Source organism: Lagenorhynchus albirostris, chromosome 4 (assembly GCF_949774975.1).
Source record: "Lagenorhynchus albirostris chromosome 4, mLagAlb1.1, whole genome shotgun sequence".
In the NCBI taxonomy this organism is placed as follows: Eukaryota; Metazoa; Chordata; class Mammalia; order Artiodactyla; family Delphinidae; genus Lagenorhynchus; species Lagenorhynchus albirostris.
The window spans coordinates 143,886,583-144,008,719 of NC_083098.1; the positions used below are offsets into that span (position 1 = coordinate 143,886,583).

Genomic DNA, 122,137 nt, shown 5'->3' on the forward strand with positions numbered 1-122,137 from the left:
TGCCGCGGAGCGACTAAGCCCGTGCGCCACAACTACTGAGCCTGCGCTCTAGAGCCTGCGAGCCACAACTACTGAAGCCCGCGAGCCTAGAGCCGGTGCTCCGCAACAAGAGAAGCCACCACAATGAGAAGCCCGCGCACCGCAATGAAGAGTAGCCCCCGCTTGCCGCAACTAGAGAAAGCCCGTGCGCAGCAACGAAGACCCGACGCAGCCAAAAATAAATAAATTAATTAATTTTTTTAAAAAAAACAGTATTTAAAAAAATTTTTTTAATTTTATTTTATTTTTATACAGCAGGTTCTTATTAGCTATCCATTAGCTATACATATTAGCTATACATCTTAGTCTATATATATATTAGTGTATATTAAAAAATCATTAAAAGGGCTTCCCTGGTGGTGCAGGGGTTAAGAATCCGCCTGCCAATGCAGGGGACACGGGTTCGAGCCCTGGTCTGGGAAGATCCCACGTGCCGCGGAGCAACTAAGCCCGTGCGCCACAACTACTGAGCCTGTGCTCTAGAGCCTGCGAGCCACAACTACTGAAGCCTGTGTGCCTAGAGCCCGTGCTCCGCAACAAGAGAAGCCACCACAATGAGAAGCCCGTGCACCGCAACGAAGAGCAGCCCCCGCTCGATGCATCTAGAGAAAGCCCATGCGCAGCAACGAAGACCCAACACCGCCAAAAATAAACAAATAAAATAAATACATTTATAAAAAAAAAAAAGAAGTCAGTAACAGTGGCTAGTCAGTAACAGTGGCTCCCTAGGGTCTCTCTTGAGTGGCCATCGTAGCAACCCTGCCAGGAACACTGAAGAGCTGGCCTCAGGTCCAGCCCAACTATTATACCGACCACTGGTCTGCACGAAGACCTAGAGAAGACTTCAAGAGGGAGGGCTCAGGAGGCCAAGATAAGACACTTGTCGTCTCCAACACACCAATCCTGGGAGCACAGCATCCCCTGAAGCTCACTGCAGCCTCCCTGCACAGAGATGCCACCCTCTCTTTGATCTCCCTGTCCCAGGAGACTTGATGTTGGTCCTGGGGATTCAAATAAGATTACCCCAGAGGTTTTCTGTTCTTCAACGGAATAGGGTTGGGAAAGAGACAAACCCTCTGAAACATGTTAAGATCAACTCTGCAACTTTCTACCTGAAAAGATCATTCCCTCCTCCACAGCATGTCATATGCAGGCTCCTTTCAAAAAGCTCAGGTTGGGTAATAAACGGCTCAGGAGAAAAAAACACACCAACATTTGAGAGGAGGTGGGAGTGTGGTCCGCTGTTGAAGAGCTATCCTTCAAGTCGTCATCTCAAAACTTTTCTGCTCATCTAAGCCTTAAAAAATTTGGGAGAGGGACCCCCGTTGTACTCCCTTGTATATTTTGACTCTCTCAACTTTGTGTAAGTTGGTTCTCAGTTTTTTACCCTAAATTTACACAGTTGCAAATAACGTAACTTCCAAAGTATTGAAAATATTCACATTTTAAAATAAAATTGTTACTTCACTCTTTTAAATATAATCAGTGGGGACTTCCCTGGTGGCGCAGTGGTTAAGAATCTGCCTGCCAATGCAGGGGACACAGGTTCAAGCCCTGGTCCAGGAAGATCCCACATGCTGTGGAGCAACTAAGCCCTTGCGCCACAGCTACTGAGCCCACGTGCCACAAGTACTGAAGCCCGAGCACCTAGAGCCCATGCTCTGCAACAAGAGAAACCACCGCAATGAGAAGCCCGCGCACCACAACGAAGAGTAGCCCCTGCTCGCCACAACTAGAGAAAACCTGCACGCATTAACGAAGACACAACACAGCCAAAAATAAACAAATAAATTTGTATAAATAAATAAATAAATATAATCAATGTAATCTAAATTCTCTAGAAATTTGACCCCCACTTACCCTCCACTTAAAAACTTGTGAACAAGCTCTTTGACAATCGAACGTACTGTTTTGTTTCTTTTCCTCTGTGGCTTTGTATTTTCATTCTAGTCCCTCCAGAATTTTATCCTAATTTAATAGCATATATTTGTATGACCAAAGTATTTTACTGTTATCCAATCATTAGTTTTTCTCTAACAAAAATCCTTATATAAATTGAAATTAATCTCCTTTCACTCCAAGGCTCTATGGGCTTAAAACATTTACTTTTGGATTGAGTTACCATTACCCAAAATCTCTTATGTTACACATTCTGATACTTATTGAACATAAAAGTAAAAATTTAGTTGAAATTTTTTGAGGTCCCATCCAGGCCTTGCTGTCTGAATTAGCTCATGATATCCATGGATGAATATTACTTATAGCTAAAATGAGACATGGCTCAAGGTAGGTTTTATTCCCCTTTTTTGTATTTATAGATATAAGCATGGAAATAATTCATTAATATAAATACATCTATGGGAAGGGAAGCACTTTTGTTATAGAAATGTCACTTAATTCTCTGAACTCCTTCAAAGATATGTGGCCCCCCCCAAAAAAAATCACATAATAATGATTCATTGTCTAAATTATTTTTACTGATCAGTCAGTGGGTGACTTGGTTAGATTCTTCTCAATTTGATGGAAACCGCCTGGTTTGCACAGGGGTTCATCACCTAGTTTTTAGAGTCCTTCACTTTCTCAGTTCCTAGGAAAGTGTGCCAAAAAGGGTTGACCAAAAGTTAGCCAGGAATATCATACCTGTTATTCTTTCATTTAAAGACATCTTGTTTAACCTCACATACACAGAATGAATTGGGAAATTTTATTTATTTATTTTTAATTTTTGGCTGCATTGGGCCTTCGTTGCTGCGTGCAGGTTTTTCTCTAGTTGCAGCGAGCGGGGGCTACTCTTCATCGCGGTGCGCAGGCTTCTCATTGTGGTGGGTTCTCTTGTTGCGGAGCACAGGCTCTAGGCACGGGGGCTTCAGTAGCTGTGGCACGTGGGTTCAGTAGTTGTGGCTCGTGGGCTCTAGAGCACAGGCTCAGTAGCTGTGGCGCACGGGCTTAGTTGCTCCGCGGCATGTGGGATCTTCCCGGACCAGGGCTCGAACCCGTGTCCCCTGCACTGGCAGGTAGATTCTTAACCCCTGCGCCACCAGGGAAGCCCCAAAAGTAATCTTTTTATGTTCCACTCTCTGGTGTTTGTTGCAAAAACTCCTCTGTATCCTGGCTCCTCCCTTGCCTCTTCAGAGCAGTCTTGAGGCAGGAGATAGATGGGCTCCAGGCCGGACATTTCCTTGTCTATAAAAGGAAGTGATGGAGGTAACTTCCTTAGGGATGCTGGTAAGGATTTAAAGGGAGTAAGCATGGGTCCGTGCCAGGCTGAATCAGCACCCCTTGAGGTACTGCCCTGCAGCCTCCCCAGGCAGGGTTGCCCCTGTGCCCCTCTGTGTTCCTCAGCCCACACTCGCCCATACTCCCTTTTCCTCTCTCCTGTAGCACAGCCTTTACACACACACACACACACACACGCACGCACACACACTCCTACAATCAATCGTTCAACAAGTCTTTACTGAAGATGTGTAAGCACTGGAGCAAGCTACACCTGGGCATGTGATGTGACCATGACACACCTGACCTCGTGTGTGTGGGGGACACAGGTGTTGAATAAAAATAACACCACCGGTGATTTCATCATGATTGCGCTGAGGGTGTTGAAGGAAAGTTCCGGGCAAGGGGAGCACACAGCAGCCGGTGGGCCAGGGAACGCTTCCCAGAGAGATAGCGGGTCAGTGCTTGGGGGAGGCTGGGAGCACGGCTGGCCGGGAAGGACAGGAGTGAAGTGGACATGCAGCCCTGCCGCTGGCGCTGGGCTGAAGGACGCGCCGTACAGACGGCGCTGTGCCTTTTGTTCCCTTAGCCAACAACCCCTGACCACAGCCCTTCCCCACATGGCCCTGGATTCCCCACGCCATTTGTAAGGAAACAAAACAAGCAGCCTATACATGAGCTGAATCCGTGTGTATGAAGTTCAGACACAGGCAAAACCAAACCCACAGAGGCAGGAATCAGAACAGGGGTTGCTTTCGGAGGGGGAGGGGAGTCGACTAGAAAGGGATGGGAGGGCAATGGATTTGGGAGGTGGAAATGCTCTTCATCTTGATGGGAGCAGTGGTTACAGAGTGTATACGTTTGGAGAAACTCATCAAATACTTAAGTTCTGTGCATTTTACTACGTGAAATTATTGCTAAAAAAAGAGAGAGGGGAGGGGGGAGGGAGAGAAGAAGGAAGCTTAAGAGAGGGAGGGAGGGAAGAAAAAGTGAGCGATAGGATAATACGAGGTGAAGAATCAGAAAAATAAAATAAAACGGAGTCAGCCTAGTGACCTCAACCAGGTTGCTTAACTTTGTGAACCTCAGTTTCTCCATCTCCAGAAATGAACCATCGCCTGGAAATCTGTGCACAGTGCCTGGTGCCCGGGGGCACATACTGGGCCGTCTGGTCCCCTCCCTCTCCCCCTCTCTGGACCACACCGTCCTCACCATGAACAGGAATAAGGGGCTGATGGCTGCTTAGAGAGGCCCCCCGTAAGCTCTGCAAGCATCTCTGCCCAAAACTGGCCTTTCCATGCTGCCGCCTGCCTCGGCAACGTCAACCTTGAAAACATTCCTTTGTTTGCTTCCTAAGTGCGCGGTATGGTTCAGAGGTATCCGCAGCTGAGCTGTGTTCACCTCCTGGGACCATGCAGCCGGCAGCTCCTCTGTCGAGGGGTCGTGGCTCGGCCGTCCACCCCGATCTCTCAGGCTGCTTCCATCTGCAGGGGCAGGACCTCGCAGTGACGGTGGTGACACCGAACAGAACTGCTTCTCATATGTCGCTAATAACCCTGGGGTTGTGCACAGCCCTAGAGAACACCTCAACACCTATTCCTTCAGTACGTCTTGGCCTTGGCCTGGTGCCAGGCCCTGGTCAGGGCGCTGAGGACACACGGAGTGACCACAACGTGACTTTCACCTTGGGATGAGAATCAGGTCTGGGGACAGGAGAAGGAGAGGCCTGGGGAGAGGTGGAACAGGGCAGTAGCAGCTAGATGGTGAAGGGTTTGCAGGTCAGAGAAAGAAGTCTGAATTTTACGTGTCCACACGAGGGGCGTGGGGAATCGTTCAGCCAGGGAGTGGGAGAGCCGTGGGAGAAAGACAGTGTTGCTGACATGGCTGCCTCACTTCTTCCCTTCCAAGGAAACCCTGTTTTAGATGTGTCCCCACCAAAGACTACATTTCCCAGCCTCCCTTGCAGCCAGGTGTGGCGTGTGACCTAGTTCTGACCAGTGAGACACAGGAGAAGTTGGAAAGGAGAGCTCATTAAAAAGGAGACCGAGAGCTGCCCATTCCTTCTTCCTCCTGCTTTACGCCTGGGATGAAGACATGAAGCTTGGCGTTCCAAGTTATTTTGGACCCTGAAGTGACCTCTAGGTTAGAGGCCAGGACTCAGGAGGGCAGAGCAAAAAGATATGTTAGTTGTTCCTGATCCCAAGCCAGTGGCCAGTAGTCCAAGGCTGTCTGGCAGACTGCTGACTTAACCCTTTAACTGCCCCGAGCAGAAATGCATTCAGCTTTTCACAGCCAATTCAGAACCTGGGATACCCACCCCCTAACACCTACGCCCCTACACACTCCCATCTCTGTCAATGTACCACTGTCCCCCAGTTTCTTAGGCCAGAAACATGGGTGGCATTCTCCACCCCCTCTTTCTCATCCATAAGCCCCACGAGACAGGGTGGGGCGAGAAGAGCCCTAATTTGCAGCATCTGACAATGTCCGGGGTGTAAATACACCACAGCCAATTTCAAGTCACCAGCGTGACATCATTGAATGCGGAGTCAGGAAGGGATGTGTCAACTCCACGAGCCACGGCGCACCACAAAGGCAAGAATCGCCACTTACACGGTGCGTGTCTCTTTTCCCTGCTGGCCTGGAAGGTGTCGGCTGTGCTCACCATCATGTACCTGGGGTCTAGTATGGTGTCTATTGTATCGTGGGCTCCGAGGAATGAATGGAAAGAGGGAAGGGGAGGTGACCCTGGAATTGGACATCTGTTTCCTCCGTGTCAGCCGGGGTTCAGCAGAGAAATGGAGATTCATTTTAAGGAAGGGGCTTACGTAGTTGTGGGGTCTGGCTGGGCGTGTCTGAAATCTGCGGGGCAGGCCTGTGAGCTGGAGACAGGCAGGAACGGCCGTCCACAGGCGGAATTTCTTCTTTTTCAAGGAAACCTCAGGTTTGCTCTTCACGTCTTCAGCTGATTGGATGACACCCACCCACGTGATGGAGACAACCTCTTTCACTTGAGTCAACTGATTGTAGAAGGAACCACATCGACAGATGCATTCACAGCAACACCCACCCTCGAGTTTGACCTAATAACTGGGGAGAGGAACGTGGCCGAGCTGACACATAAAGTGACCAGCACACTCGTCTCAGGTGAGGATTGTTTTCCTCTCTCTTGGAGGTCCCTGCTGTACTAATTTCTCCCCAGAGCATGCCCAGTGCATTCAGAGTAAGTATCTGGGGTGGCCGGTCACCCACGTCCAGTGAGCTTCCTGATGCCTGGTGGGCCTGCATCCTGAGAGCACGGCCATCCTCTCCTCTCTCCCGGGTCTGGCAGGAGTGGCCCATCTGGCTGGCATGGCACCAGGACTTTGGTATCTGTGTGCAGAGCCCCAGTTGGAGCCCACAAGGAGCAGATGTGGGCAGAGTCCAAGGTTCAGGGCTTTCAGGGTCATTGTCTCCACCGTCGGCCCCTCTCTGAGAGGATCCTGGACCCATCAGAGATTGCCGGCTTTTCCTTTCATAGCCCTGAGCCTGTGAGGTCTCCCTCCCTCCCGATCCGTGCCCTTCCTCCTATGAGACCCTCCCCTGGGGCAGGTGGAGCTCATTGGCACAGGTTATGCTCCTCCAAGTCCGCTTTTCTCGTTTCCACATTTGAGGCCTCCACGTCAGGCAGCTCCCATCTCTGTGAACGCTCGGTCTGCCATCCAGGTCGCCTCCTAAGGTCTTGGGCTTCTGTCCAGGATGATGCTTTAGCCCTGGTACCCAGAGCCAGGTGAGAAAGGGCCCACCTCCTTGGAGATGGGCGGAAAATATTCTTCCTGTGTTAAGCTCGACACTGACACTGACTAACCTCTTCCAGGGTGATGAGTTATGCCATTTTCCAAGAGGAATTGGGCTCGGCGAGATTAAGTAGCTTGCCCTAAGTCACACAGTGGAGTCGGGACTGAATTTAGCCCTGATGTTTCAGGCCACTTACTGACCCCCCCGCAGGTCTGCTCCACAATGGAAAGAGGTGCATCAGGCTGTCCCACCTTAGACGTGAGCTGGGCATAAACCCTGGGCCCTGGGGCAGCAGGGAAGGCCGTACGGAGCTCCGTGCCACTAGGCACTGAATCAAAGCCAGATGAATATGAGAGCCCTACTGGTCATGCAAAGTTCTGAGGATGACCTGGCTTCCCAGTAAATCGCTCTAATCAAGTTGAGTGATGGTAGCAGGCAGGACCATTGGGCACCCGGCAAGGAAGTGGTGTTCCCACCTGGGGATGCCTGAAGAATTGCTGATCTGCTGTCCTTGCTGGAAAGAGGATTTTCTGGAAGGACGGGCTTTACAGGCTCTTTCTTACTTAACACAGCCATGAGGAACAACTGTCATTATGCCCATTTTACAGATGAGGAGACTGAGGCCGAGGGAGGTTTTTATTTGTCCAAGGTCACACAAAGGGAAGCAGCAGAGGCAGGTCCATACGGCAACAAAACCCTTACTGTTTGAACAATATCACACAAACTCCTTGCAGAAGCTAGCCCCAAGCCCCCCAGAGGTGATCTTAATTCCAGAGGAGGCCTGGAAACCCACATCCAAGCTCATAACCAGCATTTGATTCTGGACCCTGAGTCAGCCTTCCAGGGCGGAGTGAGGGGACGATCTAGAACTGCAGCCTCTGACAGGACGGGGTCCATGCCTGGGTGCAGCAGAGGCAGAGGCAGGCTTCCAGCAGTGCCCCTCCCTTTAGGCTCGCTCCCCACTCCTGTCTCCCATCCTGGGCTCCCGGCCAGGCCTAGAGCCACCGCTGCTCCCTGCGCAGCCTGGGCCACAGCAGCTGCAGCCTATACAGACCAATACAGGCCAACCTGGGTGTGCCCATTTCCAGGAGCTGAATGCGGTGCTGAGAGCAGAGTCCCCAGGCCAGGCCTTGCCCAGGATGGAGCACCCCTACACCCCAACTGTCTTGGGAGCCCATCGCTTGGCCTGGCTAACTCCCCAGCCGTGGCTGGTCTCCAGGCGCAGCTAGTGGGGCGCGTGTGGGTGGTGGACAGAGCCTGGAGTTTAGCAGGGTGACTGTGGGTGAGTCATCTCCCTGGACCTGTTTCTTCCTAGTATTACGGATGGTGTTGCTGACAGCTGACATTCCTCTCTGCCGTGCACTGTGCTAATCACTTTACAGAGATAACCTCATTGATTTTTTATAAATTTATTTATTTATTGGCCGCATTGGGTCTTCGTTGCTGCGTGCGGACTTTCCCTAGTTGTGGCAAGCAGGGGCTACTCTTCATTGTGGTGCATGGGCTTCTCATTGTGGTGGCTTCTCTTGTGGAGCACGGGCTCTAGGCGTATGGGCTTCAGTAGTTGTGGCGCACGGGCTCAGTAGTTGTGGTTCGCGGGCTCTAGAGCTCAGGTTCAGTAGTTGTGGCACACGGGCCCAGTTGCTCCGCAGCATGTGGGATCTTCCCGGACCAGGGCTTGAATCCGAGTCCCCTGCGTTGGCAGGCAGATTCTTAACCAATGCGCCACCAGAGAAGTCCAGAGATAGCTTCATTTAACTCTCATAACAACCCACAAGGCAGCTACTATTACCACCTCCATTTTACAGACAGGAAACTGAGGACCAGAGAGCTCGAGTGACTTGCCTGAGGTTACACAGCTAGTAGGCAGCCGAGCCAGGCTTTGAAACCAAGCAGTCTGGCTCCGGGGCCCACACTCTGAGCCCCTCCACTCCCCGTATCTCCAGAGGCAAACTGTGGTGGGAGGACCGTGGATGCGGTGTAGAGAGGAAGCCACAGCTACCTATCTATGCCTCAGTTTCCTCATCTGTAAAATGGGAAAGCATATGTCTCCCTTACCCAGCTCCTGAAGTGAGCATTCATTCAACAAATCCTTAACAAGCAGGTGCCATGTGCTGGCCAGGCAGGCTCCAGGAGCCTGGGGTGGAATGGTGAACAGCACAGATAAGCCCCTGCCCTCCCAGCCCTGGCATTCCAGTGCGGGGACAACAGACAGTGAACAAGCTAGCAAGAATATTCTACGTCAGGTGATTGAGTGACGTAAGAGGTCTGAAGGCTCGCAAACCACAAAGGTTCTATGAATGTCCCTGTCCTCCACCGAAAGGGGGCCCAGTGTGTGTTAGGGTTGTTGTGGTTAATAAGATTTTATCCTTATCTGCCAGGTGCTTTCACCTGTACTACCTGATTTTGCCCTCCCCACGATCTGTACGGTAGGTTTTATTACTTCCATCTTACACATGAGGAAACTGAGGCTCAGAGAGGTTAAGCAACTTGCCCAATGTCACACAGCTGGTAAATGGAACAACTTGAATTCAAAGAAGCCCCCCGATTCTAAGTCCAGGGCCTCCTATGCCTGAGGGAACACAGTATGTTATGGGATTTAAACACACTGGGAGTTCTTATTTTAAGAGTTTAAGATTCAAATCAGTAATATCCAAAGTCAGGGGAGTAGAAGAATTCTTTTGTGCATGAGTTCAACCTTGTTCCAGGCCCCATCCCAAGAGCCCTGGGTGGGGGCCATGGTGGAAAGGGGCCCCTGGAGATGAATGAGCTGTAGGTGGTCCTGCCATCCAGAAGTTCAGGGTTTAGCGAGGGCAGCTTAGATGGGAACCAGAATCCCAGTGACGCTTTGAGGTGTCCCAACAAGTTACGGGTGAGCACTCTTTCCACACTGGCATTTATTAAACACTTCCCATATGACAGGGCAGGACGGGACTGGCCCTGCATTCTGGTTCTGGGCCTGTCACTTCCTTGCTGTGTCACTTGGGGCAAGGCCCTGCCGTCTGTGGACATTAGGGCACCACGAGTGTGTGGGCTGCCTGGCACGGGGTCCTCCAGCCTGATACTGCTGACACCAGGAAGAAGGTGGGGCTCCATCGGTTGTGTGGGAGGCGGGGCAGACACATTCATCCCTAATGCTTGTCCAGAGATGTGGGGCCCTCACGGGGACAGCCTGGGTGTGCCTGTCACTCCTGGAACCTGGGACGCTTGCCCGGGACCAGGTCATCAGAAGCCAAGTGACTCTGATCACAGGCTTTGGGGTCCAAAACCAGGGTTCGATTCCTGGCTCTGCCACTAGCCAGGTGTGTGAACTTGGCCAAGTCACCCAGCCTCCCTGAGCCTCAGTTTCCTCATCTATAAAATGGGAATAATATTTGCAGGGAACCTAGCACAGAGCCTGGTAGCTGAGCAGTCAATGAACAATAGTTGACACTGACAATTATGAAGCTGGTGATGACAGAGGGTGAGACATCAAAGCTAACATTTATAAGCACAGCTATGTGCCAAAGCATATAGCTCAGGATAGCTACTCCGTAATGGGGTGTGCATGAGTGTGTATAAATATAAATGCGAACATATACATTCTCATAACCTCTGGCTCGCTCTCTCTGTCCCTATCTATCTACCTATCTAATTTATCTATCTATGTAACTATACCTGTATATCCATAAAGAGACAGAGAGAGAGAAGAGGCGAGAGGGACGGAGGTAGGGAAGGAAGAAGGGGAGAGAGAGAACAGCCACGTTTGTGACTTCAGGGAGGGTAGCTGTCTGTCTGGGGATAAGGTCTGGACTGGCACTGAGTAAATACCCCTTTCTATATTTTAAATTTCTTTTTTTAAAAAATTATTTATTTGGGGCTTCCCTGGTGGCGCAGTGGTTGAGAGTCCGCCTGCCGATGCAGGGGACCGGGGTTCGTGCCCCGGTCCGGGAAGATCCCACATGCCGCGGAGCGGCTGGGCCCGTGAGCCATGGCCGCTGAGCCTGCGCGTCCGGAGTCTGTGCTCCACAACGGGAGAGGCCACAGCAGTGAGAGGCCCGCGTACCACAAAAAAAAAAAAAAAAATTATTTATTTGGTTGCCTTGGGTCATAGTTGCGGCAGGTGGGCTCCTTAGTTGTGGCATGGGAACTCTTAGTGTGCCATGCGTGTGGGATCTAGTTCCCTGACCAGGGATCGAACCTGGGCCCCCTGCATTGGGAACGCGGAGTCTTATCCACTGCGCCACCAGGGAAGTCCCTACATTTTGAATTTCGAATAATGTGATTGTTTTGCCTATTTAAAATCTCATTCAAATTAGGCATATCTATTTATCATATTGATCATTCTATCCTCAGGACGACCTGCAAGAGAGAGCTAGACTCCTGCCCACCTGGCAGATGAGGTGACATGAGTTGCTCAAAGTGACAGGGAAAACGTGAGAAAGATGGGCCCTGAACCCAGCTCCGCCTTATGGGACTCTCCCGGGGCATCAGGTTGGTGGCTCTGAGCCTACAGCTCCCCGGCTGCGGTCAAGGGGCTGTGCTCTGTCCAGAGGACAAGCTCACACGGCCATTCCTGCCGGCCTCTGGCTGGGGCAGCACCGCAAGTGTCTTCGCTCCATCTGGCAGGTCTCACTGGCTCAGTGTGAGAACCTGCCCCAAAGGCCTCAGCTCTGCAGGGGGGGGAAGAAGTAAAAATAGCCGAGGGCTTCCCTGGTGGCGCAGTGGTTGAGAGTCCGCCTGCCAATGCAGGGGACACCGGTTCGTGCCCCGGTCTGGGAAGATCCCACATGCCGCGGAGCGGCTGGGCCCGTGAGCCATGGCCGCTGAGCCTGCGCGTCCGGAGCCTGCGCTCCGCAACGGGGGAGGCCACAACAGTGAGAGGCCCGTGTACCGCAAAAAAAAATAATAATAAATATAAAAATAAAAATAGCCGGGCCGAGCGGCCAGCGGCTAGACTGTGGGCAGCAAGGCATGCCTTTCCCATGACCTGGGTCCTGCAGAGCAGAGGACTTCCCTGAGCCCTCCTGTGTGCCGGGTCCTGGGCCGGGTACCTGGGAGGCAGCGCTGAGTCAGGCACAGCTGCCTGGGGCGGGACACGTCCCGGGTAGCACCGTGGCGGGCGGGGCCGGGGAGGGGCTAGCACTGGCCAGGTGCAGTAGACTGTGCAAGAGAGACCTCTCACCCAGTCACAGGGGTGGGGCAGGGAAGGCTTCCGGAAATAGGTCACATGGGTGAATGCAGGAATTAAGAAGAGGTGCGTGCCAACGTAAAATAGCTAGCTAGTGGGAAGCAGCCACATGGCACAGGGAGATCAGCTCGGTGCTTTGTGACCACCTAGAGGGGTGGGGTAGGGAGGGTGGGAGGGAGGGAGACGCAAGAGGGAGGAGATATGGGGCCATATGTATATGTATAACTGATTCACTTTGTTATAAAGCAGAAACTAACACACCATTGTAAAGCAATTATACTCCAATAAAGATATTTTTAAAAAATTAAATTAAATTAAAAAAAGAAGAGGTGTGTGTACGGGGCCGCATGCCAGGCAGTGGGAACAGCATCGGCAAAGGCAGAGGTATGACAAGTGTGAGCCATCAGGAAGGGCGAGTAGCTGGGCATCTGGGGGGGCGGGGTGCCTGTGAGGGGAGGAGGGTCTGGCTGGGGTAGAAGGCAGGCCCCATGGTAAGGGCAAGATGGGACTGTGGACCAACGGGGAGCCAAGGGAGGGTGTGGAGCAGGGGTGAGACGTCGGATCAGCATCTTAGAAAGACCGGGTTCCTGAACTCAAAGAGACGGTCAGTCACCCCGAGGCTCAGACTCCACCATCTGTGCCTCGCATGTTCCTGCCCCAGGCGCTATGGAGGCCTCCTCCAGTTTCGGGCACCTGCAGCTCTTTTCCTGAGGGCTCTCTCTGGCTGCCGGAATGCATGCCCCCTCCCCACCTCCTTTCACTCCCACCAGGAGCCCTGGCGCCTCAGGTGGGGTGACTGAGTGCCAGGCGCTCCCTGGCCACTGGTTCGATGATGCACCTGAACTGGCTGCCTTCTCGTCCGTCTTGCTTGCCTTTTCTCCTGCCAGCCTTTCCTAGGGTCACGTACTGTGCTAGTTGCCTGTCATTGCTCTAACAAACGACCCCGAACATAGCAGCTGAAACAACGCACACTTATTTTATTTTTTTAGAAAGTTTATTTATTTATTTATTTAGGGCTGCGTTGGGTCTTCGTTGCTGTGCGCGGGCTTTCTCTAGTTGCGGTGAGCCGGGGCTACTCTTCGTTGCCGTGCGCGGGCCTCTCACTGAGGTGACTTCTCTTGTCGCCGCCGAGCACGGGCTCTAGGCGGATGGGCTTCAGTAGTTGCGGCGCATGGGCTCGGTAGTTGTAGCGCGCGGTCTCTAGAGTGCAGGTTCAGCAGTTGTGGCGCACGGGCTTAGTTGCTCTGCGGCATGTGGGACCTTCCAGGCCAGGGCTCGGACCCATGTCCCCTGCATTGGCGGGCGGATCCTTTACCACTGCGCCACCAGGGGAGTCCAGCACACACGTAGTATTTTATAGTTCTGGGGATCAGAAGTCTGGCACAGATGTCCCCAAACCAAGGTGTCTGCAGGATTGCGTTCCTTTCTGGAGCCGCTAGGGGAGAATCTTTGCCCTGCCTTTTCCAGCTTCTAGAGGCTTCCTGCATTCCTTGTCTCGTGGCCCTTTCCTCCGTCCTCAAAGCCAGCAGGTCAAGTTCTTCTCACATCGCGTCTCTCTGATCCATTCCTCTGTCCCTCTCCTCTTCCACTTTTAAGGACTCACGTGATTAGATTACTGGCCAGATAACCCAGGATAATCTCCCCATCTGTGGTCTGTAACCTTATTCACGTCTGCAAAGTTCCTCTTGCCGTGTAATGTAACAGATTCACAGGTTCCTGGGATTAGCAAGTGGACAGCTTTGGGAGCCGTTCTTCTGCAGACCTCACCTCCAGAATAATACATTTGCACTGAATCCTTGCCCCAAGGTCTGATAGGGGCCTCAAACTAAGAACCTCAAACCTTAATCCTGAGCCCCTCGCTCCCCTGCACGTGCCCCAGCTCTGGTCGACATTGCTCCCCCTTCTCTGAGAGTCTTGGCAGTTCAGCCTCCAACAGACATTGGGTTTTGCTGAACTTTCACCCTGAATTACCTCCTCCAAAGTCCACACCCCCTGACCAAGGCCTTGCCCACAGCTCTTGGAGTCTCTCTTAAACCAGGACAATTGAGGTAAAAAGCTAGGCAGAGAATTGGAGCAACACTTGGGATGGAGAAAAGGGCACAGCTCTGGTCACTGCCAGAGCTGGGTTCAAATCCTGCCTCTGCAACTTCCTTGCTCTGTGGCCTCTGGAGACTCACTGGTCCTTTCAGAGCCTTGGTGTCCTCACCTGACAAAGGTGTGAGGGGCCCCAAGGGGTGACTAAGCAGGTTAGAGAGTTGATGGTGGGAAGTACCTGGCGCACAGTAGGCTCTCGGGAAATGAGAGCTGTTTTCAGAGACCAGGTGGCTCTAGCCCTAGGTGGTTACCATCTTTTTGTATAGAAAATATTAATGATAAATAAATAAGTGCTTTGCTACCACCCTGAACTGCCAATCTGATTAGGGGCCGAAGAAGTTTGTCTGTTTCCTGGATGCAAAGAACCAGCTGATTTCTCCAAGCCTGGTGCAACTGACAATTATCCCAGGCAACACTGACGCCCTCTGGAAGGTAGCTGAAATGTTGGGGTAGCATGGGAGAAGGAGGGGGCTCTTCAGAGGACCCACAAGCACTTTTGCTTCAAAAGTGGGCCCTGTGTCAGCTACCAGGGTAATTAGGCCCGATGGTCTTGAGGTAGAAATTCGAAAGCTCTTTGAAATGCTATAAATCAAGCCACGCATGGGAAGGGTGTCTGACTTTACAGCAACTTTCCCCTTCAGGTAAGTCTTCCATGGAACCATATGTACTCTTCTTTCCATTTGACGGTGGAAATAAGTTAGATGATGGATTTTGATGTTTTTCGGCATTAAATTAATGTGCTGTTCTATGTGAATATTGTTAGATATTCCCCTTGATCATGTCAATTGGATGGAATGTGGTTTTCTTTTAGCCGTTTGTTCAAGAGAGATGGATGAAATAGGAATTTCCGCGATTCCTGAGTGGGTTTCGTTGTTGTTTTGGTTTTCAAAAGTTGGGTTGAAGGAACATCTACTTTGCTGGGACAGCTGGGTAACTTTCTGCCAACTAGATTGTCTGCAGAGACTTCTAGTGCTTTTCTCCATCTTCTTCTCCAGGGCAGCCAGGACCGACCCCCTCGGTGGCTTACTTCCCGCCACCAGGAATGCTTGGGACAAGCCAGGGACTCAGCAGCGGTGCGGGGGGTGGTCATAGGAACGGTCACCAGGGAATCTGTGAACACACTGCCCCCAGCACCATGGGTGGGAGAAGCCCAGTCACGTGGGAAAATACGTGACTGAGGGAGACCAGGCTTTGGAACCAGGAAGTCCCATCCCAGCTCAGCCACTTCCTGGCTGTTCGACCGTGGGCAAGGTTGCTACTTCTCTCTGCTTCCATAAAATGGGAGAGCAACGGCACCTGCCTCGCAGGATTGAGAGGATCTGATGCGTCAACACATGTAAAGTCCAGAAGGGCACCCAGCACTCAGAGAATACTCAGCAAGTACTAGGCCTGCTTACGAGGCCTCCGTGGCTAATTAAGCAAATGGCAGGGAAATTAATTCATCTAAAATATCAGGACAGGGACACCATTTTGCAAATGAGGAATGAGGCTTAAATAGAAATGCACTGCGGCAGCACCATTCGCGGTAGCCAAAAGGTGGAAGCAACCCAAGTGTCCATCGATAAACAGAGTGGATCTGCACAATGGAATGCTATTGAGCTTTAAAAAGGAGGGAAATTCTGACACTTTCTCCATGGATGGACCTTGAGGACATTATGCTAAGTGAAACAATCCAGTCCCCAAAAGACAAACCCTGTATGATTTCACTTAACAAGGTCCCTAGAGTAGTCAAACTCATAGAAACAGAAAGTGGAAAGGTTGCCAAGGGCTGGGGGTGGGCAGCGGGCGTGGGGAATGGAAGTTATTGTTTAATGTGCACAGTTTCAGTTTTGCAAGGTGACGATTATGGAGATGGATGGTGGTGAAGGTTGCACAACATTGTGAATGTATTTGATACCACTGAACTGTACCACTGAACTGTGTACTTAGAAATGGTTAAGCTAGTATATTTTATGTTACATGTATTTTATGGCCATTAAACATTTTTCAGAAGGAAAAAGAAATGACCCAAGTTGCCCAGGTCCTTCTGCTGGGAAGCGTGAGAGGCAGGATTCAGACTCAGGACAAAGTGAGTGGTTCCCAGCCAGTGGTTCCCCAACACAAACCTCCCTGCCATATGTCTGTTCAGTGGGTACAATTCAGGGGAAGAGCGTGGCGCTCAGAAAGAGAGCTGAATACTTGACTGAGGGAAAACACGAAAGGGGACCCAGGAGAGAGGAGCAATCAGTGGGCATGAAGTTAGGAGGAGGGGGTGTCAGGCAACTTTTGCTGTGTGAGCTTGGGCACACCACTCACCCTCTCTGGCCTGCTGTATGAGCGTTAGGTCAGGAGGGCATCCAGATCCTTCCAGCTCCAAGGTCTAGGGAGGGGCAAGATGAGATGCCCAGATACATGCTGACAGCTCCAATAGGCCTGAGTGCCCTCCGCCACCTGAAGATCCTTGCTGGGTGCTGGGAACTGCCTTTCACTTGGGTACCTACCGTGTACCAAGCTCTACTCTGGGCCAGGTCCCTGCCCTGGGGCTGATGTCCTGTTGGGGAGGACAGGCAAGGGACAAGTAAATAAACAGAAATAGAGCCTATGAAGAAAGAAACATGAATAATATGGTAGGGTTTTTTCATTGGCGGGGCCAATGTTCCCGGAAGTTCCCGGGGAGGGAAGGCAGCCCTCTGGTTGGGGCCCAGGAAGGCATCTGGAGAAGGTGGCATTTAGGTCCCCAACTTTTGTCCCAGCCAACCAGAGTTACGAGAGATAAAGAACTCGGGGGCCCAGTCACGGCAGCAAACACATCGCACATAACTACAGGGCAGGAGAGTGGGGCGGCAGACCACCTCACAGGAGATTTTCCTGGACAAAAGGACACATGAGCAGGACTTTGGAGGATGAATATGTTAATCAGAGCTGAGAAGTGCACCCCAGGCTTTGGGTCAGGACAGGCAGGGCAGGTGGACGTTCCTGCCACCGAGGTCTCCCAGTCTGAGCTGAACGGGCTTTAGGGATCCGCCACCCAGTCCCACTTTTCCATGTGGGAGACAGAGGCTCTGAGAAGTAAACCACCTGCCCCTGCCGGCTTGCTCTGTGGCACGCTCTGTGCCATGAACTTTACCTGACGTATCTTCTCACCTAAGGTCACCTCTTCCTGGAAGATGTCCGCTTCCTGTTAAGGATACTTAAGCATTGTCATCAGACTGTGACATAATTATGGTACATAAACACAAATATAAAATCCATTTTAACAGGCATCCATTATATCTATTCCCCCTGTAAACACCACAGTATCATGAGCTGTTAGGAAGAATTCTGTCTCTTAGGAATGATCCAAATCGGACTGTAAATCTTTGGCATTCTCTGATCTTTATTTATTCATTCAACCAGTATTTATTCTGAGCACCTGCTGTGTGTGAGGTCCTGTGCTAGGGGCTGGGAATGCAGCAGTGCTCAAAGTAGGCAGAGCCCTAGGGACTTCCCTGGAGGTCCAGTGGTTAGGGCTCCGCGTTTCCACTGCAGGGGGCACGGGTTTGATCCCTGGTCACGGAACTAAGATCCCCACAGGCCGTGCAGTGTGGCCAAAAAATTAAAAAAAGGTAGACAAAGGCCTGCCTGCCCTCCTGAGGCTTACAATTAGAGCAGAGAGGAGTGCCAGGGACAAATACATGTGCAAGAAAGCACGTGATGGTTAGTGCCGTGAAGGACAAAACCAGATACCACAGCTGGAAGGACAGGTGGATGCGCTATTTTGTGACCATAGAAGATTTTTAGGGCCATAATGTAGCGGGTTGAATGGTGCACTCCCCCCAAAATATGTCCACCCAGAACCTGTGAATGTGACAGTATTTGGAAAAAGGGTATTTGCCAGTGTCATTAAATTACAGGTCTCGAGATGGGTTCATCCTGGATTATCCAGGTGGGCCCTAAAGCTACTGACAAGTGTCCCTATAAGAAGAAGCAAAGACAGAGATACACAGAGAAGGTCACGTGAAGGCCCAGTGTGACCACAGAGGCAGAGACTGGAACGATGTGGCCACAAGTCATGGAATGCCTGGAAACATCAGAAGCTGGAAGAGACAAGGGATTCTCCCTGAGAGCCCTGAGAGGGAGCAGGGCCCTTGATGACACCTTGATTTTGAACTTCTGGCTTCGGGAACTGTGAGAAAATCGATTTCTGTTGTTTTAAGCCACCCGTTTGTGGCCATCTGTTACAGCAGACACAGGAAACGCATACACATAATTTCTGACTGAAGCTTGAACGCGGTGAGGAAGTAATCACGCAGGTGTGTGGGAGAAAAACATTACAGGTCAAGAGAATAGCGAGTGCAAAGGCCCTGAGGCTGACTGTGCAGAATTAGGGAATAGCAAAAAGCCAATATGGCTACAGCCGGGTTGGGGGGTGGGATGTGAGAGCAGGTCAGAAGCAGCCTGGTGGGGGAGGACCTTGTGGGAAAAGAACTTTGACATTTACTCTGAATGATGTGGGAAGCAACTGGAGGTGCTGGGAGAGGAGGGTAACATGACCTGATGTGATTTATAATCACACTGCTCTGGCAGCTGAGATGAGAGTAGACTGAGGGGTGGGAGTGGGGGTGGAAGCCCACTTGACGTGACCCCCGAGTCAAATCCAATTCCAAAAGCATCATCAAGGTCTCATGTTTTAGTGAAGGTTTGATGGGAAAATAGAAAGGGCAGTTGCATGGCACAGCACCCAACAAACGCTACCCTCTGTCCCCTTTAAACATCTCAGTTCCCTTCTGAACACATTTCCCATAGAAGCTAAGCTAAGAGAGGCAAAGTCTCTTACAGCCAAACAAAGCCTCCTGAAAACCCCGGGAAATGATTCCAGACTTTCCGAAGATCATTGGCAACGTGATCTGCTTATGGTTCAGATCTGGTCCCAGACAGCGAGCAGGCATGTTACATAGATTATCTGTCTCCCTCTAAACTCACAACAACCTAGGAGATGGACGCGATTATCCTCATACCCATTTTACAGATAAGAAAGCTAAGGCCCAGGAGGGGCAGGGACTGGGCCCAAGGCTATGCAACTGACAAGTGGAGGAGTCAGTCCCTTGAACTTGGGCGTTAAAGTCAATTTAACTTCAATTGGGCTGAGGTTGGGGAAGCGTCATTATGTATTTGCACGGGCATGAACTGGCAAAGGCATCCACCAGCCACCCTTTTCACTGGGTTTTCACAGTGGCCTTGGAAGTGACCAAGTGCAGGCAGGAGACTCAACAGTGGCCTATCTGGTATCAGGAGTTTCCTGGCCTCTGGATGTAGCCCATTTGATCGGGACTCAGGCCTCCAGACTCCAGCTGTAACCACCACCCTCCTTGCTTCCTCCTCAGGTTGTGGCTTAATAGATGCTCTCTTGGGACTTCCCTCGTGGCGCAGCGGTTAAGAATCCGCCTGCCAATGCAGGGGACACAGGTTCGAGCCTTGGTCCAGGAAGATCCCACATGCCGCGGAGCAACTAAGCCCGTGAGCCACAACTGCTGAGCCCACGTGCCACAACTACTGAGCCCACGTGCCACAACCACTGAAGCCCATGAGCCTGGAGTCCATGCTCTGCAACAGGGAAGCCACCACAATGAGAAGCCTGCGCACCGCAACAAAGAGTAGCCCCTGCTCGCCGCAACTAGAGAAAGCCCGCGCGCAGCAACGAAGACCCAACGCAGCCAAAAATAAACAAATAAATTTATATATATTAAAAAAAATGCATTTGTGAAAAGAAAATAATTAAAAATAGATGCTCTCTTTAGCCAGCCTTCAATGCTATCGTCCCAAAGTTGCAGGGTTGGAGAGGTCCCTGGAGCTCAGCCTGTCTAGACCACACTAAGTGCTTCAATACCTCTTGCAAGATCTCAGCTAAGTGATCAGGCCACACACACATACTCCCCTTACAAGTTTCTCACAACTCCTGAGAAGGTCAGTCCCATCTTGGGACACCCATGGCTGTTTAAAGTGGACAGAGCACTAGAAGGGAGAGTCGGTTTCCAATGCTGGGTCCAGTCACCTGGGACAAGTCACTTCAGCCCTCTGAGCCTCAGCGTCCTCACCTGTTAAATGGGGACTCGTGGGACAGTGGATGAGATTGAAAGGAAATAATATAGGTGAACGTTCTTTGCACAAAATATGTACATAGTAGGTGCTCAGTAAAAGCTTCCATTGCTCACAGTCCAAATATGTACAACCTTCCTGAAGGCAATTCCAGGTATAGCAAGAGTTCTGAATGCTCATTCCCTGCACCAGGTATGGTTTTTTTTTTTCTTAATATTTATTTATTTATTTGGCTGCGTCGGGTCTTAGATGTGGCACGCAGGATCTTCGTTGCAGCGTGCGGGCTTCTCTCTAGTTGTGGCGTTCGGGCTCCAGAGCGTGTGGGCTTAGTTACACTGTGGCATGTGGGATCTTAGTTCCCTGACCAGGGATCGAACCCACGTCCCCTGCATTGGAAGGCGGATTCTTAACCACTGGGCCACCAGGGAATTCCCCCAGGTAGGTATTATTAACCCTCTCTTACAGATAAGGAAACTGAGGCTCAGTCGTCACCCAAAGTCAGACAGCTTTGGCCACAGTCTGGCTCTTGGCACTATACAAACTTGCCACTTCCCATGAGTCTCAGATATGGTTAGAAGTCAAGGGCAGAGGGTCACCAAGAGGACCTTCCTTTTCTCTCTCTCCTTCGCAGGTGCACACATGGCACTGACAACTTTGCAAGGGAGGAAGCAGGAGCCCTAAGAAAGGACCTAACTTGCCCAGGATCACCAGCAAGTGAGAGCCGAAGCCTGGCTCCTTCTTCTGACACACGGCTCCTGAATGGTGGCCTTGCCTTGGGGACATTTTTGAACTGAGATTTGATCTGGCACCCGGGAGACCTGAGACCCCCCCATACCCCGCCATGCAAACACCTCCAGAACATGAAGCGTATCATAAGTGCTCAATCCAAATGTGTTGAATAGGTAAATGAATTCTTCCATAGCACACTCACCATAGATTCACGGCTCCCACCTATGCTACGAACAAATTCCAAACTCCTTTTCATAGCCTACAAGGCCAGGCTTGATCTGCACTCTGTTCACACACACACACACACACACACACACACACACACACACACACACACACACATCCCACCTCTCCAGTGTCACCTGGAATCCTCCAGCCATGCCAAACTGCTTTCATTTTCTCAGTGCATTATGACCTCCCCTGCCTTAGGATGTTTGTATGTGCTATTCCTCTGCCTGGAATACTCCCTTCAACCTACCTTCCGGTACTGATCACAAAGACCTGGGTCCTTTTCATTTTCCAAACCTCAAGCTGAATATCACTTCCTCAGAGAAGCCTTTTGCTGATAAAAGTCTAAGTAGATAGTCAAGTAGATTCCCCCTGTTTGTTTCTTCTTAGAGCATTTAACAGGTTAGTAATGATATATTTCTATTTTTATTATAGTTGGTTTCCATACTTAGGTTGTAAGTTCCATGGAGCCATGCTCGCTTTACTTACCAATGTGTACCAGGAGTCTAACACAGTATCTGCCAAGTTTGTTGAATCAATGGACAGAAAGATGGAAGGGAAGAAAACTAGATGTGGGATTGACAGGGACCTGGCTGTTTCCCAGTCCTGAATCTGTGAACCAGCTGAACTGTAAACTTGTGAAAATTACTTCAATTCCCTGAGCCTCAGTTTCCCCCTCTGTAAAACAAAGATAATAATAATCCCTCCCTTCTTGTGGGAATTAAATGAGATAGTGTGTGTAATACACAAGACCAAGAACATAGAAGGTGTTATGGGTTGAACTGTGTTCCCCGCAAAAGATATGTTGAAATCCTAATCCCCAGTACCTCAGCGACCTTATTCAGAAATAGTCTTTGCAGATGTAATTAGTAAAGATGAGGTCATATTGAGTAGGGTGGGCCCCTACTCCAATATGATTGACGTCCTCATAAGAAGAGAGAGAGACAGAGGAAAGATGGCCATGTGACAACCAAAGCAGAGATTGGAGTAATGCATCTACAAGCCATGGAATGCCAAGGATGGCTGGAAAACAACAGAAGCTAGGGACTTCCCTTGTGGCGCAGTGGTTAAAAACCCACCTGCCAATGAAGGGAACATGGGTTTGAGCCCTGGTCTGGGAAGATCCCACATGCTGCAGAGCAACTAAGCCTGTGTGCCACAACTACTGATCCTGCGCTCTAGAGCCCATGAGCCACAACTACTGAGCCTGTGTGCCACAACTACTGAAGCCCACGCGCCTAAGAGAAGCCACCGCAATGAGAAGCCGGCACACTGCAACAAAGAGTAGACCCCACTCGCTGCAACTAGAGAAAGCCTGCATGCAGCAGTGAAGATCCAACGCAGCCAAAACAAAACAAGACAAAACAAAAAACAGAACCTAGAAGAGAAGAAAGAATTCTTCCCTAGAGCCTTCAGACGGACACAGCCCTGTTGATGCCTTGATTTCAGACTTCCAGCTTCCATTGCTGTGAGACAACAAATTTCTGTTACACTTTTTCCAGCAGCACTAGGAAATGGATACAGTAGGCACTGAACAAATGTCAGGTCAGTGTGTCTTCCTTCATTTTTGCTCTATCACGTTCTGTTACGTACACGTAGTCCCTGGGAGACGGTGTGGTCCTCAAGGTGTCCGCGTCTGATCCACATAGCACAGCCCTGGCCTGAGAGCGCAGGAGGTGGGAGTCAAACACATCAGTGCCCTCGTAAGGGCCCTGTGCCCTTAGGGCTTGGAAGACAAGGGCCAATTTCCTGTCATCCTTTCCTGTCTGGGAACTGCCCCACACTGTGCAGTGACAAGAATGGTGCGAGAACTGGTCTGGCCCAAGACGTGGAGGTAAATGGAGAGGATCTTGGTCTGCCCAGGCTTCCCAGTGATGGGACCTGCTTTCCTGAAAGGCAACCCCTCTTATGCCTTCCCAGCCCCTCCTCCTGGTATGGCAGCAGGGGAGCCCCTTCTGATGGAGAAGAGGGAATGACTACCTTCCAGCTCACCTGCTCCAGGCTTTTAAATATCACCTGGATGGAGCACCCTCTCCTATGGAAGGCCTGGTGTCTGACAAGCTGCTGGTAGGCTATGCTCACAGTTTAATACCTTGATTAAAAATCACCTCCAAGCCCTTTACATGTCAGTCGCCCAGATGCAGGGTCCTCCTGGGCGTAGAAGGGCAAACCAGTGCAGAGGAAGCCTCTGTTACTGATAATAACAAACCATGAGTGCTGAGGCCAGGAGGTCGGGAGGTGTGGTCAATGTCTAGCCTTCAGGCTCCAGCAGAGGGACGTCAGCCTTGCTTCCCACCCAGACCCGCAAATGGGAGGCGGTTTCCCCAATCGCAGGAAGGGGCTTCATATCCTGGGCAAGTAAGAGACTGGTGTTTGCTCCTGGAGGGTGCTCTGGTGGTTTCTATCTTCGAGGTTGGGAAGCCAGCTCAGAGAGAGGAAGCAACTTGCTGAAGGTTGCACGGCTGCCGAGCGGCAGCAGTGGACTCCCACCCTGGTCGCCGGACCTCAGAGCCTGACTGCAAGGTCATTTCTGGAGCAAATTTAATAGGGCAGAGCATGAGGGCTCTAGCTCAGCGGCTGGGGAGAGGACACTGATTATTTGGGGAAGGCAATGAGTTAGCTGTGGACATGCTGCAGTGCGGGTCCCCACCAGCAAGGTGACAAGTGCAGGAGGCAAGTCTGGGCCTCAGAGAAAGGTCAGGAGAGAGATGCACGTGTCCCTCATCTCCATGTTCGTTCAAGCTGTGGAGTAGATGAAACTTCCCCAGGAGCCTGCTGAGGGATGGGGTGAAGCGGTGGAGTGAGATGGGACAGAGGAAGAAGGGACCGGAGCTGGGGCTGGCGTTTACGGAGTGTTTCCTGTTCACCGGGCACTATTCTGATCCTCTGCATGGATTCACGTGTCCCCCTCACAACAACCCTCTCAGGTGGATACTATTATTATTATTGTTTAAAATATATATATTTATTTATTTTGGCCGCACCGGGTCTTAGTTGTGGCATGCGTGCGGGATCTAGTTCCCTGACCAGGGATCTAACCCAGGCCACCTGCATTGGGAGCCTGGAGTCTTATCCACTGGAACACCAGGGAAGTCCCAGGTGGATACTATTATCATTACACCATTTTGCAGATGAGAAAACTGAGAGGCTAAATAGCTTACCCACGTCAGCAAGTTAATAAGTGGTGGAGCTCTGCTTCAACCCAGTGGGCTTCACCACCGTACTACCCGACCTCTAGATTGGCCCGTCGCCGGCGCCACTGTTGAGTTCTCCGTGGATTGGGGTGAAGGGGTAGGAATGAGGAAAAAGCCAGCAGCCATCAGAACAAATTTGGAAGAATAATGGCAAGACCGCGTCTCTGATTTTGTTTGGCCTTGAGCACAGCTAACAGCCAAGCAGGGCAGGCCTATTACCCCTCCATCTTCTCATGGAAATGGAAGACTTGTCAAGGTCAGTGGGTTCCTCAAGGTCATACTGTGAGGCTGTGTCAGAGGCTTGACCTCAACTCTCCAGATGCTGGAAGGGTATCTGGCACCCCCAAGAGGAATGCAGGGCCGCTGAGAGGAGGGGCGGTGGGTCAGGAGGGGCTGTAGGCCCAGCTGGCCGCCTTGAGTGACAAGCTGAGATGAACGTTAGAATCCTGAAGGGGGGGATGGGTCCCAAGGGGAGTCAGTGGGGAGCTTCTCTGGTCGGGGGATCATTCACTGAAAAGCTGGCTCGGGCTGGACTCTCAGACACAGCGGGGCACAGTGTAAAGAGCAGGGCTACAGTCAAATCCCGGTGCTTGCCACACGGTAGCAGCATGGCCTGGGGCAGGCCACCTAACCCCTCCAGAGCCTTCGGCGTCTCTAACTGCACATAGGGGTAACCTCTCCACTGCTGGCTGATGTGTGGGATCAGTGTGGCACACAGCTGGGGGCTCAGGAAATGGGCTGCTATTGTCAGTGTTGGACACAGCTGAGGTTTGGACACATTCTTTGATTTTTAAAATCAGGCTTTATTTTCTAGAGCAATTTAAGTTTCATAGCAAAATGGAGCAGAAAGGACAGAAATTTCCCATATGCCTTCTACCCCTCCCTCCCTAGCCTCCCACTTGTATTAAAGTGTAGCTTCATTGAAATTTTGTTTCCAAAATTCACAGGAAAAAGAAAAAAAACAAAAAGGAGACTTTTGAAACCTTCCTGCCTGAGTCCCTTGCTGTGTAGAAGGGGAAACTGAGGCCCAGAGAGGGAGATTACATACCCAAGGTCACAGAGCCGAGGAGGCCTGACCCCTGCTTTCTATCAGTCAGTGTGGGTTGCACAGCATCACCAAGCATCCTGGACTCAGCCCCATCCTGCTGTTCGCCACGCATACATGGGGTTGCAAAACTACTGCCCCAGCTGGCATCCACCGAAATCCTTGCTGGAATCCAGCACATCAAAGTCAGAGGGCACTGGAAGTTGTCACATTCCCCCTCTCATTGCCTTGTCCTCGTGCAGGGGTTAAAGAGCCTAGACAGGTGGCTCTCAGACTGGAGAAATGAATGATCACAGACATACACAGAGGCCAAGATGGTTTCTCTTTACAAAATCCTGAAGTGGGGCTCCAGAGGGCAGGCTCAGTAGTTGTGGCGCACGGGCTTAGTTGCTCTGCATCATGTGGGATCTTCCTGCACCAGGGCTTGAACCCGTGTCCCCTGCATTGGCAGGCAGATTCTTAACCACTGTGCCACCAGGGAAGTCTGAACCCACACTCTTTACTGTGCCACCCTGCCTTTGACATTCCTTAAAGCTTTGGAAGCTCGTGGCTCGCTATGGAGCCTGCGAGCCGCAACTACTGAGCCCGCGTGCCACAACTACTGAAGCCCGCGTGCCTAGAGCCCATGCTCCGCAACAAGAGAAGCCACCGCAATGAGCAGCCCGCGCACCGCAGCGAAGAGTAGCCCCCGCTCGCCACAACTAGAGAGAGCCCGCGTGCGGCAATGAAGACCCAATGCAGCCAAAAATAAAGTATAAATTAATTAATTAATTTTAAAAAAGAGTGTGGGTTCATGCTTGAGAACCCAGTTCCCGACGGCTCCCATGAACACGGGGTTGTTTTCTCATGTGTGTCTACTTGGACTACATTACAGATGACCTTTCAGTCATTCATCTACAAACTGGCAGGCCCTGTGGTGGGTCGGTGAACACCGTGGACAAGATGACTGCTCTCCTGGGATCCAGGTCTTCGGTGGAAGGGAGGCTGAGCTTAAAGAGTAAATAAACATACAACCAAGATAATTTCAGATACTGATAAGAGCTATGGATAAAAACCAAAACGAAACAGGATGGTGGCATCATGACTGGGAAGGCTGGCTACTTTAAAGTGGGGATCAGGGAAGGTGTCTCTTAGCAGGTGACATTATAGCTGAGCCTTGAACAAGGAGGAGCCAGCTATGCAAACATCTGGGGACAGAAGGTTCTGTGAAGAGAAATCAGAAAGTGCAAAAGCCCTGAGGCTGGAGTCAGCCTAGCCTTCTAGGACTTTCATCGAAACAAATAATCTGGGACTTTGCTGGTGTCGCAGTGGTTAAGAATCCACCTGCCAATGCAGGGGACACGGGTTCAAGCCCTGGTCCAGGAAGATTCCACATGCCGCAGAGCAACTAAGCCCGCGTGCCACAACTGCTGAGCCTGTGCTCTAGAGCCGGCGAGCCACAACTACTGAAGCCCGCGTGCCTAGAGCCCGTGCTCCGCGAGAGAAGCCATCACAGTAAGAAACCCGCCCACCGCAGCCAGCGAAGAGTAGCCCCCACTCAACGCAATTAGAGAAAGCCCACACGCAGCAACAAAGACCCAACGCAGCCACAAATAAATAAATACATGGCAAAAAACAAATAATCTGAAGGCAAGGGGGCTGGATTTTTTGTTTGTTTGCTTTTGTTTTTGTTTTGGCCGCACCACAGAGATTGAACTTGGGCCCTCAGCAGTGAGAACACAGAGTCCAAACCATTGGACGGCCAGGGAATTCCCAGGGGGGCTGTTTTGTTAAGGAAACAAAGTAAACAAGATATTTTCATTCTCTAACCTGTAATCTTCCCCCACCACCTCAAAATCATACTAATACTAGTTAATTCCTACTCAGTTTAAATACTTCTTCCTCCAAGAAGCCTTCTGGTCCCACTAGTTCGTGGTTTATAAAAACTGGTCTGTGGCAAAATGAGAAAAATGTCAGAAAACCTGTGTGTGTGTGTGTCTGCGCGTGCGTGCGTGCGTGCGTGCGTGTGTGTGTGTGACTAAAAGGTTGCCAACCGTGTTACCTTTCTCTGAGAATATCTGAGATATATTGTTACTACAATCATCCCTCCGTTCAGCAGGGATTGGTTTCAGGACCCTTTCAATACCAAAATTGGAGGATACTCAAGTCCCTTACATAAAATGGCACAGTATTTGCATATAACCTATGCACATTCCCCTCCTTCATACTTTAAATCATCTCTAGATTATTTATAACACCTAATGCAATGTAAATAGTTATAAATACAATGTAAATGTTATGTAAATAGTTGTGGCGAAGTCAAAATTTGCTTTTTGGAACTTCCCGGAATTTTTTTCTTAAGTATTTTTTTGTTTTGTTTTGTTTTGTTTTTTTTGCGGTACACGGGCCTCTCACTGCTGCGGCCTCTCCTGTTGCGGAGCACAGGCTCCAGACGCGCAGGCTCAGCGGCCATGGCTCACGGGCGCAGCCGCTCCGCGGCATGTGGGATCTTCCCGGACCGGCGCACGAACCCGTGTCCCCTGCATCGGCAGGTGGACTCTCAACCACTGCACCACCAGGGAAGCCCTTCTCAAGTATTTTTGATCCATGGTTGTTTGAGTCCACGGATGTAGACCCATGGGTACAGAGGGCTGACTGTATTTTTATTTTTTACTGTTAATAAGTCCTTTTCACTAAATGATGAGTGTAGATGACGACAAAGTTAACGCGGCAAAAATTAAAAGTTGACCACTCTTTGCAAATCCCCTATATTGGGGGGTAAATTTCGCTGGTTGGTCTGTGAATCCCAGGTCCGAGGGCACCTGGGAACTAGACTCCGAAGCTCCATTACTTGCCCCTTCTTTGCACCCAGGTCACTCTGGATTTCCCACACCCTTTCATCCTCTCCCTCTTTTCAGAGTTTGATCTCCAAGAGGGCAGGGCCGCCCCTGCCTGGCGTCCAGCAAGGCCCAGAACAGGTGCTCAGAAGACACGGATTGAATGCACTGTGATTCATGATGAGACACATTCAGTTAAGATGAACCTCACAGAATAAAATTGGGAGCAAACTGATGAAGGGAGAGAGCTGTGTAAAGGAGAAGATCCCAGACCTCACAGCCAGGAGCCTGGGTTCAAATCCTGCAAGAGGCAGTGTGGTTTGGGGAAGCCAGAAGACCTCACTTCTTCTGGAGCAGGAAAGCTTAGGTGAAATCATTTACTTTCTCTGAGCCTCGGGTTTCTCTCCTGTGAGATGGGAACGATAATTCCTTGACCCAGGATTCTTCTTAAGAACAAAACACAGGTGTACAGAAAAGCACTTTGTAGAAAGTGTGCAAATAGTTCGTGGTCCATCCCTCCAGCACCCACCCAGCCCGTAATATCCAGTTTGCCTCTTCCCAGCCGGTACGTCAGCTTCTCCTACGCCAGGGAGCTGGTGCGGGAACCTTGCTTCGCAAGTTCTGAAAGGAAAGCTCAGTGCCTGGCACTTAGTAGGTGCTCAACAAATAAATCAATGGAGAATGACCCCCAGGCAGGTCATGCTCCCTCTTAAGAAAATTGGCAATCTCCAAGGCTCCTTTCTCTCTGGCGCCTGTGATACTTATTTGCCTTTTTAAGGACAGACCTACGAATCACATTTAGGAAAAGTGGGTGGGTGTGAAGAGACTTTGATTAAAAGGTTAGTGCACATTTTTGGTTCCCACTTCCGAATCTTCCAGAATTTATTTTTGCCTACTTAATAAAAAGAGCCATGTCACATTTCTTTAGTTTGTCTTCTGGGTTAAAAAAAAAATTTTTTTTTTTAAGCCTGTATTTTAAACCGCCCACTCCAGCCATCCCAGGACGCGGCGAGGAGGGGGCCGCAGACAGGTGGAGCGTGTGCCGGGAAGGCGGGGACCGAGGCAGCCCGGAGGCGGGGAGGGGCGGCGGCGGAGTTCAGGAGCCCCACTCGCCCCTCCGCAGGGGGCGTCTCCGCTCCTACGCCCCGCACACCGGGTGGGCTCCTGCCTCCTGTCCTCCAACCTCCCGGCGACTCCCAGCGCCCACCGGCAGCAGCAAGGCTCCGCCAGGCTCCAGGGCCCTCCGCTCGCCCGCCCGTGTCGGGAAGCCCTGCGCCGGCCGGAGGGGCGGGGCCGGGGCGGGGCGGTGGCGCTGATGTAATCCCGGCTCCTGGGCGGAAGGATATGGAGCGCGCCCGGTTGGCTGGGCGCTGAGGCCAGTTGCCGGGTAACGGAGCGGAGCGGCCGCGGTGCGCCGCCTCCCGCCCTCCGCCGAGTGGCGCCGGAGCCGCCGCCGCTTTACGTAAGGCGCAGGCCAGGGCTGCCCGGCGCTCGGCAGCCGCTCGGAGCCCTCGGAGCGAGGAGGCGCCCCCGCCAGCCGCCGCGACGCCCGGCCGCTCGGCAGGTACCGCGGGTGGGCTGGGCGGGCTGAGCGGGCCGCGGCCCCTCGGGCGGCTGGGGCGGGCCGCCACCGCGGTCGAGGGTCTCCGGGACCGGCCTGAGGGAGGCCGGGCCGCCCCGCCGGGCCGCGGGCTCCGCGAGGACCCCGGCCGGACCCCGGGCGTGCGGTGGGCTGCCGGCCCGGGGACCCCGGCCCTGGGGAGCCGGGCGCCGGCGCACGGGGCGGACGATGAGTCCGCACAATGGGCGGGTGTCGCCGCGCTGGGAGCGGTTCTCTGGGGGGAGGCGCGGCGAGGTGGGGAGCGGACGTGCGGCCGGGGTGCGGCGCCCAGAGTGCGGCGGCCGCGGGACACCTGGAGCGGCCGGCCAGCCGGCCGGTGGGCGCTCGCGGCGCTGCCCTCGCCCAGCTGCGTCCCTCCGCCCCCTCCCCTCCTGCATTGTCCTTTAGGGGCCCGGGAAGGGAAGCCGCCGGCGGGGGAGGGGAGGGGCGGGGCGGCGCGGACGGACGGGCGCGCGGGCCTGTGGCGCTGCGCGCGCGGGGCGGGCCCTGCCGGTGGGGCGGGCCCTGAGGCGCAAGGTTCGGCGAAGGTTACGGCCGCCCGCGGGAGGGACTGGCACGCAAAGTCATCCGCGGCCGCGGCGCAGGAGGGCCTGAGCCGGCTCGGGCCGGCTCCAAGCACACGCGTCCCCGGCAGCCCCTCGGAGCTCTCCGCTCCTCCGCGCCCGAGGAACGGCTGGTCGCGAGGGAAATGCCTGCAGCCCCAGGACTTAGCGGGCGGTGCGCAGTTGAACGGGCCTGCCGAACTGTTGGTGGCGGACCCCCCCCCAAATCCTGGCAGAAGCCGGTTTTGATTTCACTTTCGCCACCTTTCACTTTTTGCCCTCCATAGACAGGCAATGGAGACCTCACCTAGTACAAAGTGTAGGAGATTAAGCGGGTAGGGGGACATGTGGTTCTTTGGAATGGTTTAACTAAATGTGGTTTCTGCTAATAAATATCTGGGTTGGATTCTTGGATATCTAGGTCGGCTACTTCGGCCAGGTTCCTAAGATTGAGCTTTACGTGTCTGGGTCTTTGCTTGTTTAAAAAAAACTGTGGTAGGAGATTGGTGAAGAGGTCGGGGCAAGCAGTTTTGATAATAGGTGATGCCGTGGATAAAACTAACTATACAATCAAATCCCTAATCCCTAAGGTAGGTTTCTCCTGTGCATTAAGACCAGGGCCCGAGCACCTTGACATTTCGTAGATTTCGAATCCAACGTGGCGGGGTCGGGGGCGGGAATCTATCACTTTGCAGCCTGAAGGTCAAATATTCTCTCATAGGTTATTTTGGATTGATCCACTCATAAATGGTTCTCAGGATCTTTATGACATTTCTTGGTAGCAAAAATTATTTCTGAAATTGTGCCTTTGCATACCTATAGGTAAGCTTCTTGCAATGTTCTATATTCAGTTGCTGTACTTGATAAATAATGAATTTTTAATAATTCAAAAAATATTTACTGCTTCAGTTTGGGCACATATATTACGGTTTTTATATAAGCCTGTGTCATCAGTGAAATGCCAGTTTGGCCACTGAAACATTGAAGGAAGGAGAGAATATTACTCTTCAATATTTAACTTTGTAGAAAGTAGAATTAGAGGTACAAATGTTTTGTTTTTAAAGAAAAGTACCAATCTTTACCATGGCGTCAACATAAGGCAAATCTGTAACTATTTCAAAGGCAATTAGCTTATTTGTGACACAAGTTGCAAACATTTAAGAAAATTAAATGGATTTTTAGCGCTTCTTTAATGATACCATAGATCACTCCGTGCTTTATTTTATAGTAGCACTTTTCAAAAGCAGTAGGGTTGTTTTTATTTTGCATTGTGTGGAAAGTACTGAGCCTGGGTTGTTCTCCCTGTTTCAGCAGCATTTGACTTGGAGCAGTTCATGGCCTCTGGGCCAGTTTTCTCATCTCTAAAATGGGAAGAGTGTTGATAACTGTCCCGTGGCATGGTTGGAATGATCAAGTGAGGGGAGATGTGACATTGTTATGCCAACTTTCAGTCCCTTTTAAAATACTAGGTAGTGCTAGTGTGTCCAAGCTTCAGATTCCTCTCTTGGCTTAAGGCTTTCTTATGACCCTCCCCGTCCCTTCCTGTCTGCACTTTGCCTGGCTGTCAGGTCACCTTTCCTAAATCTAGATTGCATCTTGTCAGCCTCTGGCTCAGAATGCTTCTAAGGACTGACCGCCTGTTGTTTGGAGGCCAGAACCAGACTCAGCAGCATCACATTCAAGGCCCTTCACAGTCTGGCCCTGGTCATCTCTGAACTTTACCTGTCTTCTCGGTTCCCCTTCCACACTGTCCCGCCAAATGAGACTACTCTTGGTTCTCTGAACAGGCCAGGCTGCTTTATCCCTTCTTCCCTTATAACTTTTTCTCTGACTGGAATGCCCTGTCTCACTTCCACCCACTCCACTTTTTAAAAGTCCACATCTGATTTTATGTCCTCTCTGGAGCCCTTTGGAAATCCTGTCAAAGTGAATTATTCATTTCTGCAGTCATAATCTTCTATTTTTACTTTCGTTATTGCCTATATCACGTGTTGTGTATGTAATACTCTGGCTGTGGTGACCCTGTCATTATTTTATCCCCAACACCTTGCTCAGGGGTTTAACCATGAAAATGTTCAGATGTTTGCTGAATAAAGTCAAAGTCTGTAATCCACCTTATTATTGTAAACAATTTTAATAACAAACATCAGTACCAACCACAGCACTGGGAATGAGGTTTTATTATATTGAAGATGGTTAATACTTAGCATATTTCTTTTCAATTATTTTTAATCTCTCACAAAATACCAAGTGGTATTTTTATACAAAGTACAAACAACCACCTCTCCCACGTGTGTGGAAACTTTCAGGGCCCATGGACCAGCAATGCTGACTGAAGTCACTGCACCCTGTCTCTTGGGAGAGGGGATCAGAGCATACGTTTTAAAATGTTCCTTACCTTTAAAGTGTAATTGCAGTCTCAGCAGATTCACGCTTTTTGTCTGAAACGTTTCTGGAGGTTTATTATAAGAAGTAAACTGCTTTTGAGGGCGCTTATTTAGGCCTGGATTTGAGAGACTCAGGTCTGTGTGTTGGCTCATCTCCTCACCCCTGGGGCACCATGGGCAGGTCAGTTAAATCTCTCTGGAACTTCAGATTCTTTATTTTGTGAAATGCTTTGCGGTGTCACTTAGAGTGGCTATTCTTTGTGTACTGCGTGCCCTTGTTCAGATAAAGGTAATGAGATGATATTACTTCACAGCACATTGGTCTTCCTTGTCACCCAGGCTGGAAACTTTTTGAGGCTTCCTTTTCTTGACCAGATTTTTACCAGGTCTGCCTCCATGTGTCTTTTCCATCAACCTTCTTGTTTTTGCTTTTGTTTTTCTCCACAGTTCCCCTGTCGCTGCCCTCCCTGGCTCTTGTCAGTTCTTATGGGGGTTGTTCCTGTAGGCCTGCTGACTGGTCTCCCTGTATCTAGTCTCTCTAGTCCTCCTGTGTTCTGTTCCCAGAATTATTCAATATGTAAATCAAATCGTATCATGCCCTGCCCCCCAGGTATATACCAGCGGTTCTTGACATCCCCCCGCCCCCCGAGTTCCATCACGCCTGGGGTTATGACCTAGCACTGTCCAGTAGGCTTACTCCTACAAAGATTTTCACCTTGGAGGCATCACCACCTGGCCGGTTGAGAATTAGTGTTAAGGGGTTAGGAAAGCATTCTAAGACCTGTGCCATCTGGCCTCATTCTAACTTTTGGCTTCATATTTTACTGCATCTCTCTTGTTACCTGGTATTTCAACACTAGACCTCTGGCTACTTTCATGGTTGTTGGTCTGACTTCTTTACTCTTGAATGTCCTTTCTGCCTTGTTCTTCTTATCAAAATCCTTAATACTGAATGAAGGCTTGGCTTAAATGCTTCTACTTCTATGAAAGAAGCTTCCCCTGATTTTCAGAATTAACTCTTCATTATTCTCCCACACAGTGCTTGACGATACTTCCACTCAGCTAGTTTTTCTTTTTGACTTTTTAGTTTATTCTTTACATGGATTACAGACTCGTTAAGGGGAGAGAGGAAAATCTTATCCATTGCTGATTCCCTCTAGTGTGTAAAGTGGTCTTTCACATAGTACTTGTTGATTTAGATGCTTGATTGAGTTAACTCAATCACTCTACATTCTCTGAATTTAGCAGAGGGGTAGTGGGGTTGGAATGGCTTTATGTGAGAGCTTCATGACTCCACACGACATACTCAGAACAGGGCCCAGCACGTAGTAAGTGCCCAGTAAGTGGCAGCTTTTAGCTGTTAGTTGGAGCAGGTGTAGAGAACACTAGTGGTTGGGTATGTTGATTTTTTTTGTTTTTAAACATCTTTATGGAGTATAATTGCTTTACAATGGTGTGTTAGTTTCTGCTTTATAACAAAGTGAATCAGCTATACATATATCCTCATATCTCTTCCCTCTTGCATCTCCCTCCCACCCTCCCTATCCCACCCCTCTAGGTGGTCACAAAGCACCGAGCTGATCTCCCTGTGCTATGCGGCTGCTTCCCACTAGCTATCTATTTTACATTTGGTAGTGTATATATGTCCATGCCACTCTCTCACTTCGTCCCAGCTTACCCTTCCCCCTCCCCATGTCCTCAAGTCCATTCTCTACTTCTGCATCTTTATTCCTGTCCTGCCCCTAGGTTCTTCAGAACCTTTTTTTTTTTTTTTTTTTTAGATTCCATATATATGTGTTAGCACAGTATGTTGATTGATTGTATATGCTGGTTACTGTAACAGTGTTCACAGATTTATTTCTGGCTTCTGTGTAAAGGAAAAAAAAATCGTCTGGTCTCTCCATCTTCATTCTTTCGTTAGTTTTGGGAATGAGCAGAAAAGTGAGTATTTGGTTGGAGGGAGCTTTTGCATAAGCAGATTCATGATGGTGGTCCTAAATTATTCTGAAGACAGGAAACCTTTCTGTAAGTGAGCCAGGTTTTTTGCAGTGGCTTAAGAAAGTGGAAAATGGTTTGTCAGTTGTTATACTATATGTTATTTTTCTGTAAAACACATGCTTTCGTTTTAATCTTATATATTAAGCAGTAGAATCTTCTTATTTAGTATTTAGAACGACTGTTGAAATTTTGTTTTTGAAGTCATCTCCAAAGCTTTTTCTTGCCACTAGGCTTTCTCTGTAGTTCTCTATCTTTTCCTTTGTCTGCTCAGCAGTCTTGCCCTGTGACTAGACAGGGAGAACCTAGGGGAGGAAAACCAGCTATCATTTTGAAACTTTTAATTAAATATTTAGGTACTATTTTTAAGTTTATATGTGTTACTGATTGACAAGTTGTATCCAGAAACCTTAAAAAGTGGTATCTCTGGTTCTAACAAAATATGGAATTCCCTACTTGCAGCAACATAAGAATATGTATTAATTGCTATTTAGCTTACGTTGACTATATGGATGATTATGAGCTTTTAAAAAATCACTGGAAATATTATATTCCTATTATATTCTTAGGAATTATTATATTCCTAATAAATCTCTCTTAAAACCTGCCCCAAAGAATTGGGGATGATAGGCCTATCCCAGTGGATGAATTAGTATCAATTAGAAATAAAAGCAGTAGGACAGAAGATTAATAATTGCAAAAATGCTTGAGAATGTGTTGCTTTGTGTGTGTGTTCCTAGCTAGAGTGATGAAGGAATGTGAGTTCTGTGAATGCAGGGTGGGTGTGTGTGTGTGTGTGTGTGTACACGTCTGTACATGTATGTGGTTCTCTGGTGACGGGAAGCGAACCTAGGCACTGTGTGTCTATAGTCCTTATGGTGCCTGGTGCAAGGAGCGGTCACTCAGCACACACTGATGTCAGATGAGTCAGTCACACGTGGAGATAAATAAGTGTAAAGAAATGGGCCTCAGCACGTTTCCAGATTTCTTTTTTGGTAATGTGGTTGTTACCTCAATAACAGGAGGAGGTAGAAAGTGGGGAGGGATTTATTTTCCCTTTCAGCCAGGAGTTTGTTTCTAGCTCAACTACATTTTGCAAAGTACCTGTGGAATCTTAATAGCCAGTACATAACTATTTCAAAACTGTTTACCCAGCTTGGGGATTTATTCAGGCTCTTTACTTGTCTTCTTCAGTAACTATAGCTTTTTCTTGGGCATCTGATTAACATTTAGCTCCTTGTTAGCAACTTCCCTGAAGATTTTAATGGGGAGAAAGTTGAAAAAAATGTTCTTTATTGAAGTATAATTGACTTACAATATTATATGAGTTTTGCTACACAACATAGTGATTCAGTTATTTTTATACATTACAAAATGATCACGAGAAAGTTGAAATTGAATAGACACATTTTTGGTCCTTTTTTTGGTTGTTTTTTTTGCCACTGCTTCCTTTGATTACCACCATAGATAATTATTACTGATGGTATTGTTAATAGTTTTTTGCTGGTGCCATCGAAGGAGTTTCTTGTTTTTATAAGATGTAAAGCTCAATTTAAAACTATCAAAATATGTTTTGTATGATTTACCAAAACATTGTTTTGAATATAAGTAACTCTTATAAAGCCTATTTATTTTTTAAAGAGTCCATGTTAAATCTAAAAAAGCAGTAAGTTATAAGATGAATAGTAAGTGTTCTCTTTCACTCCCCTTCCCACCCTGTACTCATTTTGAAAAATCACTGATAAGCTTCTCGGATGTCATAGAAAAAAAATTACGCCTGTACTTCTAAAAATTGGAGTCATGGTAGAGAGTGTTCTTCGTTTAAACAAACACTAAACTTTGTATCTTGGAGCGCTTTCCATATCAGCATGTATAGACCTACCTCGTGTACAGATCTACTTCACTGTTTTTTTTTGTTTTGTTTAATTTAATTTTGGCTGTGTTGGGTCTTTGTTGCTGTGCGTGGGCTTTCTCCAGTTGCAGCGAGCGGGGGCCACTCTTCATTGCAGGGCATGGGCCTCTCACTGCGGTGGCCTCTCTTGTTGCAGAGCACGGGCTCCAGGCTCGCGGGCTTCAGTAGCTGTGGCTCACGGGCTCTAGAGCACGGGCTCAGCAGTTGTGGCTCATGGGCTTAGTTGCTCTGTGGCATGTGGGATCCTCCCGGACCAGGGCTCGAACCCGTGTCTCCTGCATTGGCAGGCAGGCTCTTAACCACTGCGCCACCAGGGAAGCCCCACTGTTTTTTTTTAATGTGCCCAGTATTCTGTGGTATGAATGCACCAGAATTTATTTGATTAGTTGATGGAGTGGGTTTCCATGTTGTTATTGTAACACAGTAAACATTTTTATACATAATGTTTTGGTAAACTTGTGTGAGAAACCTCCTTAACCTAGGCAGCCTAAAACAAAACAAAACAAAAACTGACGAACAAGTTTCTAACTTCTCTAAATTATCATTGATCATATTGAAAATTTTCTTGGTGGCTTTATTATATTTAATAATTTTAGACATTAGGCTGGGTATTTTCTTTTCTGAAGTAGTCCTGCAGGTATTTAGGGTTATTTGGGGCATTATTTAATTTAAAAGTGGTCAGGGTTTGTGGTGAAGGGGAAAGATAAGGGATTCTTAGAAGTAGCTATTAGAAAACGGGTAAGGAGGAGTCTGAGCTCACGCTCGTTAAAGCACTTCCTACACGTGAGGCCTTTTGTTAGGGACCTTAGGTAAAGTGTTTCCTTTAATCCTCCTGACAGCTCTTGAGAGAGGAGGTATTATATCCATTTTACAGATGACGAAGCTGCAGCTCAGAGGTCTCAAGAAACTTCCCTAAGGTTACACGTAATACATGGCAGAGCAGGAGCCCCAACTTCTATCTTTGCAACTTAAAGTTAACGTACTTCCCACTGCCCGGCTCTTCCTAGAGATTCATTGGTTCACACGGCACTTGTTTGCTCACAGTGTCCTATGCCTAGATGCCAAGATGGTTAGACATGCACGAGACTTACACGGGGCGGGAGGGAGGGAGCAGGAGGGAGGGAGGGAGAGCTATTGGCTTCCATGCAGGTGTGATCCTGGGGGAGGAGAGATGGGGGAGGGCAGGCCAGAGCAGCCTCAGGCCAGGGCAGTTTGGAGACTGTCTTGGCCAGGCTGCTGGCTGCTCGGCAGGTCAGATCTGTACCCCCTCCTGGTCAGCATTGCTGGGAGCAGCCTGAGGGGCACGTGGCCTGATGTCTTTGCCACCATGTAGCAAGTGGAGGCTCTCAGTCAGCTGGGCTCCCCACGGCAGGCCGTCTCGAGGGGCCGCCTGACCAGCCCATGGCCACCACACCATTCAGCGCTGGGGCGGGTGGGGGAAGCAAGCAGATGGGTACATGGGTCAAGTGCAGATGCGTGCTGAGAGGGAAAATGAAGTAGGCCGGAGGGGTGTTGTGTGTTTAGGGTGGGCAGGAAAGGGCTCTCTGGTAAGACATACTTGAGCTGAGACCTGAGGGGAAAAGGGAGAAAGGTGTGGGGCTGTCTGAGGAGCAGAGCATCATTCAGGGCGAGGGCAGAACAAGTGGAAGACCCTGATCATGCATCGTTATGAAGGTGGAACGAACGTTATGAAGGTGGAACTGAACGGAGAGGATTCGCTGACAGGTTGGATTGGAATGTGAGAGAAACAGGAGGAGTTAAGGATGATGCCAGAGCTTTTGATTTGAGCAGTGGAAGCACGGAGTTGCCCTTGACTGACACTGGGAAGGTCCTGGCAAGGTTGTTGGTGGTAAGAATTTTTGGGTTTTCATTTGTGTTTTTTAAGAGATGTTGTAAGTTGAGATGCCATTCAGACATCGTCTAGTAGCTTGATGGCTCTGTAAGTTTTGGGTTCATGAGGGAGAAGTGGGGGTGAGAGAAAGTTTGGAGTAATCTCTAGATAGATGTAGAGATTACAGTCATGGGAGTGGAGATCAGCTAGGCCTGTGCTGTTCAGTAAGGTAGCCATGAGCCACATGCAGCTTCTGAGCATGTGAGATGAGGCTGGTTTGACTCGAGATGTTCTGTAAGTGTCACATACACACCAGATTTCAAAGACTTAGTATGCGAAAAAAAGAATGTAAAATAGCTCATTAATGATCTTTTACCTTGATTATATTTGGAGTGATAATATTTTGGGTCTATTGAGTTAAAGTATATTATGAAAATTAATTTCATCTGTTTTTTTTTAATATGGCTGCTAGAAACTTTTAAATTACATTGGCGTGACTCAGGTTTTGCTATTGGATGGCTTCAAAGGAGGAAGTGAATGTAAACAGAGAAGTGTGAGGCCTGGGCGGAGAGCTGGGGAAGAGGAGGGGCCCGCAGAGGAAGGGCCGAGAGGGCGGGGCAGTGAGGGTGGTAACAGTTGTGGTCTCTAGAGCTTGAGCGAAAGAAAAGTACCAGAGAGCAACTAGGCCTGCCACCGTGTGACCGACGGCTGTTGCTTTAGGAGTGAACGAGTCTTGGAGGTGGTCTTTCTACCTCCAAGAGGTGGGATCTTTCCCTATACTGTTTTTTGTTTTTTAAGTGAGTCTCATCAGGACAAGAATGCAGCCTTTTCAACCAGAGTTATAATGTAGCCTCTCTGTGGATGCAGCCACGCAGTAGGAAGAAGCACACATTTAGAAGATTGGACACAGTTAATGCAGGCAAGTGACTCTGACCTTCAAAGGCTCACTCTCAGGGCTTTCTTTCATCTTGCAACCTTCCCTTGATGAAACAATTGTGAGAATTTCTTACCTTCCTTTTCCCAGTTCTAAGCCGGGGAGTGGACCTAGCTTCCACGTGGCCGTCCGTTATCTAGACCTGTAATTGGGTTTTCTGGTTGACATGCAGCTCGTTCTGTTGTGGTAGTCACATGATTTGGCACGCGTCCCCTCCCTGCCCGCCCGCGGCCCCAGTCCACTTCTGGCCTGATCAGCGCACAGGGCTCCGGAGCTGAGGAACAGGCTTGGCCCTTCACTGGCAACAGGCCGTCTGAGGACCTTCCGGTGCCGCTCAGGGGCTTCTTTTTACTATGTTGGTATGTGTGTTAGGCACATGTTTTTGCCCTTAGATCTTATACTTTTTCCCCCTGCATTTCATTTTCCTATTTCCAAAAACACACTTGCACATCTAAGGACAGTGTTTCCAAGTGTTTTCACTTGCCGTGTGATAGAAGCTGTCACGGACCCCGCAGCTCCTCTGAGTGGAACTCGCTTGGGCCTTGCCAGGGTGGGCTGGCGATCACCTTGAGAAGGCTCGGGTCGCGCCCTGCAGTCTGCACTGGCTGCGGTGGGGCAGGGCTGGTCTCCCTTTCTCTCTGGCTTGGGAGTCAGGTCTGTCAGCTTCTCGAGATGCCTCTGTGCCTGTGGGGACAGTGAGCAGAGATGGCTGAACCAGGAACTGATTCAAAGGAGACGCTAAATGCAAAGTAGGAAGGCTTGGCTTTGTTTCTATACAATTATCTGATGGCAAGGCTACAGGTTAGATGAGGGGTGGATGGTGTGACGGAAAGGGCACCAGTTTCGGACCTAGGCCCACAGTGGCCCTGGTCTTGACTCACCTGGGACCCTGAATACATGTTTAAGTTTCTTAATCCATAAAATGAGGAGGTTTGGTTGAGCTCAGTGTTTGTTCATGCTGTGAAAGCAGTGTCTGCACAAAGTAGGTGCTCAAAGATTTATTGAATGAACGGATGAATAAAAGAATTCTAGAGAGCCCAGGTACTTATGGCATGAGGCAGAGGATGGGGTGACGGGGAGGCGTGTTTGGCCAGGCCCCCCCCACCTGTGCTCCTTCAGCCTGTCTCAGATATGGTACTGGGTTCTGCTACTTTGAGAAATGTTTGCACAACACTGGGTTAGCAGACCGATCTCTGAACGCGAAGACGGCACGCTTCCGATGCTCTCCGCTGTCACATCTCTGTATACTTAGTGCCAAGGTAAAAGTTGTGGGAGAATAAATGCAGTTGCAGTCATATGTGGGGTGGGGAGTGCTGCAGAGGCGCTGTATTGTTTCCTGGCGCAGCTGTAATAAAGTGCCACGAACTAGGTGGCTTAGAACAGCAGACGTCCTCTCTCAGTTCTGGAGGCCAGAAGTCTGCAGTCCAGATGTTGTCAGCAGGGTTGGTTCCTTCTGGAGGTTCTGAGGGAGGACCTGCTCTGTGTCCCTCTCCTCACTTCTGGTGGTTACTGGCAATCTTTGGCATTTCTTGGTTTGTAGGCACAGCAGTCCAGTCTTCGTCTTTGTGTGACATTCTCTGTGTGTCTTTGTCCACATTTTCTTCTTCTAATAATGACATTAGTCATTGGATTAGGGCCTGAACAGAGGTAGATTGAAAATGAGTAGTGCTTGTAAGAGAACGAAGAAGAGTTACTAATTGAAAGTGATTACGTTGCCTAGAGCTTTGATAAGCATATTCATGTTCTTAAACATAAAACGTAGAGTTTCCATAGAGTGGAATGGTGGATTCTGGTTTTTCTGCAGAGCAAACGATGTGTGAGGATGATCATTTCATGCATGTGCTGAAGTCACATTCTCTTAGCTTTAAAATTACTAGACAACATGCCACCATTACCTTCCAGGTTAAGCTGCCTTGTGTCCCCCACTGTGTCTTGCACAGAGTAAACATACACCAAATGGTGGTTGTTTCTGATATTTAACTATGATTAAGGGGGTCGTGAATCTGATGGGGCAGTTGGTTCCTTTATGAGTTCTTTGGTAGGTGGGTTCTCTGGAAAGCAGCTGCAGATAGTTTAGCATGCAGAATGTTGATTAGGAAGTACCCCTGGGAGGGACTTCCTGGTGGTCCAGCGGCTAAGGTACTGTTCTGCCAACGCAGGGGGCCTGGGTTTGATCCCTGGTCAGGGAACTAGATCCCACATGCCGCAACTAAATGATCCCGCACGCCGCAACTAAAGAGCCCGAATGCTGCAATGAAGGTCAAAGATCCTGCGTGCTGCAACTAAGACCCGGCACAGCCAAATAAAGAAGTAGATATTAAAAAAAAATTAAAAAAAAAAAAGAAGTACGCCTGGGGGCCACACCTGCAGAACCTGCAGAAGGAAGGGAGAAGCTGGGCTGCTTTGCAGGCCCAGTCACAGCCTTGGCGCCCCCCATGGGGAGCTGTGGAGCTAGAACAGCCCTTCAGAGTTGCCCCAGGTTGGACCTGTGTACTCTCAGTCAGTCATCAGATGTGGGGCGGTCCTGGGAAGGGTCAGGACGCTGGAAGGGACAGCTCCCTGCAGCTGAGGCAGTCCCTGAGGGGCTGGCACGGCACTCCCAGCAGCTGGCAACGTGTCCTTCAGTTGCGGGTCTGGCTGGTACATCACAGCATCTGCCACAGTTGGACAGTACTTTTCTTAGAAAATGTTTGATTGATTTGATTTGATTCATTGGTTAGCCTTCTGGAGAAATACAGGATAAGTCTGTCCCCTTTGTGACTCCCCTCACCCCTCCCCACTGTGTATGTAAAGTGTATGTATATGTGGCAGGGGTGGGCTCGGGTGGTGAACAGAGTTTCAGTTCGCCGTAAGCTTTTCTGTGCCAGGTTAGACACACTGGTTTCCTTAAACTTAGGTTATTTCACGTGGTTTCAATGCTAACCTGCTCTTTTCTTGGTGTGGTTGAGACTTCCTTGGTTTTCTTTAGCCATCTGTCTGCCTGTTTTCAAGTATTTATCAGTGACATTGAGGTCCTCAGAGCAATAGCTCATTCTCAAAAATGTGAAACCTATTTAATGTGAATTTAAATTCTTATCTCATTTTATGCTACTTCTCTCTTTCCCCTGTTGATTTGCCCTGCTTTGATGATTTGAAGGACCCTTTACTGAATCCGTGGCCATATTGGACTCCATTAGAGCAAAGTGTGTAATTCCTGGAAAGCCAGAGTTAGATGAGACCATTGCTGCTAAAGTCGTCCCCTTTGGGGCCAGAGGGATCCTTCTGGGTTGTTGCAAGTTGTTATCAGATGGTCTCTGGTGGTGAAGAGCTTGACCCTGGCGTTAGCTCAGTCTGCTTTCATATCCGAACTCTTCCTCTTTTCTTGCTGTTTGGGGAAATTAATTTCCTAAGTTTCATTTTCATCATCTGTAAAAAGGGAACACATAGATAGTAAGGATTCAGTAAATGTAAGCTGCTTCTGCCGTTGCTGGAAAAAAACCACGCTTAGGTTATAAGGAAGAAAGTATCTTTGTTCACTAATTCTAGATATAGGTGACTGAGCTATATCTATGATCTTAGCAAATGTCAAGTAGAAGGAAATGTTCTTAACTAATAAAGAATGTCTACAGAAAACTTAGAGAGACATCTGTCTTAGTGAGGGTGTGGAAACATTTCCTGTATAATCTTGTACAAGACAAAGGGTGCCCCACTGATACTACTTCTCCTCACCGTGGTCCCGAGCACCAGCCCACACAAGGAGAGAACAGCGTTAATGGGATTGGAATGCTGGGAACACAAAACTGTTGTCATACGCAGACAATGATTGTGTAGAAGACCTAAGAGAATCTGTAACCTAGTATCTGGGAGTAAATCTAATAGCCACGGTCTGTGTGTTGAAAATTAAAACTTATTTGAAGGACATAAAAGGAGATCCAGTTCAATGGAGAAATGGCCCTTGCTCAGTACTGCAAAGCAGTCAGTTCTCCTCAGATTGATCTGTATATGTAATGCATTTCCAATTAAAATCCCAGTAGGGTTTCTCATAGAATGTGATGGTTGATTCTAAAATTATAAGAAAAAGCAAAGGGCCAAGATTGGGAAGACACCTCTGGAGAAAAATCTCGAGACTTCATGGAAAGGTCTAGTGATGAATACAGCATGGTGCTGGCGTGGGATGAGTATACTGAGCACAAGACCTGTGATTATGTGGAACTTTGATACAGGAGAGAAGTGGTGCTACAGATGGGGGTGGAGGGCTGATCCGTAAGTGATGCTGGACAGTTGATTTTCCTTGTAGAAAAGAAATGAAATTAGATGCCTTCTTCACAATTCCACTTCACTAATTCTAGACATAGGTAACTTGTGGATGGGTTAAGGACTTGAATATTTTATTAGACTTTACAAGGTTGTACTTTGATGACCAAAACCCCAAATCTCAGTGACTTAAAACATCAAACATTTCTTCCTGGTTCACATCACATACTGGCTGCTGTGAATTGGCTGCTGTGGCTCTGTTTTAGGTGTCTTCTCATTCTGGGGCCCATGCTGTTCTGTGATACCAGAAGAGGCCAGGCTGAATCCCATGATTAATTTTTTTTTTTTTTTTTTCGGTACGCGGGCCTCTCACTGCTGTGGCCTTTCCCGTTGCGGAGCACAGGCTCCGGACGCGCAGGCTCAGCGGGCATGGCTCACGGGCCCAGCCGCCCCACGGCATGTGGGATCCTCCCGGACCAGGGCACGAACCCGTGTCCCCTGCATCGGCAGGCGGACTCTCAACCACTGCGCCACCAGGGAAGCTCCCATGATCACTTTTAAAGCATCTTTTTGGACCTGGTGTATGTTACGTCTGACCAGTCATAGGGAGCAGTGCAGGGGCATGTACTGAGGCTTCAGGGAGGTGCTGCCAGTCTGTCCCGTGGTGACAGTAGAGACCTGCTGGTTAAAGGGATGGATAAGGGAAGGAAGAGGATAGTTGGGAACAATAGTATTGCAGTCTGCCACAAATGCGAGAAGAGAAACTTGAATACTTTCAGAAGAAAATGCAGACAAGTATCTTTCTGATCTTGAGGTAAGGAAGGATATCTGAAGACAGTGTTCTCAAACTTTAAAGTATATGTGTTATCTGGGGGATGTGATAAAATGCAGATTCTGATTCAGTGGATCTGGAGTGACGTCTTAGAGTCTGCATTTCTTTTTTTTAATCTTTTTATTTATTTATTTGGTTGCACCGGGTCTTAGTTGAGGCAGGTGGGCTCCTTAGTTATGGCATGTGAACTCTTAGTTGCGACATGCACGTGGGATCTAGTTCCCTGACCAGGGATCAAACCTGGGCCCCCTGCATTGGGAGTGCACTCCACTGCGCCATCAGGGAAGTCCCAGAGTCTGCATTTCTAACAAGCTCCCAGGGAATGCTGATGCTGCTGGTGCATGCACCACACTTTGAGTAGCAAAGTCTTTAAGGCACATAAAGTGCCAGCCATAAAAAGGGAAGATTGATAAACTCAGCATATTAAAGTTAGAATTTTTTATCAAAGGATAGCATAAAGAAAATGATGAGCCACACACTGGGAAAAATACTTCTGGCATATATAACTGGTGAGGGATTAGTGTCCATTATATGAAGAACTTCTAGAAGGCCACAAAAAAGAAACATTTCAACAGAAAAATGAGTAAAAACTGTGCACAAGTAGTTCAGATATGAGGAATCATAGCCAATAAGTATATGAAAAGGTGCTTGTCACTAATGATAAGGGAAATGCAAATTAAATCTCCATGAGCTATTTTTCTTTTTTTACGTTCACTACAGTGACAAAAATTCATGTCTCTGAGTACCATGTATTAGAGAGGATGTAGATTAAGGGATAACCTACATACATTGCTGATTGGAGTGCAGTACTGGTATGATCTCTTTGGGAAATAATTTTACATTATGTTGCACAGTTCAGCATTTGTGTATCCTATAACTTGACAGTCCCACTTTTGGGTATATATCTTCAGGAGAAATGTGTACCAAGAGCCATATACCAGACTGTTCATAGCTGTTGTGTTTATAATAGCAATTGGAAACAACTCAAATGTTCATTGACAGGAGATTGAATGAAATATGGTATTTATACAATGGAGTATTATAAAATAGTAAAAGTGAATAAACTTCTGCATACAACATGAGTGAATTTTGGAAACATATGCTGAGTAAAAAAAGGAAGTCCCAGGAGATTATATACATTGTAATACCATTTTTACAGAGCTCAAGAATAAATACAACTGAAAAATATATTGTTTAAGCAAATCTGCATTTGTGACAAGTTTTATCTTTTAAAACAATCAAAGAAATGACAGAGGTTAGTAGCCACTGTTGGATGGGGAGGCAGTGGGATGGGGTGGGACGGGGTGGGGAGGTGGACAAATAAATGGTAATGTGTTCTAGGCTGGGTGGTACTAACTACCTTTTTGTGTTTTATAACTGAAAAGCGTTATGTGCGTAGATGTTTTACCTGTAATAAAAGCAAACGTTAATACCACTAGTAGGCTCCGTTAGAAGACAGATGAAAGAGACAGGCCTGCTCTGTCTTAAGTGATTGTGTTAGTCAGGGTCCTCCAGAGAAGCAGAACCAATGGGATAGGGGTGGGGTGGAGGGTGGGGAGATAAGGAACTGTTTCATGTGATTGTGGAGCCCGGAGAAGTCCAGACCCAGGAGAGCTGATGGTGTAGTTCCAGCCTGTGCGTGGAAGCCTGAGACCCCGGAGAGCTGATGGGGTACCTCCAGTTCAGTCTGAAGGCGGGAGAAGACCAGTATTCCAGTTCAAAGACGGACAGAGAGAAGAATTCTTTCTTACTCAGACTTCTGTCGTACTCCGGCCTTCAGTGGACTGGGTGAGGCTCACCTGTGTCGGGGAGGGCTGTCTGTGTTAGTCTACCAATTCAAATGCTAATCTCACCTAGAAAACACCCTCACAGACACAGCCCAGAAACGCGTTTACCAAATATCTGGGCACCCATGGCCCAGTCAAGTTGGCACCTAAAATTGTGCCAAATATCTGGGCACCCATGGCCCAGTCAAGTTGGCACCTAATAGTGACCATCTCCCTTCCTAACTTCAGTTGCTCCTCTATTAAAGATCACAGATCCCTGGGGAGGCATCCTTCTATTTCAGTTAACCCTTTCTCAGAGTTTCATTATTCTGAGCAACCATCAGGCCAGAGCACTAGTTAGCTAGCTTTGTAGGAGGCCTGGGTGGTGTTGGCTGTGCTGTGCTTCATCTTCATCCCTCCCCCAAGGACATAAGGACACAAAGGGGATTTTGCTGGAACATAATAGGATACACAGTGGTGATTCAGGTATAGAGCAAGGCGAAGTAGATTGGTGATGTAGGGAGCGCAGAAGAATGGAATTAATTGATGTGAGATTATCTCAGGGAAAGAATGACAGAACATTGAAGGAAGGATAACAGTATAATATGAGTGCATGGCGGTCCAGTGGTTAAGACTTCGCCTTCCAGTGCAGGGGATGCGGGTTCGATCCCTGGTTGGGGAGCTAAGATTCCACATGCCTCCTGGCCAAAAAGCAAAACATAAAACAGAAGCGATATTGTAACAAATTCAATAAAGACTTAAAAAAAATGGTCCACATCAAAAAAAAAATCTTAAAAAAAAATGAGTTGCATGTATGTGCAACTCTTGTACAAACTGAGGCCTAGCTAACTTACGTTCAAATGGAAATATCCTCTGGGTAGTTGGAAATATTAGACTGAGAGGTCAAAGTAGGAGAATTGATTTGTAGATGGTGACATTTGCATAAGTTACACAGATCTTTAACATTGTCATGGAATAGTTGAAACATAAATGTTCATAGGGTCTGTAACACAACTCTAGGTAAAAGTCACTCCAGTAGTTATAATTACTGGTACCTGAAAGATGCATTAGAACAAGATTACTCTAATTTATTAAATATTTCAAGGGATGATAATCTCTTTCTTTTTAGAGTTGTTTAATTTCATATTCATCTGAGTAGAATACTCATTACTAACCCCCAAATCAGCTATTTCACATGACAGGAAACTTGACCAGAATCTATAAGAAAGGAATAATCAATTTCATATTTGACATGAGTTGTTTGAAAGTTGATTTTTTTGTTTAGTGTTTGGATAGTTAACTATTTTTCTTGCATCTTTGTTTATATGCCTTTCTGAACCATGCTGCTTAATATTTCTGCTGATTTTTTTCCTTCCTTTACATTTACCTTTGTAACGTAATACTTAACGATTTGAACATATCTGTGAAGTTTTAAAGAGTTTTGACCTGTATTGGGCTCTGTAGATAGTCTTTTAGTCTGTTTTTTTGAGGGGAAGAGTTTTAATTAGTGTAAAATTCCAATCTCAAATGTATCCCCTTTGTTGAGTATCATACTTGGCTGAGTACAGTATTTTAAATATATTTGTCAGGAATGTTGCATTGTTAACCTGTCTTTTTTTTTTTTTAATTTACTTTTGGCTGCTTTGGCTCTTTGTTGTTCTGCGCGGCTTTCTCTAGTTGCGGCGCATGGCTTCTCTTGTTGCAGAGCACGGGCTCTAGGCGCACGGGCTTCAGTAGTTGCGGCTCACGGGCTCTAGCGCGCAGGCACAGGCTTAGTTGCTCCGCGGCACGTGGGATCTTCCCCGATCAGGGCTCGAACCCGTGTCCCCTGCATTGGTAGGCGGATTCTTAACCACTGTGCCACCAGGGAAGCCCTAACCTGTCTTTAAAGTACTTATATTTTAGGTTCGAAGAGTATGTCTATTTCATTGATCTAGGGAGAATTCCATACGTAAGTAGTCACTTGGGCTCCAAGTGTAGTAGGGCTTCTCAGCATGTTTCCCAGATTCAGGAATGCCTCAAAGTACACTCAAATTTGGTAGCATTTCTAAATTTTTTAGCAGCTGTGCCTGATATCCAGCAAAAGTTTGTTAAATACAGGTACTTTGCGTTTAGCTTGCGTCTTCACCAGCCCCAGGAGTGTGCCCTCTGAGCGCCATCCTCTTTCCTCCATTGTAGATCCGCTGGTCAGTTGGATTCACTCTTGGTGGTGGCTCTGCTATGAACATCCTGTTGTCAGATGTCTGTCTTGATCCACTAAAAGATAGCTTGGTTGTTCTGTGAAACAGGAACAACTCAAGACCATTTCAGTGGCTGTAGGCACCCGCATAATATTCAGGTGCCTGCCTTGCTGCTGCGCATGTCATGTAGGTAGGTAGGTCACAGTGGACCCTGCCCTTGCAGTGCGGCAGAGAATGCATTGAGGAGTCAAGAGCCTCCAGGTGTATGTAATCAAAGATAACAAATGAGGATGAGGCATGCCCAGGGGAAAAGGGAGATTCTGGAAGTTTCTGACACTATTAAAAAATGGAGTACTGATTGATTTTACTGTATAGAACAGTACAATTTATGCAGATTATTTAAAGAAAAGGAGAAGGATATACTTAATGGTCTCATTCCTAAAATTATATCTTCAGTTTAACTTTTCAACCCTGGGAAGTTGAGACTGTAAGGACCCTAGGTGATCTATGTCTTGCTTATAATGTGGACCTTAGAGAAAGTGTTAATTCTTTCTGGTTAGAAGAGTATGTTTACCAAAGCATCTTCTGAGGAACACAGAAAGGATCCTTAACAAGTATGGAAAATGCTCTCTACTTTGTTTCCTTCAGGGAGGTTCCACAGGCACATTACCATATTAAAAGTTTCAAGATGTCCTAAAATAAACCTGCTTTTGTTTCAGCTCTGGTATTTCCCTAATTTATGCAAAAAGAAGAAGTTCTATAACAAAAGTAATACCTTTTTATATCACCTGGAATACACCTTGGGGAAACTGTAGCAGGTTATCTTTTAAATGATGACACTGTTCATTTAAATAGCTGCCTAGGGGCTATAACTATCGTTATGTTAAGAGTCACATCTAGTGGTATAAACACAATGAAATATTACTCAGCCATTAAAAAGAATGAAATAATGCCATTTGCAGCAACATGATAACTGTCGTTATGTTAAGAGTCACATCTAGTGGTATAAACACAATGAAATATTACTCAGCCATTAAAAAGAATGAAATAATGCCATTTGCAGCAACATGGATGGACCTAGAGATTGTCGTACTGAGTGAAGTAAGTCAGGCAGAGAAAGAGAAATACGGTACGATAATGGGGAATCTAAAAAGAAATGATACAAATAGACCTATTTAAAAAACAGAAACAGACTCACAGACTTAGAGAAGGAACTTACGGTTGGGGGTGGGGGAGGATAGGGGAGGGATAGTCAGGGAGTTTGGGATCAAGAGGTGTGCGCTGCTGTATTTAAAATGGATTAACCAACAAGGACCTAATGTAGAGCATGGGGAACTCTGCTCAACTCTGCAGCCTGCATGGGAGGGGAGTCTGAGGGGGAATGGATACGTGTATATGTGTGGCTGAGTCCCTTTGCTGTGCACCTGAAACTATCACAACATTGGTAATCGGCTATACTCCAATATAAAATAAAAAGTTAAAAAAAAATCAGTTTTAAAGCTAAAAAAAAGATCATTTTTAAAGCTAAAAAAAAGTCACATCTAAAAACTTGATTTAATCTTTGAAGCATGTATTGAATAATTAATGGATGCAAAATGAAAATATGTACTTTGAACATATTTTGAGTTCTCAAATATATATCTTTTTGCAAGATCAAAGAGAATTTTATTCTGATTATTTAAAATTTATAACTAGTTGGATATGAGTCAGATAATCCATATAAAATTTTTATACTGAATTAGATATCTCTTATTAACAGATACTAAAACATCACCAAAGTATTGCTTATAACCTAAGTTCATTTTAGAGAATTGTAATATGTATTACTTAGATTATGGCTTTTAATAGTAACTACAAAAAAGAATTGACCCACGGTCTTACCAGCGAGTTGTAGAATTTCAGGCCATTTTTTTTCCCCCACTCATTGAAACTCAGAAGACAGATCACTTTGTAGTTTTGAGATGAGAAGTTGAAAGCTGTAAAATTTTTATGCACAGACATTTTGACAAGCAACAATATCACTTTGAAAAATTATTTTAGTACACAGTGATCTAGTATTTTACTTGATAAAGTGTTTCATCCTTGACGAAATGGGTTTCATCATGTTAGAGCTTTTTGCATTTTCAACAATTCTAAAAATCTACTTGTTTTAATTTTTTGTTTCCAAATAAACTTGCTTTGGGCTTGTGAAAATTTGCATTTCTTAGAGTGAAGATCAATTTAAGTTTCTCCTAATTGAAGTTTTTAGGTTTCTAAAATTTAGTTGTTCCATCACTTTTCCAACAATTTTTCTAAAAGCTTTCTAGAATTTCATAATAGTGAACTATGTTTTGATTTTTGGATTTTGTTTGGTAGCTGGTTTGTAATCTTTTACACTGTTTCTTTATTTCAGATGTAAGTGTATACGTTTCCCCCTCCCTTTTGACCCAAATGGCTTCATGCATGTTTTTTTATCCTGTAAACTGTGTGACGTGAAGTTTTCCCCTTTTAGGGAAAAAGGGCATTTAAAAAAATCTCCATAGGACTTTTTTGAAGGTATAAAAACTATCGTTTTGTAGCCCTGCTAAAGAATTCTGACATCTAATAGATCTTGAACTAAACACCTCATTGGTTACTGTACTGTGATAACCTGCAAAGAAATTATAAACTTTGAAAGGCAGTTCAGCTTTTCAAACCAGAAGTATTAACAGATGAGTATGAATCAGCAAATAACTGCCCGTCAAGTAAAAGTTAGAAATAAAGCAATGTTACTTTACATAAGCAGTTCATCTCCTCAATATTCAGCCCAGTTAAAGCTATAAGAACATAGAAGCTGATCCAAACTCTCATTTCTGTAAGCATTTGACAACAGCACGGTCAGTAGAGGGGAATTCATCCAAGCTGGATGGAAAGCTCTTCCCTTTTATTCATTCTCATTACACACTTGATCTACATCTCATTTGTTTTGCTTTAATGGAAGTCTGTTTAGTACTTCTGATTCTTATGTAGAACTGAGTGCTTTCACCTATACTTTATCTTCATATAGTTGGTTCTTCCTTTTTTCTTATCCTTTAAACATAGATATTGGCCTAGGTCTGTTACATGCCTGTAATTTATTAAGACACCTGCTAGTTCCTGTTACTATCAAGTAGTAGTCTTATCTATAAGAACAATCCTACATTTATGAAAAAAAATTGATTTTATTTGTCACTGGAGAATATACACTTATCAGTTCATTTCTGATAACCTGTAGTAAAAATGGAATTTCTTAATCTGTTACGCAGTTCTTCCTATTTGCACAGAAGGAACTCATGTCCCACACAAGATTTATTGATTATGTTATTTTTAAATGGAGCCTTATTCATTTCCTAGGACTTGATACATTTCTAGATGGGGAAGAGACTGTAGGTCTGATTGTCCATTTCCATACAGTTTTCCAGTTACGTGGCTAAACAGGTGTACAAGACCAGCTTTTAGCCCTTGGTCCTGTCTTCAGTGATAGGGCTGTAGGTTAGGTTATAGATTCTCTGTGGATTTTCTCTTCTGGCCGTAAATTGGCTCTGGAGCCAGGCTACCTACTAAAGAGAAAAGCAATACCTTGTGTTCCAAATTGATGCACTGAGATCTGAAACTAACAGGTAAAGATTGTGTGTATATGTATAACTATCTCATTGTATGAGTGCACTCTCTGGTTTGCTTGGCAAATATTATTTAGGAAATTTGTGAGAGTAGTAGAATATAAAAGCCAGAGGCTTACTATTTCAGACATCTCTTATCTTTTCTATGTTCTTTTGTCTATTTCTATCTTATACCCTTTACCCTTCCCCTTCAAAGGCTTTTCTTTATGTGAAAATCCTATGGACACCCAAATTGAAGAATTATGAAAAGATAGTTGCAGGTAATGTAGGCCTTTGATGAATACGGAGCATTTTAACCATTTTTTGATGAAATTTGTAGTGAAAAAGGACCAGTTAAAAATAGAGTGAAGGCATAATTTGCAGAAGTACCATACCGGGTCAAAGGGAGGGCAGTGGGTTTCGGTGGGAAGAAGTCCAAATTGGTTACCTAAGGATGCAGACCAAAGCCCACTAATTCAGGGTGGTGACCCCGAAGGAAAGACCCCAAGGGTCGCCGCCTGTGTGTCACTAACACTGTGCACAGTGCCTGGTACACAGTAAGCCTCCAGAAGGTGTGTGGGTGGTGAGAGAATGAGTGAGAGCCCTGGCTTAGAGGGTTACTCCCTTCCGGGGGGGGGGGGTTTAGAAATTGACTAGAGTTGAGTCCCTCCCCAACCCTCCCTGCTGGTGTTATGAATATTGTTTTATTTCCCAAACTTTCTCCTTCGGAATTCATTCCCCCCATTAGATTTGGAAAGTATTTGGCTAGACACAGGTTTTTTTTTTTTTGCGGTACGCGGGCCTCTCACTGCTGTGGCCTCTCCCGTTGCAGAGCACAGGCTCCGGACACACAGGCTCAGCGGCCATGGCTCACGGGCCCAGCTGCTCCACGGCATGTGGGATCCTCCCGGACCGGGGCACGAACCTGTGTCCCCTGCATCGGCAGGAGGACTCTCAACCACTGCGCCACCAGGGAAGCCCACACACCTACCCTCCTTGGACTAAATAACCTTTCCTCCCAATTTTGTCCGTTGGCCCTCTATTCTGTTTATTCTCAGTTTTCTTTTTGCTCTGTTGATAAGCTTCATCTCTTCTTGCCGTTCTCAACAGTCTGGCTTCGTCATTAAACCTTCCATGGTTGCATTCTACCATAACGAAATTTGACTTGCTGACATTTGAGGCCTCTCAAACATAAAGGTAAATCTTTTCCAGTTCCCTCACACGATTCCTCTCGGGCACAGTATTATCTCAAAATAACAGTGTGGTTGGTACCCTACCTTCCGGGTATAAGGAAGAGTGTCTCGTACAGTCTACAGGCACATGAGGAAGGACATGGTGAACTCTTGAAAAGAGCTAACGGTTCTTGGTTTAGCCCAGCATAATCATTGCCAGCATTGTCCAGTAGAACTGTGATGATGGAAATGTCCTATACTTTATATTAGCACAGAAGCTGCTAGCCATGTGTGGCTATTGAGCACTTGAAATGTGGCTGGTGTCGCTGAGGAGCTGATTTTTAATTTAAATGTAAGTAGTCACATGTGACTAGTGACTACTGTGTCTGACAGTGTAGTAAGATGCTAAAACAACACTGGGATGACATAATGCTAGGTGAAAAATGCAGGATACAAAAGTATATATTTGTTTTTAACATGTTGAAATATTGAAAAATTTTAAGTTCTTTGCAAAGGAAAAAACACTGATAATCACACCAGAATACTAACAGTGAATTGTATTAGGGTAGAGAAATTGTGTATGGGTGCCCTTCTGTTTTCATATTTAAGAATACTTTAAAAAACTTTTATAATAAAGGTATATATGAGCAGAAAGAAAAAGTGTTCTGAGACTAAAAGAATGCTTCAGCAAGTGAATATATTGCTTGAACAGAGCTGCACAGATATTTCTTCAGGAGATCTACATTTTATTCAGTACATTTTGCCTGAAGAAGCCAGATTTACAACTTTTTACTGTCTGGTGCTCTTTATCATCAGTTGTGCTGTAACACAAGTAAATTGAGAAAACAATCCACAAATAATATTGTATGTACCGTGTCAGAAAGACATTATGCTTTTTGAAATAATTTTTATGAGTTTTGAGCAAACCTAAAAACCTAAAAACAATATATTATCAAAAATGAAGGGAAGTACCTTAATATGTCTGCCACATGTCTGCTCTACTTGAGCACTAAGGAAACTGAGCTATAGATTGAGTGTATGTCTCTTACAGCTATTTAAGGACACTCATGGGAGCTGTAACTTGAATAATTTTCAGTAATGTATGTGGTGTTACAAAGAGTATAAAAAGATGGCACTACATTTCTTAGCACATTGTTACATAGGGGATGAGATTTTGGAAGATCAATGAGCTTCTTCAAAACCACCCCTCAGGGCTTCCCTGGTGGCGCAGTGGTTGAGAGTCCGCCTGCCGATGCAGGGGACGCAGGTTCGTGCCCCGGTCCGGGAAGATCCCACATGCCGCGGAGCGGCTGGGCCTGTGAGCCATGGCCGCGGAGCTTGCGCATCCGGAGCCTGTGCTCCGCAACGGGAGAGCCCACAACAGTGAGAGGCCCGCATACCGCAAAAGAAAAACAAAAACAAAAACTACCACCCCCTCAAGGGCTTCCCTGGTGGCGCAGTGGTTAAGAATCCGCCTGCCATGCAACGGACACGGGTTCGAGCCCTGATCTGGGAAGATCCCGCATGCCACGGAGCAACGAAGCCCGTGCGCCACAACTACTGAGCCTGTGCTCTAGAGCCCGCGAGCCACAACTACTGAGCCCGCGTGCCACAACTACGGAAGTACGCGTGCCTAGAGCCCCTGCTCCACAACAAGGGGAAGCCACCGTGATGGGAAGCCCACGCACCACGACGAAGAGTAGCCCCCGCTCGCCGCAACTAGAGAAAGCCCGCGCACAGCAACGAAGACCCAACGCAGCCAAAAATAAATAAGTAAAATAAATAAATTTAGAAAAAAGAAACCCCACCCCTCAGCACCCTGCCCCCCCCCCCCCCAAAAATCCCACTTCATTATTAAATTACTCACTTGAAGATTGTGGCATTACTATGTTTTGGCTGGCTATTGTTGAAAAGGTACTTATGTAATAACTTCAGTACCTAGATCTGTTTTTTTCTCCTTAATAGACAAATCATTTGTGACTAATTATCACTCTGAAAACATGTGGACTAGATAAAGAATTAAATGCTTTCGATTTTAGAAACCAGTTTGTTATTCTAGTTCCAGGTCTGATCATAAGCACCACAGGCCCCAGGGCCCTCACTCCTGGAGACTGAGGGTGACATGGGGTTTCTTGCAGGGGTGGAGGGGTGTGTATGTGGGGTGGTGTCATGGGCGTGGGTGGGGCTTGATAGATGTTCCCCCCTCACTCCTCCATTTTCACTTCCAGGCTCACATTAATACTAGGCTTGGAGGCTTTCATCCATCCCCAAATCTTTGGGGAGTGATTTTCATTCACCAGCAGGGCTGTGTATAATTCTAGAGTCCTTAAAATGTCTGGAAATTGCACACTAGGCCACAGAAGGAAAGCGGTGTGTGCTAAGCTTCTGAGTCTGTACTGTTTGGGGATAGTGCGGCTTAAATGCAGAGGTTGCTCTGCAGATGTGCACATTCCAAAAGACGGGAAACAGCAGCCTTGGTATTTCTATGTTCATTCTCTGCACTTCACCACCTTGAGTTCTTAGCAGCGTCGCACTGGAATTTGTAGTAGAGACCAAACTGTTACTTAAAAAGAGGAAAGGCTTTGGTATGACTAAAACTAGATTTTTATTGTAAATGAAGGTGATTTCATAGTTCTTTTTTTTTTTAAGGATAGCGAGGAAATTATTTTTTGTACTAGAAGCCTAATGTATTTTACGTAGTTACTATTCTTCAGGTAATCATATCAGTGAAGAACCCTGTTAGAGTAAGCAAATATAAACAATTTGAGGGGGGTAGTTTGTAATAACAGCACCTTCCATTGGTGTGACATTTTGTGAAATACAAAGGCCACAAATATCAATACTTGGATGCATTTCTCACTTGCTCATTGAAACAACGAGAAGTTGAGAGGCAGGGAAAGCAAGTGTTTATTATTCTCCTTTACAGATGAGTTATGGGCAGAAAACCCAGCTATTCAGTAGTGGAAGTGATACTGACTACAAAACCTACATGTTATGGACCGCTGGGCTGGTGCACCTTGCACTCTTCCGTCCTGCCTTCCTGAATTAAAGAAGATGCATGCTTCCATGGGCATTAATCCGCTATATATATTTCTTGGTATCCTTAATAGAAACCATTTAAAATTTAAAGTAAAAAAGACAAGAGAAATTCTAAAATAAGTGTATTATCGTTGGACCTTTAAAATTATCATTTATACAGCCCAGTCTTTAGGATGATTTGCGTTAATTTTACGTGGGAGAAAGATGCTCAAGACAATTTGTTGAAGGTCTTTTTTTCTCAGTGTAAACCTTTGTAGAAGGAAAAGTTGAAAAAACGAAACAAAACGAAGAACCTTTGAGTGTATATGGTGGTGCTTTTTCTTTAAAACTTTTAGAGAGGGCTTCCCTGGTGGCGCAGTGGTTGAGAGTCCGCCTGCCGATGCACGGGACGTGGGTTCGTGCCCCGGTCTGGGAGGATCCCACATGCCGCGGAGCGGCTGAGCCCGTGAGCCATGGCCGCTGAGCCTGCGCATCCGGAGCCTGTGCTCCGCAACGGGAGAGGCCACAACAGTGAGAGGCCCGCGTACTGCAAAAAAAAAAAAAAAAAAAAACCTTTTAGAGAAGTTAAACTAAAATGCAGTTTAACTTCATACTGACTAAACTTCACATTTGGAATGAGTATGAAGATGAATAGACAGAGTTTGACATATGGGTGTTTGCCAGCCATGTTCTTGAACTTGGCAGGTGGATGTTAAGTGGGTTTTGCATGTGCTTGTCAGATCCCTCCATTGTTTTGGCGACGTGGTGGATCACACCTGAAGTAAGTTAAACAGATAATTTTATTTCTGAAACAGTTCAGAACTAGAAATAAAGAGCCTCTCGTTCGGTCAGATGTTCGCTCTGCTACCAAAGGCTTGCAGCTTAGGGGAGGGGAAGCTTAGTTATGACCCAGTATTTATACCTGGGCCATCTGTTAACAGTTTATGTTCACAGTAAGGAGAATGGACACTCTTGAGCTCCAGGAACATTTAGACCTGTCATGACGGTACAGGAGGAAGCCAGCTTGGGGTGCTTCTGTCTCAGACCCTTGTTATTGGTGTCCAGTTACAGGTGCTGCCCAGATGACTACATAGGCTGACGCTCCCAGACTTACCAGCCTTTCCTCTCTTTTCCTCAGTCCTCTGAGTCTGTTCTACGTAGAGAGTAAAAACAAAATATAGTCACTGATGACTCTAGGGATATGGACAATTTAAAAATTATATGGCATCAGCTATTGAACAAGTCACAGCAGGAGTTCTGTTAGTGGTAATGATGCAAGGGAAGGTCTTAACTGGCTTTGATGAGATCATGGGCGTTCAATGTGTTTTGCTTTCTTTTCTGCATCTCACCTACTTCTTGAATCCTTTGATTTGTCCAAATCTCTTAATGACAACAGAGAGAATCCCATGGTTGGGTTGATACCATGTTTTAAAGTAAACATAGTAAACTAAAACAGTTTTTCTTTATCAGTCTTAACAGTGAACCAGGTCTGTCATATGTGAATTTTTAAGGCCTTTATTCATTTAAATAATGGAAAAAAGCCTTATACTAAGTTGTTCGCAGTGAAACTAAGTTTTAGAAGTTCTCTGGCAAAGACAATTATATACATTTCGTTAAAGACATTCTTCTGATACCTCTGTACTCTCTGGATCTGATGTATATTGTTGGATTCAATTCCCTAAAATTTTGTTTAGAATTTTTGCATCTGTGTTCGTGAGCCATATTGGTCTGTAGTTTTCTTATAATATCTTAGTCTGGTTTTTATGTTAGGATAATGCTGGCCTCTTAACATGATTTGGGAAATATTCCCTCCTCTTCAATTTTTGAGAAGAGTTTGTATAGAATTGGCATTATGCTTTCCTTAAATATCCGGTAGAATTCACCTTTAAGCCAACTGGGCCTGGAAGTTTCTTCGTGGGAAAGTTTTTGTTTGTTTGTTTATTTTGGCTGCGTTGGGTCGTTTGCTGCGTGTGGGTTTTCTCTAGCTGTGGCGAGTGGGGGCCAGTAGTTGTGGCTCGCGGGCTCTAGAGTGCAGGCTCAGTAGTTGCGGCACACGGGCCTAGTCGCTCCGTGGCATGTGAGATCTTCCCAGACCAGGGCTCGAACCCGTGTCCCCTGCATTGGCAGGTGGATTCCCAACCATGGCGCCACCAGGGAAGCCCCTGTGGGAAAGTTTTAAACTGTAAACCCAATTTCTTTTATAGGTACAGGGCCATTAATTCTATTTCTTCTTGAGTGAACTTTGGTAGTTTGTGTTTTCAAGGAATTTGTCCATTTCATCTAAGTTTATTTTATTGGTGTAAAATTTTTCTAGTATCCCCTTATTGTCTTTTTTATATCTGTAGAATCTGTAGTGATCTCACCTGTTTCATTCTTGATATTGGTAATTTGTCTTCTCTCTTTCCTGAACAGTCTGGCTAGAGGTCCATCTTGTCTGAAAGAACCAGCTTTTGGTTTCATTGTTTTTCCATTTTCTATTTCATTGATTTCTGCTCTCATCTTTTATTCCCCTCTTGTGCTTAGCTTAGGTTTCATTTGCTCTTCTTTTTGTAGTTTCTTAAGATGAAAACTGATTTGAGACCTTTTCTAATATAGGCTCTCCTTGTGCTATAAATTTTCCCCTAAATACTGCTTTAGTGGCAACCTAAAAATATTGATACGTTGTGTTTTTATTTTCATTCAATTCAAAATACTTTCTAATTTCTCCTTTGCCCTATTGGTTATGTAGAAATATGTTCTTTTTAACTTTTTTTTTTTTTAAATTTTGGCTGCGTTGGGTCTTTCTTACTGCGTGTGGGCTTTCTCTAGTTGCAGAGAGTGGGGGCTACTCTTCACTGTGGTACACAGGCTTCTTATTGGGGTGGCTTCTCTTGTTGTGGAGGCTCTAGGCACTCAGGCTTCAGTAGTTGTGGCACACAGGCTCAGCAGTTGTGGGTCGTGGGCTTAGCTGCTCCGCAGCGTGTGGGATCTTCCCGGACCAGGGCTCGAACCCGTGTCCCCTGCACTGGCAGGCGGATTCCTAACCACTGGACCACAAGGGAAGTCCCATCCTTTACTTAACCTATTTGTGACTTTATGTTTATTGTAGAATTTTTACTATATTGTAATTGGGACTTGTTGTTTTAAGACCCATCTCTGCCTTTTAATTGGTTGTTTAAGCCATTTAAATTTATTATGATTATTAACAGCTATCTTATCACAGTCTTCAAGAGATAACATACCATTTAATGTGATGTATAAGAACCTTATAATAGTGTTCCAGTTTCCCACTCCTGGTCTTTATGCTGTTGTTGTCATACATTTTATTTATACATATGTAATTAACCTCACAATACGTTGTTGTTTTTGTTTCAATGGTCAGTTATCTATTTTCTTTCTTTCTTTCTTTTTTTTTTTTAAAATCTTCGGCCATGCAGCAAGGCATGTAGGATTTTAGTTCCCTGATCAGGGATAGAACCCACGTCCCCTGCATTGGAAGCGCAGAGTCCTAACCACTGGACTGCCAGGGAAGTCCCTCAGTTATCTTTTAAAGATACTTAAATAACAAGAAAATTTTAGTGAATGTTTCTAGTGCTCTTTGTTCCTTTGTGTGGATAGGACATTTTGTCCTATCATTTTCCTTCTGCCTAAAGGACTTCCTTTGACATTTCTTTTAGGGCAGGATTGCTGGTGATGAATTCTTTCAGTTTTTCCATGTCTGAAGAAGTGTTTGTTTCACATTTGTTTTGAAATATACTTTTGATGAGTACAGGATTCTCAGTTGACAGGTTCTTTTTTTCAATACTTTCAAGTGTTTTTGCCCCATTCTCATTTGCATGGTTTCCATCAAGAAATCTGATGTCATCCATATCTTTGTTCTGTTCTACCTAATGTTTCTTTTTTTCTCTGGCGACTTTATTACTGGTTTGAATAGTTTTATTATGTGTTGATTTCTACATGTTTCTTGTGCTTAGAGTTCATTGAACTTCTTGGATCTGTGTGTTTTGGTTTTCATTAGTTTTGGAAAAATTTTGGCCATTATTCAAATATTTTTTTCTGTCCTTCTCTCTCTCTTCCAATTACATGTATGTTAGATTTCTTAAAGTTATCACACAGCTCACTGAAGCGCTGTTAATTTTTTGAACTTCTTTTTCTCTCCATATTTCATTTTGTATAGTTTTGTGTATGTGTGTGGTTTAAGATTCAGTAATCTTTTCTTCTCAAATGTCTGATCTGCCATTAGTCCTGTTCTATATTTTTAATCTCAGACATTGTAGTTTTCATCTTTAGATATTTGATTTTATATCTTTTCAAACATATGGAATATAATCATGATAACTTTTGAAGTCTTTTTCTGCTAATTCTAACTTTTGTGTTGATTCTGGATTGGTTTCAGTTAATTTTTCCCTTCATTTCCATTCCCTTTGTGTCCCATTTCTTTGCATGCCTGCTAATTAATTATTTATTTATTTAGAGTGCACCACCACCGCGGGTCTTGTGGCATCTTAGTTCCCCTTAGTACCAGGGATTGAACCCAGGCCCTCGACAGCGAGATGGGAGTCCTAACCATTGGACCGCTGGGGAGTTCTCACATGCATGCTAATTTCTGATTGGATGCCAAGCTTTGTAAGTTTCATCTTCTTGGGTGGTGGATATTTTGTATCCCTTGAGCTTTGTTCTGGGGCCACAGTGAAAATAGTTGGAAACAGTTTGGTCTTTTGGGTCTTGATTTTAAGATTTGTTAGGCAGGTCCAGAGCAGTGTTTAGTGTAGGGCTAATTATTCCCCATTACTAAGTCGAGACCCTTCTGAGCACTCTACCTAGTGTGCCCTGAATTACGAGGTTTTCCAGTCTGGCTGGTAGGAAACAGGCACCATCCCCAGCCACGCTGAGCCTTAGAGCGTGTTTCCTCCTTTCCTTTATGATGACCCTTTCCTGTGCCGTGGCTGGGTCCTCACGTGCATGCCCCGATTAACACTCTTTTGAAGGCTTAGGAGCAACCCTTTGCAGATATCTGGTGTTTTCCTCTGGAGAGCTCTCTCCTCTCGGTACTTTTCCTGTGATCTCCACTGCCTTAGATTCTCTGACCTACTTCCTTCAGCCACCGCTTCATGTCTCCTCATTGTCTTGGTGCAACCTTCACTGAATGAGTGCTGGCTATCCACTCGCTTCAGGTGATGTCCCCAGAAGTGAATGTATTGGTTAATTGATGATCTGTCTGGCATCCTGAGATCCACACGTATTAAACAATTTATGGAAAATGTTTTAATTTTGAGAGTCAGCTGGAAAATTTCAGCAAGTAAACGTTATAGAAAATCTTTGCTTTAATTTATCTAGTTTTTATAATTCAGAAAAGAATTATAGAGAAGATTTTAGGAAGTAGCAGAATACATATTAGTGATACATTGATCTAGTAACTTCATCCTGTGGTGGATTTAAACATATTTTCTTTATATTTAATGTTTGTAACAGTTAGTGTGTAGTTCTAGATGAAGTGCAAGAAACTGAGCATTAAATCTTTGGTGAAGAGTGTCTGTCTTTCTGACTTGATGCTCTTACTAAAAATAATTATTAATACTTTTTAAAAGGTCATTTTTGTAACCCTCTTATTATCTGCTAAAATTCATGCAAAAGCTGATCCAATGAGATTTACCTATCACTATGTTAGTTTTCATTTTCTAGTGGCATAAATTAATCAGAACTCTAGCATAAAGAATATTATGACTTAATAAAGCCATTGTTAGATTAGTATGACGTATTGAAAGTATGTTAATTTAGTGGAAAATGGCATCTATCACAAGTAATCAGAAAGTCAACCTAGGTATATAAGAAGAAAAGTTAAAATAGATATAACTATTGCCTGGCAGGGCTATAAGACAAATGTGTGTTTCATCTTAATTTTTATGAAATAAGTGATGAGCAGTCCAAAGTTTTTAGCCATACAAAAATTGATTACCTGTGTAAAACTTACGTTTATGGGACTAATTTTTTTTTTTTTTTTTTTTTTTGCGGTACGCGGGCCTCTCACTGTTGTGGCCTCTCCCGTTGCGGAGCACAGGCTCTGGACGCGCAGGCTCAGCGGCCATGGCTCACGGGCCCAGCCGCTCCGCGGCATGTGGGATCTTCCTGGACCGGGGCACGAACCCGTGTCCCCTGCATCGGCAAGCAGACTCTGAACCACTGCACCACCAGGGAAGCCCGGGACTAATTTTTTTTTTACCAGTGTTTCAGTGAAATTACCATTCAGCTGCTTGTTTCTGTTTTACTTTAAAATGAGCTAGTGCTTTGTTACGAGATAAATTCTTTCAGCGTAGCAAAATTTTACAAGTCCAGTCTCTTGAGACATAGCAAAATAAACATCAGTATAATTGAGCATGAGTACAAAAATACAGATTTCTGAGTTTTCCTTACTTTTAAATGATATTAAGCTTTTAAAAGTTTAAAATGTCACTTAGTTTAAAATGTCAACGATTACAGTAAAAATTAATGTTCCAAGATACCAAAGGTATTTTAATAAAGAGGAATGGTTCATTTGGATTTTTTTCAAAAGATCAATAACGTAATTTATATCTATACATAACACATACCTTTTTTCTCTCTTATTTTTGTAGGTTCTGCTGGAGACTTACATTTGGCCTCAATGTGAAATTAAAGTAGAAAATCACATCTACATGTATGTTGCTATCAGGATGTTGATTCATTGGTCATGCCTGAAGAGGGAAATTCAGTTCTAGATGGCTGACTGCCAGCAAAAATAAATGCTTACCCTAGATGTCAAGCATCTCTCCTTTTTACTGGAGTGAAAATCCCCTCCAGATACCAACAGAACATCACTGCAGAAAATGCTCCACATTTTAAGGATGTCAGCAACCTAAATTCATGCGCCCTATCTGTACAGTTGTTGTGGATGGTTTACCATCTGAAAGCTCCTCAAGCTCTTATCCAGGCCCTGTATCTGTCTCTGAAATGTCTCTGCTTCATGCTTTGGGTCCAGTGCAGACCTGGCTGGGACAAGAGCTAGAGAAATGTGGCATTGATGCCATGATTTATACTCGATACGTCCTCAGTCTTCTGCTGCATGACAGCTATGACTACGACCTGCAGGAACAGGTATTTACATATTGTAAATGTTTTGTGAAAATTTATGATTGTGTTTACATTTTCCTTCAAAGAGCACTTTCGTATTCTAGCACAAGTTAGACGGCTGGGGTCCACAAACTTTTTAAGCTGTCAGTGAATATAGATGAGCCGCGTTACCAAACACACAGTTTGGTTCAGTCATTTTCTCTGACATTTTCTTGATGTTGATTGCATTCTGACACAGACTCTGGATCTTGTCACAGACGGTAGTAGTTTGATGACCCACTGCCTTTGAGTTAGCGCTGCTCCAGAATGTTGGTTTCTACTATTTAGGAAAACCCCACATTGTGATTAGACGTTTTCATCGTTGGGTCTGTTATACTTCTTAACATTCCAAAGTTTAATATTTCATTTTATCTCTAAGAATGATGATAAACTGCTTATTAATCAAAGTGTGTGTTTTGAATCAGTAGACTTAAAACTTTGGTAAAGCATATAACCTTAAAGTGGCCAATATACATTTTACTTGACTTAGGTGCTTAAAGTAAAGAAAGCAACCAAATCTATGTTCTTGAAAAAAATCTCAACTTCAGTCTCACTCTCCAAGAGAAGCTCCTGAATGTGAGGCTTGCTGAAAGGGAGGCAGAGTCATCAGCACTGAACCAGTGAGCTCTGGGTGACTTCTGGGTACAAATTTCATGTAAAAGGGAGTGTTTTGGGAATTCCCTGGCGGTCTAGTCGTTAGCACTCCGCACTTCCATTGCAGGGGGCACAGGTTCGATCCCTGGTTGGGGAACTAAGGTCCCACATGCCTTGTGTCACGGCCAAAAGATAAACAACTTTTTAAAAAGGGAGTGTTTTGTGGGCAGTATTTGTTGTTGTTGTTTTAAACCATTGTTACTAACACTGAAAACAGGAGCAAAGTTTCATTGACGGAAGAATCTGGCTTTGACCTTCCAAACCACAGAGCAGTTTCAGAGTCCTGTACATACAGGGGGTTTCACAGCGTGCCTAACATTCTGTCACATGTCAGTTGAGCAGAGTATTTCCCACTGCTGGTGTTCCGCATCCTTTCTAGCTGGACACAACTACATTTCCCCTGCTTCCAGGTTGCTTACTGCCCTGGCTGGTGATTATTAGGTCAAGTAAGGCTTTGAGGGGGTTGACTTAAAACCTAATAATCAGAAAGTGTGTTATTTTGGCGGTCAGTATTTTGCATAATTTTCTTACCAAAGTTCTATTATTTTCCATCATATTTCCAGTAAATGTACTTTAAGGGCAAGTAACATGTTAAATCTACCAACATAGAAGCATTTTTATTTCCAGAAATGAGGAAGATATTCCTCTTAACTCAAAAATCATGTACTTCAGTTGTAAGTACGTACGTGTAGGAAACAAATCGTTTTTTAGTAGGAGTTTAATAAGACTTCTTACTTCTTAAAATTGTGTATTAACAGTATCAACACCAATAAATATATTAGCACAAAGTATTTATGTGTTAGGTGCTATAGTACATGGAAAAAGGGGTAAAACATAGGCCTGCTATTAAGATTATAGTGAACACTTCCGTGATGAGACCTGTTTGTGAATCCCTCTGGTCTCTGTGTTCACTGTAGGGTGGCGGCGGGCGGGGGGTGGGTGTCTTGGCAGCTGTCAGCGGCCTACTGTGTTGATCCTCCCTGTTCTGGTTCATCTTTAGGACACAGGGCAGATAAAGGTTAGTGAAAACAGAGCATGTCTGGAATTACAAGGAGAATCCACAGGGAATTAAAAGGGCCCTAAAATCCTTTACTGCTCAGCCCTGGCTCGCACAGTGCCAAGTCCCATGCTGATGGGGAAGGTCAAATTGAAAATGACCTTTCATAGGAGATGACCCATAACTTTTCCATGACTCAAGGAGGAGGATATGCTCACTGTATCCCCCCAGAGAGAGTCAGGGCATAGAGCCAAGGGAAGGGCCTGAGCTGACCTTCTGTGATTCAGACTCCACCTAATGGGCATACTCACCAGCCTGCTGTGGGCGAGCAAGCGTGCCACTCTCCTGATCCCTGGGTCACACTGAGGGTGGGCTCACCCCTCATTTGAAGGCCAAGTGACTCCACTTTTGGGTGTTTGTTTCCTTGCATCTTTTCTCACCCCTCAGTCCTTGAATTAGTCTAACCTTGACTTGAAAATGCCTAGTTTTAAGGCCGTTGCTTCAACTACTGGCCTTATTTGTCATGTTGAATTCATGGCTTTTCACAGCTTTAGCTAAAAGAAACACACAAAGAGCTCTTGAGTTCTGAGAAACAGATTTTGTACTTGTCTCAGCAGGCCCTGATGATTGGGTAGGAAGTACAGCTGATCAGGCCCTGGTCTTGGTTGAGGCTGACTAACAAACAGAGTTACATGTAAACCTCTGATTTGGGCAGGTTTGTAAATACAGTTGTGGCGACAGCTATGTACTGCGTAGTGCTGGAGAACAACTGCCTTTTAATACGTAGATATTATAGGTGGGTCATAGTAATTTTATTTCCACAAATTCTATTTTTTTTTCTTTTTGTCAAGATTACCATATTCTGATAAATGTATGCTTAGATAAATCAGGAATTCACTATTCATCATTTTTAGATGTAAATATAAACTACTTTTCTAACCCATCCTTCAAGGTCCAGGTCACCTTCCTCTGAATCCACTTCTGATAATTCCTGATGAAAACAATGGCTGCTTCTGCCAAACTTGACCATGTTTCTACTATAGAGCTCTTAATTATAGTTATTAGAATGTATTATCTTTCCCAGTAGTTTATAAGATGCTTAATGGTGGAAATCATATATTCATCTTAAACATTTTTTTTAACTTTTTTCTTTTTTTTTTTTGTGGTACGTGGACCTCTCACTGTTGTGGCCTCTCCCGTTGCGGAGCACAGGTTCCGGACGCACAGGCTCAGCGGACCTGGCTCACGGGCCTAGCCGCCCCGCAGCTTGTGGGATCTTCCCGGACCGGGGTACGAACCTGTGTCCCCTGCATCGGCAGGCGGACTCTCAACCACTGCGCCACCAGGGAAGCCCCTAAACTTATTTTTTGAAATAATTTCAAACATCAGAAGGATTGGAAGAGTACGACAAAGAACCTCAGTCAGCCCCAGTTGCTAACATTTTCCCACTTTTACTTTATTTCTCTCCTCTCCTTTTTATGCCCGCTTATCCTACATAAATCAGCATATTATTTATTTATTTATTTGAGTTTTTGAATGATATTTTATTTATTTTTTTGTACAGCTGGTTCTTATTAGTTATCCATTTTATACATATTAGTGTATATATGTCAATCCCAATCTCCCAATTCATCCCACCATCACCCCCCACCCACCACTTTCCCCCCTTGGTGTCCATATATTTGTTCTCTACATCTGTGTCTCGGTTTCTGCCCTGCAAACTGGTTCATCTGTACCATTTTTCTAGGTTCCACATATATACGTTAATATACGATATTTGTTTTTCTCTTTCTGACTTACTTCACTCTCTGTGACAGTTTCTAGATCCATCCATGTCTCTACAAATAACCCAATTTTGTTCCTTTTTATGGCTGAGTAGTATTCCATTGTATATATGTACCACATCTTCTTTATCCATTCGTCTGTCAGTGGGCATTTAGGTTGCTTCCATGACCTGGCTATTGTAAATAGTGCTGCAAACATTGGGATGCAATGTGTCTTTCTGAATTACGGTTTTCTCTGGGTATATACCCAGTAGTGGGATTGCTGGGTCATATGGTAATTCTATTTTTAGTTTTTTAAGGAACCTCCTTACTGTTCTCCATAGTGGCTGTATCAATTTACACTCCCACCAACAGTGCAAGAGGGTTCCCTTTTCTCCACACCCTCTCCAGCATTTGTTGTTTGTAGATTTTCTGACAATGCCCATTCTAACTGGTGTGAGGAGATACCTCATTGTAGTTTTGATTTGCATTTCTCTAATAATTAGTCATGTTGAGCAGCTTTTCATGTGCTTCTTGGCCATCTTTATGTCTTCTCTGGAGAAATGTCTATTTAGGCCTTCTGCCCATTTTTTCATTGGGTTGTTTGTTTTTTTAATATTGAGCTGCATGAGCTGTTTATATATTTTGGAGATTAATCCTTTGTCCGTTGATTCGTTTGCAAATATTTTCTCCCATTCTGAGGGTTGTCTTTTCGTTTTGTTTGTAGTTTCCTTTGCTTTGCAAAAGGTTTTAAGTTTCATTAGGTCCCATTTGTTTATTTTTGTTTTTATTTCCATTACTTTAGGAGGTGGATCAGAAAAGATCTTGCTGTGATTTATGTCAGAGTGTTCTTCCTATGTTTTCCTCTGAGAGTTTTATAGTGTCTGGTCTTACATTTAGGTCTCTAATCCAGTTTGAGTTTACTTTTGTGTGTGGTGTGAGGAAGTGTTCTAATTTCATTCTTTTACATGTAGCTGTCCAGTTTTCCCAGCACCACTTATTAAAGAGGCTGTCTTTTCTCCATTGTATATCTTTGCCTCCTTTGTCATAGATTAGTTGACCATAGGTGCGTGGGTTTCTCTCTGGGCTTTCTAACTTGTTCCATTGATCTATATTTCTCCTTTTGTGCCAGTACCATACTGTCTTGGTTAATGTAGCTTTGTAGTATAGTCTGAAGTCAGGGAGTCTAATTCCTCCAGCTTCGTTTTTTTCCCTCAAGACTGCTTTGGCTATTTGGGGTCTTTTGTGTCTCCATACAAATTTTAAGATTTTTTGTTCTAGTTCTGTAAAAAATGCCATTGGTAATTTGATAGGGATTGCATTGAATCTGTAGATTGCTTTGGGTCGTATAGTCATTTTCACAATATTGATTTTTCCAACCCAAGAACATGGTATATCTCTCCATCTGTTTGTATCACCTTTAATTTCTTTCATCTGTGTCTTACAGTTTTCTGCATACAGGTCTTTTGTCTCCCTCGGTAGGTGTATTCCTAGGTATTTTATTCTTTTTGTTGCAATGGTAAATGGGAGTGTTTCCTTATTTTCTCTTTCAGATTTTTCATCATTAGTATATAGGAATGCAAGAGATTCCTGTGCATTCATTTTGTATCCTGCAGCTTTAGCAAATTCATTGATTAGCTCTAGTAGTTTTCTGGTGGCATCTTTAGGATTCTCTATGTATAGCATCAGGTCATCTGCAGTGACAGTTTTACTTCTTCTTTTCCAGTCTGTATTCCTTTTATTTCTTTTTCTTCTCTGATTGCCGTGGCTAGGACTTCCAAAACTATGTTGAATAATAGGGGTGAGAGTGGACATCCTTGTCTTGTTCCTGATCTTAGAGGAAATGCTTTCAGTTTTTCACCATTGAGAATGATGTTTGCTGTGGGTTTGTCATATATGGCCTTTATTATTTTGAGGCAGGTTCCCTCTATGCCCACTTTCTGGAGAGTTTTTATCATAGTGGCTGTTGAATTTTGTCAAAAGCTTTCTCTGCATCTATTGAGATGATCATATGGTTTTTCTTCTTCAGTTTGTTAATATGGTGTATCACATTGATTGATTTGTGTATATTGAAGAATCCTTGCATCCCTGGGATAAATCCCACTTGATCATGGTGTATGATCCTTTTAATGTGTTGTTGGATTCTGTTCGCTAGTATTTTGTTGAGGATTTTTGCATCTGTATTCATCAGTGATACTGGTCTGTAATTTTCTTTTTTTGTAGTATCTTTGTCTGGTTTTGGTATCAGGGTGATGGTGACCTCATAGAATGAGTTTGGGAGTGTTCCTTCCTCTGCAATTTTTGGGAACAGTTTGAGAAGGATGGGTGTTAGCTCTTCTCTAAATGTTTGATAGAATTCACCTGTGAAGCCATCTGGTCCTGGACTTTTGTTTGTTGGAAGATTTTTAATTACAGTTTCAATTTCATTGCTTGTGACCGGTCTGTTCATATTTTCTATTTCTTCCTGGTTCAGTCTTGGAAGGTTATACCTTTTTACGAATTTGTCCATTTCTTCCAGGTTGTCCAGTTTATTGGCATAGAGTTGCTTGTAGTAGTCTCAGGATGCTTTGTATTTCTGCGGTGTCTGTTGTAACTTCTTTTCCAATTTTATTGATCTGAGTCCTCTCCCTTTTTTTCTTGATGAGTCTGGCTAATAGTTTATCAATTTTGTTTATCTACTCAAAGAACCAGCTTTTAGTTTTATTGATCTTTGCTATTGTTTTCTTAGTTTCTATTTCATTTATTTCTGCTCTGATCTTTATGATTTCTTTCCTTCTGCTAACTTTGGGTTTTGTTTGTTCTTCTTTCTCTGGTTCCCTTAGGTGTAAGGTTAGATTGTTTATTTGAAGTCTTTCTTGTTTCTTGAGGTAGGCTTGTATTGCTATAAACTTCCCTCTTAGAACTGCTTTTGCTGCATCCCATAGGTTTTGGATCATCGTGTTTTCATTGTCATTTGTCTCTAGGTATTTTTTGATTTCCTCTTTGATTTCTTCAGTGATCTCTTGGTTATTTAGTAACGTATTGTTTAGCCTCCATGTGTTTGTGTTTTTTACATTTTTTCCCCTGTAATTGATTTCTAATCTCATAGCGTTGTGGTCAGAAAAGATGCTTGATATGATTTCAGTTTTCTTAAATTTACTGAGGCTTGGTTTGTGACCCAAGATGTGATCTGTCCTGGAGAATGGTCTGTGTGCACTTGAGAAGAAAGTGTGATCTGCTGTTTTCGGATGGAATGTCCTATAAATATCAATTACATCTATCTGGTCTGTTGTGTCATTTAAAGCTTGTGTTTCCTTATTAATTTTCTGTCTGGATGATCTGTCCATTGGTGTAAGTGATGGGTTAAAGTCCCCCACTATTATTGTGTTACTGTCGATTTCCTCATTTATAGCTGTTAGCAGTTGTCTTATGTATTGAGGTGCTCCTATGTTGGGTGCATATATATTTATAATTGTTATATCTTCTTCTTGGATTGATTCCTTGATCATTATGTAGTGTCCTTCCTTGTCTCTTGTAACATTCTTTATTTTAAAGTCTATTTTATGTGATATGAGTATTGCTACTCCAGCTTTCTTTTGATTTCCATTTGCATGGAATATCTTTTTTCATCCCCTCACTTTCGGTCTATATGTGTCCCTAGGTCTGAAGTGGGTCTCTTGTAGACAGCATATATGTGGGTCTTGTTTTTGTATACATTCAGCAAGCCTGTGTCATTTGGTTGGAGCATTTAATCCGTTCACGTAATTATCAATATGTATGTTCCTTTTATCATTTCCTTGTTATGGGTTTGTTTTTGTAGGTCCCTTTCTTCTCTTGTGTTTCCCACTTAGAGAAGTTCCTTTAGCATTTGTTGTAGAGCTGGTTTGGTGGTGCTGAATTCTCTTAGCTTTTGCTTGTCTGTAAAGCTTTTGATTTCTCCATCGTATCTGAATGATATCCTTGCCGGGTAGAGTAATCTTGGTTGTAGGTTCTTCCCTTTCATCACTTTAAATATGTCATGCCACTCCCTTCTGGCTTGTAGAGTTTCTGCTGAGAAATCAGCTGTGGACCTTATGGGAGTTCCCTTGTATGTTGTCATTTTTCCCTTGTTGCTTTCAATAATTTTTCTTTGTCTTTAATTTTTCCAATTTGATTACCATGTGTCTTGGCGTGTTTCTCCTTGGGTTTATCCTGTATGGGACTCTCTGCGCTTCCTGGACTTAGGTGGCTGTTTCCTTTAGGGAAGTTTTTGACTATAATCTCTTCAGATATTTTCTCGGGTCCTTTCTCTCTTTCTTCTCCTTCTGGGACCCCTGTAATGCATATGTTGTTGCGTTTTATGTTGTCCCAGAGGTCTCTTAGGCTGTCTTCATTTCTTTTCATTCTTTTTTCTTTAGTCTGTTCTGCAGCAGTGAATTCCACCATCCTGTCTTCCAGGTCACTTATCCATCCTTCTGCCTCAGTTATTCTGCTATTGATTCCTTCTAGTGTATTTTTTATTTCAGTTATTGTATTGTTCATCTCTGTTTGTTTGTTCTTTAATGCCTCTAGGTGTTTGTTCTTTAATTTTTCTAGGTCTTTGTTAAACATTTCTTGCATCTTCTTGATATTTGCCTCCATTCTTTTTCTGAGGTCCTGGATCATCTTCACTATCATTATTCTGAATTCTTTTTCTGGAAGGTTGCCTATCTCCACTTCATTTAGTTGTTTTTCTGGGGTTTTATCTTGTTGCTTCATCTGGTACATAGCCCTCTGCCTTTTCATCTTGTCTGTATTTCTGTGAATGTCAGCATATTATTTCTTAAGACTGGATTTTCTCTTAGCCATAGAACAGTTGTAAAATTCAGGAAGTTAACACTGACACATTATTATCTAATCTACTGTCAGTGTTCAGTTATTGTTAGCTGTCCCATTGATGTCCTCCACTGTAATTGTTTCCCTCATCTAGGGTCCTGCATTGACCTTCGTGGTCACCTCTCTTTAATTTCTTTTAATCAGGAATAGTTCCTCATCTTTCCTTTGTGTCTCACGATGTTGACAGTTTTGAAGAGAACAGGGCAGTTATTATTTTGCAGAATATCCCTTATTTGGGTTTGTCTGATGTTTCCTCCTGTTTAGAGTCAGCTTATGATTTATGGGAGTACCGTTGTGTAATGTTACTGAAGCGATGAGTTTCCCTCTCTTCTGTGCATCACGGTGGACAGCACATGATGTCAGTCTGTTTCATTCTTGTTGACGCTGACTTTGGTTCAGATGGTGGCCGCCAGGTTTCTGCACCGTAAAGCTGAACACTTCTCTGTGTAGTTTTCGGGTCACCTGTCCAGAGGAGACTTTTGAGTTTGCCGTCCATAGATGACTCCCACCTGAATTAATTATTACTTTGATGGTCGCAAAACGATGATCTTTTTTCTAACTTGGTTATCCCATGTACATTTAGTCATTGGCGTGTGCTGCAGTGCCTTCCATCTTTTTAAAATTAATCTCCTTGTTGTGTAGAGAACACTGCCGTAGGCCAACTGCAGTGCTGGCCATTTCCTGCCACATCTTGAAGCTAAGTGGTATTTTCCCTGCTTTTACTCACCTGGAAATACATGTTCGGAGGGGTTAGGTGACATGCCTAAGGCCGAGTGGTTAGTAATGAGTCAGGATTTAAACTCATGTCTGGCAGCCAAATCCTGTGCCCATTTGTTATGTCAGAGTTTTGTTTTTGTTGGCGTTTGTATGTAACAAATAATTGTTGAATGAATAACATTAAAACACTCTACTGTAAAGGCAAGTTTTAGAAACTACGTGGAATTGGTTTACTGTTTTTTAATGCACTGTGGGCTTTAGAGGTGGGGAAAGATCGCTTTGTCTTCTCAGCTCACAGTTGAACTATGCGTTCAGTGCCCATGGAGCAGACGTGAGCGGCAGACAGCGGTGTGCCTTGCTAGGAGGTCGGAGCATTAGCCTGGCTCCTGCAGCTCTTAAAACAGACTGTGTTACATTATTCCAGAATATTTCATAGTCTTATTAAAAATGGCTGAAAGGAAAGCTATAGTAAAACTGTAATTTAAAGGTGGGAGTTACCTTTTCTTGTCCTGAGGATCATGGTCAACAGCAAGTTCCCAATAACCTGTCATGAGTAGGAAGAATTATTTTAGGAAGGTGGAACTGCCTTTCACCACATCATTCTTATACAACCCCAGGCAGTCTTAGTTTTCCTATGTAGCCAATTACGTTAAAACCACCATCCAAGAGTTTATTAAGACATTTCTTACGTCTTTATATTTTAATGTTCCCAGCATCATGAAAGCTTTGTTTGTCTGGTCCGTGATTATGACAGAAAGCCCAGCTTGGTCTGTCCTAAACAGAAGCAATGGTAAAACACAAGCCCATGTGCATCATGGACCGCATGTGAGCCTCGAGCTGGAGCACTCACTTCCAACACACGGCACCTCATTTAACCCTCACAGCCACCCTGCTGTCCCCATCCCACAGGTGGTGGTACTTAGACACAGTGGCTAAGTAACTTGCCCAGCATCACACAGCTAGTAAACATTGGAGCATTTATTGGTTTTAAAGCTTGAAATGTCCATGGGGTAGGGCTGGCCTCAGCGGCAGCTTGAGGGGCCTTCAAAGAATCAATGCCTCATCTTGGATTTTGCCTTCTCTGTTGCCGTTATTCTCGAGCTTCCCCGCTCCCCTCCTCACTGTAAGCCCAGACTCCCACCCTCATCCGTGCATGACCGGTCCCTGACCCAGCTGCTAGGATGAGGGGACTTTGGTGCCTGGGCTGCAAGCACTTGGAACCATGAGGACTAAGAATTGGAGAGGGTGGGCTCCCAAGGAAATCTGGGATGATGAGGGTGCTGACCCATCAAAAAGAAGCGCTCTCTAAATACCTGTGTACAAAGTCACGCTTTCTTATTATAAATTTAAATTTTAGTAAATATTCCCTGATTGTACTACATTCTAAGATTTGGGCCTCAAACAAACCACTTGCTAATGTTATCCACTCTCTTCATGATTTTGTTCTCTCTGCTACTTCTAGGACTTTTATCTTTGCAGATCTCCTCTGAAATTGTCCTTTCATGATAGACCCTCAACCTGTGTGATTGCTTTAGATGTTCTTACGATGTTAGATTTTTTTTTTTTAGGTCCCAAGGCTCCCAAGAACTTCATTAACTGTTGCAGATAGGGAACAACTCTGCATTCTGTACAAGAATTAAACTTTTAATTGAGGTATAAAATGCATACAGAAAGGGTACAAATTAGTGAATTTTCACAAAGCTTGTATTTATGTAATTACTCCCAGAAAAATAAATAGAACATTCCATTGACACAGAAGCCGCCGCCACCCCTGCCCCACACAGGTTTAGAATTCCTCATGTGTCCAGAGGGGAATCCAGCAGACTGTGGCTTCTGTTTTCCACTCCTTCCTTTTTCTGGGATCCTGATGCCTACATCTCTAGTTTTTTCTCTCCAGCTCTGAGAGACCACCCCCAGCTCCACTGGTTTATTGCCTCTTAAAGGCTACCTTTTTCTCAGCCTTTTGTCCGGGGCCTGGAATGGGTACATTTCCCAAGGGAGAAAGCAGCCTTAGCTGTCCCTCCCTGGAACGGTCCTTCCTGCTTTTCTCAAGGCCTGGGTGGCTCAATAGGTCACTAATGACTTAGCGTGGGCGTTGGGTGTTTGGTTTGGTTTAGTTTGGTATGTTACCTGGCTTTTCTGGTTAGCCTGGGCAGGAGAGTTGATCTGCTGCCAGTTTTTTGGTTTTTTTGTTTGTTTTGTTTTTTTTAAGGCAGTTTTTTAGAGCACTTTTAGATTCATAGTACAGTTGCGAGGAAAGTATAGAGATCCCGTATCCCCCGTGCCTCCACATATGCACAGCTTCTCACACCATCAGCATCCCTTGCCAGAGTGGTACCTTTGTTACAATCAACAGACCTGCATTGACATCATTGTTACCTAAAGTCCATAGTTTACATGAGGGTTCACTCTTGGTGTTGTACATTCTGTGGGTTTGGACAAGTGTGTCATGACATGTATCCACCATTATAGGATCAGACAGAGTAGCTGCACAGCCCTAAAAATCTGTTTGCTCTGTCTCGTCATCCCTCCCTCTCCACTAACCCCCGGTGACTGCTTTTTTTTTACTGCCTCCATAGTTTTATCTTTTCCATCATCAGGATCATACAGTCCGCAGCTTTTTCAGATTGGCTTCTTTCACTTAGTGATATGCGTTTAAGGTTCCTCCATGGCTTTCAGTGCCTTGCTGGCTCATCTCATTTTAGTGCCGAGTGACAGTCACTGGATGGATGGACCACGGTTTATTTATCCCTTCACCTACTGAAGGACATACTGGTTGCTTCCAAGTTTTGGCAATTCCCAATAAAGCTGCTGTAAGCATGCGTGTGCGGGTTTTTGTGTGGAAGTAAGTTTTCAGCTCCTTTGGGTGAATACCAAGGAAGCCTGATTGCTGGATGGAATGGTAAGGGTATGTTTAGTTTTGGAAGAGACTGCCACACGGCCTTCCGACGTGGCTGCACCATTCTGCGTTCCCACCAGCAGTGAGCGAGAGTTACTGTTGCTCCACGTTCTCGCCAGCATTTGCTGTTGTCAGTGTTCTAGTTTTTGGCCATTCTAAAGGTGTGTAGTGGTATCTCACTGTTGTTTAATTTGCATTTGCCTGATGACATTATGTAGAGCATGTTTTCATATGCTTATTTGCCATCTGTATATCTCCTTTGATGAGGTGTCTGTTGAGGTCTTTGGCCTATCTTTTAATCAGGTTGTTTGTTTTCTTATTATTGAGTTTTAAGAGTTTTTTGTGAATTTGTGTAGCAGTTCTTGCAGATGTGTCTTCTGCAAACATTTCTCCCTGTCTGTGGCTTGTCTTCTAATTCTCTTGACATTGTTTTTCACAGAGCAGTTTATATTTTAATGAAATCCAACTTACCCATTTTCTCTTTCATGGATTGTCCACCAGTTACTTTTTAAAAGAGGGTGTTCATTTGTTTTCTTGTTTAGTTTGGTGTTTATTTTGCTTATCTTCTCCTCAGTCTTTCTTTGACCACCATATTTAAAAAGAAACCTTCCATTCTCAGTCCTCTTTTCTACTTAATTTTTCTTCATAACACTTGTTGCTACCTGGAATTGTATGATTATTTGTGATATTTTATGTTTATTTGTATGTCTCCTCTGCTGGAATATACAATTCATGAAGTTAGGGACCTTGTCCGCCATGTTTTCTGCTGTATTCCCAGCCCTTAAAGCAATTCATGGGATGTAGAAGATGCTCAGAGATTTATTAAAGAAATGAATAGATGTGTGCTTCTTTCTCAGGTGTATGACTTGGGTGTGGAGGGGGAAACATGATGGAGGTGAGTGCAGATGTCATAGGTACACACTGGGGCCTGCCTGCCCTTCAGAGAAGTTACTGTAGCTTCTTCCCTCATCACCACCACCATCCTTCCCATTTTAAAATTTATTTTATTTATTTATTTTTGGCTGTGTTGGGTCTTCGCTGCTGTGTGCGGGCTTTGTCTAGTTGTGGCAAGCAGGAGCTACTCTTCGTTGCGGTGCGCGGGCCTCTCATTGCGGTGGCCTCTCTTGTTGCAGAGCACGGGCTCTAGGCACACGGGCTTCAGTAGTTGTGGCATGTGGGCTCCGTAGTTGTGGCTTGCGGGCTCTAGAGCGCAGGCTCAGTAGCTGTGGCGCACGGGCTTAGTTGCTCTGCGGCATGTGGGATCTTCCCGGACCAGGGCTCGAACCCGCGTCCCCTGCATTGGCAGGCGGATTCTTAAACACTGCGCCACCAGGGAAGAAGCCCCATCTTTCCCATTTTTAAGTGTACAGTTCAGTGGTATTAAATGCATTCATAATGTGCAGCCATCACCGCCATCCATTTCCAGAACTCTTTTCATCTTGTAAAATGAAAACTTTATAATTCCCCTCTCCACACAGCCCCTGGCAACCACCATTATACTTTTTTAAAAAAAAATTTATTTATTTATATTTTTGGCTGCGTTAGGTCTTTGTTGCTGCGCGCGGGCTTTTCTCTAGTTGCAGTGAGCGGGGACTACTCTTTGTTGCGGTGTGTGGGCTTCTCATTGGGTGGCTTCTCTTGTTGCAGAGCACGGGGTCTAGGTGCACGGGCTTCAGTAGTTGTGGCACGGGGGCTTCAGTAGTTGTGGCTCACGGGCTCTAGAGCGCAGGCTCAGTAGTTGTGGTGCATGGGCTTAGTTGCTCGGCGGCATGTGGGATCTTCCCAGAGCAGGTCTCGAACCCGTGTCCCCTGTGTTGGCAAGCGGATTCTTAACCACTGCACCGCCAGGGAAGCCCTAGTTTGTTGTTTTTTTTTAAATAAATTTATTTTATTTATTTATTTACTTTTGGCTGCTTTGGTTCTTTGTTGTTGTGCGCTGCTTTCTCTAGTTGCGGCCAGTGGGGGCTACTCTTCATTGCATGCACGGGCTTCTCATTGCGGTGGCTTCTCTTGTTGTGGAGAACGGGCTCTAGGAATGCGGGCTTCAGTAGTTGTGGCATGCAGGCTCAGTAGTTGTGGCTTGCGGGCTCTAGAGCGCAGGCTCAGTAGTTGTGGCGCACGGGCTTAGTTGCTCCGCCACATGTGGGATCTTCCTGGACCAGGACTCAAACCCGTGTCTGCTGCATTGGCAGGCGGATTCTTAACCACTGTGCCACCACGGAAGCCCTATACATTTTGTCTGTATGATTTTGACTGCTCTTAAGTACCTCGTATCAGTGGAATCATACAGTGTTTGTCCTTTTGTGACTGGCTTATTTCACTGAGCACAGTGTCTTCAGGGTTCATCCATGTTGTAGCAGGTCAGAATTTCCTTCCTTTTTAAGGCTGAATAATATTCCATCATATGGATATGCCACATTTTGCTTATCCATCCATCTATCAGTGGACACTTGGGTTTCTTCCACATTTTAGCTACTGTGAACAATGCTGCTATGAACGTGAGTGTACAAATATCTCATCGAGACCCTGATTTCAGCTTTGGGGGGTATATATCTAGAAGTGAAATCGCTGGATCATGCGATAATTCTGTTTTTAATCTTTTGAGGAAGTGACACTAGCTCCACCATTTTACATTCCCACCAATAGTGCACAGGGTTCCATTTCTACGTATCCTCACCAACGTTTGTTATTTCCTGTTTGTTTGTTTGTTTTTACATAGTAGCTATTCTAATTGGCGTGAGGGGTACCTCACTGTAGTTTTTTTTTTTTTTTCCCCCCCACGGTACGTGGGCCTCTCACTGTTGTGGCCTCTCCCGTTGCGGAGCACAGGCTCTGGACGCGCAGGCTCAGCGGCCATGGCTCACGGGCCCAGCCGCTCCGCAGCATGTGGGATCTTCCTGGACCGGGCATGAACCCGCATCCCCTGCATCGGCAGGCGGACTCTCAACCACTGCGCCACCAGGGAAGCCCCCTCATTGTAGTTTTGATTTACATTTTCCCTGATGATTAATGATGTTGAGCATCTTTTCTTGTGTTTATTGTCTGTTTGCATATCTTCTCTGGAGACTTTAAAGTCCTTTTCCCATTTTTGAATCTGGTTGTTTTGTTGTTGTTGAGTTTAGAAGTTCTCTATAGGTTCTGGATATTAACCCCTTATCAGATACATGATTTGCAAATATTTCCGGGGTTTGCCTTTTCACTGTGTTCATCGTGTCTTTCAGTGCATGAAATTTAAAAATTTTCATGGAGCCCAGTTTGTCTGATTTTTATTTTGTTACCTGTGTCTTTGGTGTCACATCCAAGAAATCTTTGCCAAATCCAATGCTGAGAAGCTTTGCCCTATGTTTCTTCCAAGAGTTTTATAGTTTTAGCTTTTACGCATAGGTCTTTGATCCATTTTGAGTTAACTTTTATATTTGGTATGTGGTAAGACTCAAATTCCATTCTTCTGCATGTGGGTGTCTAGTTTTCCCAGCACCATTTGTTGAAGAGACTGTCCTTTCCTCATTGAATGCTCTTGACACACTTGTTGAAAATAATTTGAGCATATATGTGAGGGTCTATTACTGGGCTGTCTGTTCTAGTCATTGGTCTATATGCCTATCTTTATGCCAGTACCTCACTGTCTTGACTTTTGTAGCTTTGTTGCAGTTTCTTTTAAATCCCTAATTAATTGTATCTTCTACGTCAGAGTCCATCATTCTAGAAGTGTAGCTGGGTTATTGCACTTTCTGGTTTTGCCCACAGGTTAAATAAGAATAATCCTTGTATTGATTGCTAGTTGAGTTGGATCATTTCTGTATTCAACAAAACTTGTTCTTTCAGCCCACTTGTAACCTACTTTACAGTATATCCCCATTAGTGTAGCATTTCACTGCTTGGAAAAGCTAGCATTTGCAGTGTTTTCCTTTAACAATAACAGTGGACCCATCCCGGGTTCCTCAGGTGTCTTGCTGCATATACTGTATTTCAACAATCATTCACTCAATAGACATTAATTTAAATTAACTTTACACATAAGGAGTGTGAAAAAAAATTGAGAGTAGGAGTTAGTACTAATGGTGGGTGCACAAGTTCATGTCCACAGACTCCCTCAGATACATAGTGAAAGGGGTGGGGGGGGTTGGTAAAATCTTTTCATGGATAGAGAAGATGTTTTGAATATCAGCACTGCATTTAATGCCTGGGTTTTTACTCACCACATGAATGGCCATGACGTGCTTGCTAGACACCGGCAGGCACCAGGACTGCAGAGATGACTGGGGGGGGGGGCTCTGGGAGACGGCCATCAGGTTCGGGTCTGTGATGTGCTCTGGCTGTGCACAGTCCGGGACGTGGGCCTGGGGGGCAGCGGCGGCGGGAACCACAGGCAAGATCACGGTTGAACAGCCTTGAAGGAAGAAGAAAAGGCGGGTGCGTGCGAGGTCACAGGAGCAGGAAGGGGCCTGATACTGGGAGGCCAGAGGAGGATAGGGAGGGAGAGGGAGGAGATTAGACCGGGAGAGGCGAGCAGGAAGCTGATTCCAAAGAACCTGATGTGCTCTGCTGGAGGATTTGTATTTTAGTCCTGGAGACAAAAAGACCCATTGCTATATTTAGTCAGCAGTACCAAATGGCAAGCATGGTAATGGGTGATCGGGTTGGGCAACTGAAAACAGGGAGGCCAATGAGGAACTTGTTGGCTGAAGACCTAGTAGGAAAAAAAAAGGATGCACTTAACCTGAAGTTCTCATTTAATTGGTGCTATTCATTTTTTAGAGGCAGTTTACAGTTCCTTTGAGCAGTGAGAAGTGAATTTATTACTGAGGCCTTTCCTCAGATTCTAGCTATATCTTTCATTCACAAGCAACCAAAAATTTGGTGTAAATCGCCTTAATTGGAAAAAAAGAAAGTCTCGTACAGCTGCAAGTCCAGAATGAGGACTGGCCCTGCCTGGCTCAGCTCAGAGCTCACAGTGTCATTAGGGCGTCCGCCTGCCTCCCAGCACCAGCTTGGTTTTGCAGCCACTGCTGGGGACTGGAGGGCAAATGACAATGAGCACGTTTCCAGCATCCTGCTCTCACACTGTGCAGAGGGTGTGTTCCCTGCATTCCCAGCAGAAATCTTGTGTGGAGGGCCCATTTTCAAGTGCTCATTTCTGATTGGTCACATGCCTCTCTCTGAGCCAGTCTTTGTGGCCAGAGGGATTAAGGCCCACAGATGGGAGTGGCATTAGTCCCATTCAGACTCTTGGTGGTTTGGTTTTTCAGGACTCTTGTTAATGGGAAGCTGTGGGAGGCGGGTGCCCCGCAGCGAACAGCAGTCGTTGATCCCAGCTGCATTTCACGATGCCGTGGTCTTTTCCTTCCTCCAATTCTCAGTTTCCTTTTTGATAGAAGACGGCAAGAGAAAGTCAATCAAAACTCTAGCCTTATGTTACCTCACAGTAGTGTCTAGAAAAGCGCCTGACAGTAGATTCTCGGCCTGAGAAGTCCTTTAGCCACATCTTCTTTTGGTGCTTAATAATTGTGCTCTGTCTTTAAGATTATGACTTTGAAGAATCATACTTGATTTGCTGAGTTTACCTAGTAAATATTTGACACATGCATAATATTATATGTTTATGTCTAAGTGGACTTTTAATTAGTATAGCACAGAAAATATAGCAAGTAAAATAGAAATATCTTGAGCTTTTTTATACTGTGTTCTTTTAAGGTCTAATTATTAGTTCAATGCTAATGGTTAATGAATAAGTCATAACACATTCACACAGTACATGAAGGCAGAAAAAAATAGAATAAGGGAGCTCTCAAATACAGTAAGTGGCAAGAGCAGGATGCATAAAAATATATCTAGTATACTAGTGTTGGTTTAGCTTTTGCTATAGACTTGATGGTGTTTCTTAATGGATTCAGCCTAAAATTGCAAGGCAAAGTAGCACATATAAGCAAAATTTGTAATGTGGTAAAGTCATTCTAACAGCTAACATTGTTTGAATCACAAATAATGTCAAGTTGCTTTATGCATTTTCATTATGTCAGAAGTTAAAACAAGAAGCAAAATCTCCATTCCCACACAAATTTGCGCTGGATATGTTGTCCAAGGTCAAACTGCAGTTCTAGCAGCATTTTTCACACCTTGACACAGTGCAAAGGAAATGTCTGCATCTCAGAATCTGTTTAACTTCAGTGAGAAGCTCCCACCTAACTTTCACTTGGGAGTGATTGATCTGCAATATGATGACATGCTAAAAGGCATGTATCGGGCTTCCCTGGTGGCGCAGTGGTTGAGAGTCCCCCTGCCGATGCAGGGGACACGGGTTCGTGCCCCGGTCCGGGAAGATCCCACATGCCGCGGAGAGGCTGGGCCCGTGAGCCATGGCCGCTGAGCCTGCGCATCCGGAGCCTGTGCTCCGCAATGGGAGAGGCCATGACAGTGAGAGGCCCGCGTACCACACACACACAAAAAAAAGCACGTATCAAGGGAAGAAGCTAACAGAATTTTATAAATTCCTTCTAAGCAATTAATCTGTTCCGTTGAACCCATGCCTGTGGATTAGTATCAGTAAAGACATTTTCAAAGATGAAATACGTAAAATCTTAAAAATCAGCATTAACAGGGTAGTTAGGTAAGAACCAAAAAAGACATCTAGATTGGAAAGGAAGAACGAAAACTATCTCTGTTGACATACTGACGTGGTGTTGTGTATAGAAAATCCTAAGGAATGAAATTAAGAAAATTCCATTTACAATAGTATGAAAAAGAATAAGATATGTAGGAATAAATTTAACAAAAGAAGTGTAAGACTTGCACACTAAAAATTATAAAACATCATTGACAGAAATCAAAGAGATCTAATAAATGGAAAGACATCCCATGTTCATGATCAGAAAACTTAATATTGTTAACACAGCAGTGCTCCCCAAACTGATCTGCAGATTCAAGGCAATCCCTATCAGAATCCCAGCTACCTTTGTTGCGGAAATTGGCAACTGATCCTAAAATTCATATGGAAATGCAAGGGACCCAGAATAGCCAAAAGAATTTGAAAAAAGAAGAACAAAGTTGGAGGACTAACACTTCCCAGTTTTAAAACTTATTGCAAGGCTCCTGTAAGCAAGATGGTTTGATCCTGGCATACATATGGCTGGCCGTATGTAGTGGAACTGAGAATTCAGAAATAAACCTTTGTAGTTTCCAGCAAGACCATTCAATGGGGGAAAGAATAGTCTTCAGCAAAAGGTGCTGGGACAACAGGATAACCACGTGTAAAAGGATGAAGTTGGACTCCTGTCTCATACCACATACAAATATTAACTGAAAATGGATTATAGACCTAAATATAAGAGCTAAAAGTATAAAATGTAGGAGAAGACATAAGAGTAAATCTTCATGGCTTGTATTAGGCAGTGGTTTCTTAGATACCAAAGCATAAGCAGCCAAAGAAGATATCAATGTATTAACTTCATCACAGTGAAAAACTTTTATACTTCAAAGGATATCATCAAGAAAGTGAAAAGACAACCCATAGAATTAGATAAAATAGGGACTTCCCTGGTGGTCTAGTGGTAAAAAATCCGCTTTCCATTGAAGGGGACTCGGGTTCGATCCCTGGTCAGGGAACTAAGATCCCACATGCCGTGGGGCAACTAAGCCTGTGCGTGTCTAGAGAGCCCGCCTGCCGCACACTACAGAGCGTGCCACAACTAGAAAGAAGCCCACGCCGTGACAAAAGATCCTGTATGCCTCAGCGAAGATCCCGTGTACCACAACTAAGACCCGACGCAGCCAAAATAATAATAATAATAAAGAAAATAAATAAATAAAATGAACATTAAAAAACCAAATTAGATAAAATATTTGTAAATCATTTATATCTGATAAGGGATGTGTATTCAGAATAGATGATTTAAAAATGGGCAAAAGATTTGAATAGACATTTGTCCAAAGATATGCAAATGGCCAATAAGTACCTTAAAAGATGCTTAACTTCATTGGTCATTAGGGAAAATGATGAGATACCACTTCATCCTCACTAGGATGGCTAAAATAAAAAACACAGACAATAACAAATGTTGGTGAGGATGTAGAGAAATTAGAATCTTCATATACTTCTGGTGTGATTGTAAAATGGTATAGCTGCTTTGAAGAATAGTCTGGCAGCTCTTCAAAAGGTTGAATATAGAGTTACCATGTGACCCAGCAATTCCACTCCTAGGTATATCCCCAACAAGATTGAAAATATGTGTGCATACAAAAACTCGTATATGAATGTTCACAGCAGTATTATTCACAATAACCGAAAGGTGAGAACAATCCAGATATCCGTCAGTGGATGAATGGATAAACAAAGTGTGGTACATCCATGCAGTTAAATATTATTTAGTCATAAAAGGTAATGAAGTACTGATACATGCCACAACACGGATGAGCCTTTAAAACGTTACACCAAACAAAAGAAGCCAGGCAGGAAAGGATATGGATTGTATAATTCTATTTATATGAAATGTCTAGCATAGGAAAATCTATAGAGACAACAGATTAGTAGTTGCCAGTGACTTGGGAGAGAGAGGAATGGGAAGTAACTGCTAGTGGGTACAGGGCTTCTTTTTGGGGTGATGAAAAATGTTTCAAAATAAGGTAATGGCGGGACTTCCCTGGTGGCGCAGTGGTTAAGAATCCGCCTGCCAATGCAGGGGACACGGGTTCGATCTCTAGTCCGGGAAGATCCCACATGCCGCGGAGCAACTAGGCCTGTGCGCCACAACTACTGAGCCTGCGCTCTAGAGCCCGTGAGCCACGACTACTGAGCCCGCGAGCCACAACTACTGAGGCCCGCATGCCTAGAGCCCGAACTCTGAAACAAGAGAAGCTGCCGCAATGAGAAGCCTGCGCACCGCTATGAAGAGTAGCCCCCGCTCGCGACAACTAGAGAAAGCCTGCGTGCGGCAACAAAGACCCAACGCAGCCAAAAATAAATAAATAAATTTAAAAGAAAATAAGATAATGGTATTGTTGCATAACCCTGTGAATTATACTAAAAACCACTGAATTGTATATTTAAAAAGCAAATTTTATGGTTTGTGACAAACAAAGCGAGTGCCAGACACGTGTTCTAGGTGAACAGCTACAGGAGCTCTTCTCATATCTCTATTCTTGACTTACGAGTATTCCATTTAAAAAAAAAAACAAAAAACTTTCGACTGTTAAAGGAGTATGACCTAGTTACAAGAAAAGTTATAGATTCCTGTTCCTGCTCACAGAGAGACAAGCTCCTTGGTGGCCTCTTAGTACATTTCTTTCAGACATTTTAATGCACATTAATAGGTGTGCATGTGTATTTTAACCAAAAATGAGATCATACTGTTGTATAAACTACTTCTCTTATATATATTGTGAGTAGCTTCCCATGTCAGTAAATACACTTCATAATCTCTTTAATGGCTGTAATACCTAATTGCCTGGATGAATTATAACTTATTAACCAAGTCCTCCTTATTTGACATTTAGGTTTTCGCTACATGTTTGCAGTTATTGACAGCTATATGATCAACATCACTGTAGCTAAATCTATGCACACTTTGGTGATTTTTTTTCCTTAGGCTAAATTCCCGGAAGTAGAATTATTGATCAAAAGTACATATGCATGTTTAAGATATTTGATATGTATTGTCAAACTGCCCTCAAGAAGGACTGTGTGTTCATGTGAATTTTGAAAGTCCCTTCTGCCTGTATAATAAAACTTTATTTGGACCTTTGAATGTGTTATTAACCCTGCTGAGCTTTAATATAGCTGCAGTAGTGGACTTCCACTAGTGGACCACCAGTGGACTTACCTGGTGGTCCAGTGGGTAGGACTCCATGCTCCCAACATGGGGGGCCCGGGTTCAATCCCTGGTTAGGGAACTAGATCCTGCATGCCACAACTAAAAGATCTCGCATGCCGTAACTAAGACCTGGCACAGCCAAAATAAATATAAATAAATAAATAAATATTAAAAACATTTTTTTATATATATACATATGTGTGTATATATATATATATATATAGCTTCAGTAGAGAAACATGTTTATAATGCTGAGTAAAGAGAAAGCCAGTCTCAGCAACTCAAACAGAAAGGAGTCCTGTTTTCAGTAATTACACAGAACTTTTCCACCTTCTTTGTTTTATACGCTGTGAATAGAGGAAAATTATAACATTTTCCTCTGTCTTCAGAAGCTTCAAATCTACATTGTTATGGTTCTGTTTCTGCTCCTGTGAAAGGACAAGCTCTGTCTCCAGAAGATATCACTGATAAGGAATGTCAGGTTTCAGCTGTTGTCCAGCCAAACACATTAGATAAATGGAAATATACTGAGAGTTCTTACTTGGCCATCAAGCACATTTTCCCTTGGCAAATGGAATTGACACCACTCAGCCAGCAAATATGTTTTTCGGGTTCACGAGATCTGCAAACATGCCCAAGAAATTAAGTAAAAAGTATGTTAATCATGATGAGTATAGAGGGGAGGGGTCCTCCCACTCTTACCTGGTGGCATGAAAGTAATTTTATGTATTTGATCACAGTAAAGATTGGCTACACAGTTGATGGTGTATGATTTGATCCAAGAGATCTTTTGAATTTATTATTATTGTGCTTTTCCTTTCTTCCATCTCATTCATTAATTCATATCTATTTCCTGAGGGCCCACTGTAGGCCAAATATTCTTCTAAGGAGTTTTCTTAATTTTGCCTTTGTCTTTCTTTCTAATCTTTTTTCCCCCTCTTGTCTGTCCACTGGTTTTAATAATAATTTACCAAATGAAGGGTAAAATGAAGTGGCAAAGCAATTAAAAATACTCAAGTCCCAGTTTAGGGAGGTAAAGGAAACCTACATCTTGGAATATTGTATAACCAAAGAATTTGTAGTAACATGGGGGTAATGTTTACAATATAAGTTAAGTACAAAATTGTACAAATAGTGTGAATTCAATCATGTGTGTTTTTGTTTTTTGTTTTTTGTTTTTGCGGTACGCGGGCCTCTCACTGTTGTGGCCTCTCGCGTTGCGGAGCACAGGCTCCAGGCGAGCAGGCCCAGCGGCCATGGCTCACGGGCCCAGCCGCTCCGCGGCATGTGGGATCTTCCCAGACCAGGGTACGAGCCCATGTCCCCTGCATCGGCAGGCGGACTCCCAACCACTGCGCCACCAGGGAAGCCCCAATCATGTGTTTTTTTAAAGCATGTGAAAAAGACCAAATGAAGCAGACCAAATTGTTATAATTTTCGCTGGGTGGTAGGATCGTGGATGATTTGCTTTCTTCCTGCTTTTCCAGTTTTCCTTAGTTTTTATAACAGGCATATATAGTCAAGGGGAAAATAAGCTTAAAATACATAAAATATTTTATATCTGTTGTTTTTTAGACTGCAAGATATAGGAATGAACCATTCACCTGTTAAATGTTAAAATCTGCTAGTAAGGGACTTACTTCCCTGGCGGTCCAGTGGTTAGGACTTTGCCCTTCAACTGCATGGGGCACGGGTTCAATTCCTGGTCTGGGAGCTAGGATCCTGTATGCCGTGTGGCACGGCGGGGAAGAAAATAAAATCTGCTGGTAACATTAGCAGTCATTATTGACGAGTGGGAAGTACAGAAAAGAGGACATTTAATTGTGTGTATAGTTTAGAATTTATACTGAAATTTAAATGATAACACTTGAATTTACATGTGAATGAGTTTATTAGCATTTTCTATAAATATAAATGGGTCAGATTTATTGAGATCATAAATCCTAAATAATAATTACTTCAGTAACAGATATCGAAATAATGGATTAGGACTTCCCTGGTGGCGCAGTGGTTGAGAGTCCGCTTGTCGATACAGGGGACACAGGTTCGTGCCCTGGTCCAGGAAGATCCCACATGCCACGGAGCGGCTGGGCCCGTGAGCCATGGCCTCTGAACCTGCGCGTCCGGAGCCTGTGCTCCGCAGTGGGAGAGGCCACGACAGTGAGAGGCCCACGTACCGCAAAAAAACAAAAAAAAACAACAAAAAAAGGATTATTCTGAAGTGCTCTGATTGACAGTGTCCTATGGTCTCTTAATTTATTAGTGTGTACCAATTTGTGAATGAAAATAATTTGGTAGGGGAATATATGTGTAAGTATGTGGGAAATAATAGTGTTTGAAACTTGTTATTCAGCGTTGATCATTGAAACTCGTCCATTCTTATTTTAGGAGAATGACATCTTCCTGGGCTGGGAAAAAGGAGCTTATAAGAAATGGGGAAAGAGTAAGAAAAAGTGCTCAGATCTAACTTTAGAAGAAATGAAAAAACAGGCTGCTGTCCAGTGTCTTCGATCTGCTTCTGATGAAGTAAGTTTACATTTGATTTCTAATACTTAGGGGAGAAAAAAAGGTGGTGTGTCTTAAAGTTTACCGATAATACATCTTAACCAAAAAAACCTTAGAAAAGTAAAGTACTCATTATCTCACCACCGTTATGTAAACATTGCCATGTTTTCCTTTATAGTATTTTTCTATATATATTGAGTTTTATATAACATTCTTTTTTATGTACTGTTGTAGTTGGAGAATACATAAAATTTTATATATATTTTTCCCCGTTTAACATGTATTTCATTTTGTTATTATTGATACCTTATCTTTATTCTTTTTAGTGGCTAAGTTACGTTTCATCAAATAATATTCCAGTAGCCGCCTAATATATTCTTTATTACTGGATATTTAGAGTGCTCTTGGTTTTGTGTTGTGCTCTCCAGAATATTTTCATGCGTGGCTCTTTCCATGGTGTATATGTATATATTTTGGATACATTGCTAGAAGTGGGAAAACAGTTCTAACATTTAAGAACACTATGTTTGCTTGATTCATAATTTTTTGTTTGTTTTTAAGGAAAATAGTATAAGATTGTTTTAGTGACCTTCTAACGTTTCATGTAAAATATTTCTTATGTCCTTCAGCATCCTGAACTAACGCCATAGTTTTAGAGCATAATCGCTGTTTAAATTAATACTCTGATTCTTTGTTGCTCACTATAAGATAAAATCTCTGCAATCATAACTGCTTGGAAAATTATTTTGCTTTTACCATGCTATTTGAGACAGTGTGCTTTAAGCACCTTTACAGTTCAAAGTTAAATTGAGAAGATTCATACAAGGTGTGGAGAGCAGCTTCCGACCTGCAGAAACTTCCTTCCTAAATTAAGTTATCAAGCGGTCTGATGTTGGGGGTAACCAGCTTTGCTGCATTTGATAATCTGCAGAAGTTCTATTTTGTCTCCCACCTACCACACATAGCCATGAAAGCTTGTTCAGTGCTTCCCAGCTGTGTGTTCTCATCCTGCTCAGAGTTGTCTGTGGGAGCCCGACTCCCTGGCCTGTGCCCATGGTACCTGGTGCCTACCCTCACATCCTAAATGCAGTTGTGCATTTCTGTCTTCCCTTCACGACTGTGCTCCTTGGACGCCAGGACTGTGAGTTCCCCATCTTTGCATCTCCTGGTGCCTAGCAGAGTGAGTGCCTGTCGTGTAGAAGGTACTGCATTTCTCTTGAATTAGTTGAACCTCAGTTTCCAAAGCGTCTTCCACTTTCATCCAGTCCTTCTTTTTCCCCTTCCCACTGTTTTCCTCTCCCTCACCTCTTGGATTTTTTTTTAACTTCTGATTTCTTGAAGCTGCTGCCTCATAGACTATGGGATAGGAATTTGGAAGTTACCACTCATGTGGTTATCTTAGGTACCTTTTTGTTACAAAGAGAAGGAACATAATTAACCTAGTTTAGGAGAAAATGGAAATATACATAAAGGTTACAGGGATATCTCACTGAAACCCAGTGCTGGAAATGCAGCAGCCTGGGGAGTGACCTGAACTGGGAACCAAATGATTGGCAGCCGAAGTCATTTTCTCTAAGGACCCACAGTCTCTCATTTGCTTCTCTCTGTGCTTCTGGGTCACTCCCTCTCTACCTGAAGTCTGGCTTTCTCTGCTTCGGCACACGCATGGTGAAAAAATGACCATTCTAGCCCCAGCCCAGCATGACTGCTGAAGTCTGGTACCCAGCCCCATTCAGTTGAGGGAGAATCTGATTTGCTAGGCTTGGGCCGGTTGTCCACCTGTGCTTTGATAAGCTGTGGCGAGGGGACAGAGTGGCCTGCAGGTCCATTCCTTCAACAGGGGCTGAGTGATGGGCAGTCCTCAGAGAAAAGGGGGTGGTTGGACAGTTACCCAAAAGGTGTTTTCTGTGTGACACTGAAGGGGGTAATAGATTGGTAAAGGATTTCAGAGCTTTTAAAGGAATTGAAAATGGAGATGGTTTTTAAAAGTGAGAGGTTAGTTCAGGTAAATTCTTTGAGCAAAATCCAAAAAAGCTACTGCTGAGTCATGGTGGGGAGGAAAATATTAGTAGGGAGTTTCAATCTGGGAAAGGATCTTATTTCTGCTTTGGACCAAAGTTGCTGAGAAATGACTCTAGCCTTCGACTCATGGTGAAGTGGACTGAAAAACAAGGACAGCTGAAATCAGCTGTGGGCAAAGGGGGAGCACAGGCATCTTGTTGTGTGCAGTGCAAGACCCTTCTCCTCTGACAGCTTTTTGAGTGTGTGTAATTCACCCTAGCTGAGCATGATGTGTGCCAACAAAGAACTGGTGTCAGGTAGAAACAGTGCAGGAGAGGAGAGTGGCTTGCACAGATCTTTGATTCTTTAAGCTGTTGCTTTAGAAAATGCTTTCCTTTGCCTGGCTGTCAAAGGCGGGATTTTTGTTTTCAAACCCAATGAAGCATATTGTCCTAACTCTTTCCTTCTCATTTTATTAAAAATTACTGCGTTCTTTTTCCTAATAAGGATTGTTTTTAATGTTACCGAATTAAAGTCGGCTGAGGGAGTGAATGGGCCAGTCGCACGCCAGGAGCTCAGCCGAGTGCTTGGGGACAGAATGAAGGGAAGTAGGAAGTCCTCAAGCCCCGGAGCCCTGTCCCGAGCCGCCTGCTGTGTGTGCATCAGTGCACAGCCCCCTTAGGACAGCTCACCTGGCTCTTGGGAGCCAGTGGAAAGAAGTGGAAAAGAACCCTCTCTAACTATGGCCTGTAACAATGGAAAGGATTCACTGTGGTCACTTATGAACTGTAGGCTGGCTTTTTTCCCCCTAGAATCTGCCTGGTGGCTTCAGTGAAAAGAAGAGAGCAAAGAAGGCCCTATGTAGGAAATTATAATGCAGAGTTCTATTTTATCTTATATTTTTGCCACAGTGAATGTTTGCACGTGGGTGTGTTGTTCATTCCCTAAATACTGAGGATGGTAATGTTCGCGATTCTGTGCTTTGCTTTCCCACCCAGTTCTAATGCCAGCTTAGACCCCTTCTTCGTGCAGCTCTGTGTAGTCACTACTAACTGATCAGAGTCAAAAGCCACTAACAAGTTTACAGTCTAATTGCTTAAAATGTTAATGACATAATCACAAGACAGTAACATAGGTGATGCTGTCACTCTATTAGGTAGGTAGGTAGAGGTGATGTTCTGAGTTACATGTGAGATGAATTCTTTTCTCATTACTTTCGTGTGTGCATGTGTGACTGTTACAGCTACAGTGTTAGCTGTTTCTGTAAAAGCATCCAGTTATCAGACTCTTCGCTCGCCATGGTTTAAATAGAATGGTAGACTTCTCTGACTGCAGTTTTACATCCCTGTGGTGGGACGCTGTGCCTCCGCTTAATCCTTGCATCAAGTTGTACCCACATTTCAGCACGTCTCTGAACCCGCTCAGCCCAATATTTATCTGAGAAACGTCACCAAAACCATAAGGAAACTCAGTTATGTCCAAATTTAATTTTATACATTGATGGTAGTTTGGCAACACCCGTGAACATCTGTGAGCCATTGTTTATTCCTGTTGGGGACCATGACCTTTAATGGGCTTTGTTGTTTGTTAAGTCCCAGCTGAAACTGCCTTTGCTAATACTCTTCGTTTACACATGCAAATAAAATGGAATTCTTTGGCACTCACTTTTTTATTTTTTCGGTATGCGGGCCTCTCACTGTTGTGGCCTCTCCTGTTGCGGAGCACAGGCTCCGGACACGCAGGCTCAGCGGCCATGGCTCACGGGCCCAGCCGCTCCGCGGCGTGTGGGATCTTCCCGGACCGGGGCACGAACCCGTGTCCCCTGTATCGGTAGGCGGACTCTCAACCACTGCGCCACCAGGGAAGCCCTGGTACTCATTTTTTGCTATAACATTTTGCATTTGATTTGAGTGCAGTTAGTAATGGGGTCTGTAAATAAGAACGGTGCTGTGACTCAGCGATAGGCCACTCAGACCTCCCCCAGGTGGGCATTTTATAGTTACGTGATGTTATTCTAAGCTGTTCTGTTTCTCTTACCAGTGGACATGGCACATGCCTGATGTGGTTACATATATCCACACCTCCCTTTCTCCCTTTTAAAAACATAAAAAGTGGAACTGTGCCGACTGTTGTTTTTTGAATCCTCAAGTTTACTTGGTTCTGTTTTCTCTTTCCCCAGAGTTGGAGCTTTTCATATTGTTTTGTTTTTGTTTTTAATAATTAGTTATATTTCTGTTTTATTTTTATTGAGCTACTTAAAACTGAATCAGGGCTAGTATTTCATCTCCCATTTTGGGAATGGTTAGGATATTAGAAACTCAACAAGGCCCTGTTTGGGGAATAAAGTTAGGATGCAATGATAACTTATTTCAATTAAGTTAGTCTTGAAAGTAACAGCACTGCAACTTACCCTGGGTAACTGACTTGCTCTGTGGTTATTCAGCGTCTTGTAGAGGATTTATGTCCTCAGTACAGTGAAATCTTATTGCAACTGCTCATGTTTTCACATTCAGCTAAGTTCACCAGTAACATTCTTTTTGCCAGTAAAAGTACGTAGTACATCTCAGTATTTTGCGTATGTTTTGTTTATATGCTGTACAGAGTTGTATGTAAAATACGTGTAAAGTCATTTATGGCAATTTACTTTCAAGGTTAATTTTGACCATATACATTGTTTCTTTGCATGCTGACATTTGAACTTATCCATTCTGGATAATGAGCATCAAGACAATGGTAACTAACGTTTACTGAGCCCTTAGATGTGTGCAGAGCCCGTCTGGGTGCGCTGTCCACATTGTAAGAGGTGACGCTGTGCTCCCTCTACAGGCCGGACCCCTGAGAAGCCAGTGGTTATTAAAGCCAAGAATGTTCACAATTGCCGTGTTGTCACAGCCAACCCTGCGTGAGGAAGCCTAGGCCTTATCTCCTTGGGCATAGAAAGAGCTGGGTATTCAAGGAAGCCTGTAGGCCGTTATGAGGACTTGGCTTTTCCTCTGAGAAGCCTCGAAAGTTGGAGAGTTTGGAGCAGGGGGTGATGTAACTTGACTTAAATGCTGATAAGGTGCTGCTGGCTGCTGCATTTAAGAGTAGATGGGTTGGGGCGAGGCAGGGTAGATGGAGGGGCAGAGGCAGATGCAGAGAAAGCAGGTAAGGAGCTATTACCTTATTAGTCCAGCAGGCCGATGAGGGCGAGACCTTGTTTCTAAATGTATTTTGAAGGTAGAGCTGACAAGACTGGATGTAGGGTGGAGGAAGAGGGCAGAGGCAGAGAAGGTAGCCAAGGTTTTGGGGCTGAGCAGCTGCAAGAAAGGAATCTTCATTTACTGAGGAAAAGGAAATTGGGAAGAAGCACTAATTTGTGGGTGGATGGGTGTGAGATGCCTGTGAGAGAGGCCGGTGGAGATTTTGAAACCGCAGTTGGATATGCGTGTCTGGGGTTGATGGGCTGGGTGGTTTGGGGGAGGAGATTGAACAATAGACCACTGGCTTGTTTGGCCAGAGCTTGCCGTCTGGCGTGTCTCCAGGGGCTGAGTAGGACGCTAAATGAATGAGGTGGTGGGGAGCGGGTTGGCCTGTGGGAAACGCCGTCCCGGTGGTGCCAGGTCTTCTCTCTTTTTAGAAAAGGTAGAAAGTTGGGATTTTTATAGGAAATTTCCTACACTATTAAATGCTGAAAGTGAAGGTGTGGAAAAGGAAACAAGTGGGGAGGGGCTGCTCTAAAAATCTGAGGGTGAGGTGAGCAAAAGGGCATAAAAAGAGGCGTACGCGGGGGTTATTGAGTGGGGTGTGACAGACCGAGTGTGCGAGGGCGGGAAGGCAGACGCGGGGAGGGACAGAGACCAGAACAGTGAGCACCTGTGTACGTGGCTTGAGAAACACATAATTGTGAAAACAGCTTGAGCCCCGCAAGTGCCCTTTCCTCGTGGTACTTCTCTCCATCTCTCTCCAAGGTTACCAGTGCTTTGAACTTGGTTTTCCTCTCTCCCGTGCACATCTTTATACTTTTACTAAATGTTATTTGAGGGGATACACAAATGTGTGACTATTTTGCATGTTAGCTTTATATGAATGGTATCATACTCTATGTATTTTGTAACTTGCTTCTTTTAGTTAACATTTTGAAAGATTTATCTATGTTACTAGTATGATCTTATAATTTCTCTTCACTGCTAAATGTCCATTGTAACACTGTAAAGCTATTTTTTCTTCTGGTAATGGACCTTGCAGTTGTTTCCCAGTTTTGATTGTTATAAAGAACACAGCAAGGACCATTCTTGTGCTCCCACCCTTGTGCACATGTACAGTGCCTTTTCTAGAGTATATACTTAGGCATCAGACCGCTACATTAAAGTCAGTTGTTTTTTTCACCATTTTAGCATTACAGGCTTGCGTATCTGATGAAAGCTATGGACCTAACCAGAAAGATTATCTTTTCTTCTATGCCTCCTTGGCCTATAGTAGGTGTGCAGTAATATTTATCCATTGCATACTTCCCTCCTCCTCTATACCACATTCTAGAGAGCGAATATAAATAAGAGCTGGAGGCAAGCCATTGGGTAGATTTTTGTAGATCCTCCTGTGTTTAAGGATGGGAATCACAGCCCTCATGCAGGTGCCTTGGCAGAGACAGCCTTTTGTTTGTTTGGATTTTTTGTTTAAAAATTATCCTTAAATGGCTGTGGGCCATGGATGTTTATTCCATCCACGTAGCCACGTGCCCCACTGCTTCCTATTGCATTATACCTGGCTGTCACATGTTTGTATTACTTCCCTGGCCACTGAAGACATGAGTTTATGAACCCTGGTATATATTCTCAGTTGTCTTATTGGTGCTCTTTTATTTATTGACTTAAGTCTTTGGGTTGGGTAGGGCTCAGCTGGGAGGTTCTTTTGCTGGTCTTGTTTTTTTTTTTTTAACTATTGATATATATATATATATATATTTAATATTTATTTATTTGGTTGTGCTGGGTCTTAGTTGGCGCATGCGGGATCTTCATTGCCGCACGTGGGATCTTTTAGTTGCGGCATGCGGGCTCTTAGTTGTGGCGTGTTGGATCTAGTTCCCTGACCAGGGATCGAACCCGGCTCCCCTGCATTGGGAGCACGGAGTCTTAGCCACTGGACCTCTAGGGAAGTCCCACTGGTCTTGTTTGTTTGGTTTTTTTGTTTAATAAATTTATTTATTTGTTTTTATTTTTGGCTGTGTTGGGTCTTCGTTGCTGTGCGCGGGCTTTCTCTAGCTGCAGCGAGCGGGGGCCACTCTTCGTTGCAGTGCACGGGCTTCTCATTGTCATGGCTTCTCTTGTTGCAGAACACAGGCTCTAGGCACGTGGGCTTCAGTAGTGGTGCAGGCTCAGTAGTTGTGGTGCACGGGCTTAGCTGCTCCGCGGCATGTGGGGTCTTCCCGGGCCAGGGGTTGAACCCGTGTCCCCTGCATTGGCAGGCAGATTCTTAACCACTGCGCCACCAGGGAGGCCCCCGCTGGTCTTGTCTGAGGTCTCATACCGTTGCAGTCATTGGCAGCTGGGACCGGAACATCCAAGATTGCTCTCTTAGCTTGTCTGGCACCTCAGGAGGGATAACTAGGAGCTGTGACCTTCTCCGCGTGGCTAGCTTAGGCTTCTGTCTACGGCAGATGGAGCCCGGGAGTTAGCATTCTGAGAGGGCATGCATCACACTTGCTAGTGTCTCACTGAGGAATCCTAGCACATTGGGGGAGGGACCTATACTAGGGTTGAGTGCCAGGAGTCGTGGCTCACTGAGGTTACCAGGCTTTCCCCATCCTGACAGGTACTTTCGTGACATATGGAAGCCAGACAGGCTTAGGACACCAGGCACCTCTGAGGGAAAGCATGAGATACCATAATGAAAACTGGGGACTAAATGAAAGTTGGCCAATTGTTGAATCCCCACCCCTTTCTTCTCCCTGTCTGCTAGAACTCTAAAGATTGGGGAATTTCTCTCTGAGGAAAAGGTTGCTGCAAAGAAGAAACAATCCAAGGGACAAGATGATCTCTTGAAAATTCTAAACATGATAATGGGAATGAAAGAACTCAACAGAAGGGTTGGAAGGTATAGCTGAGGAAATCTCCCAGGAAGTAAAAGCAAAAAACGAAGAAATGGCAAATAGGAAGGAAAAAGGAAATTAGGGGACCGATACAAGGAGTTCAAAACCCAGCTATTTGGAAGTATCATTGGTATGCTCCCATTTTCCAGCTGTGAAAAGTAAGGCTTTGCTAGGTGACTGGCTTAAGGGCGGCCATGTGGCTAACCCTGAGGTGAAGTTCAAACCCATGTCTTTTTGACTCCCAGCGGCATGGACCGCTTGAGTGCCCCGGAGTACCACATTGGTTAATGATCACAGGGTTGGTGTGGAACTGCCTGTCACGTATTTAGGCAATATCCAGTCCCAAAGGGTTCTCCATAAAAGATTAACCTTTGAGATGATTAACATAGCTACAGAAGCCTTTGACTACAGAGAGGAGAGAGAATGAGGCAGAATACGTCAGATTGCCTTTGTTTCCTTGATGCTGATGATTAAGTTCAGTAGTTGAGAAGGATGGGAAGCGCAGAGGGGGGAGAAGCATTGGAAACGCTGTGGTATGGGAAGTGATAGAAACTTATCAGGGAACAAATAAAAATCTTTCCCAGAAGCAGTGGGACAGTAGCTGCAGTGTTTGACCTGGGCTGCATCATCACGGAAGTGGCTCCACCCTGTAGCCTAGGAGAGGGAAGGCAGCAGTGCCAGCACCGTGGAGTCCAGAATCCAGGGGACTCTGCAGCGTCTGGGTCACGTTAGTTACCTTTCCTACCCCTCCACCCGCGAACTCAAATCAGAGCAAACACTCCAGGCATTTTAAAAAGCAGTGAATCCAAAACTGAGACTCTGGGAAGTGAGAAACGAACAACAGTCTAGAGGGGGCACCAGTATTTAGGTGACCCATGTGACAGGCACTCTGAGGGGTGCCTCACATGCACATCACCTTAGTTTACCTCGGGAATCTTGAGAGGGAGGTGTTCAGAGACCAGGAGTGGCGCTGCACCCTACTGCCCAGTGAGTATGGGCAAGGCAGGAATGCAGGCCCAGATACATTGCCCCCGGCCATCTCCCAGCGGTGAGAAGTAACAGTTATTCGAGGGTAAACTCCCTGAGGGTAGGGAGCTCATCTCTCCGGGTGTCCTACCTGGCCGTCGGGGGCCCTGACCGTTTGCTGAGAGTGAGTGAGTGAGTGAGTGAGAAGTACACGAGTGAATGGTCATGCGTCTGGAAGACCACTTATTGAACATCTCCTGAAAAGTGCCCGGCTCTGTGTGTGCGCCCCCCGGTGTTCAGATTTGGATACCATAACTTGAATTTTAGAGTGGTCCTGTGGTTTGCAGAGCAGTTTCTCATGTTGGTTTGGTACTGGGAGGTAAGTGGGTATTAGCCATCTTAGAGCTGGGAAAAGCAGTTCATGAGTTACGTGGTAGAATGTTAGTGTTTTTTCACCTACGGCATTGTCACTAAGGTATGAGTATAATGTACTGCAGGCTCTCAGTATTCTTGAATGCCTTCGTGGATATGGTATACTGTTAAAATATGATTAACAAAATTATCTAGTATTTAATATCATAGTTGAGAAAATGGACAAAGTTTCTCATTAACAGCGCCAAGTCGACACCTCAGAATGCCTGCCAGGAGACGACAGGGTCCGGTGCTGCTTCTGACACCCCTTCTTGTTGCTCAGTTTGCTATCATGATAACCCAGTGGTCTAATGATTTTTTTGAAAAAATACAATTATGATGCTTCAGGAATCAAGGAAGACAGAATCGGGGTCGGTAGAGCTTGCTCTTGTGTACAGGGTTGAGGACTAAGCGTGTTGTCTATTATCCATTTATATATGAGAGCAAATGTATATACTTCTAAGCTGCATTCCTATCCAGAACAGCTAAATTGTACAGTTGCTTGGAAGTGCTTTCCGAGACAAAGCGTAAAAAGTAACATCTGGCGACTGTTGTAATGAGCGCTCTATGGAGAATAGTAGGTGGCCCGCCGTTGCAGAGGATCGAGCGGAGTCGTATAAGCAATCCCTAGGGCTTGGTGTTCTGCCCTGGAGACTGGCACCGGCTTTAGAAACACAGTGACACAGGCTTGCTGTACAGACCAGCGTGCAGCCGCGAGTCAGCTGACACTGGTGTTAGGTTCATGGTCTGGAGGAAGTGGAATAAAACGGCCATACTCATCACACCTTTAACATTATGGTAAGCAGAATCTTTCCGATGGAATTGTGTAGTCAGAGTTATGCTTATGACTAATATCTGCCATGGTTTTTAGGAATTTTTAAGGAAAGGACAGCTCTCCTCTGGCCCATTTCCCTTTCTTCTTTTGTCCTGTCTCCTGTAAAAAGCTGTGATATGATGTGGATAGACTGTAACTATCAATGTTTACAATTAGCTGTTTTCATTGTAATCTTTCTTGCTGCTCAAACTGTGTAACTGCGGTTTCTTGTTGAGGATATCTGTAATACTTTGCTGAGTCATTTTGTGTGAGGTGAATGGGGTAGCGTCTATTTTTAGCCCCTCAAGGCCCTGTGAGGACGACAGGAGGCAGAGTCCTGTGCCTGTTCGGGTTGTGACCACCTAGAGAGACTCGATTCCAATTTAAGTAGGGCTTTCAGCCACTGAATAAACAAAAAGTTCCTAGGAAATACGTTCACTTTTTTTGTACCTTGTAAAAGATTTTTCTTTCCTCCTGTGAGAAATAGAGAATTTTAACAGTTTAAAAGTCTACATAGTAAAGGATTTGCTTATGCCTGTTTCCATCATTCATTTTTCTTTAGAGTTTGGCTCTTACTCTTTTCCTCCCAATTTCAGACTCTTCCACGCACGCTCCTTAAATTTTACCCCAGTTCTGTACAGAGGCTAATACCCTATTCATGACCCTTAAAGTAAAGCTTTCACATTCGCTTGCAGTAATGACATATGTTTTCCACCTGCTCTGTTTGTTCCAGTCATGAGTGTTCACTTTAAGAGAAAAAAAAGAAAAAGTCACCTGTTTTCTTTAGACCATGTACTCCTAGAGGACCACGAGGAGATTTTTGTGATTTTAATTTGTATTGAGTCTCGTACAAGCCCTCGCTTGTACAGATATTGAATAATGGTTTTGATAGCGACTGACTTTTAACCGTAAGATGGGCATTTAGGTCCTTAGGCTCCCCCGTGAGCAAGATGCTGTATCCCTGGGAAGACAGAAGCTACTCTGGAAGGTACATTAGTATTTTCACATTTTATCAGTAAGTGCCGGTGAATATACTTTGTTAGTAAAATACGTATACTAAATTGAATCTAGAAACCTATAGTTTTTAAACTCTTTTTAAACTCTTCATTTAAATATTCATAATGTGTTTCTTTTGAAACATGGAAGATTTGTAAAGGTTTTATATTAAGACAAAAGTATACAAATACCTGACTCTTACATACCTGGCAGTAAACTATGTGCTTTTCTGTTCCCATGCAGAGCTCTGGTATCGAGACTTTAGTGGAGGAGCTCTGCTCCAGGCTGAAGGACCTGCAGAGCCAGCAAGGTGAGGGTGCCGCCTCCAAGGGCCATCCCCGCACAGTGGGTAGAGTCACCAGATCTTGGAATTGATCAGAAAGAAGAGGCAACAGGAGCAAAGTCTTTGTATTCAGTGTGTCACCAGGCCAGTGTCACGCTCTGTCTTTAGCTGTGAGTGGCTTCTGGGTCATTCCACAGCCATCACTGGTCGATAGATCCCTGCCCTCAAAGGGATGACTTAATCCACAAGTGCCCTCATGGAAAGGAGACATTTCATTGTGTTCGTCTTCAAACCGAAGCTCAGGGATCTGGAGCAATAATCTCTTACCTTTCCCATCCTTCTCCTCCCCCCCACCCCCCAAGTTAATATTTGCCTGTTGACTTCAAGGCCTGCAAAGGTGTCAGCTAATTATTCTAGGTTTGGAAGGAACTTTTGCCTTTACTCTTGAAGCTATTGGAAAGGCAGGCTTGACAAGCTCATTGAGTCATTTTGATTCGTGAACCCTCACAGCTGCTTTTCTCAACTTTCCTGCAAGCCCGTAGAGTAAGAGTGACCTATTAAAGTGAAGGATCTTTATTTTACATGTCCTCCTCATGGTCACTGTGCTGCCCACCAAGCCTTGAGCCTTCTTCTTTTTTTTTTTGCGGTACGCGGGCCTCTCGCTGTTGCGGCTTCTCCCGCTGCGGAGCACAGGCTCCGGACGCGCAGGCTCAGCGGCCGTGGCTCATGGGCCCAGCCGCTCCGCGGCATGTGGGATCTTCCCGGACCCGGGCACGAACCCGCGTCCCCTGCATCGGCAGGCGGACTCTCAACCACCGCACCACCAGGGAAGCCCGAGCCTTCTTTTTAATAAGGGCACAATTTATTTGTTTCTAATCTGAGGGCAGTATCATGAGCTAAGCTAAGAGTATAGCCCTCTGCTTCTATTTTGGTTGAAACATAGCCCTCACCTAGATGTTAAGTAACAGAGAGCTAATTGTAATAACTTTCTTTACAGATTAGTGTTAGTCAAGCTGAGGCAGTATAAAGTCCGTGAGTGCAGAATTTTGTGAGAAAATATTTTTGGAATCTAAGCAGGCGTTCTCTCCTTCTGGTGTAATTAATAAGTACACCGGGAATTTCATTCTCTTAATTGAGTGCCTCTGGGGCCTCTGCCAGTGATGAGGTGAGCCTCTCTCCGCCCTCAGCCCAAAGCTAGCGCGGTTCAGCCGGGGTTCCCTCTGGTACACTTCAGAAACGGATTGTTGTTAAAAAGATAAACCGGTGCAGAGTTCCTTTAAAGCCACAGAAGCCTATGTCATTTCTGATTAAATTCACTTAAGAAAAAGACAGGAGCATTTATTGACTAAATATAAGACAAATCTTTCTGAATTTTTGTTTCATAACAGAAGAGAAGATTCACAAAAAGTTAGAGGGGTCTCCCTCTCCAGAGGCAGAATTATCCCCTACAGCAAAGGATCAAGTGGAAATGTATGTAAGCTTGTATTCAGTAATAAAGCATGTGTTCGTTAAAATCAGACTAATGACTGCTACATGGTTTACAGTTTTTTGTTTGTCATGTGCTATTTAGTTGGATATTTTATAACTCAGGAATTTATTGAGCACTTACTGTGTGCTTGACGCTGAGAATTCAAAGGTGAATAAGAAGGTCTTATCTTTGTCACGCATATTGAATCAATATTTGTGAAATTCACGGAATGACACAAACCAGGCCATTTATGGTCCATTCATATACCACTTTTGAAATTCACACCAGTCCTTTGAGACAGCTGTAAGCAATTAGGCTTGTCCTTGTTTTATACACAAGGAAGCCAAGTTCCCCTTGCTGATTACAGAAGGACCTGGGCAAGTCATTGACCTTGTCCGACTTGTTTCCTAAAGATGCTTTTCTGTCTTTGTTTGTAGATGGTTCATATTTAAATTGACTGCATTGTAAGGAGACTTCCTTATTATACATTTTATTTGAATCTTCTCAACTTCTAAATCTTAAGGGAAAAAGAGTACTTGGTTGTGTTGCTGTGCTGTCCAGCACGGTAGCCGTAGCCATGTGCGGCCTGTTGGCCGTTTGCGACGTGGCTGTTTCAGGCTAAGAGGTGCCGTGTGTGTCATACCCATCAGCGTTCAAAGACTTCATTTAAAAAGAATGTAAAACACTATATTAATAGTTTTTTTTGTTGATTACATGTGAAATGATAATGTGGATATATTTGGTTAAGTAAAATATATTATTGAAATTAATTTCACTTTCTTCTTTCCCATTTAATGGGATTCCTAGAACATTAAAAAGTACTTAAGAAGCTCATAATATATTTCTATTGGACAGCTCTGGTCTAGACTGAAAAGGAGAGTCAAGTATAGGCCCTTTGAACACCTGGCCTTTTATCACTTCATGTGTGAGCTTGACTTGCCTCTAGAATGACCCCCACTTTGGTAGCCATCCTGACTCTCGAGTCTTCCTTTGTCAGTCTGTCTTGCTCTGAAATCTTCAGTGGCTACCAGTTACCTAGCAAACTGAAGACGCTTCTTTCCTGTTGAAGCCCTCTGAAGCCAGCCTCCCTGGTTTTCCTGCCCTGTGTTTCCAGTGGTTGCTGGTCTAACGAGGCACAGCATCTTCGTGTCCTCACACAGGTTCCCGTGCCTCACAGTACTCTCCAGACCGCTGCGTATCTGGAACATCAAGGCTCAGCTGTGGTCTGCTTTGTCTGATTGTTCTAGGCCTCACCAGCATCCCCTTTTCTGAACACTTGAATTCCAAGAAACCTGCCATTTCTGAGGGTCTGCTTAATGCTGGGCATTGCACTTGCCTCCTGAGAAAAGATTCGATAATAACAGTCACTGACTCATCTCACATGTTAATTCCTTTACTCCTCACAACTCTGTGAGATAGATACTATAATTACCCCGTTTTCTAGGCCACAGAGAGGTTAAGGACCATGCCTAAGGTCACATAGCTAGGCAATAGCAGAGTGAGGATTCAAACTCAGGGAGTGTGGCTTCAGAGCTCATGCCCTCGACTGCTTTGCTATCCAGCTTTTCACCTACATTTGTTTCCAGTGCTCATAACAGCCTTGTGAGGTAAGTCATAGTATCACCATCTTACAGGTGAGGAAATGGACCAAGACATTACATGATTAGCTTAAACTCACAAGCATAGTAAATGACTGAGCTGAGATTCAAATTCAGATATTTCGTATCAAAATACTACATTCTTTCCACTGTATTAATTTGTAACTAGTGACTTACGAAAATCCAAATTTTAAAGATCAAAGTCATCTTAACGTATTTTCTAAATATTCCTATAGTGCTTATCTCACTGCTGAATGTAAGGGTGCTTGATCCATAGAACTAAGTATGAAGTATATTTTACGGTATTATTAATTTTTAAGAAGTTACTAATTCATGGGTGACATAAACACTGACTCTATTGAAATATCCCATTTCTCTGATCGGTGATGTTTTTTTTTTTTTTTTTTTTTTTCTGATCGGTGATGTTTTTACTACATCTGATACGTCTGAGCGCCCACTTTTGAACTCTCTACTTGTTTTTCAGGTACTATGAAGCATTTCCACCACTTTCTGAGAAACCAGTTTGCCTGCAAGAAATCCTGACAGTGTGGAACAAGTCTACAGTCTGTTCTTACCCTAGCTCTTCTTCATCGTCCACAGCCCCACCAGCTAGCACAGACACGTCCTCCCCGAAGGACTGCAACAGCGAAGGTGAGCTCATCAAGGAGAGAAGCAGCGACATGCCCACCACTGTGCACGAGAAAACCCAGAGCAAGAGTCAAAATGAGAAGGAGAACAAATTTAGGAATGGCACAGGTGAGGAGAAGCCTGCTTTGTACAAAAAGCAAATCCGACATAAGCCCGAAGGAAAGATGCGCCCTCGCTCCTGGTCTTCCGGCTCCAGCGAAGGAGGCTCGAGCTCAAGTGGTAATCAGGGAGAATTAAAAGCATCCACGAAGTGTGTGAAAGTGAGACACAAGACACGAGAAATCCGAAGCAGAAAAGGGCGGAATGGGCAGAGCAGGCTTTCACTGAAGCATGGCGAAAAGGCGGAAAGGAGCGTGCATGCCGGAAGCAGCAGCAGCAGCAGCGGCGGCTCCACCAAACAGCTGTGCAAGCGGGCTAAAAGGCCGCTGAAGGAGATGGGCAGGAAAGACGCCGGCAGCACCGAAGGAAGAGACCTGTACCTGGAGAGCAGAGCCGACAGAGAGTACAAAGAGGAGCCGCTGTGGTACACCGAACCGATTGCTGAGTATTTTGTTCCTTTGAGCAGGAAAAGTAAACTAGAGACCACATACCGAAACAGGCAAGATACAAGTGATCTGACCTCAGAAGCAGTAGAAGAATTGTCTGAATCAGTGCATGGTCTTCGTATCAGCAACAATAATATTCATAAAACATACCTCGCAGCAGGTACTTTCATTGATGGTCATTTTGTAGAAATGCCTGCAGTTATAAATGAGGATATCGACCTCACGGGGACCTCATTCTGTCCTCTACCGGAGGACAGCAGATACTTGGATGACATTCATCTATCAGAATTAACACACTTCTATGAAGTGGACATTGACCAATCCATGTTGGATCCTGGTGCCTCAGAAACAACGCAAGGAGAAAGTCGGATTCTGAATATGATTCGACAGAAAAGCAAAGAGAAGACAGATTTTGAGGCAGAATGTTGCATAGTGTTAGATGGAATGGAGTTGCAAGGGGAACGTGCAATATGGACAGATTCTACCAGCTCTGTGGGTGCTGAGGGCTTATTCCTGCAAGACCTCGGCAGTCTGGCTCAGTTCTGGGAGTGCTGTTCATCCAGCTCTGGCGATGCCGACGGGGAGAGTTTTGGAGGAGATTCTCCAATTAGACTCTCCCCGATCTTAGACAGCACAGTGCTCAATCCGCATTTGCTTGCTGGCAATCAAGAGCTCTTCTCAGATATTAATGAAGGATCTGGTATAAACTCTTGTTTTTCAGTGTTTGAAGTGCAATGCAGTAATTCTGTTTTACCATTTTCTTTTGAAACACTCAACTTGGGAAATGAAAATACAGATTCTAGTGCTAATGTGCTTGGAAAAACACAGTCTAGATTACTAATATGGACCAAAAATAGTGCCTTTGAAGAAAATGAACACTGTTCTAATCTTTCAACAAGAACTTGTAGTCCATGGTCCCATTCAGAAGAAACACGTTCAGACAATGAGACGTTAAACATTCAGTTTGAAGAATCCACACAGTTTAACGGAGACGATATGAATTACGTAGTTCCTAGAGTCTCGTCAAATTATGTAGATGAAGAACTTCTAGATTTTTTGCAAGATGAAACTTGCCAGCAGAACAGTAGAACTTTAGGAGAAATTCCGACATTAGTTTTCCAAAAAAAATCCAAGCTAGAATCTGTCTGTGGTATTCAGCTAGAACAAAAAACAGAAAACAAAAGCTTTGAGACTACACAGGTATGTAGTGAAAGCAGCCCACGTGGAGATGGCTACAGCTCAGGGGTTATTAAAGACATTTGGACAAAGATGGCAGATAGCAATTCTGTAGCTGTGGTAGAAGTAGAAAGGATCGAGGATGAGTTGTTTTCGACAGATGTAAATAACTACTGCTGCTGTTTGGATGCTGAAGCTAAAATGGAGCCCCTCCAGGAGCCTAACAAGGCTGTGCAGAGATCAGAATATCATCTGTGGGAGGGACAGAAGGAGAACCCAGAGAAAAGAGCTTTTGTTTCTGGTGAGCTATCAAAGGTGGATGGTGGTGACTATACTACCCCCTCTAAACCTTGGGATGTGGCCCAAGATAAAGAGAACTCGTTCATTCTTGGAGGAGTTTATGGAGAGCTCAAAACCTTTAATAGCGATGGGGAATGGGCAGTAGTACCACCCAGTCACACAAAAGGAAGTTTGTTACAGTGTGCAGCTTCCGACGTGGTGACAATAGCTGGTACAGATGTCTTTATGACCCCAGGAAACAGTTTTGCTCCTGGTCACAGGCAGTTATGGAAACCCTTCGTGTCATTTGAACAGAATGACCAGCCGAAGAGTGGGGAAAACGGATTGAATAAGGGGTTTTCTTTTATCTTCCATGAAGACTTATTAGGAGCTTGTGGTAACTTTCAAGTTGAAGATCCTGGACTTGAATATTCATTCTCTTCCTTTGACTTAAGCAATCCATTTTCACAAGTTCTTCATGTAGAATGTTCGTTTGAACCCGAAGGGATTGCATCTTTCAGTCCTAGTTTTAAACCGAAATCAATCCTCTGCTCTGATTCAGACAGTGAAGTTCTCCACCCCAGGATATGCGGCGTTGACAGAACACAATACAGGGCTATTCGGATCTCTCCTAGGACTCACTTTCGCCCAATTTCTGCATCTGAACTGTCCCCAGGAGGAGGAAGCGAGTCAGAATTTGAATCTGAAAAAGATGAAGCAAACATCCCCATTCCTTCTCAAGTTGATGCATTTGAAGATCCACAGGCAGATCTCAAACCACTGGAAGAAGATGCAGAGAAGGAAGGCCATTACTATGGAAAATCAGAGCTTGAGTCTGGAAAATTCCTTCCCAGGTTAAAAAAATCTGGAATGGAAAAGAGTGCTCAAACATCACTTGATTCCCAGGAGGAATCAGCTGGGATTCTGCCAGTAGGAAAGCAGAATCAGTGTTTGGAATGTAGCCTGAACGAGTCTCTGGAAATCGATTTAGAAAGCTCAGAAGCAAATTGTAAAATAATGGCACAATGTGAAGAAGAAATTAATAATTTTTGCAGTTGCAAAGCAGGTTGTCAGTTCCCTGCTTACGAAGATAATCCAGTTTCTTCAGGACAGCTGGAAGAGGTATGTGTCAGTGTGTATTGGTATTTGGTAAAAGCATTTGATCAGACTTTAATTCTAAAGAACAGTCATTTCAGACAGTGGAAGATAGGGTTAAATTATTGGGAATTTAGTTTAAACGTCTTAAAACTTAGCATTCTGAGGATTTTTACAGAAGGACTTAACGTGGATTTGATATTCATAAATTTGAACTGGACCTTAGACATTTTCTGCAAAGACATTTTTAAATAAATCAGGATATGAGATGTTTCCGTGTTGTCTTAAGGTGCACGTACTATGCTTAAAGCAAAGCCTGGCATATAAGTGCTCCAGCTTTCAAAAATTGATGAATCCAGAAGTCGCTATTTACTCTTCAGACAGTCCTTTGCTCTTCAGAAGTGGCAGCAAAGGGTTTCTTTACATAGGAAGCCTGTCTAATTGTCTCTGAAACACTGATTAGCTTATTGAAACTTATGTTTTACATGTAAAATAAATTACATCTCTACAGAATTCTCTAAAATTTGTTGTGGTACATGTAAAAATTAAGCCACAATCCAAATGCAACAGATAGCTTCTACAAAACCCGTACAGGTGGACTTTGCTTTATACAAAGTACCTATTCCTGAGGTTACATGAATGATATGGGTCAGCCTATCAGATGAGGTTAATAGTAATAGCTTTGTTAATGGGAGTCATTGTACCATTTGACTGTTCCTAAGAAGTGATTCGAGGTTAAACTGAGTGAGTGTACAAGAGATAACACTTAAGGCAATAACCTGTTTCACAGAAAAAGCACAGTGCTCTGCCCATTTGCAGCCATTATTTGATATAGCAGTGCCTGGCCTTTTTCCAGGCGCAGCTTTTAAGAAGACAGTTGGAGGTGTTTAGAAGTCAGGCCACCTGTGGCTGGAGAGCAGTTGTGTCGCCCTTCCTCCCATCTGTTCCCCCGCACACTCCGACCCCCCTTCACATGGCTCAGTCCCACTGGTACCATGAGGCTCCCTCAGGCTCCCACGTCTCCCACTGACGCATCCCTCATTCCTCTTCTCTCCCCTGCTACATCCCCACCTGCATCAGAAATCATTTCTCCCTTCTTTTAATTTTCATGTGCTCTATGCCTCTTCTTTTAATTGCATTTGCCCTTTTTCATGAGTCATCGATGTACTTTCCTCATTAGATTATAAGCGCCTTATGGATACAGGTCATGCCTTACTCATTTGTCAGCTAGGTGCTGACGTGTGGCCCTGAGTGCATGTGACGGTCAGAAGCCCCACAGGCAACTCGAGAGTCAGTGCTCCCATGAGCTGGCCTGGGGATGTTTAGACATGAGTTGAACCCCACTGAAACGCTGAAGTCTGAACTGCTCAGAACAACAACAAAAAATAATGTTGTTAGGTTTTATCTGTTTGTTTATTGCCCCACTTTTCTTCCTTAAAAATTCCTTTATGTACTTTGTATTTCACCTGGTTCCAGATTGGGAAGAAAGAAAAAGAGGAAAGGAGTGAGATTCTGCATCATACCATTACCATATTCCTTAGCTTTCTAGTACGTTGACGTACTTAGTGTTACCAGCATTCTGGGTTGTCTTGAAAGGTCTTAGCTGCCAGTAAAGTCCTCAGAGGACACTGAGGTTGTCCGATATCCTAGCTGTCCTCGGTCCTCACAGCCCTGGTCTCTCAGCAGAATCGCTTACAGTTCAGAGCCAGGTTGGAGCTAACTTCAGAGATTCATCTGAGGTACAGAAAGGTTGAGGGTGGCCTGAAAGGACAGGCTGGGGCCAGAATCTGTGCCTTTTCACTCTCTCACACTACCTGTCGGTCTTGGGGAGCTCCTGCCAGGGTCGTCTTCCCCTCCTTTCCTGAGTGAGGGCAGTCTTTACAGAGGGCCAAGCTCTGTTTTAAGTCACTAGCTGCCAGTCTGTTTCAGTGCAAGTGGTCTAGAAGGTAGGATTTCTAAGAGAATTGTACCCGGGAACATGAATTATGATCCTTTTCAAAAATTTAGTGGAGTTCAGTTCAGCAAACATTTATTAAACATTTACACGTTCTGTGCCCATCGCTAAGGTGAGTGACCTGGATGAACAAGACACTGACCTTGCCCTGGGAGAGGGAGAGTTCAGTCTAGTACTGAAGACCAGTTGGCAAACAGATCACTTCTTTTCCTTGACCTAGGTAATTCACTCCTGTGGTTCAAATTCAGGAGTTACAGGAGGGTATGTACACAGTGCACAGGTCCCTCCCCAGCAGCAGCCGTGAGTGTGAGTCCCTGTGTGTATCCTCCGAGGATACTGTGTGCTTGGAGAGCAAATACCTCTTCACATATGTTTCCTCCTACTTTTTTTTTTTTTAACTGAAATGACTTTATTATAATCACCCTTCCTTTTTTATTTTCTGCATATTATTCCATTGTATGGATGTACCAAAATTTCCTAGCCAGCTCCTTATCTTTTAGGCTGTTTGGGTAACATGGTGGGTGGCTTGGGGAGGGTGAGCATAGGGTGCCGTGGGATCCCAGAGGAGAACCGACCCAGCCCGTGAGAGTTGAGGAGGGCTTTTGCACGTACCTGAGCATCCAGGGCAGAAAGGAGGAGGCAGGACGCTCTAGGCAGAAGCAACAGCGCGCACGAAGGTAGAGGGGCTTGAAATTTCTCACGTGTGCAGGGGAGCTGCCAACGTTTAGGTCGTGGCTGCTGAAGTAGGAGCTAAAAGCCGAGGAGCAGTGCGCCAGGCGTCCGTTATTTGTGCGTGAGTTTGTGCAAGTGTTCTCTGTGTCATCTGCTTGATTGCTGCCTCCATGTCGTGCGCTTTAAGGCGCAGAGAAGCAGCAGAAGGCCCCGCCCTGTCTCCGGGAAACCATAGTCCAGTCCAGCGGAGGAGGCCTCCCGCGAGGAGCGTGCCAGGGGAGTTGGAACGCCCTGATGAGGGGCGGGTGCTCGGTCCCAGCCCCGCTGTGCTGGCTCTGTGCCCGCTGCTGTGCACCACTGCCCTACTGAATGCCTGTAGTGACTCGCCGCCATGGGCTTATCCCCCCGTGGCGGCTGCGGGCACGCAGGCGCAGAGGGTGGGATGCCTGCCCCAGACCCCAGTGTAAGGGCAGAGCCCAAGTTCCTTCCAGAACGGGGCGCTTCCTGTCAGTAAAGGAAAACTTAGACAGCAGTGTCCCTTACTGGTCTCTGTTGCACAGGGTATCTCTTCATTTACATTTTCTCTCTCCTTTTCCAAACAACAAGGCTTATTATAGGAGGCTTTCTTTTCCTTTTGTGACGCAAATAACTGAGAGCTGACTGTGTCAGAGGGCACTGTTCAGTGCTCTGTTCCCAGAGCAGAACTCACCTTTCTCTTCACCAGAACTAGGACTGTCTAGTGAGCATTTAAAGCAGTGAGCCTTTACCTAACTTTCACCTTCTAAAGAATTTCTGAGTATTACATCTGTGGCTAAAGACGTTTCTGATAAGCCTTTCTGGATTAAGTTCATGTTCTTCTCTCTTTTTAAAATTTTTTTTTTTACTGTTTCATTCATACATTAAATATTTATTAAGAGCCTACTATGTCTGGGCGCTATTCTAGGTGCTAGGTTTAATAAAGGAATAGACAAAGACCCCTGCGTTTGTGGAGGTATATTCAATCAACAATATGAAGTTACACAGTAAGTTAGAATCCCAATGCTGTGGAAAAGAAGAGCCGGATAAGGGATGTGGTGGGATGGGAGTGCTTGGAGGGGTTTGCCATGATAAATGCGGAGTAAGGGCAGGCTTCCTTGCCAAGGTACAACTGAAGAAAGGCTCCCAGGTGGCCCGTGAGCCAAGAAGCTACCCGGAGGGAGCGGGAGAGCGCTGCTAAGGCAGAGGTGCGCCTGGATCGCCCAAGCTTGTGTTCTGGTCCGTTTTCCATTTCTTCCATTCTTTCTTCATGCTTTTCATTCTCAACCAAGTCAGAAGTTGAATTAATACATTAAACAGACATTATTTAAGCAAAGCCTGGTTATCTTTTGCAGCCTAAAAATTGGAAATAGCTAAGTGGAAAGATGTCATAACGTGTATTCGGTGTAACATAAAACAGGAAAAATAAGTCCTTGCTGTTGGAATTGGCATTCAAATGGAGGATGCAGAAAAAATCCTAAAACTATGCCAGAGTCGGCATGGTCTAACAGTGATTTCAGCAGGGGAGGGAGAGAGAAAGTGGTGTGCTAGATAATCAGGGACTTTGGCCAGGGGGAGCCTTTTCTTGAGGCCAGCAGACCTGGAGTATCTGCTTTGTTCCAGGCCCTGTTCCTGGAGGTGTGAAGATCAGTAAGGTGCGCTTGCTGCCTTGTGCTCACACACGTCTGGTCCTGCCTGTGTCTCACCTCCTGCGCTTCATGCTGGCCCAGCCCCCCGGCTACACCTCGGCCCCTCCAGCCTGCTTTCTCCCACCGCGTCCTGTCTGTCCCAGTGAATTCTCTCCCCTTTCTTACTCTTTACCTCACTCGCACAATCTCAAGAAAGGATTAAAGATAAGCAGTCTGACTGCACTCACATGAATAAAACACTGATCCTTCCTCAGCCTGCCCCACACACTTTCCTTCTCAAATAGGAACTTGTTACCTTCAAATCCATCTCTCTTCGATAGTGCCTTGGGGACGATCGGGAGACTTCTGTCCAGGGAGCCATCCTTGGAGCCATCCTTGCTCCTCCTGGATAGCACCAAGTAATCTGTTCGCAGATAGGTATGCCTTGGAGAGAAGGCGGAGCCTTTCCAGAAGGGCCTCATAGTGCTGTGAGTTATGTGCCACACGCAGGAGTCAGCCTTGAATTAACTGCAGGCCTGGCATGTTGCTGGCTTCATTTGCGTTAACCCTGGCCTTGTTGTCGCTGTTGCCCTTGGTATCTGTTTATCTAATAGGTTTACTAATTTTTATTGTTAGAATACACTGCAGGAGAAAATGGTGAAGGTTAACTGACCACTCTGGGTAGACAGCACAATTCTTCAGTTTCTAATTGAGGGGTATTTCTGAAAAGTTACATGAAAATCAGAATCTGAAATATATTTCCCGTTTAGTAAGTAATAAAAATCACACATTACTGAATCAAAAAGTTCTTGATAAAGTAAAATAATTTACTTTGTTTAGGAGAGTAACAAAATCCTGTTAGAGAACTGAAGATCATCGGTTGTAAGACAGTTCAGGTTTTGAACTTGAACATGTAATGAAATGTCTCCTGAAACACAGGTGTATGCAGTGTTTACAGGTCGTATGCATCGAGCAGACACTTCCTGAGACTGGGATGGGTGATGGGAGTTACAGAGATGCCGAAAGCAGGCCTTACTGAGCCTGGCAGGGCCTGTTGTCAGGCACAGTGAGGCAGCAGCGTGGAAGACCCCAGCATACCAGGATGTCCCCGGGGTGGCTGCCCCTGGCCACGTCTTCTGACGACCGCTCACGAGGACACTCCTCGATCATGCGTGACAGCCACACTGCATCTAGTCCTTGCTGCCCAGACAGGTGGGCACGTCCAGCTGGGACTTGAGAGCTCCACCAGCGAGGGGTGGGCGTGAGCGCCTTCCCCTCTGCCAGGGCTGTGGATGTGCACGGAGTACGGGGTCATTCCTGCTCTCAGGAGTCCTGCCCTCCTCTCATTTCGCTGTCTGTTTCCTGTGTTGAATTTGAATTACTATCAGTGTTATTACTTGGTTTTAGTCTCAACTTCCTTCTGGTTCTCATCGAAGCAGCTAATTGTTATAAAGACATTAGGTTGGTAACTCTGCCTATAAAATTTCCTCTGTCCCATTTCTTCTTTGACTCCCTCCTGCCTGAGTGTGTGAAGGAGAAGAGGGTCCTCCTCACGTTCTCTCGAGCACCTCACACTAGCCACCCCGTTATCTCTGTACTTCCAGAATCTAAAAACTTGCCTTATTTGAGGCTGTTTCCTTATGTTTTTGCCTCGTAAGAGTTTTGTTGTGGTTTTTGAAAAGACTTTTTATTCCATTTGCAATATAAGTGTTTTTAAGAAAAACTTCCTTTGTATGCTATGAACACGTTGGCTTTCTGTATTCACCTTGTCTAGAACAGTAAAAACAGAAAGTCAAAAAGAACCTCACCAGTTAAAAAATCCTGGGTTTGTAGTCCATAGTTAATAACGCTTGAATTTTTTCCCCTTTATTTTGGAAGTTTGTGAACTTTGTCTATATTTGGTTTGATCTAAACAGTTTCCTGTATTGAACACTGATGTACAAGGAATGAATAGAAGTCAAGAAAAACAGACCTGGTGGGAAAAAGCCTTGTACTCTCCTCTTTTTCCTGCCTCAGAATGTGAAGGTAAGAAGACCTGCGTTAGGTCATTGATTCATCCACTCAGATTTCTAATTCATTAAAAGCAGTAAATTCTTTTGCTGTAAAAATCAGTCCGAAAACATTCTGTGTGGCCAGCGTTTGTCAGGTACTGGGGACGCAGAGATGCATGAGGACTGGACCCTGCTCTAACCCCCATCACAGCCTGGAGGGGCGGGGCGTGGAAACGCTACGGAGAGGCACCCCGGCCCTGACGGGCTCCGTGCCTGCTCCCCGTGAGAGGTGGAGCCCCCGTGAGAAGTGGAGCAGGGAGTCCTCAGCTCTGGGGGGCCTGCAGGAGGGGCCCCGGTGAGAGGGCTGGGGAGAGGTAGTCCCCGTGACAGGAGTGGCCTGAGCAAAGGCCGAGGGTCTGCGGCAAGTCGGGCTCGGGGACAGGGACCCACTGGGCCCAGCTGGGTCGTAGCTGAGGCTGGAGAGAGGCGGGGGGCGGCGGGGGGAGCGCTGAGTTCGGCGGAGTTGGACAGGCAGGAGGAGAGGACCACTTAAAGGAGTTCACATTGGAGGGTATCAGGTCAGGTGTGGTTTTTAAAACAGTTCTAGCAGCAGAATGGAGGGGGGAAGGGATTGAAAAACTGCAGAGCCCCTGCTGGGGTTCTTAGGCTCTTGCAGTGATCTGGGTGTGACAGGATAAAGGCCTGGATTGAGGCACTCGGGGAGTCGGGGGGGGGCACAGAGAACAGCATCGAGAGGTTTTGTGGAGGATGCCGGAGTTTGCTGGGTGACTTTCTGTGAGTAGTGAACGGCAGGAGGGAGTTAGGGGAGACCGGACATCAGAGCAGTAGCAGATTTGGTGAAGACGATTTTAGTCTGAGCCGCCCAGGTGGACATACTCAGAAGCTATAAAAAGATCCTGATCTGAAATGTCGGGAGAAGTGAGAACTAAGGAGGCAGCCGAGTGGTCAGCTCAAGACTCTGAGCTTGTGCAGACCTCCGTGGTCCCCTGGGCTGTCAGCTGCAGCACTTCGTCAGCGGTCTCTCCGGTCAGAGCCCTGGGGGCAGGTCAGTCTCCTGTTAGTATTTGCATGTTCGAGCGTGTGTCTCTCTCCAGCTCATTTGTAGTTAACCTGGAGCAGTGATGTCCCTCACTGCCCGTGGGGCCTTGCACACGCTGGGGGCTCCGGACGCCTGCACTGGCCTGCCCTCGCAGCCTGGCCTCAGCCGACTGCGGGGGAGGCTGGGACTGTTTGCTTCTCTCTGTTCTGTGGGCATAAGAAACGGCTTCCCCAGCCCTGCCTTCCTCCTTCCCAAAGGGTCATAAGGGGAGCATAGAGCAGAGTCTTTATTTTCAGCATCTTTTTTTTTTTTTTTTTTTGCGGTACGCGGGCCTCTCACTGCTGTGGCCTCTCCCGTTGCGGAGCAACAGGCTCCGGACGCGCAGGCTCAGCGGCCATGGCTCACGGGCCCAGCTGCTCCGCGGTATGTGGGATCCTCCCGGACCGGGGCACGAACCCGTGTCCCCTGCATCGGCAGGCGGACTCTCAACCACTGCGCCGCCGGGGAAGCCCTTCAGCATCTTTTTTATTTAACAGCCTTTATTAAAGGCCTGTTCCTCCATCATTAGCTAGTATTTGGGTTGCTCTACATGACTTACGAGGTGCTTTCAGTCTTTTATACAAGCCCCGTGAGAGCCTGGTGTTCAGATGAGGAAGCTAAGTCTCAAGTTGAATGCCCAGAATCAGGCACTAGCCATGCAGCTCAGGCTTGAGTCCAGGCTGTCTCCTTGTGGTCCAGAAGCTTGCTGTCCACAGCAGCTGTCTGCAGTTGGTGCCCGGGAGACACCAGGGTGATAGGAGTGCAAACCAGACCTTGACCTCAGTCCAGTCCAGTGCACTGGCTGAGTGAGTCCCAACTGCAGTTAATGGGAGTGCAGGCGGCGAGGGCTGGGGACCCTGGAGCAGTGCAGCAAGAGGACACCCACACGCAGGAAGAACCCAGAGGGAAGGAGGGACGCGGTGGCAGAGCAGGCAGGGCCAGGGTGGGGGGCGGCTTGGGGTGACTTCCAAGCACACTGAGTTGGGGCTCCATCTCTGTGTCGCGGGCTGTCTCTGCAGCCTCCGTCCCGTTTTCTGAGGAATGCGCTTCAGCTGTCAGCTCCAGGTCCGTGGTTATCTATACGGTGCCTTGTAGGTGCTGTACGTGGTTGTTAGTCCATTCAGCTTTTTATATATTGTGGAGTGGCGTGCAGGGAAACTCTCAGTGGATAAGTGTGGTGACCAGGCTTTTGAATGACCTTGAACTCACGACCGGGAGTTAAATCCTTGCACGGTTGCCTCATAGTGCCGTTACGAAGTGTGGTGCTTTCAGCCTGTGGGGTGGGGGCATAGACTCAGCAGAAGCTTAGTCGGGAAGCAGGTGGCCTTCTCACCCACTCAGCAGCCGTGACTGCCGACGCTCGTCCCTGCTCCAGAAACTTCTGACGTCACGCTGATGATTACTGAGAAGCCTGTGCAGCTCTGAGTCTGAGCTGGGAGCTCCAGCCTCCCCGGGAAGGAGGGCAAGGAGGATTGTCCCTTTTTCCTGTGAGTCAGGAGATGGAGGCCCCAAAGGAGGAGGAGGCAGTGTGGCCGTGGAGCAGGGGCAGCGAGGGCCCCGTCAGCACGAAGGCCCAGCCCCCGCCCTGCTGTGTGCCCACACACACACCCACTCCGCACATATTTCGTGCATGCTTGCCTCATGCCAGGCACTGTTCTAGGGGCTGGGGACGCAGAGGCGTCGTCCCTGCCCTCCTGATCAGCTCACCTCTCAGCAGGACCTGAGGGAGTCAGGACACAAGCGCCTGGCGGCTGGGGCGCGGTCCGGGCAGGAGCGCCAGCCGGGGCAGCAGCAGGACTGCACACGCTGTGGCCCCTGTGTGCCCGGCACGTGGGCCGGGGGTAGGGGCACGTCAGGTGGGCAGCAGGGAGTCCGACCACAAGGGCCTCGCAGGCTGTGTGCCACAGTCTGTCCCACGCGTCCGTCTCCAGAGCTCATACACCGGATTCAGAACATTTGGAAAGCTCACTTAGAAAAGTGTTTGTGTTATTTGAGTTTTAAAGAGAGAGCCCTGCAGGGAAACAGTATAGGTAATAGTGGGGGGGATCCGCTTCGTCTGTGGGCATATCCGAGCCAAGGAAATGGTTACCTTCCCCACCTCGTACGAGCGGTGACCAAACGCGGTGGGGCGCGGAGATGATGAGAGCTTGGTAGGCGAGCTGAGAAAAAGGTGACGGCCCAGAAAGGGTGAGGGTGAGGGTGAGGGGTTCCCTGCCTCATGGGAGAGCGGGCGTCCTCCCCAGCTGTCCTGCGGCGGGCCGGCCCCAAGCCCAGGGCTTCCGCTAGTAGCAGCTGTGGGCGGCGTTAGTGAGTGTGCCGGCCCGAACTTGAGGCTGCGCACAGGCGACCGCTGAACTTGCACAGAAATCTGCGAGGGCAAATGATGGTCCTGTTTCAGAGATGAGAGAACTGGGGCTCCAAGAGGTTCGATAAGTTGCTCCAAGTTCCATCACAAGTAAGTAGCATCATCAGCAATCGACTGACTTCTGTCTAATCCCAGAGCCTGGGTTTTTCGTGAACCTACACTAGTAAGTTTGAGGGCCTGAGGCTGTCAGGACCAAAGGTCACGGAGAGTACAGCCTTTTGTGGGAGGCCAAGCAGGGCCCAGGCTTGCCCGCCCCCGGTGATGGCAGGAGGGCCATGGTCGTGGAGCTGGCCCTGCCGCTGCTGTGACGCGTGGGGTGGCGCGCAGCTCAGCCAGCACCTCGCAGTGACTGCTGCGGGCGGCCGGGGTGGAATCCTGACACCCTTTCCGTGGAGCTAAGGTGGCTGGGGGGCCAGTGCAGGTTAAGGCCGGTGGGCATCAGCCCTGGCAGTGCTTCAGACTCACCTGGGAGCTTCCCAGAAAGTGCTCATACCCAGACCAAGTCGGTCAGAATCTCAGGTGCGGGCCGGGCTTCCGGACTTTTCTTAAAGCTCCCCAGGCGCTTTGAATGCGAAAGCAGGGTTGAGAAGCTTTAGACTAAATGATTTATCTGATTCCTTCCAGTTCCAGCTTACAGTCCTGTCCCCTTCCGAGAGCCGCTTACCCAGTCAAAGCGCTAGCCACCGTCCTCCTCCCTGTTCCACAGGTGGCTTAGTTTGCTGCTGAGCTGAGGAGGAACAGAGGATGTTGCCCTGCTTTGTTATCTCCGTTGCGCCCCCTCTTGTCTGAAATTCCTTTGCTCACTTGTTCTGTGAACATACGCGTGGTGCATCATCTGTCCCCCTCCACACCACGTACGCGCTTGAGAGCTCGGACCTTGCTGGGCTTTTTATCCTGTTTTCCCAGGGCCTGTCACTTAGAGGTGTGAGTACGTATTTGTTGAATGAATGTCTCATGGTGGGATAACAAGAACGCATGGTTATGTGGGCGTGTGTTTTTGGTTTTTGTTTTTCTTTTTAACTCCATGAACAATTTGTTAGAAGGATTTTTAAACTGGCCTAACGTTTTCCTCGCACACCCCTGTCTGGCTGGTGCTGAACGTGTCTGCTTTTAGTGACTTCATAAAATCCCCAAAGGGCTGTAGACCTAATTGATCTGACTTTTCATTGAAAAATGAAACAAGAATGTATGTTTCGTAACTGTGTCTTAATGAAATTTCCCCCCCTTTCCCTCTTTTCCCTTCTCCATTCAAAATGATTAAGAATGTTATACAAATGCCAAGGGAGAGAATGGTATAGAAGAATATCCAGATGTTAAAGAAATGCCCAGTAATGAAGAGCGTCTGTTAGATTTTAATAGGGTAAGTGGACTGTCCTCCTCCTTATTACTAACTTACAAACGGCCACCACAACCCCCCAAGTCCGGGAGTCCGGTGACCGCCTCTCCCTGTCACCAAGCTCTGTGGGTGTGGCCTTCCTCGCCCGCGGCCCTTCGGTCTGCATCGCCGCCCACTTACTGCCAAGGCTTCCCTCTCTCCCTGCAGTCTGTCCATCACTCTGCCGCCAGAGGGAGTTTCTCCATGCGAATCTGACCCTGTCACTCCCCTTAAACTCCTTGGGTGGGCGCCCTCTTCCCCATCAAAGTGTCGACCACAGGGAGCCCTTCCGGTGCTCATTCCTGCCCCTCAGCTGACTGCACTTTCTGCTCGCCCGCCTCCCACCCCGCCTGTGAGCCCCTGGGGCAGGGACAGGGCCTGTGCCTCGCCCGGGTAGGCAGGCAGGTGAATGAGTCGGAGGGAGCTTCCTTGGCTTCTCAGTGTGATTGTCATTGTCAGTTGAAGTCTCGTGAGAAATTGCTCCCAGAGTGCCCTGTGGTCTTGGTGTCCGTGGACCTGTCAGACCGAGCACATCGAGGCAGACGTTTGGGGGCGTCCCCCAGCATCTCTCCATCTCCGTGGATGTCCCACCCCCCAGCGTCAGTCCCCAGACCCAGAACTCGTTCTTCGTTCCTCCTTCTCTCACCTACACACGCGGTCCGTGTGCCCGTCCTGACCACCCACCTCTCAGCCGGCTCCATCGTTCGCGCTTCCTCCGCGTCACCGCCCCCTGCGGACCTCTGCCGTGGGCTTCGCCGTGGGCTTCGCCTTGGCCTTCCTGCTTCCGCCTTCCCCTCCCCAGTCTTCTCCCCACACCGTGAGGCAGGACAGCCTCGCGAGGGTTACTTCGTTTAGTCTCACAGCCGCCCCGGGAGGTAGGTGCTGTTGTTTTGCGGAAGAGAAAACTAAAGGCCCGTAAAGATTCAGAACGTGTATCCACACAGCCACAGCCCGAGTGCAGACCTGAGCCATGACCCTCAGCCCTGAGTCCGACTCCCACTGCCGACCGCCATGGCCTTTCGCCCTCGCGCACTCGCTGCCGGGCCGTGTGTGTTTGCCCTCGCCTGCCTCTCTGATCCTGCGTCCTCTGCTCCCCACTCAGGCGTGTGGTGGTCTTTCCGTCCTCCTTCCTCGGGGGCTCTCAACCAGGGACAGTACTGCCATCTGGAAATGGGGGTGGGCGGGTGCTTGGGGGACTTTGCTAGTCACTGTGGCTGGGTGACAGGGAGGCATTGCTCGTCACCTGGGGGAGGGGGAAGAATTACTAGTCACTGTGGCGGGGAGGAGGATGTTGCTAATTACTGTGCAGGGACGCATCACCAGCTATTATGACTGGGGAGGGACTACCACTTGCACTTGGTGTCCTGAGGGCCAGAGAGGCTAACCATCTTGTGGGTGGGGGAGAGTCCCACACAGCCAAAAGTATCCCCCAAAGGTACCATATACCTATGGACCCCCAACTCAGAAGCACAGCCCCGAAGTCCCAAGCCAGCTCTGGCTGTTTCTGTGGTACCGCTTGCTTCTCGGCCGCGGGCGGGGATGCCCCGCCGCTCCTGTCTGGAGAGCCCGGCAGCCACTTCCCCCAGCTGGTCAGCGCAGCAGGAAGCTGGGAAGCTGTGCTGGTCGGTCTGCTTGCTGTCCTCTGCCCTGGAACGGGAGCCCCAGCAGGGCAAGGCCGTGCCGTCCTCCCGGTGGAGTCCCCGCTCAGAGACTCGTTTCCATCCAGCCCTGACATCGGCAGCCTTTTGTCCGAGGGGTTGAACATGGAGAATTAGGGCTTGGGATCGTGTATAGATCAGGGAGGAAAGCTTGTTTGTTTTGCTTTCAAACAGGAAAACTCTTCAGATTTTTGTAACTCTCCACTGGAAAACATCAACGATTTGTTTCTTAATCTCTGCATATATAGAGTGTCTCACATAGCCCTTTTGAAAAAATAACTGGCTTTTGACCTGTTGACAGTTGTTCCTTTCATCTTAGGTGTCTTCTGTTTATGAAGCAAGGTGCACAGGAGAGAGAAATTCTGGAGCAAAAGCAAACGGCTTCCGCAGAAAGATGTACTCCAGTGCCAGCTCTGCCTCGGAGGACACGGGCTCGGAAGGTGGCGGCGCGTGGGTGGAGCCCAGCGAGGAGGCGCTCTTTTCCCGAACTCATCTCTAAACCTGCAGAGTGTAGTACAAATTATTTTTAAAAATTGATATGTGAGCGAAAAGTACCCTTTTGTGAGGCCTGTTCATCTAAAACAACAACTTAGGTTTCTAAGGTTTCTTCTTCACTTAACTGGTTCAGATCAGTAATTATCTTTCTCTTCTTGCTTATTTTAGAGTTGAGGACAGCTATCCTGTTGAAGATTTTTTTTTCAAGCTGTTAAATTCTTGGCTATTTGAAATAGACTAGATGTGTTGTCATACCAAGAATGGGTGTGCATGTGCTCGTCTTAGAAGCATCACTGCCTTTTGCATCTTCACTGCAGTTACCTTCCTTCCAGCTGCAGTCACATCACTATCACCTTATTAGCATCGCAGTGTCAGCAACCACTTCCGCTATTCAGAGACTTTAGCTTTGGAACATTTAGGCTTTGTCCTCCAAGAACTGGGATATGAATACTTACCCTGCAGTGGATCAGTGCCTTTCTTGAAGGCAAGAGGGCAGCATGGGTGACTCATCCCCGGTCTTCGTTCAGTAAAATCTCATGTACATTTAACGTAGGAACCACAAGGGTGTGCTTTTTAGAGACTTACAAAATACTGTGTTTTCTCTCTTAGGATGTTCCCCCTAGAGTATCATGGACAATACCATGGTTTGTGACTTTCTTGTCACCTGAGGCAGCCAAGGCTTTGAGGTACGGGGTAGCGTTTGAGGCCAAGCGGGGTGAGCGCGCACCCCCGACCTGCTCTTAACGCTGCAGTTACATTTTCCACAGGCACCGCTCAGGGTTATTTGCGGTGCGTCTGACAATACTCGATGAGGACCTTAGTTGCAGATGAGGTTTTTCTGGTGACCGATACTGAATCGCAGCCCCCAGAACTTGAGACTGTACACGTCTGACACGCAGTAAAGGCCATCCCAGCGCCCCAGAGAGACCTTGGCTGCTGCAGCGGGCTGCTCCTGGGGCTGTGACGTAGTGTAGCTTAGATCTCATTTTGTGTTGGAGAGAATGTTCTGGGCAAGTTCTGTGTGTGGCGGGTCGGAGGGTAGAGTACTGATTTCTCCCATACCTGTGTGATTGCTTCATGGGACCCGCTTTCCCGTGTCACTCGGGAACCCAGGGGTCAGTCCCTCTCATCCAGTCCCGTCCGTTCGTGACGGTTGCTTCCTTGAGCTTTCACGCTGCCATGCAACAGGCTGAAGTTAGAAGGAGCAACATTTGCAAAACCTAAACGTTTAAAATTGTTTTTCTTTTTTAACCAACTCATTGTTTTTTTAAAAACAAAAAACAATGTGTGACATCAGTTTAGCATGTCTAACATCAGGAAGTCTAATATGGGTGAGACAGCTTCACCACTATTTTGGCGGGCAGTAAACACATAATTTACTAGCTGGGAGCTGAACTGGCTGAGAAATACATCATTTGCTTCGAGCATTGGGTTTTGTTGCCTTTTTCTTAATTGATGACACAGACAACTCCATCCAGGGCTGTGGAGTCATCCCCGGCGCTGTCTGTCCTCACTGTGGGAAACCTGATGGGCCGTTGGGTTTGGTCTCACCACATGTCAGGGTTTGTTTTTATACAGCACATCTTTGACACTTTAAAGTGGGTTTGTGTGTGTGTGCGTGTGTGCGCGTGTAAGGTTTTATGTTGCTGTTATTTATTTACAGACTTTATAAGGTTATATGTATTTTTCTTTCTTCCAGAGCTTCCTAAAAATTGATTAGCATCTGCACTGAAATATAATTTAACAGCAAAGGCAAAAAAGAATTGGAAGTTGTAAATTCCTAAAATCACTACAGTGACGATCATCCTAGAAATCGTTGCTTATGTAGCCGAGACCAAATAAATATATTTCAGACACAACCTTTAGCTCAGTTGATTTCTGGACAGCTGCTTTTTATCACGAAAGGGCTCCAGGTGGTCAAGGCGCAGCCTTCCCTACACGCCAGTGGGAAGACATTGCACCTTCCACGGGGGAATGGGAATGGATTATAAGCGGGCAAGGGGATTAACAGATTATGTATTTATTTGTTTTCATAGCTAAGTGGCTGAAGCCCAGAGGCTTTCAGCGACAGAGCTGAAAGTATGGTTTTCAGTTTTGTAAATGGATGATCACAAAGAAAAAGCATTTTTTAAAAAGTTGGCAAAACGCTGAAACGCACTGTGGTATGAAGCGCATTGCATATCCGTAGCACTGAAGTATCAGTTTTCCATTCCTGGGCTCTTTTTTTCCCCCGTGGTTGTATTGTTCTGATTTCACGTACACCAGAGTAACTGGTTTTTTGTTTTCTTGTGGAGTTAACACCAAATAAAAAATTTAAAAAACAGTTGGTTGTCTTTATTTATCATAGCAAAGATTCTTTTATAAAGAACCCCAGCCTCCTCTTAATTATGTGTGCCAAGGTCACATCATTCCAGAAGAAGGTTATTTAGCTCTTCCTATAGGCGTTGCCGAAAGTGCTGGCGTCTGCTTTGCTGGAGAAGAAAATGGGTGGGGCCTGCTGAGAAAAGAGTCCACACCCCGCCCCCATCCCCACCCCTAGGAACTACTGCCTGAACCTTGCAAAGAACACACCATTTTTGTCTTGTGGTGGTAGACAAAGCTTAATCTTTCTGTTCTGAAGAAAAAAAAAAATTCCATGTATGTATATTAACATGATCACTGTACACTGTAAGAAAGAAATCAATGTATTATTAGAGAAGTATACAGGAATATTCATCTGTACCTCCATCACCCTGAGAGGGTAGCTTCTAGCATTTGTGCAAAACACCATTCTAGACAGCTGAATGTATATATGGATATATATATAGAGAGAGAGAGAAATTTACATTAAAGGGTTGTACTATACCTGCTCTTCTGTGACTTCAGAAATAGGTTTT

The 122,137-nt window shown here is 45.6% G+C and overlaps 1 protein-coding gene across 4 annotated transcripts; it reads left to right on the forward strand.

Annotated features, from left to right (window-relative positions):
• The first annotated feature begins 29,788 nt into the window (after positions 1-29,788).
• On the forward strand, positions 29,789-121,584 carry KIAA0232 (KIAA0232 ortholog). Of its 4 annotated transcripts, none has more exons than XM_060148754.1 (9): positions 29,789-29,926; positions 62,972-63,470; positions 87,543-87,680; positions 99,161-99,227; positions 100,589-100,670; positions 102,751-106,036; positions 112,195-112,303; positions 116,996-117,093; positions 119,086-121,584. In XM_060148754.1, the coding sequence occupies exons 2-9, from the start codon at positions 63,240-63,242 to the stop codon at positions 119,263-119,265; spliced, it is 4,191 nt and encodes a 1,396-aa protein (XP_060004737.1). In that variant the 5' UTR covers positions 29,789-29,926; positions 62,972-63,239; the 3' UTR covers positions 119,266-121,584. The 4 variants fall into 4 exon arrangements, with proteins under 4 accessions (XP_060004737.1, XP_060004739.1, XP_060004740.1 ...); XM_060148757.1 differs by having other exon boundaries at positions 29,798-29,926; positions 62,972-63,033; XM_060148755.1 differs by lacking the exon at positions 29,789-29,926 and adding an exon at positions 61,140-61,534.
• Positions 121,585-122,137: the final 553 nt, after the last annotated feature.

What these genes read in the sequence shown, in the direction of transcription:
- KIAA0232 (XM_060148754.1), top strand. Translation starts at nt 63,240, where the DNA reads ATGCGCCCTATCTGTACAGTTGTTGTGGATGGTTTACCATCTGAAAGC. An exon ending in CTTCAGGACAGCTGGAAGAG is followed by an intron (nt 106,037 to 112,194) that starts GTATGTGTCAGT and finishes TGATCTAAACAG; the next exon opens with TTTCCTGTATTGAACACTGA. An exon ending in TCCTGCCTCAGAATGTGAAG is followed by an intron (nt 112,304 to 116,995) that starts GTAAGAAGACCT and finishes AAAATGATTAAG; the next exon opens with AATGTTATACAAATGCCAAG.